Source organism: Pseudophryne corroboree, chromosome 1 (genome assembly GCF_028390025.1).
Source record: "Pseudophryne corroboree isolate aPseCor3 chromosome 1, aPseCor3.hap2, whole genome shotgun sequence".
In the NCBI taxonomy this organism is placed as follows: domain Eukaryota; kingdom Metazoa; phylum Chordata; class Amphibia; order Anura; family Myobatrachidae; genus Pseudophryne; species Pseudophryne corroboree.
This window is the reverse complement of record NC_086444.1, coordinates 1,245,061,682-1,245,205,860: the sequence shown is the minus strand read 5'-3', so window position 1 is coordinate 1,245,205,860 and position 144,179 is coordinate 1,245,061,682. Positions and strand designations below refer to the sequence as shown.

At 51.7% G+C, this 144,179-nt stretch overlaps 2 protein-coding genes across 5 annotated transcripts in view; one reads left to right on the top strand and one right to left on the bottom strand.

The window, feature by feature from the left end:
* Window positions 1-24,460: 24,460 nt before the first annotated feature.
* Window positions 24,461-106,349, bottom strand: INO80B (INO80 complex subunit B). 3 transcript variants are annotated; one of them, XM_063925676.1, is made up of 5 exons: window positions 106,275-106,349; window positions 64,420-64,624; window positions 44,377-44,489; window positions 32,587-32,747; window positions 24,461-32,446 (listed from the first exon to the last, which is right to left on the bottom strand). In XM_063925676.1, the coding sequence occupies exons 1-5, from the start codon at window positions 106,333-106,335 to the stop codon at window positions 31,898-31,900; spliced, it is 1,089 nt and encodes a 362-aa protein (XP_063781746.1). In that variant the 5' UTR covers window positions 106,336-106,349; the 3' UTR covers window positions 24,461-31,897. The 3 variants fall into 3 exon arrangements, with proteins under 3 accessions (XP_063781746.1, XP_063781739.1, XP_063781756.1); XM_063925669.1 differs by lacking the exon at window positions 106,275-106,349 and adding an exon at window positions 74,202-74,442; XM_063925686.1 differs by lacking the exon at window positions 106,275-106,349 and adding an exon at window positions 74,265-74,442.
* A 27,411-nt stretch (window positions 106,350-133,760) lies between these two features.
* RTKN (rhotekin) overlaps window positions 133,761-144,179 on the top strand; it is a 286,830-nt gene continuing 276,411 nt past the window's right edge. For both annotated transcript variants that reach the window (XM_063925607.1, XM_063925656.1), the window contains exon 1: window positions 133,761-134,652. In XM_063925607.1, the coding sequence (XP_063781677.1) occupies window positions 134,542-134,652 (111 nt within the window). In that variant the 5' untranslated portion in view covers window positions 133,761-134,541. The remainder of the gene's footprint in view (window positions 134,653-144,179) is intronic.

Here is a 144,179-nt window from a genome sequence, read left to right as displayed (position 1 = left end):
GAAGGAGTTGAACCCAGTCATCTTGGGAGGAAGACACGTAAATGCGGAGGAAGGCCTCCAAGTCCTGATTCACCCTCTCGGTTTGACCATTGGTCTGAGGATGGTAAGCTGTAGAAAACTTTAACTTGACTTGGAGGGCTTGACACAAACTTCGCCAAAATTTGGCTACAAATTGTACTCCACGATCGGAGATGATCTCTTCAGGGAGACCGTGAAGTCGGAAGATCTCTTGGATAAACACTTGAGCCAACTTGGAAGCTGACGGAAGACCGGTAAGGGGTATGAAATGTGCCATCTTGGTGAACCGGTCAACTACCACCCAGATGGTATTAAACTTGTTGCATATAGGCAGATCTGTGACAAAGTCCATCGACAAATGGGTCCACGGTCGACTGGGAACAGATAATGGAACCAGTTGCCCTGCAGGCGACTGGCGGGGGACTTTGTGTTGGGCACACTTTGGGCAAGAGGCAATAAACTCCTTGACGTCCTTCTTCAGAGTTGGCCACCAGTAGGACCTAGAGATAAATTCGAGGGTTTTCTGAATGCCTGTATGTCCGGCAAAACGGGAAGCATGGGCCCAATGCATGAGCTTCTTCCTCAACACCGGCTCCACAAAACTTTTCCCTGGTGGGGGCGTAGAGTCCATCCCTACCGTGGAGAATGCCAACGGATTAATAATAGGATGCTTGTCTGAAGACTCTGACTCGTTTTCTTGCTCCCAAGAGCGGGAAAGGGCATCGGCCTTGCGATTCTGAGAGCTCGGACAGAACTGGAGCTTAAAGTCGAACCTGGAAAAGAAAAGTGCCCATCTGGCCTGACGAGGGTTAAGACATTGTGCGCCTTTCAGGTATAAAAGATTCTTGTGGTCAGTAAGTATCGTGATTGAATGAGAAGCTCCTTCCAACAGATATCTCCACTCCTCTAGAGCGAGCTTGATGGCTAGCAACTCCTGGTCGCCAATGGCATAGTTGCGCTCAGCTGGGGAGAACTTCCGGGAGAAGAAACTGCAAGGATGTAGATGGCCATCTTTAGCCCTCTGAGATAACACCGCTCCTACTCCAACGGAGGAGGCATCCACCTCTAAGATGAAAGGAGAGTCGGTGTCGGGCTGTTTCAGAACTGGTGCAGAGATGAAACGTTGTTTTAGAAGATGAAAAGCTTGCGTAGCTTCTTCAGACCACTTGGACGGGTGTGACAGGACGGTACCGTACGGAAGCACTCGCCGCTTGCCGCGTCCCGTCGACTGTGCACAGATTGGAAGGTCAAGCCGCACGAGGCCTGACCACATAGGGGATTCCTGCTTACCGTCAGTAACCGCCTGTTACTGACTCCACCCACTGCGCTGTGGGCGGGTTCTCGCTGCCACCACCAAACTCCTAACCTGCCATGGCGTTTGGAACCACGGTTCTGCTCTGTATGTGCCGACGCACTGCTTTACCACAGCTGTGTGGTGCTGACGAATCCCCACTAGCCACTTGCTAGGCCTCTACCGGTAGCTGGCGGAAGGCGGAGCTTGGAGACGTCAGGTGCTTCCCTGGACAGCCGGAGAACGGGGCTAGGTTTGGCCTAACCCTGTAGGTCACAAGATGAAGCAGTCTTGAGGCAAAGATGTTTATTGCTCAAATAACCTTTAAAAAGGCTCCTCCCTATTGCTAGGGGCAACAGCATACAATCAAGATGTTTTCAGCAGAAGAAGATGTTACAATACCCACTCCTATGGGCCAACTGCCCTTCTTTTATCCCTCTCCAAGACCCCTTACCACAGGGGGTAAGCCCGCCCTGTGGTGCACAACCAATCAATGTTTACCCATGAGCTGTGCATGCTCTGGTCTCATGCACACCTAACATTGTTCCCTATGGACAGTGGGGAGTGGTCGGTCTCCTTGGACTCTCCCATCTGGGAGAGCAGGATACTCCCACGGTGCCGTTCAGTCTGGCTGGGGGGAAGTTTTCCCTCCTAAACTGACTTCCAGAAACCTGCCCGGGGACCCCTCTCACTGCCTGCAGCCTGGATCTGGGCTCCAGAGCTGGGCAGCCTGGCTCCCCGGTCCAGGTTTCTTGGCACTACGGCTGATCTCCATGGAGCTCCAAGAAACCACTCAGCTTGTTTCATAGCTAAGCTGCTTCTCTCTCTCCCTGTGCCTCTTGGAAATGTGAGGCTGGATGGGAAAACATTCCGTTTTTGGGGAAAAGGTCTGGGAGAATCCATCAGCCTGCACAGCTATGGGTTCCCCCCTCCTGGGACACACAATCAAGTAAGTGCAATTTATCTTTAAATACATTACATTTAAATCACACTGTACATGGGCCCTCATTCCGAGTTGTTCGCTCGGTATTTTTCATCGCATCGCAGTGAAAATCCGCTTAGTACGCATGCGCAATGTTCGCACTGCGACTGCGCCAAGTAACTTTACTATGATGAAAGTATTTTTACTCACGGCTTTTTATTCGCTCCGGCGATCGTAATGTGATTGACAGGAAATGGGTGTTACTGGGCAGAAACACGGCGTTTCAGGGGCGTGTGGCTGAAAACGCTACCGTTTCCGGAAAAAACGCAGGAGTGGCCGGGGAAACGGTGGGAGTGCCTGGGCGAACGCTGGGTGTGTTTGTGACGTCAACCAGGAACGACAAGCACTGAAATGATCGCACAGGCAGAGTAAGTCTGGAGCTACTCTGAAACTGCTAAGTAGTTAGTAATCGCAATATTGCGAATACATCGGTCGCAATTTTAAGAAGCTAAGATTCACTCCCAGTAGGCGGCGGCTTAGCGTGTGTAACTCTGCTAAAATCGCCTTGCGACCGATCAACTCGGAATGAGGGCCATGTTTATACATTTAAATACACTCTGTGCCTGCACAGGCTTCACATACCTAGGCACTGCATGTTTTACACAATGTCCTGTTCTGTAGCTACTGTGTACTAGCCCTAGCCCTGCAGCCTGGCTGCTAGGGCTCTCTCTCAGTGCTGGAGGTATGGGGCTGGCTTCCCCCATCCTCCAGCCTGCCTTCCTGCCTCTGGGGTTCCAGGGAGCTGGCTCTCCCTGGCCCCCCAGTGTGGCACCAGTGGCCTCGCCGCACGCAGCGGCGCACCCCCCCGTACCGAAGCCCGGCGGCCCGGGACACTTGTCCCGGCCGCCGTGACCCTGGCTTGTTTCAGCGCTGAGGCGCCGGGAGCGTAGCTCCCGGACCCCAGCGCTTCACCATCCTGCTCGGCAGCCTAATGTCCCCCACACCGCTAGGGAGCCGGCTAGCCCGGTCCCCCATGAGCGGCGCTGACTGGTGGCCTCGCCGCACAGGGAGCCGGCTAACTCGGTCCTCGTGTGCGGCGCACCCCCCTTGCTGCCCGGCAGCCCGGGACGTCCGTCCCGGCTGCCGCGGCTGGCCACCTCCGACGGGCTGAGGCGCCGGGAGCAGAGCTCCCGGCCCCCAGCGGCGGCTCTTACAGAGAGCACTGCAGCGGGAGCCGAGCTCCCAGCCGCAGCGCTCACCCTTCTCCCCGGCGCGCACACTCCAGTGCGCCCGGGGCTACACTGACCGCTGCCGGGAGCGGAGCTCCCGGACTCGGACGGTCAGCGGCTGCCTCCTCTCCCCCGGCGTGCACACTCTGCTGAGCGCGCCGGGGAGCTGTCCTCCCTGCCGTGGTCTCCGGAGAGGTCCGGGACCACGGCACAACCAAAAAATACATTTTTTTTACATTAATAAAACACGGCGCCTACCGCCCACAATACATTTTTAAATCTGGCGCCAAGCGCCCATTGTCTTTGCAAATGGCGCCGGGCACTGGGGGTTAACCCCTTCAGTGCTGCGGCGGCCATTTGCCTCGTGGCTGGGGCTCTCCGGCCACACTCCTCCCCCCCCATTCAAGCGGGTCAACCAGGGACCCATGTCCCAACGATTTGGGTCCTGGTCCCGCAGTCCGTTGGGGTGAAGGGGACGCTACCTGGGGGGTGTAGGCTCTGGCCTAGACAGTTCATCCATAGTGTAGTGGGCCTCTCTTTGTGGGTGCACAATGTTCAAATAGTCCACCTGAAGTCCAAGTTCAAGGCTCCACCACAAAAGTCTGTCCCATTTCCCCAAGGTAGGTTGCAGCCACCTAACGGGTGGGTGGTAAGTCACCACGGTGGGGGGCTGGTTACAAACAAGTGCCACCCAAGGTGTCCCAATTGTGGCATACCCCACCACCCACCATAGCAGTTTTCTGCTCAAACAGGCCACAGGGTGCTCCTGCCCATATGGCTTTTTCTGGCTCGGTACTGCTCCCAGTCTGTGCAGTGGCGCAATAGTTCGTAACACACAGTCCTGGTCAAGAATGTGCGCCATCAGCACTGGAGCGGGTACCCGAGCCTCCTTCAATGACTGGAATGCCAACTCGCAAGCGGGTGCAAAGTCCACTGACTTGGGAATGCCCTTCCTAGCCATCTCTGTCAAGGGGTTCACTACAAGACTAAAGTCAATGACAACATGTCCGTAGGGCCTTACAGGTTCTAAGGTCAGTACCGGTCTGGGTGATGTGGGACGGGGACAGCCTCTGGTTGCCTCCACCCCCTCTGGTTTGGGCCTACCCCTGTCTCCTCCCACATGGTGCCCCAGGCACTGCACCTCCGTCATACCTATCTGGCAACTGTCTGCCCTAACTGTCAGACCTGCCCTCCATTCCTCCTCCGTCGACCTATGACTCGGGAAACCTACCCTGTCACCTAGGCCTACTCTTCCCTCCTCGTCCGCTACCTGTGCCACAGTGATGGCGGCCAGACCACCAGCCTCTGGATCCTGTGTGGCATCCACTACATGGAGGCTGCGTGTCTTCCCCGATCTACTGCGCACAGGCAGGGGACCTGCTATGTCCACAGCAACTTGCTGCAAGGGTTCTCCTATGGGCAGAGGCCCAGAGACAACACAACCGCTGGAGTGCCCCGTCTGCCAACGCATGGCACCAGCCTTACAGTTGATCTGGGCGTCATCCGACATTCCAGACCAGGGTAAGCTCTGTGTCAGGCACTTCAGGGTACGGTCTGTCTACGGGTTACTGTCCAAAGGGGTTTCACTGGCAACCGACACCGGTTGCGCAGGAACTTTCCCTGAGGGGACCAGTTGGACACATTCCCTATCTGGTCTATCCCCTCCCACTTTCCTGTCTACCCTGTACCTTAACCCTTCCCGCCCGGCCAAACTTCCTGCCCCAACCCTGTCAAGGCCGCTGCCAGAGTGGCGCCTCATGCCTTTCGGGGATGGGTCAGAGAGTTGAGCCTCCCTAAACTCCTGCCTGTGGCCCTCAATCTCTCCTAAATTGGGACACTCTACAGGGGGATCTAGGTGGGGACTACTAGGGTCAGTCTGGTAGGGGTCAGTCATGGAAAAGTCAGTGTGGTTTCTCATACTCACCGCCGGAGTTGGCAAACCACTTGGGTCAGGAGCATCATTGGGCACCCCCACAGGATCACACGAGCTGGAACAGACATCCTCTGCGTTGCTAGGGGACGTAGGCATACCAGAGGCAAAAGGCATGCGGGGTCGATGTACTGATCTAGCCGCTGTAATCTTTTCCTCTGGGCTGGTTGATGCTGTGGTTGGCTGTGCTGGCAGTTGTCTAGCAGCTGTAGTCTTTTCCTCTGGGCTGGGCTGTGCTGGAGTAGCTGATGTCAACGGTGGGTTTGGAACTTGACTCCGGGGAATGGCGCCAACAAACATAGTGACGATCCCACCACCCAGATCATTTCCTAGGACCACATCAGTTGGGAGACCATCCATGACGGCAACTTCTCGCAACTCTGGTCCAGCTCCCCAGTCCAGGTAGACTCTTGCCATGGGAACCGCTTTTTCTGTTCCTTCTGCCAGGGTGATCGTGGCAGTGCGACCCTGCAATACTGCAGCAGGATCTATAAGGTGGGGGCTCACCACAGTGATTGAGGCCCCAGAGTCTCTTAGGCCTTCTCCCTGCAGAGGTCCCACGTGTACTGGCTGCAGGTGCCTCCACATGTTGTGTAGGGGCTGTTTGGCCATGCAGGTGACTCTCTCCGCAGAGTGCACCTGTCTCTCGCCACACTCCATCGGACTGACTGGAGGGGGAACAGTCTCTGTAGGCTCATCTCCTCTCGTCAAACAAGCGATCCGGGCTCCAGCACTCGGATTTGGGGCACGAGTCTGGGGTGCTTGGGATGCAGGACAGTTCATCCTCAGATGTCCGATTTTCCCACAGCCGTAGCACTTCTTCTCCAGTCGTGGCACCGATGATCTCTGATCAGTTGCAGGGACGCTGCGGTGCGGTTGCTGGCCAAGAGCACCCGGGTTGGACGATGCTTGTCTTTGGGGGTGATGAGCTGAAGAGGGGGGTCCCCTTGGTGATACAGTCTGTTGGAGCTGGCTGCTGGCGGGGCGCTTCTGCCCCCGTGGCCGAACTGCCACATATTTGTCGGCTAATTGGGCACCCATCTTTAAGCTGGGTGGCTCCCGATCTAGCACCCACTCCTTCACCTCTTGGGCGCACCTGCGGTAGAACTGCTCCCTGCAGATCAGGTCAATCAGTGCGTCCCATGTAGTGGCTTCCGAATCCTTCACCCACTTCACCACGTACTGCCGCAGCTGGGTGGCGAACTGCTCATGGGTGCTGCTAGGATTCTTGGGCAAGTCTCTGAACTTCTTCCTGTAAGACTCTGGAGTGATGAAGAATCGCTGGAGGAGGGCCTTCGCGACTTCGTCGTAGTTCCCACAGTCCTCCGTCGCCACTCCTCGATAGGCCTCCAAGGCCTCTCCATGCAGAGTGGGCACAAGGTGTCTCACCCACTCTGACTTGGGTAGATCGTGTAGTTTACAAGTCCTTTCAAAGACTTGCAAATGTCCATCAATGTCCCCATCACTGTCTGCAAACTTGGCAAACTGTATACGTCCTGATCTGTGTACAACAGCTGACAACGGCTCCCGGGGTACCACGGCCTGTGGTGCCCGCTCCGCATGCCACATCCGAATGACAAGCATGCGTTCTTGCTCCGTTGCCCTTTCCCCCAATTCCGCTAGCCGATCTGCTAGGGTATCCGGGCCGCCCCCCCTGGGACGTTGGGATCCTGGCCCTGCTAGGGATTGCTGGGAAACATTGCTGCTGTGAGAGAGGGCGGGGCTTGTGGTTCTCACCGGTTCCTTACGAAGGTCCACTGTTGGGCCGTCCTCTGCAATGCTGACGCCGTCAGTGCTTTCCACCTCCGCCCGATGAGACTCCTCCCAGCTCCTGAGCGCCGCCTGCATGATGCTCCTGGACGCTTTGGAAGGGATATCCACACCCTTCCCCTGGGATACGATCTCCAGATCCTCCTTGGACATTCCGCTGAATTCCGCCATCTTGTGCGTTCTCCTGCGCTGCAGTTACTCCTCTCCTGAGTAACTCGGCTTCTCCAATTAGGTGATGAAAAGCCGCCTGGGATTATCCCACCACTATGCCACCAATTTCTGTGACAGGACGGTACCGTGCGGAAGCACTCGCCGCTTGCCGCGTCCCGTCGACTGCGCACAGATTGGAAGGTCAAGCCGCACGAGGCCTGACCACATAGGGAATTCCTGCTTACCGTCAGTAACCGCCTGTTACTGACTCCACCCACTGCGCTGTGGGCGGGTTCTCGCTGCCACCACCAAACTCCTAACCTGCCGTGGCGTTTGGAACCACGGTTCTGCTCTGTATGTGCCGACGCACTGCTTTACCACAGCTGTGTGGTGCTGACGAATCCCCACTAGCCACTTGCTAGGCCTCTACCGGTAGCTGGCGGAAGGCGGAGCTTGGAGACGTCAGGTGCTTCCCTGGACAGCCGGAGAACGGGGCTAGGTTTGGCCTAACCCTGTAGGTCACAAGATGAAGCAGTCTTGAGGCAAAGATGTTTATTGCTCAAATAACCTTTAAAAAGGCTCCTCCCTATTGTTAGGGGCAACAGCATACAATCAAGATGTTTTCAGCAGAAGAAGATGTTACAATACCCACTCCTATGGGCCAACTGCCCTTCTTTTATCCCAGTATCAATATACACATAATAATAAATAAAGAATAAATAAAAACAATTGGTTAAGATAATTCCAAAATTAAGGAATCTTATTTAAAGCACATTGGTATCATAAGATTATCATCCATATATATTATGGCATAATCCCAATGAGGCTCTAAATTTGTACCTCTCCTGATTATGTTGTGGGCATTGCAGCCTCATCCAAGGAGTGTAGTGGATAACAGAAGATCTGTGCAGCGTGTTCTTTGCAGGTGCCTCTCCTCCGTATTACCAGCAGCTGGTTCTCCAATACTGCTGAAGGCAACAAAGTGTGGTTTTTAGCCAGAAAATGAGTCTCCAAACGCGTTTCTCCGCCTACCCTCCAGTCTCAGCGGCTTCTTCAGTGTGTGCCATAATCAGGAGAGGTACAAATTTGGGTACACAGCTTATGGTACTCTAAGTGGACTTTGGACTGTAGTGTTCAATCTGCCTTTCATTCATTTGTTCTTGGGACCAGCGGAGCTTAGATTGCCAGCATATCATTAATAATCCACAAAGTATACTAAAAAACTGCCTATTAGTATGGATGGATTCTAAACAAATATCTCTGCTTTCAAATTACTCGCTTGCTTAACATCTTACTCTTTTGCACATGCGGACTTTATTATTAACTATCTGCTGCTTGCTATTAACATCTTGAAATAGTTAGACGTGGGTCTAACAATTAGATTGTGCATGTTTTAAAAATTGCTTTGCAAATGAAAGTATAGCTAAATTGTTTGTTTGTTTGTTTAGAGCCTCATTGGGATTATGCCATAATATATATGGATGGTAATCTTATGATACCAATGTGCTTTAAATAAGATTCCTTAATTTTGGAATTATCTTAACCAATTGTTTTTATTTATTCTTTATTTATTATTATGTGTATATTGATACTGGCCGGTATCTTACTGTATTAATTGTGCATATTTAAGAGTAAAAATTCATCTTATACAAAGTGAGAAGCGCTGTCTTATTTGGTTGTTTGGTTTTTTACATTTTGGGGAAATTGGGATCAGTTCCCTGAGATCAGCTGCTCTCACTTTGTAAGTGACAGCGCCAGGTGTATAAATTGGTATTACTTGGTTTGATATGGAGGAGGTGGAACATCAGACGACCTGGGGAAAGAAGAACAAACAGGAAGCACTTTGAACAAACAGGTCTCAGCACAGGAGGGACCCCATGCTAGTATTTGCGTAGACGTCCAGTCAATCGACGGATTGTGGAGACGGAGCCATGGAAGGCCCAAAACCACTGGATGTGTGGCTCTTGGAATCACTAGGAAGGAAATAAATTCTGCATGAAGAACTCCCACTCTCAGACGAACTGGTAGAGTCCTTAGAGAAATAACTGCGTCAAAAATCTTGCTGCCATCTACTGCAGTTAAGGAGATGGACAAAGGAAGTCTCTCGGTGGGTAGGGACCACCGTTTAACATAAGCTTCGGTTATGAAATTCCCAGCTGCTCCGGAATCAAGGAGGGCAATGACGTTCCTGTAACGTTGAGCAATTTGGAGCGAGACTGGGAGATTACAATCATGAGGAGATGGAGAGGAGATCATTACTCCTAGCCGGCCCTCTCCTTGGCGAGCTAGGATTTGGAGTTTCCCGGACGTTTGGGACAGGCATTGATAATGTAAGATGGAGCTGCACAATAGAGACAGAGAGACTCAGAGAGACGTCTTCGGCGCTCAGCGGGAGATAGACGGGAACGGCCAATTTGCATGGGCTCATCCTTGGATGGAGACGGTTGACAAAGAGGAGGAGCAGAAGATTTTGGAGCAGACGATCTTCCTCGCTCGGTTGCTCTCTCTCTGAAACGTAGATCAACCTTCGTGCAAAGAGAAATTAGCTCATCCAACTTAGAGGACAAGTCTCTGGTAGCTAACTCATCCTTGATGCGTTCTGATAAGCCATGCCAGAATGCAGCATACAGGGCCTCGTCGTTCCATGCCAGTTCAGATGCCAGGATTTTGAACTGTATGAGATACTGTCCCACAGTACGTGTTCCCTGGCGTAAACGGAGAATCTCAGATGAAGCAGAGGTTACCCGGCCTGGCTCGTCGAAGATGCGCCTGAATGTTGCCACAAAGTCCGTATAGGAGGACAGCAGGGGATCAGACTTCTCCCATAAAGGTGATGCCCAGTCAAGGGCTGAGCCGCTGAGAAGGGAAATGATATAGGCAATTTTAGTACGGTCACTGGGGAAATTGCCAGGCTGAAGCTCAAAGTGGATTTCGCATTGGTTAAGAAATCCCCTGCAGAACCTTGGAGATCCGTAAAATTTTGCTTGCGTTGGGAGATGAAGACGTGGAATGGAAATGGGTAAGGTGGGTGGGGTTATAGCTGGTGTCACTGCTGTGGACGCACCGGACGTGCCAGGTCCACGGAGGGTCGTTTAAATCCCGTCCAGCCGCGTAGAGAGATCCTGGAGACAGCGGATGATGTGGCCTTGTGCAGCCTCCTGATGTTCAAGTCGGGCTGCCAGTTCTTGCATCGGCCTGGCCGCTTGATCCTGGTCTCCGGCTGGATTCATATGGTCAGTGCTTACTGTCACAACTGAGGGTTTTAGCTGACAGGAGGAAGCCTCAGTTGTAGGGGCTGAGAGGAACTTAAACCGGGGAGGTTTAATCAGACCCCTGGACATGTAAGTGTTAAAAGGAAACCCGAAGGTGTGACCATGACAACCAGGTAAAAGTAAATTAAAAGTTTATTGACAAACTCCGTGTAACAACAGACAGCAAATAATAAAAATGGCAATGATAAATTATATGATTCCTGGAGCACTCTGACCATGAAATGGTTTCACAGGACACTGGTAGGTTAAGAACAGTTGTTAAAGTCCTTAGATGGAATAACCTTACCAGGCCTGGCTGTAGTAGTGAAGATATCCAAGGAACATGCCAGTAGATGGAACAGATGAAGTTGGTAACTTGAATCAGCTGTTTTAATTGCTTGATAGAACCAGCCAGTAGGTAAGACACGGAGTGGATGCGGAATGGAATCAGCCAGATGATAAAGTCACTGAATGAATGCTGGGTGGAACCAGCCAGGTGATAAAACACGGAGTGAATATAATAAGATGCTAGGGAGCGTGGAAACAGAGGAGTTGCAGGATGATTACCGGTGGTACTGGATACTGCTGGAAGCAGATGAAATAGCTGGAAACTGGATCAGCCACGGAGGACTGCAGAGTCAGGCTGCACCGCAGGATGGTAGGCAGGTGCGGGTCTCTTTAGTGGATGCTGGAGACAGGAGCTGGAACCTGGAAACACAACCACAGGAGAGAGACTGGAACAAGGTATGACAAACAAAGCACTGACCATTTCCTGGCCCAGGCACAGGATACTTATACCTGCAGCAATGCAGGTATTGGCTGGGCAATTATGCAGATTTCCAGAGGCAGTGGATTGGAGGAACTGAAGCATGTGATTGAATCCAACATGGCTGCGCCCATGTTAGAACTTGGAGGGAAAACTGGTTTAGGAAACCATGCGGAAACATAACTGCAATGGCGGCGCCGGCCGCAGAGGACAGGAAACGCCAGACTGAGAAATGTATGCTGATACTCGTGGATGACAACGGAGGCCGCGGCAGGCATGGAACACCACACTGACAACCTGCACCTATAACACAGGAGCGGCGGCGGAGGCCGCGGAGAACGGGAGACGCCATGCAGGATTCAAACATGGCGCCGCTGTGACAGCATCTCAGCGTGACAGGAGGGATGTGCAGTATGTGGACACAGATGAGATCCGCCTTGGAACGCTGAGCGAGCCACAGGAGACATCTGAAAGGCAGGTAATGGCGTCCAGATACCCGAATCGTGACAGATACGTTGTTTGTTCTCTATGATGCTGCCAAGATGGGTTGGCCAGCTTCTAAGCAGACCTTATCCAGATGGATTAAACTGACCATACGTCAGGCTTACCTTCATGCTAGGTTACAGCCGCCTACATCAGTAACAGCTCATTCCACACGTTCTGTGGGAACTTCATGGGCAGCTGGTCATGGGGCTTCTACGACGCAGCTTTGCCGTGCGGCTACATGGTCATCAGTGCACACGTTTGTGCGCTTTTACAAGTTTGATACGTTTGCGGCATCAGCATCTAGCTTTGGCCGCCTAGTGTTACAGGTGCCAAACAGCTCTCCCGCCCACAGGGGAAACTTTGGTACGTCCCAAGAGTACTCCAGTTACCCCTAGTGGATGAAAAAGAAAATAAGATTTTGGTACTTACCAGGTAAATCCTTTTCTTTGAATCCATAGGGGGCACTGGACGTCCACCCAGAGCAGTTTTACCTGGTTTGTGGTAAGTTCAGTGGATCTTATGGTAACACATTCTCACCGACTTGTTCAAATTTTCAAGTTCTATCGGTTATGGTGTCAACTGTTTAGTTGTCAGTTACGTTATGTGTCAACTTTATTGTTGTCCGTTATGTTATAATGTTATATGTAATTCTCCATTGCTCATCCTCTCTATCGCTCCTGTTCGGCTCAGTAAAAAACAGAGGTACTCTGGGAATATGGAGGGGAGGAGAGTTACTAAATTTAAATATTCAGTGCCTGTTCTGCTAAAGCCGTCCATATCCCAAGAGTACTCCAGTGCCCCCTATGGATTCAAAGAAAAGGATTTACCTGGTAAGTACCAAAATCCTATTTTTCTGCAGCGGGGTACACTGGGCTCCACAGTGAATGACATTGGGGATGTCCTAAAGCAGTTCCTCATGGGAGGGGACGCTCTGTAGCGGCACAAGAACCAGGCGTCCAAAGGAAGCATCCTGGGAGGCGGAAGTATCGAAGGCATAGAACCTTATGAACGTGTTCACAGAGGATCACGTAGCCGCCTTGCACAATTGTTCAAGGGTCGCACCATGGCGGGCCGCCCAAGAAGGTCCAACAGACCGAGTAAAATGGGCCTTGATGGTAGCAGGAGCTGGAAGGCCAGCCTGTACATAAGCATGTGCAATTACCATTCTAATCCATCTGGCCAGGGTCTGCTTGTGAGCAGGCCAGCCACGTTTGTGAAAACCAAACAGTACAAAGAGAGAATCAGACTTCCGAAGGGATGCAGTTCTCTTCGCATAGATACGGAGAGCCCATACCACATCCAAAGACCGCTCTTTGGAAGACAAGTCAGGATAGGCAAAGGCTGGAACCACGATCTCCTGATTAAGATGGAAAGAAGACCCCACCTTAGGTAAGTACCCGGGACTTGTTTCAAGAACCGCCCGGTCACGGTGAAAAATCAGATATGGGGACCTACAAGACAAGGCACCCAGATCCGACACCCGTCTAGCAGAGGCAATAGCCAGCAGAAACAATACCTTAAGAGAAAGCCAGTTAAGGTCTGCAGATTCAAGAGGCTCAAACGGAGACCCTTGCAATGCCTCCAGAACCACCGACAAGTCCCAAGGAGCCACAGACGGGACATAAGGAGGCTGAATCCACAACACACCCTGAGTGAACGTATGAACATCAGGTAAAGTCGCAATTTTTCTCTGGAACCAAACCGACAAGACAGAATTATGAACCTTGATGGAGGCCAAACGAAGGCCCAAGTCCAGGCCTTGTTGTAGAAAGGCCAAAAGTTTGGCCGTACTAAACTTGTAAGCATCATGATTATTAGTGGCGCACCAAGCAAAGTAAGAATTCCAGACCCTATGATAAATCTGAGCAGAATCCGGTTTCCGGGCCTTCAAAACAAGGTTTGAATGACCGCCTCAGAAAATCCTTTGGCCCTCAGGACGGAAGCTTCAAGAGCCACGCCATCAAAGCCAACCGGACTAAATCCTGATATACACAGGGGCCCTGAATGAGGAGATCTGGGCACTGTGGAAGTAGGAGGGGACGCTCTATCGAGAGACCCTGAAGGTCTGAGAACCAATGCCGTCCGGGCCACGCGGGAGCGATCAGAAGGATTCTTCCTTCTTGCTTGAACTTCCTTATTACTCTGGGTAGGAGTGACACTGGAGGGAACACGTAGGGCAGCTGAAAGTTCCATGGAATTGCCAGTGCGTCCACGAACGCTGCTTGGGGATCCTTTGTCCATGCTCCAAAGACCGGAACCTTGTGATTGTGTCGAGACGCCATCAGGTCCACACCTGGAAGGCCCCACTTGTCCACGAGGAGTTGAAACACTTCTGGATGAAGGCTCCACTCTCCAGCGTGTACATCCTGACGACTGAGAAAGTCCGCTTCCCAGTTTAGGACCCCCGGAATGAATACTGCCGATATGGCTGGCAGATGGCATTCTGCCCACTGAAGAATCCTTGATACTTCCCTCATTGCCATGCGACTTCGAGTGCTGCCTTGATGATTGATGTATGCCACCATGGTGGCATTGTCCGACTGTACTTGAACAGGTCTATTCTGTATTAAATGCTGGGCCAAGTTCAGTGAGTTGAACACCGCCCGCAGATCCAGAATGTTTATTGGGAGGAGAGACTCCTCCCTGGTCCACCGACCCTGAAGGGAGTGTTGCTCCAATACCGCGCCCCAACCTCTCAGACTGGCATCCGTCGTCGGAAGGACCCAGTTGGATATCCAGAAGGGACGGCTCCTGCTCAATCGTTGGTCCTGAAGCCACCAGCTCAGTGACAGGCGGACCTCCGGAGACAAGATCATTTGTGACCTGATCCGGTGAGGCAGGCCATCCCACCTGGCAAGAATCAGCTTCTGCAGAGGGCGGGAATGGAATTGAGTGTACTCCACCATGTCGAAAGCCGACACCATGAGACCTAGCACTTGCATTGCCGAATGTATCGACACTTGCGAACGAGATAGGAAGCATCGAAACCTGTCCTGAAGCTTCAGGACTTTCTCCTGAGACAAGAACAACCGCTGGTTGTGAGTGTCCAACAACGCCCCCAGGTGCACCATGCTCTGAGCAGGGACCAGGGAAGATTTCTTTCAGTTGATGAGCCACCCGTGGGCTTGCAGAAACCGGATAGTGAGATCCAGATGGCGTAGGAGAATTTCTGGGGAATTTGTCAGGATCAACAAGTCGTCCAGATACGGCAGTATCCTGACCCCTTGACGGCGGAGTACAGCCGTCATTACCGCCATGACCTTGGTGAAGACTCGCGGAGCCGTGGTCAAACCAAAAGGTAACGCCCAAAATTGGTAATGGAGGTTGCAAACCGCAAACCTCAGGTACTGCTGATGCGACATTGCAATGGGAATATGCAGGTAAGCATCCTGTATATCCAGGGAGACCATATAATCCCCAGGTTCCAAAGCCAGAACAATAGAGCGAAGAGTCTCCATACGAAACTTGGAGACCCTCACAAATTTGTTCAAGGACTTGAGGCTGAGAATGGGCCGAGAGGACCCATTCGGTTTCGGGACTAGGAACAGTGGTGAATAGTACCCCTTGCCTCTCTGAGCCAGAGGCACCTGTACTACCACTCCTGTGTCCAGGAGACTGTACCACGGAATGAAGAGTTTTTGCCTTCACCTGATCCGAAGGGACATCTGTTAGGTAAAATCGATGAGGGGGGGAGGTGATTCTTGAAGGATACAGCGTAACCTCGAGCGACGACTTCCCGTACCCAGGCATCTGAAGTGGTCCTCAACCATTCCTGGGTAAACCCGAGAAGTCGGCCCCCCACCCTGGGATCCCCCAGAGGGAGGCCCGCCCCGTCATGCAGCAGGCTTGTCAGTTTTGGAAGCAGGCTGACAGGCAGCCCAGGCCCATTTAGGTTTGGGCTTAGTGGGTTTGGAAGTGCGAGCCTGTTTCGGGTACGCCTGACCCTTTGCTGTCCCTGAACGATGAAAGGAGCGAAAGGAAGTACTCTTAGCCTCCGGTACCGAAGGAGCAGTACTAGGTAGACACGTTGTTTTAGCAGAAGCTAAGTCAGCCACTATCTTGTTGAGGTCTTCTCCGAAAAGAATGTCTCCCTTAAAAGGGAGTACCTCCAGGGTTTTCTTAGAGTCCAGATCCACAGACCAGGACCGCAACCAGGGAATCCGGCGAGCCAAAATGGACGTAGTAGAAGCCTTGGCCGCCAGAATACCGGCATCAGAAGCCGCCTCCTTAATGTAATGAGAAGCTGTGACAATATACGACAGACATTGTCTAGCATGATCAGAAGCGTTGGAAGGCAGCTCAGCTTCCAACTCCTGATCCCACGCTTCAATAGCCTCTGCAGCCCATGTCGCTGCATGGTGGGCCTATGCGCTGCACCTGCTAGGATGTAAATCGCTTTTAAGCAACCCTCCACACGGTTATCCGTCGATTCTTTCAGAGATGTGACAGTAGCTACCGGAAGAGCTGAGAATACCACCAGCCGCGCCACTTGCGAATCCATTGGCAGGGGTGTCTCCCAATTTTTACTTAGCTCTGCAGCGAGGGGGTAGCGAGCCAGCATCTTACTGTTAGGTGTGAATTTCTTTCCTGGATTTTCCCAGGATTCCTGATGTATGTTAACTAAATGGTCAGAATGAGGTCAAACTTGTTTAACCACTTTCTGACGTTTAAATCTATCTGGTTTCTTAGGGGCAACATCAGGCTCCGGGTCATCAGTAATTTGAAGAATGGTCCTGATAGCCTCCAACAAGTCAGGAACATCCACTGTGAAACAGCTTCCCCATCAGAAGTATCAGAATCAGTGTCTGTGGGGTCAGTATACACACCCTCCTTATCAGACGAGGTGTCTGGGACGTTGGTGGATTGTGAGGAAGTAATGGCCCGCTTAGAGGACCCCTTTGTCTTAGGCGGACGAGGGAGAGATTTCTGTTTAGTCAGTGATTGGTTCAATTGCTGTAACTGAGTGGACAGTTGATCTGCCTAAAATTCGGCACTTCTGTGCATGCGTATAGTGCGCACTGTGCACGCGCAAAGTACTTTCACAAAAGCCGATGCAGTTTGACACAAGGTCTAGCAACGCTTTTCAGTCGCACTGCTGATCGGTGAGTGATTGACAGGAATGGGGCATTTCTGGGAGGTAACTGACCGTTTTCCGTGAGTGTGCTGAAAAACGCAGTCGTGCCTGGGAAAACGGGGGAGTGGCTGGACGAACGCAGGGCGTTTGTGACATCAAAACAGGAACTAAACAGACTGAAGTGATCGTAAGGTAGGAGTAGGTCTGCAGCTACTCAGAAACTGCATGACATTTTTTTAGCACTGTTCTGCGATCCTTTCGTTCGCACTTCTGCTAAGCTAAGATACACTCCCAGAGGGCGGCGGCTTAGCGTTTGCACTGCTGCTAAAAGCAGCTAGCGAGCGATCAACTCGGAATGAGGGCCTATGAGCGGTTGTACTGGCACAGGAGGTCCCATAGGGGGCGTAAGTCTAGTTACCAGCGTATTATATATAACATGGAGAAAGTAGCCCAAGGTGGGTGTTTTTGAACCCCCGTTGCTACAGTTCCACTGGGGGGCAGGGAACCCCCAGAACCTGAACCCTCAGCTGCTATATTCTCCTCAAACGTGTATAAAGCGTCACCACCACGCAATGTGGGATCAGCCCCAGCTCTGTCGCCCCTTGTAGCCGACATATCTGAAAGCTCAATGCAAGGCAACACAGTACAATATCAGCAGCACAATACCTGACAAGAACCCCCTATGCAGTGTATCAGCACAAACAGGAAATTCAAGAGGTATATAGTGACTAAAAATCACAGAGAAAAATACACACTGAGTATATCCTGTGAAGCACCTATATTAAGTAATAATCCTGACGCACTTAGCCCCCTCAGGTTATAGAATATAGTGATAGCAATCTAAGTGAGATACACAAAATGGAAGTCACACAGCAGCTATATGCACACAGTCACATTGTACAATGCACAAATTATGACAAGCAATAAAAACTGCACTGCACTAGCAATACAGAGTAGTACTATGTATAGCTATACACTTAATAGATATAACAATGCACAGTAAAGACAGGATGTATATCACAGGGTACTTGTACCAGATAACTCTGACTTAATGCACTCTGTCTTAACTAACACTGTCAGCAGACAGGTAGAATACTTAAGTGTCCTGTAAAATACACAGCGCTGACATGCAGGCGGCTTTACAGAGGAGGATTTTCCCAAACAGTCCCAGGAACAGGTCAGCCTGTCCTAATGGCGCCCAAACGCTGACAGGGAGTGAGGGAGAGAGATGCAGCTCCAGGGTGGGAACATTTACTCTAAATGGTGCATTGGGGCTGGGGGAGGGGCTACAGGTCAAAGCCTTATCCCCCTGCTGGACTTCATCACCGGGTACTGAGGGCCATATAATAAAGATTTTTAATAAAACCGACCTGTGCGCTTGCCCTGGTGGTCTAGTGGGGTCCCTGTACTGCCACAATGTCCACGCCAGCGCACGCGATCCACTTCCCACCGGCCACGCTGGATCGCAATTTCCTGTGGGTCCCGCCTGAGGGACCCTCTTACCTCCTCCCTGAGTGCGGCCACGCGATCCTGGAGAGCTGTGGTGGGGTGTGTGACTGACTGGAGCAAACCGGAGCCTCCGCTGTAGGTACCCGGCAACCAGGGCACGGGAGTATACAGCGCCGCTGGGGGAGGCGATGGAGCTGCAGCAGGAGATGTCTGACATCTAACACTCACAGTGTCTCTGCTGCAGCCCTTGAAGTCTTCATTTTTCACTTAAGAAAGCTCTTCTGAGGGCTACTGGAGCAGCCCCCCTGTTGTATGCCTGCACTGCATGGCACCAACTACAAAACTGAGCTCCTGTGCAGGGAGGCGGGGTTATAGAGGAGGCGGCGCTAGGCATTCTGGGAACAGTCAAAGCTTTTAGCCTGTTGGTGCCTCGGATCAAGATCCTACTCTACACCCCAATGTCATTCCCTGTGGAGCCCAGTGTACCCCGCAGCAGAAATATGTGCACCAGTGTAGTGTTAATAACAACCACACTGCGACCCCCTGGTACCACAGTGGAACGTAGGGTCCGGTCAGAGGAGCTGTGTGTCTTCAGCAGTGCTGCCTTACTCAGGGCTGCAGGGGAAATGGCACTGGAGAGACGCTGGAACCGCTCAGTGGGAAGCCCCGCCCCCTAATATGGCGCGCAGTACTAACTAGATGTCCAAACCCTGTTAGCCCTGCGTGTTATTGCCAGTGTGGGTAAAGTGGGAGATCCAGTGCGCCCCTCACAGTGGGACCCCGCCGCACGGTGTCCGTCTGAACCTCCCCCGGAGCGCAGCCTGTAAGGAGAGCTGCGCTCCTACCCTAGTGCCGCCATACACGTGGAGGTGGTGATAAGGAATACACTTTAAGAACAAAGACTGAACGCTTTCCTATGTAAACATTATTTATTATGTAACAGGATTACACGATTTTCTCTTGGTCACGTTATCATTGACCTCTTCATGAAGAATTCTCCCATTATTAGGAGAGTACCGTCTGCTGTTTTATATTCCAAAGCGTCATTTTACGTGTAACTTCTAGCCCCAAAAAGTGAGGGATCGTCAGGGCGGCCCAAGGTCTGACAATTACGTTTGCATACTCGCCACTGTCTGCTTGCCATGGCGGCACTGGACAGAAACCTCCGTATGGTTGGTTGGCGTTGGCATATCACGCAGCGACTGAACATGACATGTGTTAAACATGGAAAGAGCAGAAGTGACATCACAGCGCTGTCAGTGCAGGTTTTCTGTTTCCCAAGATAAACAATTGTTCTATGATGAAAATGTCAAAAAATTATGGCGTGTAATAACTGCGCGTCAGTAAGTGATGTTCCATACATCCCTCGCTAATCGCTCAGCAGCTTCGTGATTGAAACGTTCATCGATATTGGAGCAATTGATGCTGACATTTAGGGGGTCATTCTGACTCGTTCGCTCGCTGCTTTTTGTCGCAGCCAAGCTTACGGGTCCCTACTGCGCATGCGCTGTAGTGCGCCGACGCATGCCAGACGGCCGAAGCAGGGCTGTGATCGCCTCTGCCTGATTGACAGGCAGAGGCGTTCGCTGGGCGGGAGGGGGCGGAACGGCGGCGTTTGACCACCGTTTCGTGGAAGCAGTTCAGCCAACGCAGGTGTGGCCAGACCGAATGGAGACGGGCCGCAGCGGCTGCGTGACATCACACGCAGCCGCGGCGGGCCGGGGAGCGATGAGTAGCTCCCGGCCAGCTCGCTAAAGCTGCGCTGGCCGGGAGCTACTCTTGAAGAGCAAAGGCATCACCGCTGTGCGATGCCTTTGCACTTCTGCGGGGGGCGGCACTGACATGCGGGGCGGGCTAGCCCTGTACTGGCGGTCCCCCCACGTCAGTGTGAATGATCGTAGCTGTGCTAAATTTATCACAGCTACGATCAACTCGGAATTACCCCCTTAGTCACTCCATTTATGTTTTATCCACTTTCTGCAAACCATGTTTTCTGCTTAACCTACTTTTTGGAAATCATGTTTTTCAAGGGAACAATCAGTTGCTAATCGTTCAGCAGGAGCTTTGTGATTGAAACATTCAATGATATTGGAATACAGGTTGAGTCTCCCATATCCAAAATGCTTGGGACCAGAGGTATTTTAGATATTGGATTATTCTGTATTTTGGAATAATTGCATACCATAATGAGATATCATGGTGATGGGACCTAAATCTAAGCACAGAATGCATTTATGTTACATATACACCTAATACACACAGCCTGAAGGTCACTTAATACAATGGGGTATATTTACTAAGGTCCCGATTTTGACCGAGATGCCGTTTTTTCATCAAAGTGTCATCTCGGTAATTTACTAAGCAATAATCACGGCAGTGATGAGGGCATTCGTAATATTTTGGAAGTCCTAGGAAAAAATCACGAATCAATACACCATCGGTCAAAACGCGGCTGTTTAAGTATGAATCTCGGTCATTTACTAAGAAGTGCAAAGCAAAAAAAAAAAAAAACACTGCCGTGAAAAATTACAACTCGTAAAAAAGTGCTAAAAAAAAACAGACCTGCTTTTTTAATCCGTGATTGGATAGGCATGCAGGGATCCATGAGATCCGTGCACGTATATCAGTGGGAAGGGGTGGGAAAGTGGTTATTTTCTAAAAAAAAATTGCGTGGGGTCCCCCCTCCTAAGCATAACCAGCCTCGGGCTCTTTGAGCCGATCCTGGTTGCAGAAATATGGGGGGAAAAATGACAGGGGTTCCCCCATATTTAAGCAACCAGCATCGGGCTCTGCGCCTGGTCCTGGTTCCAAAAATACGGGGGACAAAAAGAGTAGGGGTCCCCCGTATTTTTAAAACCAGCACCGGGCTCCACTAGCTGGACAGATAATGCCACAGCCGGGGGTCACTTTTACATAGTGCCCTGCGGCCGTGGCATCAAATATCCAACTAGTCACCCCTGGCCGGGGTACCCTGGGGGAGTGGGGACCCCTTCAATCAAGGGGTCCCCCCCAGCCACCCAAGGGCCAGGGGTGAAGCCCGAGGCTGTCCCCCCCCATCCAATGGGCTGCGGATGGGGGGGCTGATAGCCTTTTGTGATAATGAAAAGATATTGTTTTTAGTAGCAGTACTACAAGGCCCAGCAAGCCTCCCCCGCATGCTGGTACTTGGAGAACCACAAGTACCAGCATGCGGCGGAAAAACGGGCCCGCTGGTACCTGTAGTACTATTACTAAAAAAATACCCAAAAAAAGACAAGACACACACACCGTGAAAGTAAAGATTTATTACATACATGCACACAAACATACATACATACTTACCTTATGTTCACACGCAGGTCGGTCCTCTTCTCCAGTAGAATCCAAGGGGTACCTGTTGAATAAATTCTACTCACCAGATCCAGGGTCCCAGGCTCCTCGGGGAATCCTTTTATAATCCAGGTACTTGATTAAAATAAAAAAACGGACACACGAGCCACGAACTGAAAGGGGCCCCATGTTTTCACATGGGACTCCTTTCCCCGAATGCCAGAAACCCACTCTGACTTCTGTCTAAGTGGGTTTCTTCAGCCAATCAGGGAGCGCCACGTTGTAGCACTCTCCTGATCGGCTGTGTGCTCCTGTACTGAGTGACAGGCAGCACGCGGCAGTGTTACAATGTAGCGCCTATGCGCTCCATTGTAACCAATGGTGGGAACTTTCTGCCCTGCGGTTGACCTAAAGTGACGTCACCGCTGAGCAGAAAGTTCCCACCATTGGTTACAATGGAGCGCATTGGCGCTACATTGTAACACTGCCGCGTGCTGCCTGTCGGTCAGTACAGGAGCACACAGCCGATCAGGAGGGTGCTACAACGTGGCGCTCCCTGATTGGCTGAAGAAACCCACTTAGACAGAAGTCAGAGTGGGTTTCTGGCATTCGGGGAAAGGAGTCCCATGTGAAAACATGGGGCCCCTTTCAGTTCGTGGCTCGTGTGTCCGTTTTTTTATTTTAATCAAGTACCTGGATTACAAAAGGATTCCCCGAGGAGCCTGGGACCCTGGATCTGGTGAGTAGAATTTATTCAACAGGTACCCCTTGGATTCTACTGGAGAAGAGGACCGACCTGCGTGTGAACATAAGGTAAGTATGTATGTATGTTTGTGTGCATGTATGTAATAAATCTTTACTTTCACGGTGTGTGTCTTGTCTTTTTTTGGGTATTTTTTTAGTAATAGTACTACAGGTACCAGCGGGCCCGTTTTTCCGCCGCATGCTGGTACTTGTGGTTCTCCAAGTACCAGCATGCGGGGGAGGCTTGCTGGGCCTTGTAGTACTGCTACTAAAAACAATATATTGTCATTTTCACAAAAGGCTATCAGGCCCCCATCCGCAGCCCATTGGATGGGGGGGACAGCCTCGGGCTTCACCCCTGGCCCTTGGGTGGCTGGGGGGGGGGACCCCTTGATTGAAGGGGTCCCCACTCCCCCAGGGTACCCCGGCCAGGGGTGACTAGTTGGATTTTTGATGCCACGGCCGCAGGGCACTATATAAAAGTGACCCCCGGCTGTGGCATTATCTGTCCAGCTAGTGGAGCCCGGGGCTGGTTTTAAAAATACGGGGGACCCCTACTCTTTTTGTCCCCCGTATTTTTGGAACCAGGACCAGGCGCAGAGCCCGATGCTGGTTGCTTAAATATGGGGGAACCCCTGTCAATTTTTCCCCCATATTTCTGCAACCAGGATCGGCTCAAAGAGCCCGAGGCTGGTTATGCTTAGGAGGGGGGACCCCCACGCAATTTTTATTTTATTTTACACTGTTTAATTTAAAAAAAAAAAAAAAATGAACCCCAGCACGGATCACACAGATCCGTCCGAGATTCATTTTTAAAAAGTCGGCAGTGTTTTGCTAATCACTGCCGTAAAAAAAAAAAAAAGAACCACGAATGACATCGACATCGGAACAAAAGAAAAACCCGAATACGACAGCTTAGTAAATTAGTCGTAATAAATTCAAAAAGTTGCAGTTTTACACTTTCGATGTCATTCGTGATTGAACTTTGACCTGAAACGGGAAAATACGAATGTTAGTAAATTTACCCCAATATGTTTAATAACTTTGTGTACATTGAGCCATCAGAAAACAAAGGTTTCACTATCTCACTCACACTTTCGGAATATTTGGATATGGGATACTCAGCCTGTAATTGATCTTGACATTTAGTCACTGCATTTGTTTAACCCACCTTCTGCAAACCGTGTTTTCTGCAATTGTGCGTAGTCTATTTTTTTGTAAGTCATTTTTTTTTACATAGAACAATCAGTTTTGTGAACAATTAGATTGAGAATGACAGAGGATTCTTTTCCCGAGACGGTATCATTAAGGAGTTAGTAGGTACGTAGCCTGCTCACTGACAGCTCTATTACGGTATACTATAATTTTATCGGAGTACATCATTGTATCTGTACTCTTTGCTACCTATTTCATAGTATGGGAGCTGACCCACCTTGCCCATCAAATTTCCACCCTGCATTGCGGAGGTATCAAGGCGAATCTGATGTTTACACCTAAGATGACAAGCTCCCTCGTTACTTCCATCAGGGATCTGCACGCTCTCATTTGTTGTTCGATGCCTTGATGCATGACAAAAAGCTGAAGCACAGACAGTTCTCACTTCTGATATACGTACGCTTGTAATATTTCTACTCTCTCATCCAATTTACCTGATGTTTCCCAGCATTAGGTATTTCTAGCAGGAAAGCAGACGTGTATTATATTCTTCTTTCTGCCAGTAGGTGGTGACTGTTACTCTCTCATTGGCTGTCCTATGCATTATGTACAACATCCGACAGCAGAAGTGACAGCACAGGTCACACCTAAGGCTATATCTCTCACTACACTCCTACTGACTACACTCTGTTCATTCCCTGTGCGGCATATCCACCAGTGCGTGCTCCTGAATGCTTATGGTAAACGTGAGGTTGCATACCATGGTTTAAACTAATTTTGAGAAGACTTTAATAGTGTCTGCCGCTTTTCAAAGGAAGTCAGACCCCGAGATTACCCAATAACTGCAATAATTATAGCTAGAGGGTAACATTCTGATACTCTGACATTTATAAGGATGAATATCTCAGGATGAGTATAACGTCCAAACTTGATTTAATACGATTTTATACACATGTTGAACCAGTATTTTAAGGTGCACATTAATATGTTTTAAATCTGACATTATTTGATATGAGACCGCCCCACAGACAATGTTTGTCTTCTGCGTCTACGCATTCTAGTAACGTGTTACATGATGCCCCGAGACCCATGGTAGAACAGTGACGAGAGCGCCCTCAGACTGTCTACAGGAGGATGAGACGGAGACGTCCATTCCCGTATCACACTTCCAGCCCGCCGAATCCCTGGCCCAACGTGCACGGTCCGCAGATGAGTTCTTAGTCCCCTCAGTCGATTGGTTGTGCTCTACTGCCTACCATGTCTTCTTCTGCCTCAGCAACTTACCTGGACTACTTGCCACACGGTAAGGTCCAACTTTTACCTTCTTAGTCAGCCAATATATCACTTTATTACAGACAATCACAGCAGAGTATAAATCATGGCCACTCCCAGAGGAGATTGTTCCCTCCACTACCATCATCATTATCAGAGAAGCAGCTTTACAGAAGAGTGAAACCGTCCACCTACAGCTACAACGCCCCGTGTACAGTGCAGAGTAAAGGTCAGGTCTGCTGTACACTGACCTCCTCACTATGGTGCAGAAAGCAGGATCATGCCTTCCACCACTCCATACATAGGACAGCTGAAGCCAACAATGCCAACTTTTTGTGCCAGGGGCAGTCACAACACTATGCCACCGATACTATGCCACTATGTTCTAGATAAGACAGAGCGGAAAGTATCTTCCCGACACAGGTGGGGTGACTCCCGGATATTGCAGCAGAACAATCCGTACATAAGGCCTTATTCAGATTTGTGAGCAAACCAAAACAGCCAGCAACTGGACAAAACCATGTGCACTGCAGGTGGGGCAGATGTAACGTGCAGAGAGAGTTAGATCTGGGTGGGGTGTGTTCAAACTGAAATCTAAACTGCAGTGTAAAAATTAAGCAGCCAGTATTTACCCTGCACAGAAAAAATATAACCCACCCAAATCTAATTCTCTCTGCACATGTTACATCTACCCCACCTGCAGTGCACATGGTTTTGTCCAGTAGCTTGCTGTTTTGGTTTGCTAACAACTCTGAATAACCCCCCATAACCCTCTGTGACACACGCAGGCTGACTCCCGGATCCTGCAGAACAATTCATACATAACCCCTGTGACACACGCAGGCTGACTCCCGGATCCTGCAGAACAATCCATACATAACCCTCTGTGACACACGCAGGCTGACTCCCGGATCCTGCAGAACAATCCATACATAACCCTCTGTGACACACGCAGGCTGACTCCCGGATCCTGCAGAACAATTCATACATAACCCCTGTGACACACGCAGGCTGACTCCCGGATCCTGCAGAACAATCCATACATAACCCCTGTGACACACGCAGGCTGACTCCCGGATCCTGCAGAACAATCCATACATAACCCCTGTGACACACGCAGGCTGACTCCCGGATCCTGCAGAACAATCCATACATAACCCCTGTGACACACGCAGGCTGACTCCCGGATCCTGCAGAACAATCCATACATAACCCTCTGTGACACACGCAGGCTGACTCCCGGATCCTGCAGAACAATTCATACATAACCCCTGTGACACACGCAGGCTGACTCCCGGATCCTGCAGAACAATTCATACATAACCCTCTGTGACACACGCAGGCTGACTCCCGGATCCTGCAGAACAATTCATACATAACCCCCTGTGACACACGCAGGCTGACTCCCGGATCCTGCAGAACAATTCATACATAACCTCTGTGACACACGCAGGCTGACTCCCGGATCCTGCAGAACAATTCATACATAACCCTCTGTGACACACGCAGGCTGACTCCCGGATCCTGCAGAACAATTCATACATAACCCCCTGTGACACACGCAGGCTGACTCCCGGATCCTGCAGGACAATTCATACATAACCCCTGTGACACACGCAGGCTGACTCCCGGATCCTGCAGAACAATTCATACATAACCCCTGTGACACACGCAGGCTGACTCCCGGATCCTGCAGAACAATTAATACATAACCTCTGTGACACACGCAGGCTGACTCCCGGATCCTGCAGAACAATCCATACATAACCCCTGTGACACACGCAGGCTGACTCCCGGATCCTGCAGAACAATTCATACATAACCCCCTGTGACACACGCAGGCTGACTCCCGGATCCTGCAGAACAATTCATACATAACCCCTGTGACACACGCAGGCTGACTCCCGGATCCTGCAGAACAATTCATACATAACCCCTGTGACACACGCAGGCTGACTCCCGGATCCTGCAGAACAATTCATACATAACCCCTGTGACACACGCAGGCTGACTCCCGGATCCTGCAGAACAATTCATACATAACCCTCTGTGACACACGCAGGCTGACTCCCGGATCCTGCAGAACAATCCATACATAACCCCTGTGACACACGCAGGCTGACTCTGACACACGCAGGCTGACTCCCGGATCCTGCAGAACAATCCATACATAACCCCTGTGACACACGCAGGCTGACTCCCGGATCCTGCAGAACAATCCATACATAACCCCTGTGACACACGCAGGCTGACTCCCGGATCCTGCAGAACAATCCATACATAACCCCTGTGACACACGCAGGCTGACTCCCGGATCCTGCAGAACAATTCATACATAACCCCCTGTGACACACGCAGGCTGACTCCCGGATCCTGCAGAACAATTCATACATAACCCCTGTGACACACGCAGGCTGACTCCCGGATCCTGCAGAACAATTCATACATAACCCCTGTGACACACGCAGGCTGACTCCCGGATCCTGCAGAACAATTCATACATAACCCCCTGTGACACACGCAGGCTGACTCCCGGATCCTGCAGAACAATTCATACATAACCCTCTGTGACACACGCAGGCTGACTCCCGGATCCTGCAGAACAATTCATACATAACCCCTGTGACACACGCAGGCTGACTCCCGGATCCTGCAGAACAATTCATACATAACCTCTGTGACACACGTAGGCTGACTCCTGGATCCTGCAGAACAATTCATACATAACCCCTGTGACACACGCAGGCTGACTCCCGGATCCTGCAGAACAATCCATACATAACCCCCTGTGACACACGCAGGCTGACTCCCGGATCCTGCAGAACAATCCATACATAACCCCTGTGACACACGCAGGCTGACTCCCGGATCCTGCAGAACAATTCATACATAACCCCCTGTGACACACGCAGGCTGACTCCCGGATCCTGCAGAACAATCCATACATAACCTCTGTGACACACGCAGGCTGACTCCCGGATCCTGCAGAACAATTCATACATAACCTCTGTGACACACGCAGGCTGACTCCCGAATCCTGCAGAACAATTCATACATAACCCCTGTGACACACGCAGGCTGACTCCCGGATCCTGCAGAACAATTCATACATAACCCCTGTAACACACGCAGGCTGACTCCCGGATCCTGCAGAACAATTCATACATAACCCCCTGTGACACACGCAGGCTGACTCCCGGATCCTGCAGAACAATTCATACATAACCCCTGTGACACACGCAGGCTGACTCCCGGATCCTGCAGAACAATCCATACATAACCCCCTGTGACACACGCAGGCTGACTCCCGGATCCTGCAGAACAATTCATACATAACCCCTGTGACACACGCAGGCTGACTCCCGGATCCTGCAGAACAATTCATACATAACCCCCTGTGACACACGCAGGCTGACTCCCGGATCCTGCAGAACAATCCATACATAACCCCTGTGACACACGCAGGCTGACTCCCGGATCCTGCAGAACAATTCATACATAACCCCTGTGACACACGCAGGCTGACTCCCGGATCCTGCAGAACAATTCATACATAACCCCTGTGACACACGCAGGCTGACTCCCGGATCCTGCAGAACAATCCATACATAACCCCTGTGACACACGCAGGCTGACTCCCGGATCCTGCAGAACAATCCATACATAACCCCTGTGACACACGCAGGCTGACTCCCGGATCCTGCAGAACAATCCATACATAACCCCCTGTGACACACGCAGGCTGACTCCCGGATCCTGCAGAACAATCCATACATAACCCCTGTGACACACGCAGGCTGACTCCCGGATCCTGCAGAACAATCCATACATAACCCCTGTGACACACGCAGGCTGACTCCCGGATCCTGCAGAACAATCCATACATAACCCCTGTGACACACGCAGGCTGACTCCCGGATCCTGCAGAACAATTCATACATAACCCCTGTGACACACGCAGGCTGACTCCCGGATCCTGCAGAACAATCCATACATAACCCCTGTGACACACGCAGGCTGACTCCCGGATCCTGCAGAACAATTCATACATAACCCCTGTGACACACGCAGGCTGACTCCCGGATCCTGCAGAACAATTCATACATAACCCCTGTAACACACGCAGGCTGACTCCCGGATCCTGCAGAACAATTCATACATAACCCCCTGTGACACACGCAGGCTGACTCCCGGATCCTGCAGAACAATTCATACATAACCCCTGTGACACACGCAGGCTGACTCCCGGATCCTGCAGAACAATCCATACATAACCCCCTGTGACACACGCAGGCTGACTCCCGGATCCTGCAGAACAATTCATACATAACCCCTGTGACACACGCAGGCTGACTCCCGGATCCTGCAGAACAATTCATACATAACCCCCTGTGACACACGCAGGCTGACTCCCGGATCCTGCAGAACAATCCATACATAACCCCTGTGACACACGCAGGCTGACTCCCGGATCCTGCAGAACAATTCATACATAACCCCTGTGACACACGCAGGCTGACTCCCGGATCCTGCAGAACAATTCATACATAACCCCTGTGACACACGCAGGCTGACTCCCGGATCCTGCAGAACAATCCATACATAACCCCTGTGACACACGCAGGCTGACTCCCGGATCCTGCAGAACAATCCATACATAACCCCTGTGACACACGCAGGCTGACTCCCGGATCCTGCAGAACAATCCATACATAACCCCCTGTGACACACGCAGGCTGACTCCCGGATCCTGCAGAACAATCCATACATAACCCCTGTGACACACGCAGGCTGACTCCCGGATCCTGCAGAACAATCCATACATAACCCCTGTGACACACGCAGGCTGACTCCCGGATCCTGCAGAACAATCCATACATAACCCCTGTGACACACGCAGGCTGACTCCCGGATCCTGCAGAACAATTCATACATAACCCCTGTGACACACGCAGGCTGACTCCCGGATCCTGCAGAACAATCCATACATAACCCCTGTGACACACGCAGGCTGACTCCCGGATCCTGCAGAACAATTCATACATAACCTCTGTGACACACGCAGGCTGACTCCCGAATCCTGCAGAACAATTCATACATAACCCCTGTGACACACGCAGGCTGACTCCCGGATCCTGCAGAACAATTCATACATAACCCCTGTAACACACGCAGGCTGACTCCCGGATCCTGCAGAACAATTCATACATAACCCCCTGTGACACACGCAGGCTGACTCCCGGATCCTGCAGAACAATTCATACATAACCCCTGTGACACACGCAGGCTGACTCCCGGATCCTGCAGAACAATCCATACATAACCCCTGTGACACACGCAGGCTGACTCCCGGATCCTGCAGAACAATTCATACATAACCCCTGTGACACACGCAGGCTGACTCCCGGATCCTGCAGAACAATCCATACATAACCCCTGTGACACACGCAGGCTGACTCCCGGATCCTGCAGAACAATTCATACATAACCCCTGTGACACACGCAGGCTGACTCCCGGATCCTGCAGAACAATTCATACATAACCCCCTGTGACACACGCAGGCTGACTCCCGGATCCTGCAGAACAATCCATACATAACCCCTGTGACACACGCAGGCTGACTCCCGGATCCTGCAGAACAATTCATACATAACCCCTGTGACACACGCAGGCTGACTCCCGGATCCTGCAGAACAATTCATACATAACCCCTGTGACACACGCAGGCTGACTCCCGGATCCTGCAGAACAATCCATACATAACCCCTGTGACACACGCAGGCTGACTCCCGGATCCTGCAGAACAATCCATACATAACCCCTGTGACACACGCAGGCTGACTCCCGGATCCTGCAGAACAATCCATACATAACCCCCTGTGACACACGCAGGCTGACTCCCGGATCCTGCAGAACAATCCATACATAACCCCTGTGACACACGCAGGCTGACTCCCGGATCCTGCAGAACAATCCATACATAACCCCTGTGACACACGCAGGCTGACTCCCGGATCCTGCAGAACAATCCATACATAACCCCTGTGACACACGCAGGCTGACTCCCGGATCCTGCAGAACAATTCATACATAACCCCTGTGACACACGCAGGCTGACTCCCGGATCCTGCAGAACAATCCATACATAACCCCTGTGACACACGCAGGCTGACTCCCGGATCCTGCAGAACAATCCATACATAACCTCTGTGACACACGCAGGCTGACTCCCGGATCCTGCAGAACAATCCATACATAACCCCCTGTGACACACGCAGGCTGACTCCCGGATCCTGCAGAACAATCCATACATAACCCCCTGTGACACACGCAGGCTGACTCCCGGATCCTGCAGAACAATCCATACATAACCCCCTGTGACACACGCAGGCTGACTCCCGGATCCTGCAGAACAATCCATACATAACCCCCTGTGACACACGCAGGCTGACTCCCGGATCCTGCAGAACAATCCATACATAACCCCTGTGACACACGCAGGCTGACTCCCGGATCCTGCAGAACAATCCATACATAACCTGTGACACACGCAGGCTGACTCCCGGATCCTGCAGAACAATCCATACATAACCCCCTGTGACACACGCAGGCTGACTCCCGGATCCTGCAGAACAATTCATACATAACCCCCTGTGACACACGCAGGCTGACTCCCGGATCCTGCAGAACAATCCATACATAACCCCTGTGACACACGCAGGCTGACTCCCGGATCCTGCAGAACAATTCATACATAACCCCCTGTGACACACGCAGGCTGACTCCCGGATCCTGCAGAACAATTCATACATAACCCCTGTGACACACGCAGGCTGACTCCCGGATCCTGCAGAACAATCCATACATAACCCCCTGTGACACACGCAGGCTGACTCCCGGATCCTGCAGAACAATTCATACATAACCTCTGTGACACACGCAGGCTGACTCCCGAATCCTGCAGAACAATTCATACATAACCCCTGTGACACACGCAGGCTGACTCCCGGATCCTGCAGAACAATCCATACATAACCCCCTGTGACACACGCACAATTCTATTCCCCGAGTTCTGATTTCTCATGAATAGTCGAGTGAAGCGCATTTCTCCGTAACGTCTTCTGTGCCTTCCACATATTCCATTACGGCGGCAGCGCGCGTTTGGCTGCGGCTTTCCAGGTTCTTGCGGTAACACTCCAGGCTGCACAGCGGAACATGTGTCTTAGAGCAAGTGTATCTTTTTGGGTTGGCACAGCCAGGAGCACCGCAGGCCTGTGGGGCGGGCAGCGCCGGGAGAGGCTCGGCCGGGGCTGGGTAGGGTACTCCGGGAGGGTAGGACACAGTAATACTATGTGCATTGAGCTGATAGCGAATGGTTGGGCAGGGTGGCTGGCGGCCTCGTCTCCCCGGGGTGGGTTTTGAACCCCGTGTTTTGGATGTTTTTGTCAATCTCTCTATAGTCTGCTTCTTGCTTTCCTCAGCTTTCTTAGCTGCCTGCAGCCTCCGTTTTCGAGCCTTCTCCTCTCTCTTCACTAACATCTCCTGAGACAGTTCCTGTGGGGGGGGCACATAGACCGCCGGGGGGTAGAGTGGAATCGCTGGAGTCTGCTGCTTCTGCAAGAGAGCCCTCTGCAAAGACACAGTGTGAGAGAAGACAAGGAGTCAGAGCTACATGGGAGAATGTGTACAGGATGTAACACAGAAGGAGGCAGCAGAAAGCGGGACAACGTGTTGTCAGCTGCACTCTGCCATATTTCTGATTGTCTCACCTGGCGAGCAGTTAGTAAAGTCTCGTCTGTCTCCTTCTTCAGTTCCCCGTTCACATCCAGCTCTCCCCTTTCCAGCGCATCCAGCCAGCGAGTCTCCTCCTCCTGCTCAGACTCAGGGACCCCCGCAGGAGAGGGCAGAGGGTCCATGTTACTGTCCTCATCTGGAGGGAGACACAATGATACAGTGCAGGTGAGCGCCTGTGCCGTGCCCACTGCGCCAACCTCACATCAACCTGCATACGGAGCAGAATACACCATAGTCCTGCATGTACTACCAGCCAGCTCTGCGGATGTAGCTTTATGTAATAGCCGTCATCAGAACCACCCACCCACCACCGTGCAAAGATAAGATCTCGGTATGTCTGCTTGTCTATCGGATCTATACCTCCACCCCTGCTACCGTCTGTGCACAGTAACACCGCTCCTCCTCCCCGCTACAGTCTGTGCACAGTAACACTGCTCCTCCTCCCCTGCTACCGTCTGTGCACAGTAACACCGCTCCTCCTCCCCTGCTACCGTCTGTGCACAGTAACACCGCTCCTCCTCTGCTACCGTCTGTGCACAGTAACACCGCTCCTCCTCCCTGCTACCGTCTGTGCACAGTAACACCGCTCCTCCTCCCTGCTACCGTCTGTGCACAGTAACACCGCTCCTCCTCCCCGCTACAGTCTGTGCACAGTAACACTGCTCCTCCTCCCCTGCTACCGTCTGTGCACAGTAACACCGCTCCTCCTCCCCTGCTACCGTCTGTGCACAGTAACACCGCTCCTCCTCCCCGCTACAGTCTGTGCACAGTAACACTGCTCCTCCTCCCCTGCTACCGTCTGTGCACAGTAACACCGCTCCTCCTCCCCTGCTACCGTCTGTGCACAGTAACACCGCTCCTCCTCCCCTGCTACCGTCTGTGCACAGTAACACCGCTCCTCCTCCCTGCTACCGTCTGTGCACAGTAACACCGCTCCTCCTCCCCTGCTACCGTCTGTGCACAGTAACACCGCTCCTCCTCCCCGCTACAGTCTGTGCACAGTAACACCGCTCCTCCTCCCCTGCTACCGTCTGTGCACAGTAACACCGCTCCTCCTCCCCGCTACAGTCTGTGCACAGTAACACCGCTCCTCCTCCCCGCTACAGTCTGTGCACAGTAACACTGCTCCTCCTCCCCTGCTACCGTCTGTGCACAGTAACACCGCTCCTCCTCCCCTGCTACCGTCTGTGCACAGTAACACCGCTCCTCCTCCCCGCTACAGTCTGTGCACAGTAACACCGCTCCTCCTCCCCGCTACAGTCTGTGCACAGTAACACTGCTCCTCCTCCCCTGCTACCGTCTGTGCACAGTAACACCGCTCCTCCTCCCCTGCTACCGTCTGTGCACAGTAACACCGCTCCTCCTCCCCTACTACCGTCTGTGCACAGTAACACCGCTCCTCCTCCCCTGCTACCGTCTGTGCACAGTAACACCGCTCCTCCTCCCCTGCTACCGTCTGTGCACAGTAACACCGCTCCTCCTCCCCTACTACCGTCTGTGCACAGTAACACCGCTCCTCCTCCCCTGCTACCGTCTGTGCACAGTAACACCGCTCCTCCTCCTCTGCTACCGTCTGTGCACAGTAACACCGCTCCTCCTCCCCTACTACCGTCTGTGCACAGTAACACCGCTCCTCCTCCCCTGCTACCGTCTGTGCACAGTAACACCGCTCCTCCTCCCCGCTACAGTCTGTGCACAGTAACACCGCTCCTCCTCCTCTGCTACCGTCTGTGCACAGTAACACCGCTCCTCCTCCTCTGCTACCGTCTGTGCACAGTAACACCGCTCCTCCTCCCCGCTACAGTCTGTGCACAGTAACACCGCTCCTCCTCCCCTGCTACCGTCTGTGCACAGTAACACCGCTCCTCCTCCCCGCTACAGTCTGTGCACAGTAACACCGCTCCTCCTCCTCTGCTACCGTCTGTGCACAGTAACACCGCTCCTCCTCCCCCGTTACAGTCTGTGCACAGTAACACCGCTCCTCCTCCCCTGCTACCGTCTGTGCACAGTAACACCGCTCCTCCTCCCTGCTACCGTCTGTGCACAGTAACACCGCTCCTCCTCCCCTGCTACCATCTGTGCACAGTAACACCGCTCCTCCTCCCTGCTACCGTCTGTGCACAGTAACACCGCTCCTCCTCCCCGCTACAGTCTGTGCACAGTAACACCGCTCCTCCTCCCCTGCTACCGTCTGTGCACAGTAACACCGCTCCTCCTCCCCGCTACAGTCTGTGCACAGTAACACCGCTCCTCCTCCCCTGCTACCGTCTGTGCACAGTAACACCGCTCCTCCTCCCCGCTACAGTCTGTGCACAGTAACACCGCTCCTCCTCCCCTGCTACCGTCTGTGCACAGTAACACCGCTCCTCCTCCCCGCTACAGTCTGTGCACAGTAACACCGCTCCTCCTCCTCTGCTACCGTCTGTGCACAGTAACACCGCTCCTCCTCCCCGCTACAGCCTGTGCACAGTAACACCGCTCCTCCTCCCCGTTACAGTCTGTGCACAGTAACTCCGCTCCTCCTCCCCGCTACAGTCTGTGCACAGTAACACCGCTCCTCCTCCCCTACTACCGTCTGTGCACAGTAACACCGCTCCTCCTCCCCTGCTACCGTCTGTGCACAGTAACACCGCTCCTCCTCCTCTGCTACCGTCTGTGCACAGTAACACCGCTCCTCCTCCCCTACTACCGTCTGTGCACAGTAACACCGCTCCTCCTCCCCTGCTACCGTCTGTGCACAGTAACACCGCTCCTCCTCCCCGCTACAGTCTGTGCACAGTAACACCGCTCCTCCTCCCCTGCTACCGTCTGTGCACAGTAACACCGCTCCTCCTCCCCGCTACAGTCTGTGCACAGTAACACCGCTCCTCCTCCCCTGCTACCGTCTGTGCACAGTAACACCGCTCCTCCTCCCCTGCTACCGTCTGTGCACAGTAACACCGCTCCTCCTCCCTGCTACCGTCTGTGCACAGTAACACCGCTCCTCCTCCTCTGCTACCGTCTGTGCACAGTAACACCGCTCCTCCTCCCCGCTACAGTCTGTGCACAGTAACACCGCTCCTCCTCCCCTGCTACCGTCTGTGCACAGTAACACCGCTCCTCCTCCCCTGCTACCGTCTGTGCACAGTAACACCGCTCCTCCTCCTCTGCTACCGTCTGTGCACAGTAACACCGCTCCTCCTCCCCTACTACCGTCTGTGCACAGTAACACCGCTCCTCCTCCTCTGCTACCGTCTGTGCACAGTAACACCGCTCCTCCTCCCCTACTACAGTCTGTGCACAGTAACACCGCTCCTCCTCCCCGCTACAGTCTGTGCACAGTAACACCGCTCCTCCTCCCCTGCTACCGTCTGTGCACAGTAACACCGCTCCTCCTCCCCTACTACAGTCTGTGCACAGTAACACCGCTCCTCCTCCCCGCTACAGTCTGTGCACAGTAACACCGCTCCTCCTCCCCGCTACAGTCTGTGCACAGTAACACCGCTCCTCCTCCCCTGCTACCATCTGTGCACAGTAACACCGCTCCTCCTCCCCTGCTACCGTCTGTGCACAGTAACACCGCTCCTCCTCCCCGCTACAGCCTGTGCACAGTAACACCGCTCCTCCTCCCCGTTACAGTCTGTGCACAGTAACACCGCTCCTCCTCCCTGCTACCGTCTGTGCACAGTAACACCGCTCCTCCTCCTCTGCTACCGTCTGTGCACAGTAACACCGCTCCTCCTCCCCGCTACAGTCTGTGCACAGTAACACCGCTCCTCCTCCCCTGCTACCGTCTGTGCACAGTAACACCGCTCCTCCTCCCCTGCTACCGTCTGTGCACAGTAACACCGCTCCTCCTCCCCGCTACAGTCTGTGCACAGTAACACCGCTCCTGCTACCGTCTGTGCACAGTAACACCGCTCCTCCTCCCTGCTACCGTCTGTGCACAGTAACACCGCTCCTCCTCCCCTGCTACCATCTGTGCACAGTAACACCGCTCCTCCTCCCTGCTACCGTCTGTGCACAGTAACACCGCTCCTCCTCCCCGCTACAGTCTGTGCACAGTAACACCGCTCCTCCTCCCCTGCTACCGTCTGTGCACAGTAACACCGCTCCTCCTCCCTGCTACCGTCTGTGCACAGTAACACCGCTCCTCCTCCCCTGCTACCATCTGTGCACAGTAACACCGCTCCTCCTCCCTGCTACCGTCTGTGCACAGTAACACCGCTCCTCCTCCCCGCTACCGTCTGTGCACAGTAACACCGCTCCTCCTCCCCGTTACAGTCTGTGCACAGTAACACCGCTCCTCCTCCCCGCTACAGTCTGTGCACAGTAACACCGCTCCTCCTCTCCTGCTACCATCTGTGCACAGTAACACCGCTCCTCCTCCCTGCTACCGTCTGTGCACAGTAACACCGCTCCTCCTCCCCGCTACCGTCTGTGCACAGTAACACCGCTCCTCCTCCCCGTTACAGTCTGTGCACAGTAACACCGCTCCTCCTCCCCGCTACAGTCTGTGCACAGTAACACTGCTCCTCCTCCCCTGCTACCGTCTGTGCACAGTAACACCGCTCCTCCTCCCTGCTACCGTCTGTGCACAGTAACACCGCTCCTCCTCCCCTGCTACCGTCTGTGCACAGTAACACCGCTCCTCCTCCTCTGCTACCGTCTGTGCACAGTAACACCGCTCCTCCTCCTCTGCTACCGTCTGTGCACAGTAACACCGCTCCTCCTCCCCTGCTACCGTCTGTGCACAGTAACACCGCTCCTCCTCCTCTGCTACCGTCTGTGCACAGTAACACCGCTCCTCCTCCCCGCTACAGTCTGTGCACAGTAACACCGCTCCTCCTCCCCTGCTACCGTCTGTGCACAGTAACACCGCTCCTCCTCCCTGCTACCGTCTGTGCACAGTAACACCGCTCCTCCTCCCCTGCTACCGTCTGTGCACAGTAACACCGCTCCTCCTCCCCTGCTACCGTCTGTGCACAGTAACACCGCTCCTCCTCCCCGCTACAGTCTGTGCACAGTAACACCGCTCCTCCTCCCCTGCTACCGTCTGTGCACAGTAACACCGCTCCTCCTCCCTGCTACCGTCTGTGCACAGTAACACCGCTCCTCCTCCCCGTTACAGTCTGTGCACAGTAACACTGCTCCTCCTCCCCTGCTACCATCTGTGCACAGTAACACCGCTCCTCCTCCCCGTTACAGTCTGTGCACAGTAACACTGCTCCTCCTCCCCTGCTACCGTCTGTGCACAGTAACACTGCTCCTCCTCCCCTGCTACCGTCTGTGCACAGTAACACCGCTCCTCCTCCCCTGCTACCGTCTGTGCACAGTAACACCGCTCCTCCTCCCCGTTACAGTCTGTGCACAGTAACACTGCTCCTCCTCCCCTGCTACCATCTGTGCACAGTAACACCGCTCCTCCTCCCCGTTACAGTCTGTGCACAGTAACACTGCTCCTCCTCCCCTGCTACCGTCTGTGCACAGTAACACTGCTCCTCCTCCCCTGCTACCGTCTGTGCACAGTAACACTGCTCCTCCTCCCCTGCTACCGTCTGTGCACAGTAACACTGCTCCTCCTCCCCTGCTACCGTCTGTGCACAGTAACACCGCTCCTCCTCCCCTGCTACCGTCTGTGCACAGTAACACCGCTCCTCCCCCCCTGCTACCGTCTGTGCACAGTAACACCGCTCCTCCTCCCTGCTACCGTCTGTGCACAGTAACACCGCTCCTCCTCCCCTGCTACCGTCTGTGCACAGTAACACCGCTCCTCCTCCCCTACTACCGTCTGTGCACAGTAACACCGCTCCTCCTCCCCTGCTACCGTCTGTGCACAGTAACACCGCTCCTCCTCCCTGCTACCGTCTGTGCACAGTAACACCGCTCCTCCTCCCCTGCTACCGTCTGTGCACAGTAACACCGCTCCTTCTCCTATGCTACAGTCTGTGTACAGTAACACCGCTCCTTCTCCCATGCTACCGTCTGTGCACAGTAACACCGCTCCTCCTCCCCTGCTACCGTCTGTGCACAGTAACACCGCTCCTCCTCCCCGCTACAGTCTGTGCACAGTAACACCGCTCCTCCTCCCCTGCTACCGTCTGTGCACAGTAACACCGCTCCTCCTCCCCGCTACAGTCTGTGCACAGTAACACCGCTCCTCCTCCCCTGCTACCGTCTGTGCACAGTAACACCGCTCCTCCTCCTCTGCTACCGTCTGTGCACAGTAACACCGCTCCTCCTCCCCTGCTACCGTCTGTGCACAGTAACACCGCTCCTCCTCCCCGCTACAGTCTGTGCACAGTAACACCGCTCCTCCTCCCCTGCTACCGTCTGTGTACAGTAACACCGCTCCTCCTCCCCTGCTACCGTCTGTGCACAGTAACACCGCTCCTCCTCCCCGCTACAGTCTGTGCACAGTAACACCGCTCCTCCTCCCCTGCTACCATCTGTGCACAGTAACACCGCTCCTCCTCCCCTGCTACCGTCTGTGCACAGTAACACCGCTCCTCCTCCTCTGCTACCGTCTGTGCACAGTAACACCGCTCCTCCTCCCCGCTACAGCCTGTGCACAGTAACACCGCTCCTCCTCCCCGTTACAGTCTGTGCACAGTAACACCGCTCCTCCTCCCCTGCTACCGTCTGTGCACAGTAACACCGCTCCTCCTCCCTGCTACCGTCTGTGCACAGTAACACCGCTCCTCCTCCCCTGCTACCATCTGTGCACAGTAACACCGCTCCTCCTCCCTGCTACCGTCTGTGCACAGTAACACCGCTCCTCCTCCCCGCTACAGTCTGTGCACAGTAACACTGCTCCTCCTCCCCTGCTACCGTCTGTGCACAGTAACACCGCTCCTCCTCCCCTGCTACCGTCTGTGCACAGTAACACCGCTCCTCCTCCCCTGCTACCGTCTGTGCACAGTAACACCGCTCCTCCTCCCCGCTACAGTCTGTGCACAGTAACACCGCTCCTCCTCCCCTGCTACCGTCTGTGCACAGTAACACCGCTCCTCCTCCCCGTTACAGTCTGTGCACAGTAACACCGCTCCTCCTCCCCTGCTACCGTCTGTGCACAGTAACACCGCTCCTCCTCCCCTGCTACCGTCTGTGCACAGTAACACCGCTCCTCCCCCCCTGCTACCGTCTGTGCACAGTAACACCGCTCCTCCTCCCTGCTACCGTCTGTGCACAGTAACACCGCTCCTCCTCCCTGCTACCGTCTGTGCACAGTAACACCGCTCCTCCTCCCCTGCTACCGTCTGTGCACAGTAACACCGCTCCTCCTCCCTGCTACCGTCTGTGCACAGTAACACCGCTCCTCCTCCCCGCTACAGTCTGTGCACAGTAACACCGCTCCTCCTCCCCGCTACAGTCTGTGCACAGTAACACCGCTCCTCCTCCCCTGCTACCGTCTGTGCACAGTAACACCGCTCCTCCTCCCCTGCTACCATCTGTGCACAGTAACACCGCTCCTCCTCCCCTGCTACCGTCTGTGTACAGTAACACCGCTCCTCCTCCCCTGCTACAGTCTGTGCACAGTAACACCGCTCCTCCTCCCCTACTACCGTCTGTGTACAGTAACACCGCTCCTCCTCCCCTGCTACAGTCTGTGCACAGTAACACCGCTCCTCCTCCCCTGCTACCGTCTGTGTACAGTAACACCGCTCCTCCTCCCCTGCTACAGTCTGTGCACAGTAACACCGCTCCTCCTCCCTGCTACCGTCTGTGCACAGTAACACCGCTCCTCCTCCCCGCTACAGTCTGTGCACAGTAACACCGCTCCTCCTCCCCTACTACCGTCTGTGTACAGTAACACCGCTCCTCCTCCCCTGCTACAGTCTGTGCACAGTAACACCGCTCCTCCTCCCCTGCTACCGTCTGTGCACAGTAACACCGCTCCTCCTCCCCTACTACCGTCTGTGTACAGTAACACCGCTCCTCCTCCCCTGCTACAGTCTGTGCACAGTAACACCGCTCCTCCTCCCCTGCTACCATCTGTGCACAGTAACACCGCTCCTCCTCCCCTGCTACCGTCTGTGCACAGTAACACCGCTCCTCCTCCCCGCTACAGTCTGTGCACAGTAACACCGCTCCTCCTCCCCTGCTACAGTCTGTGCACAGTAACACCGCTCCTCCTCCCCTGCTACCGTCTGTGCACAGTAACACCGCTCCTCCTCCCCTGCTACAGTCTGTGCACAGTAACACCGCTCCTCCTCCCCGCTACAGCCTGTGCACAGTAACACTGCTCCTCCTCCCCGCTACCATCTGTGCACAGTAACACCGCTCCTCCTCCTCTGCTACCGTCTGTGCACAGTAACACCGCTCCTCCTCCCCGCTACAGCCTGTGCACAGTAACACTGCTCCTCCTCCCCGCTACAGTCTGTGCACAGTAACACCGCTCCTCCTCCCCTGCTACCGTCTGTGCACAGTAACACCGCTCCTCCTCCCTGCTACCGTCTGTGCACAGTAACACCGCTCCTCCTCCCCTGCTACCGTCTGTGCACAGTAACACCGCTCCTCCTCCTCTGCTACCGTCTGTGCACAGTAACACCGCTCCTCCTCCTCTGCTACCGTCTGTGCACAGTAACACCGCTCCTCCTCCCCTGCTACCGTCTGTGCACAGTAACACCGCTCCTCCTCCCTGCTACCGTCTGTGCACAGTAACACCGCTCCTCCTCCTCTGCTACCGTCTGTGCACAGTAACACCGCTCCTCCTCCCCGCTACAGTCTGTGCACAGTAACACCGCTCCTCCTCCCCTGCTACCGTCTGTGCACAGTAACACCGCTCCTCCTCCCCGTTACAGTCTGTGCACAGTAACACCGCTCCTCCTCCCCTGCTACCGTCTGTGCACAGTAACACCGCTCCTCCCCCCCTGCTACCGTCTGTGCACAGTAACACCGCTCCTCCTCCCTGCTACCGTCTGTGCACAGTAACACCGCTCCTCCTCCCCTGCTACCGTCTGTGCACAGTAACACCGCTCCTCCTCCCTGCTACCGTCTGTGCACAGTAACACCGCTCCTCCTCCCCTGCTACCGTCTGTGCACAGTAACACCGCTCCTCCTCCCTGCTACCGTCTGTGCACAGTAACACCGCTCCTTCTCCTATGCTACCGTCTGTGTACAGTAACACCGCTCCTTCTCCCATGCTACGTCTGTGCACAGTAACACCGCTCCTCCTCCTCTGCTACCGTCTGTGCACAGTAACACCACTCCTCCTCCTCTGCTACCGTCTGTGCACAGTAACACCGCTCCTCCTCCTCTGCTACCGTCTGTGCACAGTAACACCGCTCCTCCTCCTATGCTACAGTCTGTGCACAGTAACACCGCTCCTCCTCCTCTGCTACCGTCTGTGCACAGTAACACCACTCCTCCTCCCCGCTACAGTCTGTGCACAGTAACACCGCTCCTCCTCCCCGCTACAGTCTGTGCACAGTAACACCGCTCCTCCTCCCCTGCTACCATCTGTGCACAGTAACACCGCTCCTCCTCCCCTGCTACCGTCTGTGCACAGTAACACCGCTCCTCCTCCCCTGCTACCGTCTGTGCACAGTAACACCGCTCCTCCTCCCTGCTACCGTCTGTGCACAGTAACACCGCTCCTCCTCCCCTGCTACCGTCTGTGCACAGTAACACCGCTCCTCCTCCCTGCTACCGTCTGTGCACAGTAACACCGCTCCTTCTCCTATGCTACCGTCTGTGTACAGTAACACCGCTCCTTCTCCCATGCTACGTCTGTGCACAGTAACACCGCTCCTCCTCCTCTGCTACCGTCTGTGCACAGTAACACTGCTCCTCCTCCCCTGCTACCGTCTGTGCACAGTAACACCGCTCCTCCTCCCCTACTACCGTCTGTGCACAGTAACACCGCTCCTCCTCCCCTGCTACCGTCTGTGCACAGTAACACCGCTCCTCCTCCCCTGCTACCGTCTGTGCACAGTAACACCGCTCCTCCTCCCTGCTACCGTCTGTGCACAGTAACACCGCTCCTCCTCCCCTGCTACCGTCTGTGCACAGTAACACCGCTCCTCCTCCCTGCTACCGTCTGTGCACAGTAACACCGCTCCTTCTCCTATGCTACCGTCTGTGTACAGTAACACCGCTCCTTCTCCCATGCTACGTCTGTGCACAGTAACACCGCTCCTCCTCCTCTGCTACCGTCTGTGCACAGTAACACCGCTCCTCCTCCTCTGCTACCGTCTGTGCACAGTAACACCGCTCCTCCTCCTATGCTACAGTCTGTGCACAGTAACACCGCTCCTCCTCCTCTGCTACCGTCTGTGCACAGTAACACCGCTCCTCCTCCCCTACTACCGTCTGTGCACAGTAACACCGCTCCTCCTCCCCTGCTACCATCTGTGCACAGTAACACCGCTCCTCCTCCCCTGCTACCGTCTGTGCACAGTAACACCGCTCCTCCTCCCCGCTACAGTCTGTGCACAGTAACACCGCTCCTCCTCCCCTGCTACCATCTGTGCACAGTAACACCGCTCCTCCTCCCCGCTACAGTCTGTGCACAGTAACACCGCTCCTCCTCCCCTGCTACCATCTGTGCACAGTAACACCGCTCCTCCTCCCCTGCTACCGTCTGTGCACAGTAACACCGCTCCTCCTCCCCGCTACAGTCTGTGCACAGTAACACCGCTCCTCCTCCCCTGCTACCATCTGTGCACAGTAACACCGCTCCTCCTCCCCTGCTACCGTCTGTGCACAGTAACACCGCTCCTCCTCTGCTACCGTCTGTGCACAGTAACACCGCTCCTCCTCCCCGTTACAGTCTGTGCACAGTAACACCGCTCCTTCTCCCCGCTACAGTCTGTACACAGTAACACTGCTCCTCCTCCTCTGCTACCGTCTGTGCACAGTAGCACAGCTCCTCCTCCTCTGCTACCGTCTGTGCACAGTAACACCGCTCCTCCTCCCCGCTACAGTTTGTGCACAGTAACACTACTCCTCCTCCCCTGCTACCATCTGTGCAGTGACACTGCTCCTCCTCTTTCTCCCTCACTCCCTCCCATCACTTGAGCACAGTAACACTGCTCCTCTCCCACCACCTGCGCACAGTAACACTGCCCCCCTCTCTCCCACCACCTGCGCACAGTAACACTGCTTCTCCTCTCCCACCACCTGCGCACAGTAACACTGCTTCTTCTCTCCCATCACCTGCGCACAGTAACACTGCCCCCCTCTCTCCCACCACCTGCGCACAGTAACACTGCTTCTCCTCTCCCACCACCTGCGCACAGTAACACGGCTTCTCCTCTCCCACCACCTGCGCACAGTAACACTCCCCCCCAGCTCTCTCCCACCACCTGTGCACAGTAACACTGCGTCTCCTCTCCCACCACCTGCGCACAGTAACACGGCTTCTCCCATCACCTGCGCACAGTAACACGGCTTCTCCTCTCCCACCACCTGCGCACAGTAACACGGCTTCTCCCATCACCTGCGCACAGTAACACTGCTTCTCCCGTCTCACACCACCTACGCACAGTAACACTTCCCCCCAGCTCTCTCCCACCTGCACACAGTAACACTGTGCCCCCTCTCTCCCACCACCTGCGCACAGTAACACTCCCCCTCTCTCCCACCACCTGTGCACAGTAACACTCCCCCTCTCTCTCCCACCACCTGCGCACAGTAACACTCCCCTCTCTCCCACCACCTGCGCACAGTAACACTGCTCCCTCCGTCTCTCACCACCTGCGCACAGTAACACTGCTCCCCCTCTCCTGTGTAAGGTAACATTCCTCCAGTATATACACATCTTTCTCATGACTCCGCCTCACCCAGCCATGCTCGGTACTGCTCTATAGGCACTCCTTCCAACGGCTCATCATCCTCATCCACAACCATCAGCGGGGACTGCGACTGCTCTGGGATGACGGTAAACGTGGGGACGCTGCAGAGAGAGAGAGGACAGGTCAGTGGTACTGACAGCGCAGATCACACCTGCTCACTAGCGCCACATGCTGGGGAGTGTGAGGAGAGCAGTCATATTTATTGATATCACTCCTTTTCCAGATGAGCATAAAATCAAATCTCCCTATTTTACACGCCAGTTAAGTAACTGGTATGTCTCTGGATCAAGAGAAAATAGGATTTTGGTACTTACCAGGTAAATCCTTTTCTTTGAATCCATAGAGGGCACTGGAGTACTCTAGGGATATGGACGGTTCCACTGGAACTAGGCACTGAACAGTTAAACTTTGACTATACCTCCCCTCCATATCCCAGAGTACCTCAGTGTTTTTTACTGAGCCGAACTGGAGCTATAGAGGTTGACAATGGAGAAATACATATAACCAAAAACGGACAACAATAAAGTTGACACCAACAAAAAATGACAACTAACAGTTGACACCAACCCGACAGAATTTCTAATTTGAAACAGTCGGTGAGAGTGTGTTACCATAATGTTCCCTGCACTTACCACAACCAGGTAAAACTGCTCTGGGTGGGCGTCCAGTGCCCCCTATGGATTCAAAGAAAAGGATTTACCTGGTAAGTACCAAAATCCTATTTTCTTTTTCATCCACTAGGAGTCACTGGAGTACTCTTGGGACGTACCAAAGTTTCCCCCCGTGGGCGGGAGAGCTGTTTGGCACCTGTAACACTAGGCGGCCAAAGCTAGATGCTGATGCCGCAAAAGTATCAAACTTATAAAAGCGCACAAACGTGTGCACTGATGACCATGTAGCCGCCCGGCAAAGCTGTGTCGTAGAAGCTCCACGACCAGCTGCCCATGAAGTTCCAACAGAACGTGTGGAATGAGCTGTTACTGATGTAGGCAGCTGTAACCTAGCATGAAGATAAGCCTGACGTATGGTCAGTTTTATCCATCTGGATAGGGTCTGCTTAGAGGCTGGCCAACCCCTCTTGGCAGCATCATAGAGAACAAACAACGTATCCGTCTTACGAAGTGTAGACGTTCGAGACACATAAACGCGTAAAGCGCGTACCACATCCAGAGTTTCAGAATGTCCTAATAACACAGGAACTACTATTGGTTGGTTGATGTGAAAAGATGACACTACTTTTGGTAAGAAAGCGGGATTCGTCTGAAGTTCCGCTCTGTCATCATGAAACACCAAATATGGTGGCTTGCATGACAAGGCACCCAAATCTGAAACTCGCCTTGCTGAAGCCAAGGCTAGAAGAAAAATTGTTTTCCAAGTGAGAAATGTAATATCCACTTGTTGTAAGGGTTCAAAATATGAAGACTGTAAGAACTCTAAAACCAGATTCAAGTCCCATGGCGCTGTAGGTGGAATGAATGGAGGCTGTACTCTGAGGACACCCTGCATAAAGGTGTGTACTGATGGCAAAAGAGCCAATCGTCTTTAAAAGTAAATTGACAAAGCAGATATCTGCACTTTTAGTGTGGATAAACGTAGACCTCCATCTAATCCCATCTGTAGAAATAACAAAAGACGGGATAACTTGAAAGATGAAGTTGGAAACTTCCGAGCTTCACACCAACCTATATAGGCACGCCAAATTCTATAATAATGAGCTGCCGTAACCGGCTTCCTAGCTCGTAACATGGTTGGAATGACTGATTCTGGAATGCCCTCTCTTCTTAAGAGGGCGGTCTCAACAGCCACCCCGTCAAACGCAGCCGCGCTAAATCGGGGTAAAGAAACGGACCCTGTTGTAACAGGTCCGGACGTAGTGGGAGCGGCCAAGGATCGTCTGCGAGTAATCCACGAAGATCCGAAAACCAAGCTCTCCGTGGCCAATGAGGCGCCACTAGTATGACTGTGACGAACTCTCTTTTGATCCGTTTTAGCAATAGAGGGAGCAGCGGAAACGGTGGAAACAGATATACTAGACTGTATGGCCACCTGACTGTGAGAGCATCCACCGCCACTGCCTCTGGATCTCTCGTTCTGGATACATACTGGGGCGTTTGATGATTGTGGCGAGATGCCATCAAGTCCACCTGCGGGTAACCCCACCTCTGGACCAGCATGTGAAACACTTCTGGATTTAATGCCCATTCTCCTGGATGAAAATCCCGACGACTGAGATAATCCGCCTCCCAGTTGTCCACTCCCGGAATGAATACTGCCGACAATATCACTTGGTGATACTCGGCCCAATTGAGGATTCGAGCTACTTCCCGCATTGCCATGCGGCTTCTCGTTCCGCCTTGTTTGTTGATGTATGCGACCGCCGTCGCATTGTCTGATTGCACCTGGACAGCCTGAGCCTGCAGCATGTGCACTGCCTGTCGTAACGCATTGTAAATTGCCCGGAGTTCCAGGACATTTATAGACAGCAATCTTTTGTGATCCGCCCAGAGACCCTGGAGCTGAAGATTCTGAACTACAGCTCCCCAACCTCTGAGACTTGCGTCTGCCGTGAGAATGATCCAATTCCAGGTGCTGCACTGTTTTCCTGCGGTTAGATTCTGTACCCTGAGCCACCAGAGTAGAGACACTCTGGTTCTTGGAGACAACCTTACCCTGTGGTGAATCTGTAAGTGCGAGCCCGACCACTGTGCGAGCACATCCAGTTGAAAAGGACGTGAGTGAAGTCTTCCGAACTGAAGTGCTTCGAAAGCCGCCATCATTGTGCCTAAGAGGCGAATGCACAAATGAACAGAGACTGTGCGTGGCTTGAGCACTAATTGTACCAGATGACGAATGACCTGTACTTTCTGTTCGGGTAGGTAGATCCTTTGGTCTACCGTATCGAGAATCATAACTAGGAATTGAAGTCGTTGGGACGGAACTAGATGTGATTTCTTGAAGTTGACAATCCAACCGTGGTGAACCAGTACATTGTATGTCAGCAATGCCTGTTGAAGGAGGATTTGTTGAGACGGAGCTTTGATGAGTAGATCGTCCAAGTATGGAACTATTATCACTCCTAGAGATCTGAGATGAGCTATCATCACAGACATCACCTTGGTGAATACCCGAGGCGCTGATGAGAGGCCAAACGGTAGAGCCTGAAACTGGTAATGGTTCTGTCGTATTGCAAACCGCAAAAACCTTTGATGAGGAGGCCAAATCGGAATGTGTAAGTACGCATCCTTGAGATCCAGCGCAATCATAAACTCCTGTGGCTCTAGACCTGCAATTACTGATCGTAGAGATTCCATTTTGAATCTGTAGTAAGTGACGTACTGGTTGAGGCCCTTAAAGTTCAATATTGGCCTGACCGAGCCATCCGGCTTCGGTACCACAAACAGACTGGAATAATAACCCTGACCCTGTTGGTGTACAGGGACCAGAACCAAAACTGCTGCGTCCAGCAGAGACTGAATGGCAGTCTGCAGAATCGCCCTCTTGTCGTCCGACAGAGGCAGTCCTGTCCTGAAAAACCGCATTGGCGGGAGACAGTCGAACTCTATTTTGTAACCTGTTAAAACTAGATTGCGGATCCACCCATCTGTGGACGTCTGAAGCCACGCCAACTGGAATGACTGAAGACGTGCTCCTACAATAGGAGAACAGAGATGGGCTGGGAGCCCGTCATGCCACTGGCTTACCGGTGACTTTAGTATCCTGACAAGTGGTATTGGCTCGTTGGAAACTACGTCCCCGACCTCGTCTACCTGGTGTGGCCGTTCCCCTGCCACGCCCGCGAAAGAACTGAGGTGTAAAAGATTTGAACGCCGGTCCAGAATATCTTTTTCTAGGCACTGTTGGAGGAAATGGTAAGAAAACCGATTTCCCTCCCGTGGCCTCAGAAATCCATTTGTCCAATTCAGGACCGAATAACCTCTCGCCCTCATAAGGTAATGCTTCTATTCCTTTTTTGACCTCTGTCTCCGCTCGCCAAGAACGTAGCCAGAGCGCACGTCGTGCTGTGACTAGTGATGATGAAAGGCGAGAAGTGAGCTGACAGACGTCAGTAGAAGCTGTACATAAATAATCAGCCGCTTCCCACATTTGATCAGCGAGAAGTATAAGATGATCATCAGTTAAGGCAGATCCGAGTTCTGTTATCCATACCATTAGAGCTTTAGTTACCCAAATGCCACTCAACCCAGGTCTAAGCAGCACTCCTGCCGCTGTATACATGGACTTCAGCATAACCTCTATTTTACGGTCCGAAGGGTCCTTGAGTGTAGTAGCAGCTGGTACTGGTATGGTTAATTTCTTTGTAAGTTTAGACACAGATGAATCCACCAACAGCGGATTCTCCCATGTAGCTGTCATAGACTCTGGAAACGGATAGCTAGACCTAAATCTGTGAGGTACAGAAAACCGTTTATCCGGATTCTTCCTTGTTTCTAGTGACATTTTATTAAGAGATTCTGACACAGGAAAACAAATTGGAATTCTCTGTCGTTTAGTAAAAACGACCTCATCATTTGTCAGAGGCTCCTCAGTTTCTGTAAAATTCAGAGACTGACGCACCTCTCTGATGAGATTATCAATACCCGGCCTGTCAAAATCGTCACCATCTGACTGCTGGTCTACTTCGCCCTCCTCACCCTCATCTTGTACAGTGAGGTCTGGTGAAGAATCATCAGACAGTAACATAGCAGAAACCGGTAGTTTATAAGAAAAATGAAACTTATCCCCTTTAGTCAAAGAGGATCTGGACCTTTGGTAAGGCTGAGACCCCTCAGGAAGTTCTAGCGGTCTCACCCTAGATTCAGATCTTGCCGCCTCTCGCTCCTGCCGAGAGGCGGCCAACTCTGATTGCAAACCAGCTAAAACATCTGCTAATATAGCCCATGGCGGGTCCGGGGTAGAAACTGGATTTGGAACCGGAGCAGGAGTTGTATTTGTTTCGGAATTTACCACACATACTTTACATGTGGTAAATCCGTCAGGTAATACACCCTTACAGACATTGCAGAAAAACTGCTTCTTAGACTTTGCTGGTGTCTTACTCATTATGTAAATAATAATAAAAAAAAAACAAAGACAAGAGAGAGAAAACCTGTGCGACTCAGTAAATAGTACTAAGGTGTCTCTATATATCTGGCCAAGTGTGCCAGTAATATGCCTGATCCCAAAATCCCCCTAACACCCCTGCGCCTTCAATGGTGGAGAGATGTATTACAGGAAAATCTGGAGAGAAACAGGAAAAACAGGAAGCATGGTTTAATATGTCCCCATGCTCACAGAATATCACAAAGTGCAAACATTTAACTTATGCAGCAGATTGTACTTAAATGTATATACAGGTTGAGTATCCCTTATCCAAAATGCTTGGGACCAGAGGTATTTTGGATATGGGATTTTTCCGTATTTTGGAATAATTGCATACCATAGTGAGATATCATGGTGATGGGACCTAAATCTAAGCACAGAATGCATTTATGTTACATATACACCTTATACACACAGCCTGAAGGTAATTTTAGCCAATATTTTTTATAACTTTGTGCATTAAACAAAGTGTGTGTACATTCACACAATTCATTTATGTTTCATATACACCTTATACACACAGCCTGAAGGTCATTTAATACAATATTTTTAATAACTTTGTGTATTAAACAAAGTTTGTGTACATTGTGCCATCAAAAAACAAAGGTTTCACTATCTCACTCTCACTCAAAAAAGTCTGTATTTCGGAATATTCCGTATTTCGGAATATTTGGATATGGGATACTCAACCTGTATGCCATCCTGTTACTTATCTATACAGCGCTGCTGGCTCTGTATTAGACCATACACCCTGGATAAAGAAGTGTGTGCCTCCCTCTCTCCCCCGTGCTCCGTGTACCGCTACTCTGTATCCGGAGACCGCTGCTATGACTCCGGAAGTGCCAGACGATATGCCGCATGGAGCCGTGGAGCGGCTATGCACCAGCGTGGCTGAGCGCGGCGGGAGAGGTGTTCACAGCGGCGCTGAAAGCGGCGGCGGGCGGCTGCGGGCAGCGCACGGCATAATACACAGACACAGTAATCCCACACAGCGGGGCGGCAGCATGAGCTGACCGCCCCAAACACATACCTGGACCCTGTGGTGAGGGCAATGACGGGGCTTCTCTGCAAGCACTGTCAGCCTTTTACTGCAGGTGTCCTGCACGTGGAAATGAGGGAGCTCTTCTAGAGAGGTCCGACACCCACAGCTGCATGAGCAGCTTTCACTATCCCAAACCCTCGCCTTCTTGGAAGGGGGAAAGGGATGTTTTCAAAAATAATCAAAGAGAAAAATCAATAATTGTGGATCCACTTCCACAAGCCTAGTTGCTCTGTGAGCACCGAAAAAACACTGAGGTACTCTGGGATATGGAGGGGAGGTATAGTCAAAGTTTAACTGTTCAGTGCCTAGTTCCAGTGGAACCGTCCATATCCCAAGAGTACTCCAGTGACCCCTAGTGGATGAAAAAGAAAAACGAGATTTATGGTAAGAACTTACCGTTGTTAAATCTCTGTCTGCGAGGTACACTGGGCTCCACAAGGATTAACATCGGGGTGTAGAGTAGGATCTTGATCCGAGGCACCAACAGGCTAAAAGCTTTGACTGTTCCCAAGATGCACAGTGCCGCCTCCTCTATAACCCCGCCTCCAAACCAGGGAGCTCAGTTTCGTTAACCAGACCAATGCAGTAGCAGGTACCAGAGACGACAATCACTCGTAGCCAAACACACCACACACTCACTACAGGAGAAGGTACCAGCGGCTAATGCCATACCAACCCAAAGAAGCTAAGTGCGTCAGGGTGGGCGCCTTGTGGAGCCCAGTGTACCTCGCAGAAAGAGATTTAACAACGGTAAGTTCTTAACATAAAACTCGTTTTCTGCTGCGGGGTACACTGGGCTCCACAAGGATTAACATTGGGGATGTCCGAAAGCAGTTCCTTATGAAAGGGGACGCACTGTAGCGGGCACAAGAACCCGGCGTCCAAAGGAAGCATCCTGGGAGGCGGAAGTATCGAAGGCATAGAACTTTATGAACGTGTTCCTCGAGGACCACGTAGCCGCCTTGCACAATTGTTCAAGGGTCACACCACGGTAGGCCGCCCAAGAAGGTCCAACCGATCGAGTAGAATGGGCTTTGATGGTAGCAGGAGCTGGACGACCAGCCTGTACATAAGCATGTGCAATCACCATTCTAATCCATCTGGCCAGAGTCTGCTTGGAAGCAGGCCAGCCACGTTTTTGAAAACCAAACAACACGCAAAAGAGAATCAGATTTCCTAATGGAGGATGTTCTCTTCACATAGATACGGAGAGCCCGTACTACATCCAAAGACCGCTCTTTGGAATACAACTCAGGAGAATTAAAGGCCGGAACCACAATCTCCTGGTTAAGGTGGAAGGAAGACACCACCTTGGGTAAACAACCTGGGCGCGTTCTAAGAACAACCCAGTCACGGTGAAAAATCAAATGGGGAGACTTACAGGATAAGGCACCCAAGTCCGAAACCCTTCTAGCTGAAGCAATAGCCAGCAAAAATAGCACCTTAAGGGAAAGCCACTTAAGGTCAGAAGAGGCAAGAGGCTCAAACGGAGACTCTTGCAACGCCACCAAAACCACCGACAGATCCCAAGGGGGCCACAGGTGGCACATAAGGAGGCTGAATCCGCAACACGCCCTGAGTGAATGTATGGACATCAGGTAGGGCAGCAATCTCTCTCTGAAACCAAACTGACAAGGCAGAGATGTGAACCTCGAGAGAGGCCAGACGCAGGCCTAAATCCAGGCCCTGTTGTAAGAAGGCCAATAGTTTGGCCGTACTAAACTTGAAAACTTCATGATTATGAGACGCACACCAAGTAAAGTAAGCATTCCAGACCCTATGGTAGATCCGAGCATAAGCTGGCTTACGGGCCTTCAACATAGTTTGAACGACCGCCTCAGAAAAACCCTCAGGACGGAAGCTTCAAGAGCCACGCCGTCAAAGCCAGACGGGCCAAGTCCTGGTAAACAAAAGGGCCCTGAACGAGGAGGTCTGGTCGTTGTGGAAGGAGAAGGGGACGATCCAACAAGAGGCCCTGTAGATCGGAGAACCAGTGCCGCCTGGGCCACGCTGGAGCGATGAGAAGTAGGTCTCCTCCTTCTTGCTTGAACTTCCGAATTACTCTGGGCAGTAATGACACCAGAGGGAACACATACGGCAGCCGAAAGTTCCATGGGATTGACAGAGTATCCACGAACGCTGCTCGAGGATCCCTTGTCCTTGCTCAGAAGACCAGAACCTTGTGATCGAGACGCCATCAGGTCCACATCTGGAAGGCCCCACTTGTCCACGAGGAGTTGAAACACCTCTGGATGTAGGCTCCAGTCTCTGGCGTGTACGTCCTGACGACTGAGAAAGTCCGCTTCCCAGTTCAGGACCCCCGGAATGAACACTGCGGATATGGCCGGCAGATGGCGTTCTGCCCACTGAAGAATCCTTGATACTTCCCTCATTGCCATGCGGCTTCGAGTGCCGCCTTGATGATTGATGTACGCCACCGTGGTGGCGTTGTCCGAATGTACTTGCACAGGTTGTTCTGTATCAGATGCTGGGCCATTGTCAACGCATTGAACACCGCCCGCAGTTCCAGAATGTTTATCGGGAGTAGAGACTCCTCCTCGGTCCACCGACCCTGGAGAGAGAGTTGTTCCAACACCGCGCCCCAACCTCTCAGACTGGCATCTGTCGTCAGCAGGACCCAGTTGGACATCCAGAAAGGACGGCCCCTGCTCAATCGATGGTCCTGCAGCCACCAGCTCAGCGATAGGCGGACCTCGGGAGACAAGGAGATCATGTGAGATCTGATCCGGTGAGGCAGGCCGTCCCACTTGGACAGTATTAACTTCTGCAGAGGGCGAGAATGGAATTGAGCATACTCCACCATGTCGAAAGCCGACACCATGAGACCTAGCACTTGCATTGCCGAATGTATTGACACTTGCGGACGAGATAGGAAGCATCGAATCCTGTCCTGAAGTTTCAGGACTTTCTCCTGAGACAAGAACAACCGCTGGTTGTGAGTGTCCAATAACGCTCCCAACTGTACCATGCTCCGAGCAGGAACCAGGGATGATTTCTTCCAGTTGACAAGCCACCTGTGGGCTGTCATGACCTGGACAGTCAGATCTACTGTAGATGACACAAGAGAATTTCTGGGGAATTCGCTAGGATCAACAAATCGTCTAGGTACGGTAGGATCCTGACCCCTTGACAGCGGAGTGTAGCCGTCATGACCGCCATTACTTTGGTGAAAACTCGGGGAGCCGTTGTCAAACCAAAGGGTAACGCCCGAAATTGGTAGTGAAGGTTGCCCACCGCAAACCTCAGGTACTGCTGATGAGACACTGCAATAGGAATATGCAGGTAAGCATCCTGTATGTCCAGGGAGACCATATAGTCCCCAGGCTCCAAGGCCAGAACAATAGAGCGCAGAGTTTCCATACGAAACTTGGAGACCCGCACATACTTGTTTAAGGACTTTAGATTAAGAATGGGCCGCAAGGACCCGTTCGGTTTCGGGACTAGAAACAGCGGTGAATAGTACCCCTTGCCTCTCTGAGCCAGAGGCACCTGTACTACCACTCCTGTGGTCAGGAGGGAATGTACCACTGAATGCAGAGTGTTTGCTTTTGCCGGGTCCAGAGGGACATCTGTCAGGCAAAATCGATTAGGGGGATGATTCTTGAAGGGTACGGCGTAACCTCGAGTGACGACTTCCCTTACCCAGGTATCTGAAGTGGTCTTCAACCATTCCTGGGCAAAACCTAGAAGTCGGCCCCCCACCCTAGGATCCCCCAGAGGGAGACCCGCCCCGTCATGCGGCAGGCTTGTTAGTTTTGGTAGCAGGCTGACGGGCAGCCCAGGCTCACTTCGGTCTGGGCTTTTCAGGTCTGGAAGCACGAGCTTGCTTTGGGTACGCCTGGCCTTTTGCTTTACCTGGAGGACGAAAGGGCTGAGGGAAAGTACTTTTAGCCTTCTGTGCGGAAGGAGCAGTACTTTTAGCCTTCTGTGCGGAAGGAGCAGTACTAGGTAGGCAAGCTGTTTTAGCAGTAGCCAGATCAGCCACAATCTTGTTGAGGTCTTCTCCAAAGAGAATGTCTCCCTTGAAAGGAAGAACCTCCAGGGTTTTCTTGGAATCCATATCCACCGACCAGGATCTCAACCAAAGGATACGTCTGGCCAAGAAGGACGTAGTAGCAGCCTTGGCCGCCAGCACCCCGGCACCAGAGGCCGCCTCCTTAAGGTACAGAGACGCCGTGGTAATATACGAGACATTGTCGAGCATGCTCAGATGCGTTGTAAGGCAGCTTCGCCTCAAGCTCCTGAGCCCACGCCTCAATAGCTTCAGCAGCCCAAGTCGCTGCAATGGTTGGCCTATGCACAGCCCCCGTTAGGGTGTAAATCGCTTTCAAACAACCCTCCACGCGTCTATCCGTCGGTTCCTTCAGAGGGGTGACGGTACTAACTGGCAGAGCAGAGGAAACTACCATGTGTGCCACATGAGAATCTACAGGCGGAGGAGTTTCCCAATTTTTACATAGCTCCACAGAGAGAGGATAGCGAGCCAACAGTCTCTTATGCGGTGTGAATTTCGTTCCCGGGTTTTCCCAGGATTCCTGACGTATGTCAGCCAGGTGTTGAAAATGAGGTGAAACTTGCTTAACCACCTTCTTACGTTTAAATCTGTCCGGATTTTTAGAGACAGCTGCAGGCTCAGGTTCATCAGAGACCTGAAGAATGAGCCTGATAGCCTCAATCAAATCAGGGACATCCACCGGTGACTTCCCTTCCCCATCAGAAGCATCTGAGTCAGTGTCTGTGGGGTCAGTATATGCACCATCCTCCTCAGAGGATGTGTCTGGGATAGCAGTGGATTGTGAGGAAGTGGCGGCCCGTTTAGAAGACGTCTTAGGTGGGCGAGAGTAAGATTTGGACCTAGTCAGTGACCGGTTCAAGAGCTGTAACTGAGTGGAAATTTGATCCGCCCATGGCGGATTAACTGCAGGGACCATAAACTGCTGCAGTGGCACAGGTGGTCCCACAGGGGGTGTCAGTTTAGTCACTAGCGCAGACGATCTCAAACTCGGTCCTCGGGGGCCCACACAGTGCATGTTTTGCAGGTCTCCTCACGGAATCGCAAGTGAAATAATTAGCTCCACCTGTGGACCTTTTAAAATGTGTCAGTGAGTAATTAATACACCTGTGCACCTGCTGGGTTACCTGCAAAACATGCACTGTGTGTGCCCCCGAGGACCGAGTTTGAGAACCTCTGCACTAGCGCATTCAACAGCATGGAAAAGGTAGCCCAAGGTGGGTCATTTGTTACCCCTGGTGCTACAGACCCACTGGGGGGTAAGGAACCTCCCGAACCTGAACTCTCTGCTGCCATATTTTCCTCCAAAATGTCCGTGGCATCACCACCACCAGGCAATGTGGGAGAAGCCCCAGCTCCGTTGCCTCGTGTAGCTGACATAATATAAGCACAATATCAGGCAACCTGGTACAATCTTTAGCAGCGATATATCTAGCAACTCCCCGTGTACTGTGGCTTTATCAGCACAAACCGGGAATTCAGGAGATATATAAATTTATATAGAAAGTAACTATAAATCACAAGGAAAAATACACTGCAAGTATATCTTGTGAAACAAATCCTATACTATACAGAAAAGCTGACGCACTTAGCCCCCTCAGGTTACAGAATATAGGAATAGCACGCTGAGTGAAATACCCGAGATGGCAGCCATGCAGCAGCTACATGCACACACACACATATATATATACCCACCTTGTACCCCTGAGCCCCAGATGTCACATTTGCAGTTAATGCAGGCTAAACCAGGCTGTTTTTCTTGTGGAGGGTGCACTACATGCCGTTCCATAACGGGTCCCTATATTTACCACCCGCATACTGGTAAAAAGCTTAATATTAAATTTCATTTGCACTGTAGGTTAGAATTCGTTATATACATGCTGAAGTGTCCCTGCGGTTTGTGCTATGTTGGCATGACATCTCGTCCGTTTAGAGACCGAATGGCCAACCCATAGGTCTACTATTCATACGGCCCTTACCTCTGGCCTAACTGACAAACCGGTTGCTCGATATTTCCTGACAGCTAGGCACCAAGTAGCCACTCTCAAATGTCAGCTCATTGATTGGGTACCCCCTCCCGTTTTGGGAGGCGATCGGATGCTAGCACTCAAACAAAGGGAAAGTTTCTGGATCCACACATTGAATACTGTGGCTCCCAAAGGCCTCAATGAGGCTAATGCCCTTAATATTTTTATTTAAGATCCAATGAGTAGTATTTTTCCTTTGTGGATATTCCGATTCTAGGTCTCTCCGTTTTATTTATGTTTTGTCAATTTGTACATGTTCGATATGTTCTTCTATTGTTCTTTTACTGTGTCCTCTGTGGTGCGTCTTCCCAGGTCCCTAACAGATTGAAGTGGGAAGCCTTACCCAGCTTGTTCCTTTACTAAGCTAATTTGGTTTATTAACATTTGCATTAGTATCTCCTATTTATAATAGAATAATAATGATGATTTGAGGTCATGATGTATATTGTCTTTTGTGTAGGAACTAACGGGTTAGGTATCTTTCTCGATAGGTGATTTGCGCTGAGTTTACCTTTTATGATTATGATAGGTTTTCTCAGTGTTTGGTTTTTTGCCCTTAGTATTTTCCCTTAGTATTTTTATTATATCCATATAGGTGAATGGTATGATTTAATAAATGCAGTACTGCTAGCCATGGGATAACACATCATTGAAACGCTAGCTGTCTATTACGACGTCACGTCCCGTCCGATGCCGCATTGTGCAGTGGGTCCCGTGTCACTTCCGGGTTGTGGAACGCATACGCTTCCGGGAGGTGACACGCGGAAGAGCGTGTCCGAGCGGCCGCGATTATAATCCTGACTCTCCGTTGTTTTTTGTCACATACATATTGGGCAGTCTTGTCAGTCTATATCATAGAAGGTTTTACTAGCGAGTGTTCCATGTGGAATTGCCGTAATTGATGTTTTTTACATAGATCCTGTGTTAATTGCACTTCCGGTCCAGGGGTCAATAAATAGTCAGCAGCTAACCTTGTGAGATATGCAGCTGTCTGACGCCCATACGGTACCGGCTCCGTGAGTACTGTTTTATAGCTTTATTGACCGGCTTGTTGTTTGACAATTGGTCAGTACAGGAGTTTCATCCTTTGTCTAATATTTTTGCAGTCGATACATACTATATGGCATGTCTTCTTGTCGGGACAGCTGCATCATATTTCACCTATTTTTAAACCTCAGGTACATTCTTGTTTATCTCTTTTGTTTGTTATGTCTCTGTTGGATCAGAGTTCTCATCTGTGATCTAACATTTAGGATGATTGAACCCCTCCATATTTATTACAGTGATTTGTGACTAATGGAGTCCCACATGAATTTGAACTTGATCTACCTTACCTATATTTTGCCAGTGCAGGTAATCCTTAGCTGCACTAATGATTGACTTTATACACGCTGGTAATCCATTCGTGATTTTGCTATGGATGATTGATTGTTTGGTGGTCATTTTGTATGATGATTTTTCACAGCAGTCACCCTCGATCTGGTTTTTTAGTGGCCTGGGAGGCACTGGTGGTGGTGTAACATGTAACCATGTTATTTTAATTCTGTATTGCATTTAATATGCTATATTGTTCTTTTTTACTGTTGTTAAATGTTCTATGACATTAATTTATATTGTTGTAGAAACTATGAGTGTGCCGGTCTTGAGAAAGGCCCTGAATAGGACCGAAACGTCGACTTTAAATGGCATTACTTCTGATCTCCATTAAAGAAATTGAACTACAATCAAGTCTTATGGACTATTTTTGGCGTGAGTGCACCTTCCACAGATGTGGTAGAAGTAGTGTATTTGTGTGACCCCATAAAGGTTACTGGTAGCACCCGCTATTTTATTTCATTATATTGATGTGAGTGCAGGACTCTCTGCGGATATATATATATATATATATATATATGTAAGCAATGTCCGGCACTCCAATATATACTTAATACACGCCCGGTGCCCTCACGGCCATGTGTGGATGAAATAGAAAATAGTAACATGCGGCACTCACAGCTTAGTAGAAACTGGTGAATAAACGGCCAGACTCCGTGAAGATATCTTCACGGAGTCTGGCCGTTTATTCACCAGTTTCTACTAAGCTGTGAGTGCCGCATGTTACTATTTTCTATATATATATATATATATATATATATATAGTCACAAGCGTACCATGCAGAAATTATACCACCATAAGACTGCACTGGACTAGCAATATAAAGTAATACTCAGTATAGCTATATATGTAAACAGTAGATATAACAAAGCACAGTAGATACTGGATGTATATCACAGGGTGTTTGTACCACACAACCCTGACAGTATGCACTCTTTCCTAACTAACACAGTCCCAGTGACAGGTAGAATACGTAAGTGTCCTGTAAGAAGCACAGCGCTGGCGATCAGGCGGCTTTACAGAGGAGGATTTGTCCAGCAATCCCAGGAACAGCGCAGCTCCGTGTGATGACAGCTGACAGGGAGTGAGGGAGAGATATGCAGCTCCAGGGCGGGAACATTTACCCAAATGGTGCCCTGGGGCAGGGGGAGGGGCTTCAGGTTAGGCCTTACCCCCCTGCTGGCTTCCCCACTGGGTGCTGCGGGCTTGATTAAAACGGGTTTTTTATGAGAGTAAACCGTCACCTGTGCCCTGTATCCCAGTGACTAGTGGAGCGGCTGCCCTTTACAGTGTCCACGCCAGCACGCGCGGCCCGCCTCCCACGGCAGCGACGGATCGTGGTTAACAGCGGGCCAAAAAGACCCCTTACCTCCCCATGTACCTGCGGCCATGCGGTCCTGGAGGGCAGCGGCGGGTGTGTGTGACTAACTCTCCGCTGTAGGTACCCGGCAACCAGAGTGCGGAAGTATAGAGCGCCGCTGGGGGAGTGATGTAGCTGCAGCAGGGGATGTCTGACTGACATCTAACACTGGTGCAGCCCTTGAAGTCTTCAAAATGTCTTATTTTCCTCTGAATAAGCTATAATATAGGCTGCAATGGCAGTCCCCCTGTTGATTGCCTGCTTACTGCAGCACCAACTTACAAACTGAGCTCCTGTGCACGGAGACGGGGTTATAGAGGAGGCGGCGCTGTGCATCTTGGGAATAGTCAAAGCTTTGACCCTGTTGGTGCCTCGGATCAAGATCCTACTCTACACCCGATGTTATTCCTTGTGGAGCCCAGTGTACCTCGCAGCAGAAAGACCCAGCCTACCACTGTACCACCATTCCATTATTTAAAGAGCATTGTAGAGGCTGTGCCGATATGAGGTTTGGCACTTCAATCCTAAGTGCACAACTTCCAATATGTAGTTATAATTCCGATGTTACACCAATGTTACACTGAAGGAGAGTATTCTGATAATCAGGTGTAGGAAGCTCTTACTCTTCACACCCCTCCTGTCTGTGTAACCCGGACCCCCAGCACTGCGCTTCCTGACGGACACTCAGCTCCTGTCTGTGTAACCCGGACCCTCAGCACTGCGCTCCCTGACGGACACTCAGCTCCTGTCTGTGTAACCCGGACCCTCAGCACTGCGCTCCCTGCCGGACACTCAGCTCCTGTCTGTGTAACCCGGACCCTCAGCATTGAGCTCCCTGCCGGACACTCAGCTCCCTGCCGGAAACTCAGCTCCTGTCTGTGTAAACCGGACCCTCGGCACTGCGCTCCCTGCCGGAAACTCAGCTCCTGTCTGTGTAACCCGGACCCTCAGCACTGCGCTCCCTGACGGACACTCAGCTCCTGTCTGTGTAACCCGGACCCTCAACACTGCGCTCCCTGCCGGACACTCAGCTCCTGTCTGTGTAACCCGGACCCTCAGCATTGAGCTCCCTTCCGGACACTCAGCTCCCTGCCGGAAACTCAGCTCCTGTCTGTGTAAACCGGACCCTCGGCACTGCGCTCCCTGCCGGACACTCAGCTCCTGTCTGTGTAACCCGGACCCTCAGCACTGCGCTCCCTGACAGACACTCAGCTCCTGTCTGTGTAACCCGGACCCTCAGCACTGCGCTCCCTGCCGGACACTCAGCTCCTGTCTGTGTAACCCGGACCCTCGGCACTGCGCTCCCTGCCGGACACTCAGCTCCTGTCTGTGTAACCCGGACCCTCAGCACTGCGCTCCCTGACGGACACTCAGCTCCTGTCTGTGTAACCCGGACCCTCAGCACTGCGCTCCCTGCCGGACACTCAGCTCCTGTCTGTGTAACCCGGACCCTCGGCACTGCGCTCCCTGCCGGACACTCAGCTCCTGTCTGTGTAACCCGAACCCTCGGCACTGCGCTCCCTGCCGGACACTCAGCTCCTGTCTGTGTAACCCGGACCCTCAGCACTGCGCTCCCTGACGGACACTCAGCTCCTGTCTGTGTAACCCGGACCCTCAGCACTGCGCTCCCTGCCGGACACTCAGCTCCTGTCTGTGTAACCCGGACCCTCGGCACTGCGCTCCCTGCCGGACACTCAGCTCCTGTCTGTGTAACCCGAACCCTCGGCACTGCGCTCCCTGCCGGACACTCAGCTCCTGTCTGTGTAACCCGGACCCTCAGCACTGCGCTCCCTGACGGACACTCAGCTCCTGTCTGTGTAACCCGGACCCTCAGCACTGCGCTCCCTGCCGGACACTCAGCTCCTGTCTGTGTAACCCGGACCCTCAGCACTGCGCTCCCTGCCGGACACTCAGCTCCTGTCTGTGTAACCCGGACCCTCAGCATTGAGCTCCCTGACGGACATTCAGCTTCTTGCTGGACCCTCAGCACTGAGCTCCTTGCTCTGGACACTGCGAGAGCCGTCCCCTTCACTTGCAATGACTTCTATTTGTTCTTTCAGTCTCTCACAGAAATCTGAATGCATCATCTACACCAATGTCATTTTGCCTTTAGACACGTGAAGGTCCCGTCTGAATTACCCTCACATCCTCCTATTCCTACCACAGTCTAGTGTAAAATTACATTTCTGCGCCCATATTATCTACACTTTTATTTTGCTTGAATCTAAATGTATGTTGCTCCATCGACCACTATTCACCCTCGCGGATCAACACCTCAACCCCGACACTCTGAATTCACCAGATATCTGCAGAAGTGTTCACATACCGCCGACAGAATTCCTCCAGTTCTGATTGAAGCTCTCACCCCACAGTGATGCCCTATTTCAAGAACCTCATCTCCTCTTAGTTCTCAAACCCCCGATGTCTCTTTGCCCCTGTCAACTCCCTCCTCTGCCCTTGACCTTGCCACTTTCTTCACATCTAAAATTGACTCCATACGTCAGGACATCCCATCCCACCAGACTCTCAATAACATGCCACCTCCTCTCCCAGACCAACTCTCCCCATCCATCTGATCAACTCCCCCCCCACCCCGTATCTAGAGATGAAGTCAAAGCCCTCACCCAGCCCACCCCCACCCTTCTACTTTACCCTATCCCCGTCCGCCTTCTCTACCTCTCTCCCTCAGCCTGTTCCAATCTTGCCACCTCCTCAATCTCTCAGCACCCCAAAAGGCGATGACACTTTTGCCTTAAAGCATGCCCTTGCCTCCACCAATCTTAAAATCCTACCCTTAACATTCTCTCGAACTACCGACCCATCTCTCGCCTCCCTTTTGCCTCCAAACTCCTTGAGCGTATTGTCTACAACCGCCTTTCTTTCCTCACACTCACTGCTTGACCCATTCCAGTCTGGCTTCCGTTCTCTCCACTCCACTGAAACTGCCAAATCCAAAGGCCACTACTCTCTGCTGCTTTTGACACTGTGGACCACCCTCTCCTTCTGCAAAACAGTCACTCCCTTGGTCTGCGTGATACTGCCCTCTCCTGGCTGTCCTCTACTTCTCTGACCAGTCATTCTGTCTGCCCTCATGATCCCAATTCCACTAACAGTAGGTGTCCCCCAAGGTTCTATTCTTGAACTTCTCCTATTCTCTGTCCTCTTTAGGTAAGCTAATCAGCTCTTTTGTTCTTTTTGGGGTCGATCAGCCAACCATTTAGCTGATAGAACAATTGAGAAACTACCGTCTCTCAACTATTGTGGGCGAGGACTACCAAGCGCAGGGTCAGATTAGGAGGGATACCGGCATCGTTATTTCCAAGATCAGACCTTTTCTCACCCAGGACGCTACTAAGACCCTCATCCACTCACTGGTCATCTCCAGACTGGACTACTGTAATCTCCTCCTGACTGGCATCCCTAACACATACAATCTGCCCGGATCATCTTCCTCACCAAACGCAATACACCCACCTCCCCTCTCCTACAAGACCTTCTCTGGCTCCGCTTCCCCTTCAGAATCCATTTCAAGCTTCTCACACTCGCTTACAAAGCCCTCACCCACTCCTCTCCCATCTACATCTCTGATCTTATCTCCCTTTACACTCCCACCCATCCTCTTCCCTCTGCTAATGCACGCCGACTCTCCTGCCTACTGATTACTTCCTCCCACTCCTACCTCCAAGATTTCTCACGTGCTGTTCCCTTTCTCTGGAATTCACTACCTCTCCCCCTCAGACTCTCCACCTCTCTAAAGAACTTCAAATGGGCTCTCAAGATCCACTTCTTCCCCAAACCCAGACAAATCTAATCCTAACCCTCTGTTCTACACTCTCTGTCTACCTCACCTGTGTCACCCCTTGTGTAAGCTCTCACAAGCAGGGCCCTCTTCCCTCATGTGCTTTCCTTCTCTTACCTAGACTACTCATCTACTCATCCTCCCTACAACACCACCTAACCTTTGGTTTCCACCATCCTGCGACTTGAGTGCTATGACCACTGATGCAGCACTATTTAACCATGTACTTGTATTATAAATCACCATTTCCTTGTGCGCTAATTTCTTTATGTACTTTGTTAGGCGCTGCAGGACCCTTTTTTTAGCGCCATGTCAACAATAATAATAATGTGGTTCTTAATAAAGGCCAGGCCAGTGACAGCAGACTGACCCACTGATCCAGTAGTACTCCCATCTTATTCTGCAATAGCTAGCAATGTGCAGTCTATGTATACAGCCACCCTGACTACCGCCTGTATACAGCGAGAGGAGGTACAAGACAAATACACGGCAGACATGAAGCCGAGCCTGAGTGCGAGGCTTGTGGTCATACACGGCAGACATGAAGCCGAGCCTGAGAGCGAGGCTTGTGGTCATACACGGCAGACAGGAAGCCGAGCCTGAGCGCGAGGCTTGTGGTCATACACGGCAGACATGAAGCCGAGCCTGAGCGCGAGGCTTGTGGTCACACACGGCAGACATGAAGCCGAGCCTGAGCGCGAGGCTTGTGGTCATACACGGCAGACATGAAGCCGAGCCTGAGCGCGAGGCCTGTGGTCATACATGGCAGACATGAAGCTGAGCCTGAGTCCGAGGCCTGTGGTCATACATGGCAGACATGAAGCCGAGCCTGAGCGCGAGGCTTGTGGTCATATACGGCAGACATGAAGCCGAGCCTGAGCGCGAGGCTTGTGGTCATACACGGCAGACATGAAGCCGAGCCTGAGCGCGAGGCTTGTGGTCATACACGGCAGACATGAAGCTGAGCCTGAGTGCGATGGTTGTGTAAGCGGGCAGACTGCGTGCGGCAGATTGCGGCAGGTAGTGACGGCGTACGGACAGGCCTCCTGCTTCTGTAGCCCATACAACGAACGTGCAGTGAGAGGCCGTCTGACCTGGTCGCGGAGTCAGATTATATGTAATGAGATGCCACGCTGCCCATCTGTGGGACTGAACAAGTCTGCCCGCTCTCCGCTCCACCGTCCAGTAACCGCTGGCAACCGCAGGCCTTGCTCGCAGACCTAGCTTCCTGTCGTCCTGTAACAAATCACCGTTGCGGCCATTAGATTCATCATGAGCGCAGAAAGGTAACTTACCTCTTGGTGCCCAGGACCTGCCCCCCCAGCTTGATCTTCAGCTTGAGCTGCGGCTTGTGCAGCGCTTTCTCTGCGGCGTCGGGGTGTCTGCGCTGCGAGTACCCCGCGGGGACCCCAACATCCTGGTGGTGCTTCTTCTTGTGCTTCTTGTGTTTCTTGTGCTTCTTCCTGTGGACCCCGTGTGACCCGACATCATCTTCATCACCTGCAGAGAGAGTAGTGTCGCACAATGAGGGTCATTATACCACAGACATGTACTATCCTGAAGTCTGGGAGACAGAGAGCGGCCCTGTCCTGCTGTGAGTGGCCGGAGACCTCGCCAGCTGGGAGGCAGCGGTCCAGGGGTGCCATACCCTGTGACACTACCAGCAGCACCACCCTGTGACACTACCAGCAGCACCACCCCTGTGACACTACCAGCAGCACCACCCCTGTGACACTACCAGCAGCACCTCCCCTGTGACACTACCAGCAGCACCATCCCTGTGACACTACCAGCAGCACCACCCCTGTGACACTACCAGCAGCACCTCCCCTGTGACACTACCAGCAGCACCACCTCTGTGACACTACCAGCAGCACCATCCCTGTGACACTACCAGCAGCACCATCCCTGTGACACTACCAGCAGCACCTCCCCTGTGACACTACCAGCAGCACCACCCCTGTGACACTACCAGCAGCACCACCCCTGTGACACTACCAGCAGCACCACCCCTGTGACACTACCAGCAGCACCACCCCTGTGACACTACCAGCAGCACCATCCCTGTGACACTACCAGCAGCACCACCCCTGTGACACTACCAGCAGCACCACCCCTGTGACACTACCAGCAGCACCACCCCTGTGACACTACCAGCAGCACCTCCCCCTGTGACACTACCAGAAGCACCATCCCTGTGACACTACCAGCAGCACCACCCCTGTGACACTACCTGCAGCACCACCCCTGTGACACTACCTGCAGCACCACCCCTGTGACACTACCAGCAGCACCTCCCCCTGTGACACTACCAGAAGCACCACCCCTGTGACACTACCAGCAGCACCACCCCTGTGACACTACCAGCAGCACCACCCCTGTGACACTACCAGCAGCACCACCCCTGTGACACTACCAGCAGCACCATCCCTGTGACACTACCAGCAGCACCACCCCTGTGACACTACCAGCAGCACCACCCCTGTGACACTACCAGCAGCACCACCCCTGTGACACTACCAGCAGCACCACCCCTGTGACACTACCAGCAGCACCACCCCTGTGACACTACCAGCAGCACCACCCCTGTGACACTACCATCAGCACCACCCCAGTGACACTACCAGCAGCACCACCCCTGTGACACTACCAGCAGCACCACCCCTGTGACACTACCAGCAGCACCACCCCTGTGACACTACCAGCAGCACCACCCCTGTGACACTACCAGCAGCACCATCCCTGTGACACTACCAGCAGCACCTCCCCCTGTGACACTACCAGCAGCACCTCCCCCTGTGACACTACCAGCAGCACTACCCCTGTGACACTACCAGCAGCACTACCCCTGTGACACTACCAGCAGCACCACCCCTGTGACACTACCAGCAGCACCACCCCTGTGACACTACCAGCAGCACTACCCCTGTGACACTACCAGCAGCACCACCCCTGTGACACTACCAGCAGCACCACCCCTGTGACACTACCAGCAGCACCACCCCAGTGACACTACCAGCAGCACCATCCCAGTGACACTACCAGCAGCACCACCCCTGTGACACTACCAGCAGCACCACCCCTGTGACACTACCAGCAGCACCATCCCTGTGACACTACCAGCAGCACCACCCCTGTGACACTACCAGCAGCACCACCCCTGTGACACTACCAGCAGCACCATCCCAGTGACACTACCAGCAGCACCACCCCTGTGACACTACCAGCAGCACCACCCCTGTGACACTACCAGCAGCACCACCCCTGTGACACTACCAGCAGCACCATCCCTGTGACACTACCAGCAGCACCACCCCCTGTGACACTACCAGCAGCACCATCCCTGTGACACTACCAGCAGCACCACCCCTGTGACACTACCAGCAGCACCACCCCTGTGACACTACCAGCACCACCATCCCTGTGACACTACCAGCAGCACCATCCCTGTGACACTACCAGCAGCACCATCCCTGTGACACTACCAGCAGCACCACCCCCTGTGACACTACCAGCAGCACCATCCCTGTGACACTACCAGCAGCACCACCCCTGTGACACTACCAGCAGCACCACCCCTGTGACACTACCAGCAGCACCATCCCTGTGACACTACCAGCAGCACCATCCCTGTGACACTACCAGCACCACCACCCCTGTGACACTACCAGCAGCACCACCCCGTGACACTACCAGCAGCACCACCCCTGTGACACTACCAGCACCTCCCCTGTGACACTACCTGCAGCACCACCCCTGTGACACTACCAGCAGCACCACCCCTGTGACACTACCAGCAGCACTACCCCTGTGACACTACCAGCAGCACCTCCCCCTGTGACACTACCAGCAGCACCACCCCTGTGACACTACCAGCAGCACCACCCCTGTGACACTACCAGCAGCACCATCCCTGTGACACTACCAGCAGCACCACCCCTGTGACACTACCAGCAGCACCACCCCCTGTGACACTACCAGCAGCACCACCCCTGTGACACTACCAGCAGCACCATCCCTGTGACACTACCAGCAGCACCTCCCCCTGTGACACTACCAGCAGCACCATCCCTGTGACACTACCAGCAGCACCTCCCCCTGTGACACTACCAGCAGCACCACCCCTGTGACACTACCAGCAGCACCATCCCTGTGACACTACCAGCAGCACCACCCCTGTGACACTACCAGCAGCACCACCCCCTGTGACACTACCAGCAGCACCATCCCTGTGACACTACCAGCACCACCACCCCTGTGACACTACCAGCAGCACCACCCCTGTGACACTACCAGCAGCACCACCCCTGTGACACTACAAGCAGCACCACCCCTGTGACACTACCAGCAGCACCACCCCTGTGAAACTACCAACAGCAGCACCTCCCCCTGTGACACTACCAGCAGCACCATCCCTGTGACACTACCAGCAGCACCTCCCCCTGTGACACTACCAGCAGCACCTCCCCCTGTGACACTACCAGCAGCACCACCCCTGTGACACTACCAGCAGCACCTCCCCCTGTGACACTACCAGCAGCACCTCCCCCTGTGACACTACCAGCAGCACCACCCCTGTGACACTACCAGCAGCACCACCCCTGTGACACTACCAGCAGCACCATCCCTGTGACACTACCAGCACCACCACCCCTGTGACACTACCAGCAGCACCACCCCTGTGACACTACCAGCAGCACCACCCCTGTGACACTACCAACAGCAGCACCTCCCCCTGTGACACTACCAGCAGCACCATCCCTGTGACACTACCAGCAGCACCACCCCTGTGACACTACCAGCAGCACCACCCCTGTGACACTACCAGCAGCACCATCCCTGTGACACTACCAGCAGCACCATCCCTGTGACACTACCAGCACCACCACCCCTGTGACACTACCAGCAGCACCACCCCGTGACACTACCAGCAGCACCACCCCTGTGACACTACCAGCACCTCCCCCGTGACACTACCTGCAGCACCACCCCTGTGACACTACCAGCAGCACCACCCCTGTGACACTACCAGCAGCACCTCCCCCTGTGACACTACCAGCAGCACCACCCCTGTGACACTACCAGCAGCACCACCCCTGTGACACTACCAGCAGCACCTCCCCCTGTGACACTACCAGCAGCACCACCCCTGTGACACTACCAGCAGCACCAACCCCTGTGACACTACCAGCAGCACCACCCCTGTGACACTACCAGCAGCACCACCCCTGTGACACTACCAGCAGCACCAACCCCTGTGACACTACCAGCAGCACCACCCCTGTGACACTACCAGCAGCACCACCCCTGTGACACTACCAGCAGCACCACCCCTGTGACACTACCAGCAGCACCATCCCTGTGACACTACCAGCAGCACCTCCCCCTGTGACACTACCAGCAGCACCATCCCTGTGACACTACCAGCAGCACCTCCCCCTGTGACACTACCAGCAGCACCACCCCTGTGACACTACCAGCAGCACCATCCCTGTGACACTACCAGCAGCACCACCCCTGTGACACTACCAGCAGCACCACCCCTGTGACACTACCAGCAGCACCACCCCCTGTGACACTACCAGCAGCACCATCCCTGTGACACTACCAGCACCACCACCCCTGTGACACTACCAGCAGCACCACTCCTGTGACACTACCAGCAGCACCACCCCTGTGACACTACCAGCAGCACCACCCCTGTGACACTACCAGCAGCACCACCCCTGTGAAACTACCAACAGCAGCACCTCCCCCTGTGACACTACCAGCAGTACCACCCCTGTGACACTACCAGCAGCACCATCCCTGTGACACTACCAGCAGCACCTCCCCCTGTGACACTACCAGCAGCACCTCCCCCTGTGACACTACCAGCAGCACCACCCCTGTGACACTACCAGCAGCACCACCCCTGTGACACTACCAGCAGCACCATCCCTGTGACACTACCAGCACCACCACCCCTGTGACACTACCAGCAGCACCACCCCTGTGACACTACCAGCAGCACCACCCCTGTGACACTACCAGCACCAGCAGCACCTCCCCCTGTGACACTACCAGCAGCACCACCCCTGTGACACTACCAGCACCAGCAGCACCTCCCCCTGTGACACTACCAGCTGCACCACCCCTGTGACACTACCAGCACCAGCAGCACCTCCCCCTGTGACACTACCAGCAGCACCACCCCTGTGACACTACCTGCACCAGTAGCACCTCCCCCTGTGATACTACCTGCACCAGCAGCACCTCCCCCTGTGACACTACCAGCACCAGCAGCTCCTCCCCCTGTGACACTACCAGCAGCACCTCCCCCTGTGACACTACCAGCAGCACCACCCCTGTGACACTACCTGCACCAGCAGCACCTCCCCCTGTGACACAACCTGCACCAGCAGCACCTCCCCCTGTGACACTACCTGCACCAGCAGCACCTCCCCGTGACACTACCTGCACCAGCAGCACCTCCCCCTGTGACACAACCTGCACCAGCAGCGCCTCCCCCTGTGACACTACCAGCAGCACCTCCCCCTGTGACACTACCAGCACCAGCAGCACCTCCCCCTGTGACACTACCAGCACCAGCAGCACCTCCCCCTGTGACACTACCAGCACCAGCAGCACCTCCCCCTGTGACACAACCTGCACCAGCAGCACCTCCCCCTGTGACACTACCAGCACCAGCAGCACCTCCCCGTGACACTACCTGCACCAGCAGCACCTCCCCCTGTGACACTACCTGCACCAGCAACACCTCCCCCTGTGCACTACCTGTACCAGCAGCACCTCCCCCTGTGACACTACCTGTACCAGCAGCAACTCCCCCTGTGACACTACCTGCACCAGCAGCACCTCCCCCTGTGACACTACCTGCACCAGCAGCACCTCCCCCTGTGACACTACCTGCACCAGCAGCACCTCCCCCTGTGACACTACCTACACCAGCAGCACCTCCCCTTGTGACACTACCAGCACCACCTCCCCCTGTGACACTACCAGCACCTCCCCCTGTGATACTACCAGCACCAGCAGCACCTCCCCCTGTGACACTACCAGCAGCACCATCCCTGTGACACTACCAGCAGCACCATCCCTGTGACACTACCAGCAGCACCACCCCTGTGACACTACCAGCAGCACCTCCCCCTGTGACACTACCAGCAGCACTTCCCCCTGTGACACTACCAGCAGCACTTCCCCCTGTGACACTACCAGCAGCACCTCCCCCTGTGACACTACCAGCAGCATCTCCCCCTGTGACACTACCAGCAGCACCTCCCCCTGTGACACTACCAGCAGCACCTCCCCCTGTGACACTACCAGCAGCACCACCCCTGTGACACTACCAGCACCAGCAGCACCTCCCCCTGTGACACTACCAGCAGCACCATCCCTGTGACACTACCAGCAGCACCACCCCTGTGACACTACCTGCACCAGTAGCACCTCCCCCTGTGATACTACCTGCACCAGCAGCACCTCCCCCTGTGACACTACCAGCACCAGCAGCTCCTCCCCCTGTGACACTACCAGCAGCACCTCCCCCTGTGACACTACCAGCAGCACCTCCCCCTGTGACACTACCAGCAGCACCACCCCTGTGACACTACCTGCACCAGCAGCACCTCCCCCTGTGACACTACCTGCACCAGCAGCACCTCCCCCTGTGACACTACCTGTACCAGCAGCACCTCCCCCTGTGACACTACCTGTACCAGCAGCACCTCCCCCTGCGACACAACCTGCACCAGCAGCACCTCCCCCTGTGACACTACCAGCACCACCTCCCCCTGTGACACTACCTGCACCAGCAGCACCTCCCCCTGTGACACTACCTGCACCAGCAACACCTCCCCCTGTGCACTACCTGTACCAGCAGCACCTCCCCCTGTGACACTACCTGTACCAGCAGCACCTCCCCCTGTGACACTACCTGCACCAGCAGCACCTCCCCCTGTGACTCTACCTGCACCAGCAGCAGCTCCCCCTGTGACACTACCTGCACCAGCAGCACCTCCCCCTGTGACACTACCTACATCAGCAGCACCTCCCCCTGTGACACTACCTGCACCAGCAGCACCACCCCCTGTGACACTACCAGCACCAGCAGCACCTCCCCCTGTGACACTACCTGCACCAGCAGCACCTCCCCCTGTGACACTACCTGCACCAGCAGCACCTCCCCCTGTGACACTACCAGCAGCACCATCCCTGTGACACAACCTGTACCAGCAGCACCTCCCCCTGTGACACTACCTGCACCAGCAGCACCTCCCCCTGTGACACTACCTGCACCAGCAGCACCTCCCCCTGTGACACTACCAGCAGCACCATCCCTGTGACACAACTTGTACCAGCAACACCACCCCTGTGACACTACCTGCACCAGCAGCACCTCCCCCTGTGACACTACCAGCACCAGCAGCACCATCCCTGTGACACTACCTGCACCAGCAGCACCTCCCCCTGTGACACTACCTGCACCAGCAGCACCATCCCTGTGACACTACCTGCACCAGCAGCACCTCCCCCTGTGACACTACCTGCACCAGCAGCACCTCCCCCTGTGACACTACCAGCAGCACCTCCCCCTGTGACACTACCAGCACCAGCAGCACCATCCCTGTGACCCAACCTGTACCAGCAACACCACCCCTGTGACACTACCTGCACCAGCAGCACCTCCCCCTGTGACACTACCAGCACCAGCAGCACCATCCCTGTGACACTACCTGCACCAGCAGCACCTCCCCCTGTGATACTACCTGCACCAGCAGCACCTCCCCCTGTGACACAACCTGCACCAGCAGCACCTCCCCCTGTGACACTACCTGCACCAGCAGCACCTCCCCCTGTGACACTACCTGCACCAGCAGCACCTCCCCCTGTGACACTACCAGCAGCACCATCCCTGTGACCCAACCTGTACCAGCAACACCACCCCTGTGACACTACCTGCACCAGCAGCACCATCCCTGTGACACTACCTGCACCAGCAGCACCTCCCCCTGTGATACTACCTGCACCAGCAGCACCTCCCCCTGTGACACTACCTGCACCAGCAGCACCATCCCTGTGACACTACCTGCACCAGCAGCACCTCCCCCTGTGATACTACCTGCACCAGCAGCACCTCCCCCTGTGACACTACCTGTACCAGCAGCACCTCCCCCTGTGACACTACCTGTACCAGCAGCACCTCCCCCTGTGACACTACCTGCACCAGCAGCACCTCCCCCTGTGACACTACCTGCACCAGCAGCACCTCCCCCTGTGACACTACCAGCACCAGCAGCACCTCCCCCTGTGACACTACCTGCACCAGCAGCACCTCCCCCTGTGACACTACCTGCACCAGCAGCACCTCCCCCTGTGACACTACCTGCACCAGCAGCACCTCCCCCTGTGACACTACCTGCACCAGCAGCACCTCCCCCTGTGACACTACCTGTACCAGCAGCACCTCCCCCTGTGACACTACCTGCACCAGCAGCACCTCCCCCTGTGACACTACCTGCACCAGCAGCACCTCCCCCTGTGACACTACCAGCAGCACCATCCCCTGTGACACTACCAGCTGCACCATCCCTATGACACTACCTGTACCAGCAGCACCTCCCCCTGTGACACTACCTGCACCAGCAGCACCTCCCCCTGTGACACTACCTGCACCAGCAGCACCTTCCCCTGTGACACTACCTGCACCAGCAGCACCTCCCCCTGTGACACTACCAGCACCAGCAGCACCTCCCCCTGTGACACTACCAGCACCAGCAGCACCTCCCCCTGTGACACTACCAGCACCAGCAGCACCTCCCCCTGTGACACTACCAGCACCAGCAGCACCTCCCCCTGTGACACTACCTGCACCAGCAGCACCTCCCCCTGTGACACTACCTGCACCAGCAGCACCTCCCCCTGTGACACTACCTGTACCAGCAGCACCTCCCCCTGTGACACTACCAGCACCAGCAGCACCTCCCCCTGTGACACTACCTGCACCAGCAGCACCTCCCCCTGTGACACTACCTGCACCAGCAGCACCTCCCCCTGTGACACTACCTGCACCAGCAGCACCTCCCCCTGTGACACTACCTGTACCAGCAGCACCTCCCCCTGTGACACTACCTGCACCAGCAGCACCTCCCCCTGTGACACTACCTGCACCAGCAGCACCTCCCCCTGTGACACTACCAGCAGCACCATCCCCTGTGACACTACCAGCTGCACCATCCCTATGACACTACCTGTACCAGCAGCACCTCCCCCTGTGACACTACCTGCACCAGCAGCACCTCCCCCTGTGACACTACCTGCACCAGCAGCACCTCCCCCTGTGACACTACCAGCACCAGCAGCACCTCCCCCTGTGACACTACCAGCACCAGCAGCACCTCCCCCTGTGACACTACCAGCACCAGCAGCACCTCCCCCTGTGACACTACCAGCACCAGCAGCACCTCCCCCTGTGACACTACCTGCACCAGCAGCACCTCCCCCTGTGACACTACCTGCACCAGCAGCACCTCCCCCTGTGACACTACCTGTACCAGCAGCACCTCCCCCTGTGACACTACCAGCACCAGCAGCACCTCCCCCTGTGACACTACCTGCACCAGCAGCACCTCCCCCTGTGACACTACCAGCACCAGCAGCACCTCCCCCAGTGACACTACCAGCAGCACCTCCCCCTGTGACACTACCTGTACCAGCAGCACCTCCCCCTGTGACACTACCAGCAGCACCTCCCCCTGTGACACTACCTGCACCAGCAGCACCTCCCCCTGTGACACTACCTGCACCAGCAGCAACTCCCCCTGTGACACTACCTGCACCAGCAGCACCTCCCCCTGTGACACTACCTGCACCAGCAGCACCTCCCCCTGTGACACTACCTGCACCAGCAGCACCTCCCCCTGTGACACTACCTGTACCAGCAGCACCTCCCCCTGTGACACTACCTGCACCAGCAGCACCTCCCCCTGTGACACTACCTGCACCAGCAGCACCTCCCCCTGTGACACTACCTGCACCAGCAGCTGCTGGCAGGGATCACTGTGTGTGGCCATACCATGGGCGGGGCCCTGTGGGTTACTCTGGGATGTACAGGTGGCTGCTCCCGGAGAAAGCTCACCTGTCCCCTCCATCAGCACAGCATCCGGCTCCTATCTGTCCGCCACACTCATCCTCCGCGCCCCACTACACAACACACCGGAAACCGCGCCAGGAACCTCTCACCCGGCTCATGTTTGCAAGGGAAGCATTTCCAGTACGCCCCAGTCAGCCGTCGGCAGCCATCTTGGTGATGGAAGCATACATCAGGCCCGACGTCATCAAGGTGGGCGGTGCAGAATCTGTCAATGACACCTCCTCTCCAAGTGCTGCCCCGCCCCCGGCTCTCCCAGCCGCAGCTGCTGCCGGAGCGGTCCTATCGGCTTTGTCTATTTCCCTTTCATGTAGAGGACCGGATGTGACGTCAGGTGTGGGAGGAAGTTGTGTTCTGCCCTTACAGCATAGATATGTTTTTTAATTCAGACCTGATCGCAGCAGCAAATTTGTTCTCTAATGGGCAAAACCATGTGCAGTGCAGGGGGGTCAGATGTAACATGTGCAGTGCAGGGGCCAGATGAAACATGTGCAGTGCAGGTGGGCCAGATAAAACATGTGCAGTGCAGGGGCCAGATGAAACATGTGCAGTGCAGGTGGGCCAGATGAAACATGTGCAGTGCAGGGGCCAGATGAAACATGTGCAGTGCAGGTGGGCCAGATGTAAACATGTGCAGTGCAGGGGGGGACAGATGTAACATGTGCAGTGCAGGTGGGCCAGATAAAACATGTGCAGTGCAGGGGCCAGATGAAACATGTGCAGTGCAGGTGGGCCAGATGAAACATGTGCAGTGCAGGGGCCAGATGAAACATGTGCAGTGCAGGTGGGCCAGATGTAAACATGTGCAGTGCAGGGGGGGACAGATGTAACATGTGCAGTGCAGGGGGGGGGGGGGTCAGATGTAACATGTGCAGTGCAGGGGTCAGATGTAACATGTGCGGTGCAGGTGGGCCAGATGTAACATGTGCAGTGCAGGTGGGCCAGATGTAACATGTGCAGTGCAGGGGGGCCAGATGTAACATGTGCAGTGCAGGGGGGACAGATGTAACATGTGCAGTGCAGGGGGGGGTCAGATGTAACATGTGCAGTGCAGGGGTCAGATGTAACATGTGCAGTGCAGGTGGGCCAGATGTAACATGTGCAGTGCAGGTGGGCCAGATGTAACATGTGCAGTGCAGGTGGGCCAGATGTAACATGTGCAGTGCAGGGCGGACAGATGTACCATGTGCAGTGCAGTGGGGGGGGGGGGCGCAGATGTAACGTGCAGTGCAGGGGTCAGATGTAACATGTGCATTGCAGAGGGGGCAGATGTAACATGTGCAGTGCAGGGGGGTCAGATGTAACATGTGCAGTGCAGGGGCCAGATGAATCATGTGCAGTGCAGGTGGGCCAGATGTAACATGTGCAGTGCAGGGGGGACAGATGTAACATGTGCAGTGCAGGGGGGGGGGGGGTCAGATGTAACATGTGCAGTGCAGGGGTCAGATGTAACATGTGCAGTGCAGGTTGGCAAGATGTAACATGTGCAGTGCAGGGGGGTCAGATGTAACATGTGCAGTGCAGGGGGGACAGATGTAACATGTGCAGTGCAGGGGGGACAGATGTAACGTGCAGTGCAGGGGGGGGTCAGATGTAACATGTGCAGTGCAGGGGGGACAGATGTAACATGTGCAGTGCAGGGGGGGGTCAGATGTAACATGTGCAGTGCAGGGGCCAGATGAAACATGTGCAGTGCAGGTGGGCCAGATGTAAACATGTGCAGTGCAGGAGGGACATATGTAACATGTGCAGTGCAGGGGGGGGGGGGGGTCAGATGTAACATGTGCAGTGCAGGGGTCAGATGTAACATGTGCAGTGCAGGTGGGCCAGATGTAACATGTGCAGTGCAGGTGGGCCAGATGTAACATGTGCAGTGCAGGGGGGACAGATGTAACATGTGCAGTGCAGGGGGGACAGATGTAACATGTGCAGTGCAGGTGGGCCAGATGTAACATGTGCAGTGCAGCGGGGTCAGATGTAACATGTGCAGTGCAGGGGCCAGATGTAACATGTGCAGTGCAGGTGGTCCAGATGTAACATGTGCAGTGCAGGTGGGCCAGATGTAACATGTGCAGTGCAGGGGGGACAGATGTAACGTGCAGTGCAGGGGGGACAGATGTAACGTGCAGTGCAGGGGGGGGGTCAGATGTAACATGTGCAGTGCAGGGGTCAGATGTAACATGTGCAGTGCAGGTGGGCCAGATGTAACATGTGCAGTGCAGGGGGGTCAGATGTAACATGTGCAGGGGCCAGATGAAACATGTGCAGTGCAGGTGGGCCAGATGTAACATGTGCAGTGCAGGTGGGCCAGATGTAACATGTGCAGTGCAGGGGGGACAGATGTAACATGTGCAGTGCAGGGGGGGGTCAGATGTAACATGTGCAGTGCAGGTGGGCCAGATGTAACATGTGCAGTGCAGGGGGGACAGATGTAACATCTGCAGTGCAAGGGGGGGGGGTCAGATGTAACATGTGCAGTGTAGGGGTCAGATGTAACATGTGCAGTGCAGGGGGGTCAGATGTAACATGTGCAGTGCAGGGGCCAGATGAAACATGTGCAGTGCAGGTGGGCCAGATGTAACATGTGCAGTGCAGGGGGGACAGATGTAACATGTACAGTGCAGGGGGGGGGGGGTCAGATGTAACATGTGCAGTGCAGGGGTCAGATGTAACATGTGCAGTGCAGGTGGGCCAGATGTAACATGTGCAGTGCAGGGGGGGGTCAGATGTAACATGTGCAGTGCAGGGGGGACAGATGTAACATGTGCAGTGCAGGAGGGATAGATGTAACGTGCAGTGCAGGGGGGGGTCAGATGTAACGTGCAGTGCAGGGGGGACAGATGTAACATGTGCAGTGCAGGGTGGGGTCAGATGTAACATGTGCAGTGCAGGGGCCAGATGAAACATGTGCAGTGCAGGTGGGCCAGATGTAAACATGTGTAGTGCAGTGGGGACAGATGTAACATGTGCAGTGCAGGGGGGGGGTCAGATGTAACATGTGCAGTGCAGGTGGGCCAGATGTAACATGTGCAGTGCAGGTGGGCCAGATGTAACATGTGCAGTGCAGGGGGGCCAGATGTAACATGTGCAGTGCAGGGGGGCCAGATGTAACATGTGCAGTGCAGGTGGGCCAGATGTAACATGTGCAGTGCAGGTGGGCCAGATGTAACATGTGCAGTGCAGGGGGGTCAGATGTAACATGTGCAGTGCAGGGGCCAGATGAAACATGTGCAGTGCAGGTGGGCCAGATGTAACATGTGCAGTGCAGGGGGGACAGATGTAACATGTGCAGTGCAGGGGGGGGGTCAGATGTAACATGTGCAGTGCAGGGGTCAGATGTAACATGTGCAGTGCAGGTGGGCCAGATGTAACATGTGCAGTGCAGGTGGGCCAGATGTAACATGTGCAGTGCAGGGGGGACAGATGTAACATGTGCAGTGCAGGGCGGACAGATGTACCATGTGCAGTGCAGTGGGGGGGGGGCAGATGTAACATGTGCAGTGCAGGGGTCAGATGTAACGTGCATTGCAGAGGGGGCAGATGTAACATGCAGTGCAGGGGGGCAGATGTAACATGTGCATTGCAGGGGGGGGGGCAGATGTGACATGTGCAGTGCAGGGGGGCAGATGTAACATGCAGGGGGGCAGATGTAACATGTGCAGTGCAGGGGGGCAGATGTAACATGTGCATTGCAGGGGGGGGCAGATGTGACATGTGCAGTGCAGGGGGGCAGATGTAACATGCAGGGGGGCAGATGTAACATGTGCAGTGCAGGGGGGCAGATGTAACATGTGCATTGCAGGGGGGGGCAGATGTAATGTGCAAGGGGCAGATGTAACGTGCAGTGCAGGGGGGGGCAGATGCATACTTGCCTACCCTCCCGGAATGGCCGGGAAGCTCCCGAAAATCGGGAGACCCTCCCGGCCCCCCGGAAAGGTGGGCAAGCCTCCCGCTTTCCCCCTCGGCCGCTCGCAGCAGAGAACAAGTGGGCTGCCCGAGGGGGTCCGATGTCATCGTAGCTCCACCCCCCGCTATGCAGCGCCTCGTTTCTCGGCACAGCGGGGGTGGAGTCATGATGACGCGACCTTGATGCAACGCCCCCGGACCGCCCATCCTGCTGCTGGCCACGCCCCTGAACAGCCCATCCTGCTGCCAGCCACGCCCCCGAACCGCCCGTCCTGCTGCCGGCCACGCCCCTATACACCTACAACGCTGCCTCCTCCCGGAGGAGGAGGCAGCAAAGTAGGTAAGTATGGGCAGATGTAACATGTGCATTGCAGGGGGTGTAGATGTAACATGTGCAGTGCAGGGGGGCTGATGTAACATGTTCATTGCGGAGGGGGGGGGGGGCAGCTGTAACATGTGCAGGGGGGCAGATGTAACGTGCACTGCAGGGGGGGGCAGATGTAACCTGTGCACTGCAGGGGGGGCAGATGTAACACGTGGGGATAGAAGGAGAGGGGGCATGCCAGCAGCTCACAGAGCACTGGGCATGCCCCCTCAGTGACGAAAACGGGGGAGTGGCTAGCGACCGAAACCCTCTGTGAAGCCACGCCCCTTTTCTGTGGGCCACTCCCCCTTTTGGCTGGGAGGTATGACAGCTTCTTAAATATCTACATGTAAATCTTTGTCCTCCCATTGTTATATATCCAGCTGTCTGATCCACTCTGTCACCTGTGTTCTATGAGCTCAGTCCTGACACCAGCAGCCGCTGATCCCTCTGTTCCTCTATGTCACCCTGCATCTGCAGAGTGTCTCACCATTGCTGTACATCTGCAGAGTGTCTCACCATTGCTGTACATCTGCAGAGTGTCTCACCATTGCTGTACATCTGCAGAGTGTCTCACCATTGCTGTACATCTGCAGAGTGTCTCATCATTGCTGTACATCTGCAGAGTGTCTCACCATTGCTGTACATCTGCAGAGTGTCTCACCATTGCTGTACATCTGCAGAGTGTCTCATCATTGCTGTACATCTGCAGAGTGTCTCACCATTGCTGTACATCTGCAGAGTGTCTCACCATTGCTGTACATCTGCAGAGTGTCTCACCATTGCTGTACATCTGCAGAGTGTCTCACCATTGCTGTACATCTGCAGAGTGTCTCACCATTGCTGTACATCTGCAGAGTGTCTCACCATTGCTGTACATCTGCAGAGTGTCTCACCATTGCTGTACATCTGCAGAGTGTCTCACCATTGCTGTACATCTGCAGAGTGTCTCACCATTGCTGTACATCTGCAGAGTGTCTCACCATTGCTGTACATCTGCAGAGTGTCTCATCATTGCTGTACATCTGGAGGTGAGCTTTCACCCTTTAATTTGGGTGTGGATCTTAGAATCGACAGTGTCTAGGTCGACAGGGTCTGAAGGTTGACAGGGTTTCTAAGTTGTCACGTGCTAGGTCGACAGGTTAAAAAGTCAACATGAGTTTTTCATGTTTTTTGGTGTTGTTTTCTGCGTACATTGGCCCTCATTCCGAGTTGTTCGCTCGCTAGCTGCTTTTAGCAGCATTGCACACGCTAAGCCGCCGCCTACTGGGAGTGAATCTTAGCTTAGCAGAAGTGTGAACGAAAGATTAGCAGAATTGCGAATAGAAATTTCTTAGCAGTTTCTGAGTAGCTCCAGACCTACTCCTACACTGCGATCAGTTCAGTCAGTTTCGTTCCTGGTTTGACGTCACAAACACACCCAGCGTTCGCCCAGACACTCCTCCGTTTCTCCAGCCACTCCCGCGTTTTTCCCAGAAACGGTAGCGTTTTTTCACACACACCCATAAAACGGCCTGTTTCCGCCCAGAAACACCGACTTCCTGTCAATCACACTCCGATCACCAGAACGAAGAAAAATCCTGGTAATGCCGTGAGTAAAATAACTAAGCGCATGCGCAGTAAGCGACTAATCACAATATAGAGAAAATCGGCAACGAGCGAACAACTCGGAATGAGGGCCAATGACCGGGAAGCCCAGGTAGTGCACCGTGCCCCCTCGCTTTGCTCGCCATGCTTCTGGCAAGGTGTCTTGCTCTGCTACCGCTATGCTCGGCACAGGTTACCGTTCCCAATCGTAGTCCACGTGGGTGGTAAAGTATGAAAAAGAAATAGGATATAAGTGGACGGTTACTAATTAATGACACCCGCTCCCCAGACTGCAGCTGCTTATAGTGAGTTGCTGAGTCTCAATAATATATACAAAAAAGGGATAAAATGTAAAGAAGCGCCATCCGTAGAGCAAAAGTGTCATTGTTACATTTATTTCATAAATCACGCCACATAATATCAGCGTGACACAAAGCACAATACCACCCCCAGCTGGGAACATGAATACACACAGATAAATAACATATAACAACATATACATGGATGGATTAGTGGTTCATTGAATATATGAGAATAATAGTCTACGCTGTTGATAAAAGAATGGATCGTCTTTCCAGTCATAGAGACACTGCGCCCATAACCAGTGATCACGCTAGTGCGTCATACAGCGGACTCCTGTGATATCGAGTAGTGCAGCAGCACTTCCAGATCAGTTCTATTTAGCGGCTTCCAGCTTATGGCAGCTCCATACAGTATCGTCCCCTCGCCGGTCGTTTAGACCAAGAACCAGGTGGATAGCTGCGTGGGGGTTATGACCTCCGGTGCAGGAGATGGATTCCGCCTCACTGTAGAGCCGCTGTGTCGGGCACTTGTGGGGAGCTGCGATGATGAGACGCGCGGCTGTGCCGCTTAGAGCTGCTGACCGCTCGTGTCCGCTACAGCTGCAGTGACTGACGCCGGCCTGTCAGTCTGCAGCGCAGGAAGCTGGTAGTGACCCTCAGGTGCAGGATCCGTGGAATCAGGGCGCTACTTTGACGCGTTTCTCAGCCTTGTTCTCGAGGCCGTTTCATCAGAAGTGCCGCCCTTCGGTTGATCTGTCTATTTATACCCGATTTGGCTAATTAATCCAAACCCAAGACAGCCTTGTAGCAATTCAAGATCAACCTCCTCATTATAAACACATTATACACAACAAATATAATAAAAACAATATATATATAATTAAAGTAAATATACAATTACATAAACGCTTCTCCATTGTTTGTCTAAGTGTCACCAAGTCACATAGTCACCATTAAAAATACAAAAACATTACCTATTATATATTTGATTATTTTTTATTTCTCATTACCTGTTCATTTTATATTATATTATATACTATATTTCTCTAAACGTCCTAGTGGATGCTGGGGACTCCGTCAGGACCATGGGGATTAGCGGCTCCGCAGGAGACAGGGCACAAAAGTAAAAGCTTTAGGATCAGCTGGTGTGCACTGGCTCCTCCCCCTATGACCCTCCTCCAAGCCTCAGTTAGGTTTTTGTGCCCGTCCGAGCAGGGTGCAATCTAGGTGGCTCTCCTAAAGAGCTGCTTAGAAAAAGTTTTAGGTTTCTTATTTTCAGTGAGTCCTGCTGGCAACAGGCTCACTGCATCGAGGGACTAAGGGGAGAAGAAGCGAACTCACCTGCGTGCAGGATGGATTGGATTCTTAGGCTACTGGACACCATTAGCTCCAGAGGGAGTCGGAACACAGGTCTCACCCTGGGGTTCGTCCCGGAGCCGCGCCGCCGACCCCCCTTACAGATGCTGAAGATTGAAGGTCCGGAAACAGGCGGCAGAAGGCTTTTCAGTCTTCATGAAGGTAGCGCACAGCACTGCAGCTGTGCGCCATTGTTGTCACACACTTCACACCATTAGGTCACGGAGGGTGCAGGGCGCTGCTGGGGGCGCCCTGGGCAGCAATGTATAATACTTTTTATGGCTAAAAAATACATCACATATAGCCCTTGAGGCTATATGGATGTATTTAACCCCTGCCAGATATCTCAAACTCCGGGAGAAAAGCCCGCCGAAATAGGGGGCGGGGCTTATTCTCCTCAGCACACAGCGCCATTTTCCTGCTCAGCTCCGCTGTGAGGAAGGCTCCCAGGACTCTCCCCTGCACTGCACTACAGAAACAGGGTAAAACAGAGAGGGGGGGCATTTTTTGGCGATATATTGGATATATTTAAGCTGCTATAAGGAACAACACTTATATAGGGTTGTTCCCATATATATTATAGCGCTTGGGTGTGTGCTGGCAAACTCTCCCTCTGTCTCCCCAAAGGGCTAGTGGGGTCCTGTCTTCGATAAGAGCATTCCCTGTGTGTCTGCTGTGTGTCGGTACGTGTGTGTCGACATGTATGAGGACGATGTTGGCGTGGAGGCAGAGCAATTGCCGATAATGGTGATGTCACCCCCCAGGGAGTCGACACCGGAATGGATGGCTTTGTTTATGGAATTACGTGATAATGTCAGCACATTACAAAAATCAGTTGACGACATGAGACGGCCGGCAAACCAGTTAGTACCTGCCCAGGCGTCTCAGACACCGTCAGGGGCTGTAAAACGCCCTTTACCTCAGTCGGTCGACACAGACCCAGACACGGACACTGAATCTAGTGTCGACGGTGAAGAAACAAACGTATTTTCAAGTAGGGCCACACGTTATATGATCACGGCAATGAAGGAGGCTTTGCATATCTCTGATACTGCAAGTACCACAAAAAGGGGTATTATGTGGGGGGTGAAAAAACTACCTGTAGTTTTTCCTGAATCAGAGGAATTGAATGATGTATGTGATGAAGCGTGGGTTAACCCAGATAAAAAAGTGCTAATTTCAAAAAAGTTATTGGCATTATACCCTTTCCCGCCAGAGGTTAGGGCGCGCTGGGAAACACCCCCTAAGGTGGATAAGGCGCTCACACGCTTATCAAAACAAGTGGCGTTACCGTCTCCTGATACGGCCGCCCTCAAGGATCCAGCTGATAGGAGGCTGGAAACTACCCTAAAAAGTATATACACACATACTGGTGTTATACTGCGACCGGCCATCGCCTCAGCCTGGATGTGCAGTGCTGGGGTGATCTGGTCGGATTCCCTGACTGAAAATATTGATACCCTGGATAGGGACAGTATTTTATTGACTATAGAGCAATTAAAGGATGCATTTCTATATATGCGAGATGCGCAGAGAGATATTTGCACTCTGGCATCGAGAGTAAATGCGATGTCCATATCTGCCAGAAGAAGTTTATGGACGCGACAGTGGTCAGGTGATGCGGATTCCAAACGGCATATGGAAGTATTGCCGTATAAAGGGGAGGAATTATTTGGCGTCGGTCTATCGGATCTGGTGGCCACGGCAACGGCCGGGAAATCCACCTTTTTACCTCAGACCCCCTCCCAACAGAAAAAGACACCGTCTTTTCAGCCGCAGTCCTTTCGGTCCTATAAGAACAAGCGGGCAAAAGGACAGTCATATCTGCCCCGAGGCAGAGGAAAGGGTAAGAGAGGGCAGCAAGCAGCCCCTGCCCAGGAACAGAAGCCCTCTCAGGGTTCTGCAAAGCCCTCAGCATGACGCTGGGGCTTTACAAGCGGACTCAGAAACGGTGGGGGGTCGACTCAAGAATTTCAGCGCGCAGTGGGCTTGCTCACAGGTGGACCCCTGGATCCTGCAGGTAGTATCTCAGGGTTACAGGTTGGAATTCGAGAAGTCTCCCCCTCGCCGGTTCCTAAAGTCTGCTTTGCCAACGTCTCCCTCAGACAGGGCGACGGTATTGGAAGCCATTCACAAGCTGTATTCTCAGCAGGTGATAGTCAAGGTACCCCTCCTACAACAGGGAAAGGGGTATTATTCCACACTATTTGTGGTACCGAAGCCGGACGGCTCGGTAAGACCTATTCTAAATCTGAAATCTTTGAACCTGTACATACAAAAATTCAAGTTCAAGATGGAGTCACTCAGAGCAGTGATAGCGAATCTGGAAGAAGGGGACTTTATGGTGTCCCTGGACATCAAGGATGCTTACCTGCATGTCCCAATTTGCCCTTCACATCAAGGGTACCTCAGGTTCGTGGTGCAAAACTGTCATTATCAGTTTCAGACGCTGCCGTTTGGATTGTCCACGGCACCTCGGGTCTTTACCAAGGTAATGGCCGAAATGATGTTTCTTCTACGAAGAAAAGGCGTCTTAATTATCCCTTACTTGGACGATCTCCTGATAAGGGCAAGGTCCAGAGAACAGCTGGAGGACGGAGTAGCACTAACCCAAGTAGTGCTGCAACAACACGGGTGGATTCTGAATTTCCCAAAATCTCAGTTGACCCCGACAACACGTCTGCTGTTCCTGGGAATGATTCTGGACACGGTTCAGAAAAAGGTGTTTCTTCCGGAGGAGAAAGCCAGGGAGTTATCCGAACTTGTCAGGAACCTCCTAAAACCAGGAAAAGTGTCTGTGCATCAATGCACAAGAGTCCTGGGAAAGATGGTGGCTTCTTACGAAGCGATTCCATTCGGCAGATTCCACGCACGAACTTTTCAGTGGGATCTGCTGGACAAATGGTCCGGATCGCATCTGCAGATGCATCAGCGGATAACCGTATCGCCACGGACAAGGGTGTCTCTTCTGTGGTGGTTACAGAGTGCTTATCTGTTACAAGGCCGCAGATTCGGCATACAGGACTGGGTCCTGGTGACCACGGATGCCAGTCTGAGAGGCTGGGGAGCGGTCACACAGGGAAGAGACTTCCAGGGAGTATGGTCAAACCTGGAGACGTCTCTTCACATAAATATACTGGAGCTAAGAGCGATTTACAATGCTCTAAGCCTGGCAAAACCTCTGCTTCAGGGTCAGCCGGTGTTGATCCAGTCGGACAACATCACGGCAGTCGCCCACGTAAACAGACAGGGCGGCACAAGAAGCAGGAGAGCAATGGCAGAAGCTGTAAGGATTCTTCGCTGGGCGGAAGATCATGTGATAGCACTGTCAGCAGTGTTCATTCCGGGAGTGGACAACTGGGAAGCAGACTTACTCAGCAGACACGATCTACACCCGGGAGAGTGGGGACTTCATCCAGAAGTCTTCCACATGATTGTGAACCGTTGGGAAAAACCAAAGGTGGATATGATGGCGTCCCGCCTCAACAAAAAACTGGACAGATATTGCGCCAGGTCAAGAGACCCTCAGGCAATAGCTGTGGACGCTCTGGTAACACCGTGGGTGTTCCAGTCAGTGTATGTGTTTCCTCCTCTGCCTCTCATACCCAAAGTACTGAGAATTAGACGGCAAAGAGGAGTAAGAACGATACTCGTGGCTCCGGATTGGCCAAGAAGAACTTGGTACCCGGAACTTCAAGAGATGCTCACGGAGGATCCGTGGCCTCTACCTCTAAGACGGGACCTGATTCAGCAGGGACCGTGTCTATTCCAAGACTTACCGCGGCTGCGTTTGACGGTGTGGCGGTTGAACGCCGAATTCTAAGGGAAAAAGGCATTCCGGAAGAGGTCATTCCTACCCTGGTAAAAGCCAGGAAGGAGGTGACTGCACAACATTATCACCGCATTTGGAGAAAATATGTTGCGTGGTGCGAGGCCAGGAAGGCCCCGACGGAGGAATTTCAACTGGGTCGATTCCTACATTTCCTGCAAACAGGATTGTCTATGGGCCTCAAATTGGGGTCCATTAAGGTTCAAATTTCGGCCCTGTCGATTTTCTTCCAGAAAGAATTGGCTTCAGTTCCTGAAGTCCAGACTTTTGTAAAAGGAGTACTACATATACAGCCCCCGGTTGTGCCCCCAGTGGCACCGTGGGACCTTAATGTAGTTTTGGATTTTCTCAAATCCCATTGGTTTGAGCCACTCAAATCGGCGGATTTGAAATATCTTACATGGAAAGTAACCATGCTACTGGCCCTGGCTTCAGCCAGGAGAGTGTCAGAATTGGCGGCTTTATCGTATAAAAGCCCATATCTGATTTTCCATTCGGACAGGGCAGAACTGGGGACGCGTCCTCATTTTCTGCCTAAGGTGGTGTCAGCGTTTCACCTGAACCAGCCTATTGTGGTGCCTGCGGCTACTAGCGATTTGGAGGATTCCAAGTTGCTGGACGTTGTCAGGGCATTGAAAATATATATTTCAAGGACGGCTGGAGTCAGAAAATCTGACTCGCTGTTTATACTGTATGCACCCAACAAGCTGGGTGCTCCTGCTTCTAAGCAGACTATTGCTCGTTGGATTTGTAGCACAATTCAACTTGCACATTCTGTGGCAGGCCTGCCACAGCCTAAATCTGTCAAGGCCCATTCCACAAGGAAGGTGGGCTCATCCTGGGCGGCTGCCCGAGGGGTCTCGGCATTACAACTTTGCCGAGCAGCTACGTGGTCGGGGGAGAACACGTTTGTAAAATTCTACAAATTTGATACCCTGGCTAAAGAGGACCTGGAGTTCTCTCATTCGGTGCTGCAGAGTCATTCGCACTCTCCCGCCCGTTTGGGAGCTTTGGTATAATACCCATGGTCCTGACGGAGTCCCCAGCATCCACTTAGGACGTCAGAGAAAATAAGATTTTACTTACCGATAAATCTATTTCTCGTAGTCCGTAGTGGATGCTGGGCGCCCATCCCAAGTGCGGATTGTCTGCAATACTTGTACATAGTTATTGTTACAAAAAAATCGGGTTGTTCTTGTTGTGAGCCGTCTGTTCAGAGGCTCCTACGTTGTCATACTGTTAACTGGGTTCAGATCACAAGTTGTACGGTGTGATTGGTGTGGCTGGTATGAGTCTTACCCGGGATTCAAAATCCTTCCTTATTGTGTACGCTCGTCCGGGCACAGTATCCTAACTGAGGCTTGGAGGAGGGTCATAGGGGGAGGAGCCAGTGCACACCACCTGATCCTAAAGCTTTTACTTTTGTGCCCTGTCTCCTGCGGAGCCGCTATTCCCCATGGTCCTGACGGAGTCCCCAGCATCCACTACGGACTACGAGAAATAGATTTATCGGTAAGTAAAATCTTATTATTTTTTATATGTTATATCTTAATTCCTTATTTTTTTTATATATAAATATATATATATATATATATATATATACACACATATATATATATATATATATATATATATATATATATATCTTTTATCCTTTTTCCTTGTATATCTATATTCATTCAGAATAAACACAATGAAACCTGCATTAGTTCATCAATTTCATGTAATATAACATTATCTTTCTCCTAGAAAAAAATAATATTTATGATATACAAAGATAATGTTATATTACATGAAATTGATGAACTAATGCAGGTTTCATTGTGTTTATTCTGAATGAATATAGATATACAAGGAAAAAGGATAAAAGATATATATATATATATATATATATATATATATATATATATATACCTCCTCCATTTCTTATATATACTATTTTATTTCTTCTATTCTATGTGTTTGTATGTTAATGATTTTTTTCTATATGTCTCTTAAATATAAATGTATTATAAAAAATTTTTTTAACAAATTTGTTTTTACCGCTCTCCGTTTTTATGACATCATAGCTTTTCTTTTGAAACCGTATGTTAAATGAACGCCATTGGTCGCCTGGACCCCTATCCCCCCAGTCCCTATCTTAATATGAACAACATCTTACCAATGCTGAATTTTTTTAGAGGGTGTCTGACGCCCTATGGTTTGTAAGGGCGTGTTTTACAGCCGTCCGTATCGGACTATTATTTTGTGTTCTCACTTTCACATATGGCGCTATACTTCTATTCCATATCTATCTATCTGCGGAATGCTTTTGCCATTGATGGGAGAGAACCAGATGGTTTCCCTTCATCGATGGTAAAGCCTAAACTAATATTTTTTTTTTTGCAATGTGACGAGACATGGAGCATGGCTCCGCCCCTGACACCGCTAAGCCCCGCCCCCATTTTTTATTATTGCCCAGCCGGAACCTTTCAACAGGAGGCATCGAGTGGTGTAAACCATCGATGGTTTAAGAGCCGTCGATGGTCATCACCAATAGTGCTATCGATGACAACCATCGATGGCCATCCCTAACACTTACACCCCATTTACACTGCCTCCACCTCAAGGGTGGCCCTGCATGTCCCTCCCTTGGGGTGGGCCTCTGCATACACGGCCAATCAGCAGCTTTTCGGCATAACCCAGGTGGCACCATTTACACCGCACTCTTACCCGAGTCCTTCCCTGATTGCTACCGGGGACAGATCCCTGGGTCACTCCGCCTGGGTGATTTATCAAGGACTCGTTTACACCGCAGTGTGACCGGGGTTATTGCCGGATCGCAGCTCGCTGGTCTCTAGTGACCTGGAAATCCAACCCAGGTAGCTACAGGGCGGTGTGAGTGGATGAACCGGGTCTTCTGGTTCCATGTGCAGTGAGAGCGGAACCCACCTGGAAATAACCCGGATTGGTGGCGCGGTGTGAAAAGGGTCTGTCCTGGAACGTTGTTGTAAAAGGGGTATAAAGGGAGTGTATTGACTGGGACAGTAGCGCTTGGAGATGACATCATCTCTAGGTGTCCTCTGTGAGACGGAAGACCCGGTGACAACCTGGGAATAACACAGTTGTAAGAAGGGTAAGTACTGAGAGCCCGTGTTCAGCCCGTGTTCAGTGTCCTAGTTCTCGGGCGTGTTCAGCCCGTGTTCAGTGATCTGGTTCTCGGGCGTGTTCAGCCAGTGTTCAGTGTCCTAGTTCTCGGGCGTGTTCAGCCCGTGTTCAGTGTCCTAGTTCTCGGGCGTGTTGAGCCCGTGTTCAGTGTCCTGGTTCTCAGCCGTGTTCAGCCCGTGTTCAGTGTCCTGGTTCTCAGCCGTGTTCAGCCCGTGTTCAGTGTCCTGGTTCTCAGCCGTGTTCAGCCCGTGTTCAGTGTCCTGGTTCTCGGCCGTGTTCAGCCCGTGTTCAGTGATCTGGTTCTCGGGCGTGTTCAGCCCGTGTTCAGTGATCTGGTTCTCGGGCGTGTTCAGCCCGTGTTCAGTGTCCTAGTTCTCGGGCGTGTTCAGCCCGTGTTCAGTGATCTGGTTCTTGGGCGTGTTCAGCCCGTGTTCAGTGTACTGGCTCTCAGCCGTGTTCAGCCCGTGTTCAGTGTCCTGGTTCTCAGCCGTGTTCAGCCCGTGTTCAGTGATTTGGTTCTCGGCCGTGTTCAGCCCGTGTTCAGTGTCCTGGTTCTCAGCCGTGTTCAGTGATCTGGTTCTCGGCCGTGTTCAGCCCGTGTTCAGTGTCCTGGTTCTCGGCCGTGTTCAGCCCGTGTTCAGTGTCCTAATTCTCGGGCGTGTTCAGTGATCTGGTTCTCGGGCGTGTTCAGCTCGTGTTCAGTGTCCTAGTTCTCGGGCGTGTTCAGCCCGTGTTCAGTGTCCTAGTTCTCGGGCGTGTTCAGCCCGTGTTCAGTGTCCTAGTTCTCGGGCGTGTTCAGCCCGTGTTCAGTGTCCTAGTTCTCGGGCGTGTTGAGCCCGTGTTCAGTGTCCTGGTTCTCAGCCGTGTTCAGCCCGTGTTCAGTGTCCTGGTTCTCAGCCGTGTTCAGCCCGTGTTCAGTGTCCTGGTTCTCAGCCGTGTTCAGCCCGTGTTCAGTGTCCTGGTTCTATTTCTCGTAGTCCGTAGTGGATGCTGGGCGCCCATCCCAAGTGCGGATTGTCTGCAATACTTGTACATAGTTATTGTTACAAAAAAATCGGGTTGTTCTTGTTGTGAGCCGTCTGTTCAGAGGCTCCTACGTTGTCATACTGTTAACTGGGTTCAGATCACAAGTTGTACGGTGTGATTGGTGTGGCTGGTATGAGTCTTACCCGGGATTCAAAATCCTTCCTTATTGTGTACGCTCGTCCGGGCACAGTATCCTAACTGAGGCTTGGAGGAGGGTCATAGGGGGAGGAGCCAGTGCACACCACCTGATCCTAAAGCTTTTACTTTTGTGCCCTGTCTCCTGCGGAGCCGCTATTCCCCATGGTCCTGATGGAGTCCCCAGCATCCACTACGGACTACGAGAAATAGATTTATCGGTAAGTAAAATCTTATTATTTTTTATATGTTATATCTTAATTCCTTATTTTTTTTATATATAAATATATATATATATATATATACACACATATATATATATATATATATATATATCTTTTATCCTTTTTCCTTGTATATCTATATTCATTCAGAATAAACACAATGAAACCTGCATTAGTTCATCAATTTCATGTAATATAACATTATCTTTCTCCTAGAAAAAAATAATATTTATGATATACAAAGATAATGTTATATTACATGAAATTGATGAACTAATGCAGGTTTCATTGTGTTTATTCTGAATGAATATAGATATACAAGGAAAAAGGATAAAAGATATATATATATATATATATATATATATATATACCTCCTCCATTTCTTATATATACTATTTTATTTCTTCTATTCTATGTGTTTGTATGTTAATGATTTTTTTCTATATGTCTCTTAAATATAAATGTATTATAAAAAAAATTTTTAACAAATTTGTTTTTACCGCTCTCCGTTTTTATGACATCATAGCTTTTCTTTTGAAACCGTATGTTAAATGAACGCCATTGGTCGCCTGGACCCCTATCCCCCCAGTCCCTATCTTAATATGAACAACATCTTACCAATGCTGAATTTTTTTAGAGGGTGTCTGACGCCCTATGGTTTGTAAGGGCGTGTTTTACAGCCGTCCGTATCGGACTATTATTTTGTGTTCTCACTTTCACATATGGCGCTATACTTCTATTCCATATCTATCTATCTGCGGAATGCTTTTGCCATTGATGGGAGAGAACCAGATGGTTTCCCTTCATCGATGGTAAAGCCTAAACTAATATTTTTTTTTTTGCAATGTGACGAGACATGGAGCATGGCTCCGCCCCTGACACCGCTAAGCCCCGCCCCCATTTTTTATTATTGCCCAGCCGGAACCTTTCAACAGGAGGCATCGAGTGGTGTAAACCATCGATGGTTTAAGAGCCGTCGATGGTCATCACCAATAGTGCTATCGATGACAACCATCGATGGCCATCCCTAACACTTACACCCCATTTACACTGCCTCCACCTCAAGGGTGGCCCTGCATGTCCCTCCCTTGGGGTGGGCCTCTGCATACACGGCCAATCAGCAGCTTTTCGGCATAACCCAGGTGGCACCATTTACACCGCACTCTTACCCGAGTCCTTCCCTGATTGCTACCGGGGACAGATCCCTGGGTCACTCCGCCTGGGTGATTTATCAAGGACTCGTTTACACCGCAGTGTGACCGGGGTTATTGCCGGATCGCAGCTCGCTGGTCTCTAGTGACCTGGAAATCCAACCCAGGTAGCTACAGGGCGGTGTGAGTGGATGAACCGGGTCTTCTGGTTCCATGTGCAGTGAGAGCGGAACCCACCTGGAAATAACCCGGATTGGTGGCGCGGTGTGAAAAGGGTCTGTCCTGGAACGTTGTTGTAAAAGGGGTATAAAGGGAGTGTATTGACTGGGACAGTAGCGCTTGGAGATGACATCATCTCTAGGTGTCCTCTGTGAGACGGAAGACCCGGTGACAACCTGGGAATAACACAGTTGTAAGAAGGGTAAGTACTGAGAGCCCGTGTTCAGCCCGTGTTCAGTGTCCTAGTTCTCGGGCGTGTTCAGCCCGTGTTCAGTGATCTGGTTCTCGGGCGTGTTCAGCCAGTGTTCAGTGTCCTAGTTCTCGGGCGTGTTCAGCCCGTGTTCAGTGTCCTAGTTCTCGGGCGTGTTGAGCCCGTGTTCAGTGTCCTGGTTCTCAGCCGTGTTCAGCCCGTGTTCAGTGTCCTGGTTCTCAGCCGTGTTCAGCCCGTGTTCAGTGTCCTGGTTCTCAGCCGTGTTCAGCCCGTGTTCAGTGTCCTGGTTCTCGGCCGTGTTCAGCCCGTGTTCAGTGATCTGGTTCTCGGGCGTGTTCAGCCCGTGTTCAGTGATCTGGTTCTCGGGCGTGTTCAGCCCGTGTTCAGTGTCCTAGTTCTCGGGCGTGTTCAGCCCGTGTTCAGTGATCTGGTTCTTGGGCGTGTTCAGCCCGTGTTCAGTGTACTGGCTCTCAGCCGTGTTCAGCCCGTGTTCAGTGTCCTGGTTCTCAGCCGTGTTCAGCCCGTGTTCAGTGATTTGGTTCTCGGCCGTGTTCAGCCCGTGTTCAGTGTCCTGGTTCTCAGCCGTGTTCAGTGATCTGGTTCTCGGCCGTGTTCAGCCCGTGTTCAGTGTCCTGGTTCTCGGCCGTGTTCAGCCCGTGTTCAGTGTCCTAATTCTCGGGCGTGTTCAGTGATCTGGTTCTCGGGCGTGTTCAGCTCGTGTTCAGTGTCCTAGTTCTCGGGCGTGTTCAGCCCGTGTTCAGTGTCCTAGTTCTCGGGCGTGTTCAGCCCGTGTTCAGTGTCCTAGTTCTCGGGCGTGTTCAGCCCGTGTTCAGTGTCCTAGTTCTCGGGCGTGTTGAGCCCGTGTTCAGTGTCCTGGTTCTCAGCCGTGTTCAGCCCGTGTTCAGTGTCCTGGTTCTCAGCCGTGTTCAGCCCGTGTTCAGTGTCCTGGTTCTCAGCCGTGTTCAGCCCGTGTTCAGTGTCCTGGTTCTCGGCCGTGTTCAGCCCGTGTTCAGTGATCTGGTTCTCGGGCGTGTTCAGCCCGTGTTCAGTGATCTGGTTCTCGGGCGTGTTCAGCCCGTGTTCAGTGTCCTAGTTCTCGGGCGTGTTCAGCCCGTGTTCAGTGATCTGGTTCTTGGGCGTGTTCAGCCCGTGTTCAGTGTACTGGCTCTCAGCCGTGTTCAGCCCGTGTTCAGTGTCCTGGTTCTCAGCCGTGTTCAGCCCGTGTTCAGTGATTTGGTTCTCGGCCGTGTTCAGCCCGTGTTCAGTGTCCTGGTTCTCAGCCGTGTTCAGTGATCTGGTTCTCGGCCGTGGTCAGCCCATGTTCAGTGTCCTGGTTCTCGGCCGTGTTCAGCCCGTGTTCAGTGTCCTAATTCTCGGGCGTGTTCAGTGATCTGGTTCTCGGGCGTGTTCAGCCCGTGTTCAGTGTCCTAGTTCTCGGGCGTGTTCAGCCCGTGTTCAGTGATCTGGTTCTTGGGCGTGTTCAGCCCGTGTTCAGTGTACTGGCTCTCAGCCGTGTTCAGCCCGTGTTCAGTGTCCTGGTTCTCAGCCGTGTTCAGCCCGTGTTCAGTGATTTGGTTCTCGGCCGTGTTCAGCCCGTGTTCAGTGTCCTGGTTCTCAGCCGTGTTCAGTGATCTGGTTCTCGGCCGTGGTCAGCCCGTGTTCAGTGTCCTGGTTCTCGGCCGTGTTCAGCCCGTGTTCAGTGTCCTAATTCTCGGGCGTGTTCAGTGATCTGGTTCTCGGGCGTGTTCAACTCGTGTTCAGTGTCCTAGTTCTCGGGCGTGTTCAGCCCGTGTTCAGTGTCCTAGTTCTCGGGCGTGTTCAGCCCGTGTTCAGTGTCCTAGTTCTCGGGCGTGTTCAGCCCATGTTCAGTGTCCTAGTTCTCGGGCGTGTTCAGCCCATGTTCAGTGTCCTAGTTCTCGGGCGGGTTCAGCCCATGTTCAGTGTCCTAGTTCTCGGGCGTGTTCAGCCCGTGTTCAGTGTCCTAGTTCTCGGGCGTGTTCAGCCAGTGTTCAGTTATCTGGTTCTCGGGCGTGTTCAGCCCGTGTTCAGTGTCCTGGTTCTCAGCCGTGTTCAGCCCGTGTTCAGTGTCCTGGTTCTCAGCCGTGTTCAGTGTCCTGGTTCTCGGCCGTGTTCAGCCCGTGTTCAGTGTCCTGGTTCTCGTGCGTGTTCAGCCCGTGTTCAGTGTCCTGTTCTCGGCCGTGTTCAGCCCGTGTTCAGTGTCCTGGTTCTCGGCCGTGTTCAGCCCGTGTTCAGTGTCCTAGTTCTCGGGCGTGTTCAGCCCGTGTTCAGTGTCCTAGTTCTCGGGCGTGTTCAGCCCGTGTTCAGTGTCCTAGTTCTCGGGCGTGTTCAGCCCATGTTCAGTGTCCTAGTTCTCAGCCGTGTTCAGTGTCCTGGTTCTCAGCCGTGTTCAGCCCGTGTTCAGTGTCCTGGTTCTCGTGCGTGTTCAGCCCGTGTTCAGTGTCCTGTTCTCGGCCGTGTTCAGCCCGTGTTCAGTGTCCTGGTTCTCGGCCGTGTTCAGCCCGTGTTCAGTGTCCTAGTTCTCGGGCGTGTTCAGCCCGTGTTCAGTGTCCTGGTTCTCAGCCGTTTTCAGCCCGTGTTCAGTGTCCTGGTTCTCAGCCGTGTTTAGTGTCCTGGTTCTCGGCCGTGTTCAGCCCGTGTTCAGTGTCCTGGTTCTCGTGCGTGTTCAGCCCGTGTTCAGTGTCCTGTTCTCGGCCGTGTTCAGCCCGTGTTCAGTGTCCTGGTTCTCGGCCATGTTCAGCCCGTGTTCAGTGTCCTAGTTCTCGGGCGTGTTCAGCCCGTGTTCAGTGTCCTGGTTCTCAGCCGTGTTCAGCCCGTGTTCAGTGATCTAATTCTCGGCCGTGTTCAGCCCGTGTTCAGTGTCCTGGTTCTCGGCCGTGTTCAGCCCGTGTTCAGTGTCCTAATTCTCGGGCGTGTTCAGTGATCTGGTTCTCGGGCGTGTTCAGCCCGTGTTCAGTGTCCTATTTCTCGGGCGTGTTCAGCCCGTGTTCAGTGTCCTAGTTCTCGGGCGTGTTCAGCCCGTGTTCAGTGTCCTAGTTCTCGGGCGTGTTCAGCCCGTGTTCAGTGTCCTAGTTCTCGGGCGTGTTCAGCCCATGTTCAGTGTCCTAGTTCTCGTGCGTGTTCAGCCCGTGTTCAGTGTCCTAGTTCTCGGGCGTGTTCAGCCAGTGTTCAGTGTCCTAGTTCTCGGGCGTGTTCAGCCCGTGTTCAGTGTCCTAGTTCTCGGGCGTGTTCAGCCAGTGTTCAGTTATCTGGTTCTCGGGCGTGTTCAGCCCGTGTTCAGTGTCCTGGTTCTCAGCCGTGTTCAGCCCGTGTTCAGTGTCCTGGTTCTCAGCCGTGTTCAGTGTCCTGGTTCTCGGCCGTGTTCAGACCGTGTTCAGTGTCCTGGTTCTCGTGCGTGTTCAGCCCGTGTTCAGTGTCCTGTTCTCGGCCGTGTTCAGCCCGTGTTCAGTGTCCTGGTTCTCGGCCGTGTTCAGCCCGTGTTCAGTGTCCTAGTTCTCGGGCGTGTTCAGCCCGTGTTCAGTGTCCTAGTTCTCGGGCGTGTTCAGCCCATGTTCAGTGTCCTAGTTCTCGGGCGTGTTCAGCCCATGTTCAGTGTCCTAGTTCTCGGGCGTGTTCAGCCCGTGTTCAGTTATCTGGTTCTCGGGCGTGTTTAGCCCATGTTCAGTGTCCTGGTTCTCAGCCGTGTTCAGCCCGTGTTCAGTGTTCTGGTTCTCAGCCGTGTTCAGTGTCCTGATTCTCGGCCGTGTTCAGTGTCCTGGTTCTCGGCCGTGTTCAGTGTCCTGGTTCTCGGCCGTGTTCAGCCCGTGTTCAGTGTCCTGGTTCTCGGCCGTGTTCAGCCCATGTTCAGTGTCCTGGTTCTCGGCCGTGTTCAGCCCGTGTTCAGTGTCCTAGTTCTCGGGCGTGTTCAGCCCATGTTAGCTGTCCTAGTTCTCGGGCGTGTTCAGCCCATGTTCAGTGTCCTAGTTCTCGGGCGTGTTCAGCCCGTGTTCAGTTATCTGGTTCTCGGGCGTGTTCAGCCCGTGTTCAGTGTCCTGGTTCTCGGCCGTGTTCAGCCCGTGTTCAGTGTCCTGGTTCTCAGGCGTGTTCAGCCCATGTTCAGTGTCCTGGTTCTCGGCCGTGTTCAGCCCGTGTTCAGTGTCCTGGTTCTCGGCCGTGTTCAGCCTGTGTTCAGTGTTCTAGTTCTCGGGCGTGTTCAGCCCATTTTAGGTGTCCTAGTTCTCGGGCCTGTTCAGCCCATGTTCAGTGTCCTAGTTCTCGGGCGTGATCAGCCCGTGTTCAGTTATCTGGTTCTCGGGCGTGTTCAGCCCGTGTTCAGTGTCCTGGTTCTCAGCCGTGTTCAGCCCGTGTTCAGTGTCCTGGTTCTCAGCCGTGTTCAGCCCGTGTTCAGTGTCCTGATTCTCGGGCGTGTTCAGCCCGTGTTCAGTGTCCTGGTTCTCGCCCGTGTTCAGCCCGTGTTCAGTGTCCTGGTTCTCGGCCGTGTTCAGCCCGTGTTCAGTGTCCTAGTTCTCGGGCGTGTTCAGCCCGTGTTCAGTGTCCTGGTTCTCGGGCGTGTTCAGCCCGTGTTCAGTGTCCTGGTTCTCGGCCGTGTTCAGCCCGTGTTCAGTGTCCTGGTTCTCGGGCGTGTTCAGCCCATGTTCAGTGTCCTAGTTCTCGGGCGTGTTCAGCCCATGTTCAGTGTCCTGGTTCTCACCCGCGTTCAGTGATCTGGTTCTCGGGCGTGTTCAGCCCATGTTCAGTGTCCTGGTTCTCGGGTGTGTTCAGCCCGTGTTCAGTGTCCTGGTTCTCGGGCGTGTTCAGCCCATGTTCAGTGTCCTGGTTCTCGGCCGGGTTACAGCCGGGGTATAACGGTATAATCGCCCTTTCCCGCTGCCGCAGTGACCTGGTTATGGGTGGGGTAATCCAGGCCGTGGCTCGGTGTAATAACGCTTTTATACTAAATGCCGGGGCGCACACAGAATTTGTACATGGGTCCAACCTGGGTGTGACCCGGCTGAGACCCCTTTCAGAGTGGCGGCTGGCGCCAGCTTACCGGCGGGTCGGTGATGTCACCACACACGTGCCCAGTGCCGGTGCTAGCTCCGGCTCTCCCTATGCTGTCAGCATGTGCCAGGTCACATCAACCCCGGTTACCCACCATGCGGCATTGTCTCCCGTCATCGCAGCATTCTTATCCGGCCTGATAGACTGCGCAAATATCCTCAGACGCCCTCAGTGCGAGCGCAGCGGTGTACAACATCACAGGTACCTGGGGAAACCAGCGCTGTGGGTGTGTACCCGGAATTCCGGATAATCGGAGGAGGATATTACTATGGAGCGGCAATTCTCCCACACACCCAGGTCCTGCTCTTACAGTGTCACCCCACACAACACGGAGCAGTGCAGGGTGACCCCACACAACACAGAGCAGTGCAGGGTGACCCCACATAACACAAAGCAGTGCAGGGTGACCCCACATAACACAAAGCAGTGCAGGGTGACCACACAGAGCAGTGCAGGGTGACCCCACATAACACAAAGCAGTGCAGGGTGACCACACAGAGCAGTGCAGGGTGACCCCACATAACACAAAGCAGTGCAGGGTGACCCCACATAACACAAAGCAGTGCAGGATGACCACACAGAGCAGTGCAGGGTGACCCCACATAACACAGAGCAGAGCAGGGTGACCCCACATAACAGAGCAGTGCAGGGTGACCCCACATAACACAGAGCAGTGCAGGGTGACCCCACATAACAAAGAGCATTGCAGGGTGACCCCACATAACACAGAGCAGTGCAGGGTGACCCCACATAACAGAGCAGTGCAGGGTGACCCCACATAACAAAGAGCATTGCAGGGTGACCCCACATAACACAGAGCAGTGCAGGGTGACCCCACAGAACACGTAGCATTGCAGTGTGATCCCACAGAACACAAAGCAGTGCAGTGTGACCCCACAGAACACGGAGCAGTGCAGTGTGACCCCACAGAACACGGAGCAGTGCAGTGTGACCCCACCTAACACGGAGCAGTGCAGGGTGACCCCACATCAAAACAGAGCAGTGCAGCGTGACCCACAGAACACAGAGCAGTGCAGCGTGACCCCACATAACACAGAGCAGTGCAGGGTGACCCCACATAACACGGAGCAGTGCAGCGTGACCCCACATAACAGAGCAGTGCAGGGTGACCCCACATAACACAGAGCAGTGCAGCGTGACCCCACATAACACAGAGCAGTGCAGGGTGACCGCACATAACACAAAGCAGTGCAGGGTGATCCCACATAACACGGAGCAGTGCAGGATGACCCCAGATAACACGGAGCAGTGCAGGGTGACCCCACATAACACAGAGCAGTGCAGCGTGACCCCACATAACACAGAGCAGTGCAGAGTGACCCCACATAACACAAAGCAGTGCAGCGTGACCCCACATAACACAGAGCAGTGCAGGGTGACCCCACATAACACAAAGCAGTGCAGAGTGACCCCACATAACACAAAGCAGTGCAGAGTGACCCCACATAACACAGACAGTGCAGGATGACCCCAGATAACACGGGCAGTGCAGGGTCACCCCACATAACACGGAGCAGTGCAGGATGACCCCACATAACACAGAGCAGTGCAGTGTGACCCCACAGAACACGTAGCATTATAGTGTGATCCCACAGAACACGGAGCAGTGCAGTGTGACCCCACAGAACACGGAGCAGTGCAGCGTGACCCCACATAACAGAGCAGTGCAGGGTGACCACACATAACACAGAGCAGTGCAGCGTGACCCCACAGAACACAGAGCAGTGCAGCGTGACCCCACATAACGCAGAACAGTGCAGGGTGACCCCACATAACGGAGCAGTGCAGCGTGACCCCACATAACAGAGCAGTGCAGGGTGACACCACATAACACAGAGCAGTGCAGCGTGACCCCACATAACACAGAGCAGTGCAGGGTGACCCCACATAACACAAAGCAGTGCAGTGTGACCCCACAGAACACGTAGCATTGCAGTGTGATTACCACAGAACACGGAGCAGTGCAGTGTGACCCCACAGAACACGGAGCAGTGCAGTGTGACCCCACCTAACACGGAGCAGTGCAGGGTGACCCCACATAACACAGAGCAGTGCAGCGTGACCCACAGAACACAGAGCAGTGCATGGTGACCCCACATAACACAGATCAGTGCAGGGTGACCCCACATAACACAGAGCAGTGCAGCGTGACCCACAGAACACAGAGCAGTGCAGGGTGACCCCACATAACACAGAGCAGTGCAGGGTGACCCGACATAGGCCCTCATTCCGAGTCGTTCGCTCTGTATTTTTCATCGCATCGCAGTGAAATTCCGCTTAGTACGCATGCGCAATATTCGCACTGCGACTGCGCCAAGTAATTTTACAATGGAGATAGTATTTTTACTCACGGCTTTTTCATCGCTCCGGCGATCGTAGTGTGATTGACAGGAAATGGGTGTTACTGGGCGGAAACAGGCCGTTTTATGGGCGTGCGGGAAAAAACGCTACCGTTTCCGGAAAAAACGCAGGAGTGGCCGGGGAAACGGGGGAGTGTCTGGGCGAACGCTGGGTGTGTTTGTGACGTCAAACCAGGAACGACAAGCACTGAACTGATCGCAGATGCCGAGTAAGTGTGAAGCTACTCTGAAACTGCTAAGTAGTTTGTAATCGCAATATTGCGAATACATCGTTCGCAATTTTAAGATGCTAAGATACACTCCCAGTAGGCGGCGGCTTAGCGTGAGCAACTCTGCTAAAATCGCCTTGCGAGCGATCAACTCGGAATGAGGGCCATAACACAGAGCAGTGCAGGGTGAAGCTTATTACAGGAATTATATCCAATCTCCAAAGAAGAGTGTTCTTATTCCTGTATAATGTCTGTCAGCTCTGTACTGTAATGCAGGAAGCAATCAGCGCCCACACATCCACCCACCAGCCGCAGAGCCCTGTGCCAACCTGCTGCTGCCACATATGTACCCTCACATACTGATTGTCACCAGAGAGCGCTGATGTCTCTTCCTACCCCCAATGCCCCTCTCCTCACTCCGTGATTACCTGCCCGTTCCTACACCCACCCTACTGCCCCCGCTACATTCACCAGAGAGCGCTGATGTCTCTTCCTACCCCCAATGCCCCTCTCCTCACTCCGTGATTACTTGCCCGTTCCTACATCCCACCCTACTGCCCCTGCTACATTCACCAGAGAGTGCTGATGTCTCTTCCTGCCCCCAATGCCCCTCTCCTCACTCCGTGATTACCTGCCCATTCCTACACCCCGCCCTACTGCCCCCGCTACATTCACCAGAGAGCGCTGATGTCTCTTCCTGCCCCCAATGCCCCTCTCCTCACTCCGTGATTACCTGCCCGTTCCTACACCCCACCCTACTGCCCCCGCTACATTCACAGAGAGCGCTGATGTCTCTTCCTGCCCCCAATGCCCCTCTCCTCACTCCGTGATTACCTGCCCGTTCCTACACCCCACCCTACTGCCCCCGCTACATTCACCAGAGAGCGCGGGCTGCTGTCTCTTCCTGCCCCCAATGCCCCTCTCCTCACTCCGTGATTACCTGCCCGTTCCTACACCCCACCCTACTGCCCCCGCTATATTCACCAGAGAGTGCTGATGTCTCTTCCTGCCCCCAATGCCCCTCCCCTCACTCCGTGATTACCTGCCCGTTCCTACACCCCACCCTACTGCCCCCGCTACATTCACCAGAGAGTGCTGATGTCTCTTCCTGCCCCAATGCCCCTCTCCTCACTCCGTGATTACCTGCCCGTTCCTACATCACACCCTACTACCCCCGCTACATTCACCAGAGAGCGCTGATGTCTCTTCCTGCCCCCAATGCCCCTCTCCTCACTCCGTGATTACCTGCCCGTTCCTACACCCACCCTACTGCCCCCACTACATTCACCAGAGAGCGCTGATGTCTCTTCCTGCCCCCAATGCCCCTCTCCTCACTCCGTGATTACCTGCCCTCTCCTACACCCACCCTACTGCCCCCGCTACATTCACCAGAGAGCGCTGATGTCTCTTCCTGCCCCCAATGCCCCTCTCCTCACTCCGTGATTACCTGCCCTCTCCTACACCCACCCTACTGCCCCCGCTACATTCACCAGAGAGCGCTGATGTCTCTTCCTGCCCCCAATGCCCCTCTCCTCACTCCGTGATTACCTGCCCGCTCCTACAGCCCACCCTACTGCCCCCGCTACATTCACCAGAGAGCGCTGATGTCTCTTCCTGCCCCCAATGCCCCTCTCCTCACTCCGTGATTACCTGCCCGTTCCTACATCCCACCCTACTGCCCCCGCTACATTAACCAGAGAGCGTTGATGTCTCTTCCTGCCCCCAATGCCCCTCTCCTCACTCCGTGATTACCTGCCCGTTCCTACAGCCCACCCTACTGCCCCCGCTACATTCACCAGAGAGTGCTGATGTCTCTTCCTGCCCTCAATGCCCCTCTCCTCACTCCGTGATTACCTGCCCCCTCCTACATCCCACCCTACTGCCCTCGCTACATTCACCAGAGAGCGCTGATGTCTTTTCCTGCCCCCAATGCCCCTCTCCTCACTCCGTGATTACCTGCCCTCTCCTACACCCACCCTACTGCCCCCGCTACATTCACCAGAGAGCGCTGATGTCTCTTCCTGCCCCCAATGCCCCTCTCCTCACTCCGTGATTACCTGCCCGCTCCTACAGCCCACCCTACTGCCCCCGCTACATTCACCAGAGAGCGCTGATGTCTCTTCCTACCCCCAATGCCCCTCTCCTCACTCCGTGATTACCTGCCCGTTCCTACATCCCTCCCTAATGCCCCTGCTACATTCACCAGAGAGCGCTGATGTCTCTTCCTGCCCCCAATGCCCCTCTCCTCACTCCGTGATTACCTGTCCGTTCCTACACCCCACCCTACTGCCCCCGCTACATTAACCAGAGAGCGCTGATGTCTCTTCCTGCCCCCAATGCCCCTCTCCTCACTCCGTGATTACCTGCCTGTTCCTACAGCCCACCCTACTGCCCCCGCTACATTCACCAGAGAGCGCTGATGTCTCTTCCTGCCCCCAATGCCCCTCTCCTCACTCCGTGATTACCTGCCCGTTCCTACAGCCCACCCTACTGCCCCCGCTACATTCACCAGAGAGCGCTGATGTCTCTTCCTGCCCCCAATGCCCCTCTCCTCACTCCGTGATTACCTGCCCGTTCCTACATCCCACCCTACTGCCCCCGCTACATTAACCAGAGAGCGCTGATGTCTCTTCCTGCCCCCAATGCCCCTCTCCTCACTCCGTGATTACCTGCCCGTTCCTACAGCCCACCCTACTGCCCCCGCTACATTCACCAGAGAGCGCGGGCTGCTGTCTCTTCCTGCCCCCAATGCCCCTCTCCTCACTCCGTGATTACCTGCCCGTTCCTACATCCCACCCTACTGCCCCCGCTACATTAACCAGAGAGCGCTGATGTCTCTTCCTGCCCCCAATGCCCCTCTCCTCACTCCGTGATTACCTGCCCCCTCCTACATCCCACCCTACTGCCCCCGCTACATTCACCAGAGAGCGCTGATGTCTCTTTCTGCCCCCAATGCCCCTCTCCTCACTCCGTGATTACCTGCCCTCCCTGCGGCATAGGTTCTGTCCACTGTGCGCTTGAGGGTGGATTCTAGGTGGGACACAACGTGGCGGTGTCTCCATGATGCCGCAGCAGCCTGCCTTACTACCGTATGCTAGTGCCATACACGTGAACAGAACAACCCTTACAGCTACATGCACCGACACAGCCACAAGTCAGAACATCCCTGCGCAATCGCATTGTAGCCGGACAGCTCCCGCACAGAAACGCCCATTTCACGGACAAATACAACAAAGATTGTGCAAAATCACTTCTGCGCATGCGCTGAATACTAAAACGTACAAATTGCATTCATGCAAAGAAGAGTCCCCTCAGAATCAGCCCAATTGTATCTCCAACCCCTCTGTCCTGTGACCATCTGCAGCTGCCGAGACTTTCCCCCAGCAGTGAGAGGGTTACAGTACATACAGATCTTCAGTCCTGGGACTATCTGCAGCTGGTGAGACTTTCCTCCAGCAGTGACAGGGTTACAGTACAGTACAGATCTTCTGTCCTGAGACCATCTGCAGCTGGTGAGACATTCCTCCAGCAGTGAGAGGGTTACAGTACAGTACAGATCTTCTGTCCTGTGACCATCTGCAGCTGGTGAGACATTCCTCCAGCAGTGACAGGGTTACAGTACAGTACAGATCTTCAGTCCTGGGACTATCTGCAGCTGGTGAGACTTTCCTCCAGCAGTGAGAGGGTTACAGTACAGTACAGATCTTCTGTCCTGAGACCATCTGCAGCTGGTGAGACATTCCTCCAGCAGTGAGAGGGTTACAGTACAGTACAGATCTTCTGCCCTGTCACTATCTGCGGCTGGTGAGACATTCCTCCAGCAGTGAGAGGGTTACAGTACAGTACAGATCTTCTGCCCTGTCACTATCTGCGGCTGGTGAGACATTCCTCCAGCAGTGAGAGGGTTACAGTACAGTACAGATCTTCTGCCCTGTCACTATCTGCGGCTGGTGAGACATTCCTCCAGCAGTGAGAGGGTTACAGTACAGTACAGATCTTCTGCCCTGTCACTATCTGCGGCTGGTGAGACATTCCTCCAGCAGTGAGAGGGTTACAGTACAGTACATATCTTATGTCCTGAGACCATCTGCAGCTGGTGAGACATTCCTCCAGCAGTGAGGGGGTTACAGTACAGTACAGTACATACAGATCTTCTGTCCTGGGACCATATGGAGGTAATTAGACTGTCCTCCAGCAGTGAGAGGGTTACAGTACATACAGATCTTCTGTCCTGGGACTATCTGCAGCTGGAGAGACTTTCCTCCAGCAGTGAGAGGGTTACAATCACATACCTCCCAACTTTCTTTAACTGTGGAGCGGGACACTTGCGCGGCGAAGCCACGCTCGCTCCTGAAAAAGGGGCGTGGTCTATGAAATGGGGGCGTGGCTTCGCGGGAGGACCCGCGATCGTGAGCCACGCCCCCGTTTTCGTCACTGAGGGGGCATGCCCAGCGCTCTGTGAGCCGCTGGCATGCTCCCTCTCCCTCTGACTCTACTGAATAGACGCTGTGCGCATGCGCACAGCGTCTATTCACCGCTGCTCTGCTGAGCAGAGCAGCGATTGACAGAGCCTCCCAACTGACCCCCCCACCGCAGGACACTGTGGCCCGCGGGTGGGACAGCGGGACAGTCCCCAAAAAACGGGACTGTCCCGCGAAAATTGGGACAGTTGGGAGGTATGCAATCAGAGCCGGCCCTAACCAATATGATGCCCTAGGCAAGATTTTGGCTGGTGTCCCCTAGCACCGCCGCTAGTTCTGCAGGACATGCCTGGCATGAGTCAGCTGGCAGCTCTGCTAATGTTGGGGAGCCTTTTGTTTATGAAAATGCATCTTATTTGCATTACTATGTGCAGGGCCGAAACTAGGATTCTCGGCACCCGGGGCAAGGCAGTAATTTGGCGCCCCCAACCCCGCCCCCCCTCCTGAAATTTTTTATATATATATATATATATATTGTCAAAGTCAGAAAAATGTCTCAATGCACGTTGCCATATTTGCACCGCACACTGGTCCGCGCTGCGCGTGCATGCGCTCTCCCGTGGATTCGCATACCCGCAATAACGTGCACTCGCAGGCGCGGTATGCGTATTTACGGTAGAGTTTATGTAGTCGTAGCGTGCGACTCATTCGTTACATATTTTCACAATTAATGTAGTTTATAGATCATGGTCCCTTTGATAGATTCTGTAAGTTTGGTTAAAATACAATGTCCCAGAGCTGAGGAATCCCTCTTTATATCGTACAAAGGGTCTAACAGGAATCATACAGCAGTGTCTGGTACCCATCGGAAGAGTATTTAATTAGCAATATTCCGGTGTTGGTTTGGAGCGTATTAATCGCTCGTGCGAATAGTTATGGACATAAGAAGTTTATGTCCATTTCTATTATTTACACATACTCAGGTATGCGGCGGGAAACCCAGTTTCCCACCCACCTGAGCTGTTGGAAATCGTCACAACCCACCTGTATGAATCACCCTATGACCTTTTGTTATGATACAGGGCCGAATTCCTTCGGCCAATGGACAATGGGATTGTAGGACCAGGAGATTGCATTGTGTGTGGGGCATAAATAGGCAGGCCGACCACATCCAGCTCTCACTCTCTCATCAACGGTTATCTGCTGATAGCCGGGAGCTGGATATCGAGGCGCAGGCGATCATACCCTTTGTGCGTAAGTTTCTCTCCGTAATCATTGTCTTTCTGTGAGCCAATTTCTCTCATCTCATCTCTCTCTCTCTCTCTCTCTCTCTCTCTCTCTCTCTCTCTGTTCTGTTCTCTCATATCTCCCCTAGACTAGGCTAGTATTGTATTGTATTAGATAGTATTGTATTGTATTGCATTTAGGTCGGTGTAGTATTGTCCTTTTGTATTTATTGTTTAGTTCTGTGGTTAGGAAGTCTCTGTTATATTGTAGTGTATCATTTGTACTGTTATCCCCTTTTACAAGTATATTAGATATAATACAGTTAATAGGCTTTGGAACCTAAACCAGCATCTGTGTATTTCCTATAGTGTTAAGTGTTCACTTGAGCGTCGGTGACGCTCAAGCAGCTTTGTAGTTAGTCAGGTTACACAAGGTTGCACTTACACCCTGTACTCACATTAAGGTATTCAGTGTATTTCATTGGTATAAGGTTTTATCGTAAAGGTATAGTGTTGTGAGCGTCTGCATCGCTGGTGACCTCCTCGTGGTCTCGAGCGTAAACTACGCCATAGCGAATCATTACCCTAGACATAACCAATAACGTGTCCTGTGATCGCTGGGCCGTGAGCGAACGTGACGCTTGAGCGTCTCGCCTACGGCTGAGCGATCGTTACGCAACTAGCGTACCATTACGGTACTTCTTAAGTAAACAGCGTACAGTGTTCTTAGCTCCATAAAGGGTTGTTTATACGACAAAGGAATTTAGCATTGTCAATATATATATATATAAATAAAAAATAAAAACCATTAATTAAAATATTTACATTTTTTTAAAAAATTTTAAGTTTTAATAATTAAACATTAATTGAAACATTTTTTTTTTTTAAACATTAAAACTACACCACGCTGTAGTGCAACCTTATTCTCATCACACGGCACAGTAGTACCCCTCATTAGATTATGCAGCCCCACAGGGGAGAGATGGAGAAAGAGATGGGAGAGCAGAGAGAGACAGAGATGTGAGGGAGAGAGATGGAGGAGAGGGAGAGAGAGGGGTGAGGGAGAGATAGGGAGTGTGGGGTGAGGGAGAGATGGGGAGAGAGAGAGGGATGAGGGAGAGTGGGGTGAGGGAGAGATGGGGAGAGAGAGAGGGATGAGGGAGAGTGGGGTGAGGGAGAGATGGGAGTCACTGCTGTCACTATCAAAATGTTTCACATATATTCTTAAGACAGTTTCCAACTTTACCTATCACAGCTGTGGCTCTCCTCCTAATGTGCACTTCAAGCCTGTAGTGCTGTAAATGCATCTTGTGTAGATGTGTTCTTGGATTCCAATGGAGGCAGCCAGTAATGACAGGGCGCATATTTCTTTTATCATCAGCTGCCTACTGGCCATCTGCTCCTCCGCCCGCCGATACATCCTAAAAATCCAGCATTATCACGGAGGGGAGGTGGTAGCTATTGCATCCTGCAGGGCATATGTTATCATCAGCTGCCTACTCTGGACTATACCAGGTTACCTGCAATCATTCACATATTGTCACACTGACAACGGTCAGCACATTTAACAGTGCTCCGCCTCCACTGAACTTACAATCGGCGGCACTAACATCCCGTGTGGATGGCCGAAGGAGTCGGGCAGAGTTCTCGGCGCCCCCCTCCTTCCGGCGCCCGGGGCACGTGACCCCTTAGCCCCCCCCTAGTTACGGCCCTGCTATGTGGCTAGGATGCACAAGCAGCTTTTGCTGATTAAAATGATATGCCGCATGCCTATATTCTGTGTGTGACTGCGGCTGTATCTGCATATGAAATGCTACATTACAGTGATTTCCACAGAATATAGGCATGCCACATATCATTTTAATCAGCAGATGCTGCTGGGGCCCCTAAGCAGGGCCGGCCCGACGCATACGCGGGCTACGCAGCCGCGTTGAGCGCCGAGCCGTAGAGGGTGATGCTGCAGAGAGTGAGTCATAGTGACTCACTCTCTACAGTAGCGGTGGCTAGCAAGCGGCTCGATCCACTACCGGCCACCGCTGCCCGGCGCGCACTAACATCTCCAGCAGCGGTGTGTATCTGAAATTCGACGCCGGCCCGTGAGTCAATCAGAGCTCGCGGACCGGCGGCTGAGGCTCCTAATTGGCTGCCGGACCGCGAGATCTGATTGGCTCACGGGCCGGCGCCGAATTTCAGATACACACCTCCGCTGGAGACGGAGGGGTAGGAGAGGCGCGCGCTGCCCTCTCCTCCCCTCACAGCAGCAGCAGCAGCAGGTGAGCAGCACTTTTTTTTTTTCAGGGGAGGAGGCACTGTGGGGACATGTATCAGCACTGGGGGCATATCTGGCACTGTGGGAGGCACTGTGGGGGCATGTATCAGCACTGGGGGCATATCTGGCACTGTGGGGGCACATCTGGCACTGTGGGAGGCACTGTGGGGGCATGTATCAGCACTGGGGGCATATCTGGCACTGTGGAAGGCACTGTGGGGGCATGTATCAGCACTGGGGGCATATCTGGCACTATGGGAGGCACTGTGGGGACATGTATCAGCACTGGGGGCATATCTGGCGCTGTTGGGGCATATCTGGCACTGTGAGAGGCACTGTGGGCAGAGGCATAACTCTGGGAGGCAACGGAGTCATCTGCAGCCGGGCTCCTGCTCTGAAGGGGGGCACCTCTCCTCCCATTCTGTGACACCATTGAATTAAGTTAATTGATAGCTGCCGCTGTCTTTTCAGTGGCCGACTTCCTCACTGGTCCCTGCACCTTACAAATCACACCCTCTTTATTATACTGTAGATACACATTTTACAAGTATCACACCCAGGATTAGAAACCACAACCTATTACACTGGAAGCAGATGAAGCTGTTTGCTCCTGTATAGGAAATATGAGAATTATAACTATATGAAGATACTTCTCTGACAATTACACGTAACTTCATACAGTTAGAATTCTCATGCTTCCTGTACAGGAGCAAAAACTCCTTCAGTAAAGTGTCTGCTGTCAGTATAACAGGTCATGGGTTCAAATCCTGGGTATGACTGCTAAGAAATGTGTGATTTAAAATAAAAGACAATTAAATGTATAAATACAGTACATTTTTATTTCAGAACACTATATATAAATATATATATATATATATATATATATATATATATATATACATACATATCTAAATTTAGGGGAGGGGCACCAATATTTATCTTGCCTCCGGGCAACTGGGACAAACTTATGCGACTGACTGTGGGGGCATGTGTATCAGCACTGGGGGCATATCGGGAACTGTGGGGACGTGTATCAGCACTGGGGGCATATCTGGCACTGTGGGGGCATGTGTAGCAGCACTGGGGGCATATCTGGCACTGTGGGGGCATGTGTAGCAGCACTGGGGGCATATCTGGCACTGTGGGAGGCACTGTGGGGACATGTATCAGCACTGGGGGCATATCTGGTGTTGTGGGTGGCACTGTGGGGACGTGTATCAGCACTGGGGGCATATCTGGCACTGTTGGCATATCTGGCACTGTGGGGATATGTGTATCTGCACTGGGGGCATATCTGGCACAGTGGGGGCATGTGTATCTGCACTGGGGGGCATATCTGGCACAGTGGGGGCATGTGTATCTGCACTGGGGGCATATCTGGCACAGTGGGGGCATGTGTATATGCACTGAGGGCATATATGGCACTGTGGGTACATGTGTATCTGCACTGAGGGCATATATGGCACAGTGGGGGCATGTGTATCTGGCACTGGGGGGATATGTGTATCTGCACTGGGGGCATAGCTGGCACAGTGGGGGCATGTGTATATGCACTGAGGGCATATATGGCACTGTGGGGACATGTGTATCTGCACTGAGGGCATATATGGCACAGTGGGGGCATGTGTATCTGGCACTGGGGGGATATGTGTATCTGCACTGGGGGCATATATGGCACTGTGGGGACATGTGTATCTGCACTGAGGGCATATATGGCACAGTGGGGGCATGTGTATCTGGCACTGGGGGGATATGTGTATCTGCACTGGGGGCATAGCTGGCACTGTGGGGATATGTGTATCTGCACTGGGGGCATAGCTGGCACTGTGGAGACATGTGTATCTGGCACTGGGGGCATATCTGGCACTGTGGGGATATGTGTATCTGGCACTGGGGGCATATCTGGCACTGTGGGGATATGTGTATCTGCACTGGGAGCATATCTGGCACTGTGGAGACATGTGTATCTGGCACTGGGGGCATAGCTGGCACTGTGGAGATATGTGTATCTGCACTGGGGGCATAGCTGGCACTGTTGGGATATGTGTATCTGCACTGGGGGCATAGATGGCACTGTGGGGATATGTGTATCTGCACTGGGGGCATATCTGGCATTGTGGGGGCATATCTGGCACTGTGGGGGCATGTGTATCAGCACTGGGGGCATATCTGGTGTTGTGGGTGGCACTGTGGGGACGTGTATCAGCACTGGGGGCATATCTGGCACTGTGGGGGCATGTGTATCTGCACTGGGGGCATATCTGGCACTGTGGTAGCATATCTGGCATTGTGGGGTTATGTGTATCTGCACTGGGGGCATATCTGGCACTGTGGGGGCATGTGTATCTGCACTGGGGGCATATCTGGCACTGTGGGGGCATGTGTATCTGCACTGGGGGCATATCTGGCACTGTGGGCATATCTGGCACTGTGGGGATATGTGTATCTGCACTGGGGGGCATATCTGGCATTGTGGGGTTATGTGTATCTGCACTGGGGGCATATCTGGCATTGTGGGGTTATGTGTATCTGCACTGGGGGCATATCTGGCACTGTTGGGATATGTGTATCTGCACTGGGGGCATATCTGGCACTGTGGCATACTTGCCTACTCTCCCGGAATGGCCGGGAGGCTCCCGAAAATCGGGTGGCGCTCCCGGCCCCCCGGAAGAAAAGGCAAGTCTCCCGGATGAGTGCCCACCACCCGCAACCCACCCGCATCACCTACATAACCCCCGGCGGCGCAGCTCAAAGTGCGCGGTCCGGGAGTCAGATGACGCGATTCGCGTCATCATGGCCCCCCCCTGCCTTGCAATGTCAACATTAACGGCATTGCTAGACAGGGGGCGGGGCCACGATGACGTGATCGTGAAGCCACGCCCACAACCCCACCCCTAAGCTTCATCAAGACGCATCTCCACACCCCCGCTGCTCCGACCTGGCTGCCTCCTCCCGGAGGGGGCAGCCAGATTGTCGGTAAGTATGCACTGTGGAGATAAGTGTATCTGCACTGGGGGCATAGCTGGCACTGTTGGGATATGTGTATCTGCACTGGGGGCATAGATGGCACTGTGGAGATATGTGTATCTGCACTGGGGGCATAGCTGGCACTGTTGGGATATGTGTATCTGCACTGGGGGCATAGATGGCACTGTGGAGATATGTGTATCTGCACTGGGGGCATAGCTGGCACTGTTGGGATATGTGTATCTGCACTGGGGGCATAGATGGCACTGTGGGGATATGTGTATCTGCACTGGGGGCATATCTGGCACTGGGGGCATATCTGGCACTGGGGGCATATCTGGCACTGTGGGGATATGTGTATCTGGCACTGGGGGCATAGCTGGCACTGTGGGGATATATGTATCTGCACTGGGGGCATAGCTGGCACTGTTGGGATATGTGTATCTGCACTGGGGGCATAGCTGGCACTGTGGAGATATGTGTATCTGCACTGGGGGCATAGCTGGCACTGTTGGGATATGTGTATCTGCACTGGGGGCATAGATGGCACTGTTGGGATATGTGTATCTGCACTGGGGACATATCTGGCACTGTGGGGATATGTGTATCTGCACTGGGGGCATATCTGGCACTGTGGGGATATATGTATCTGCACTGGGGACATATCTGGCACTGTGGGGATATGTGTATCTGCACTGGGGGCATAGCTGGCACTGTGGGGATATGTGTATCTGCACTGGGGGCATAGCTGGCACTGTAGGGATATGTGTATCTTCACTGGGGGCATAGATGGCACTGTGGGGATATGTGTATCTGCACTGGGGGCATATCTGGCATTGTGGGGATATATGTATCTGCACTGGGGACATATCTGGCACTGTGGGGATATGTGTATCTGCACTGGGGACATATCTGGCACTGTGGAGATATGTGTATCTGCACTGGGGGCATATCTGGCACTGTGGGGATATGTGTATCTGCACTGGGGGCATAGCTGGCACTGTGGAGATATGTGTATCTGCACTGGGGGCATAGCTGGCACTGTTGGGATATGTGTATCTGCACTTGGGGCATAGATGGCACTGTGGGGATATGTGTATCTGCACTGGGGGCATAGCTGGCACTGTTGGGACATGTGTATCTGCACTGGGGGCATATCTGGCACTGTGGGGTTATGTGTATCTGCACTGGGGGGCATATCTGGCACTGTGGGGATATGTGTATCTGCACTGGGGGCATAGCTGGCACTGTGGGGACATGTGTATCTGCACTGAGGGCATATCTGACACTGTGGGGACATGTGTATCTGGCACTGGGGGTATAGCTGGCACTGTGGGGACATGTGTATCTGCACTGGGGGTATATCTGACACTGTGGGGATATGTGTATCTGCACTGGGGGCATAGCTGGCACTGTGGGGATATGTGTATCTGCACTGGGGGCATAGCTGGCACTGTGGAGATATATGTATCTGCACTGGGGGCATAGCTGGCACTGTGGGGATATGTGTATCTGCACTGGGGGCATAGCTGGCACTGTGGGGATATGTGTATCTGCACTGGGGGCATATCTGGCACTGTGGAGATATGTGTATCTGCACTGGGGGCATAGCTGGCACTGTGGAGATATGTGTATCTGGCACTGGGGGCATATCTGGCACTGTGGGGATATGTGTATCTGCACTGGGGGCATAGCTGGCACTGTGGAAACATGTGTATCTGGCACTGGGGGCATATCTGGCACTGTGGGGATATGTGTATCTGCACTGGGGGCATAGCTGGCACTGTGGAGATATGTGTATCTGCACTGGGGGCATAGCTGGCACTGTTGGGATATGTGTATCTGCACTGGGGGCATATCTGGCACTGTGGGGATATGTGTATCTGCACTGGGGGCATAGCTGGCACTGTGGGGATATGTGTATCTGCACTGGGGGCATATCTGGCGCTGTGGGGATATGTGTATCTGCACTGGGGGCATATCTGGCACTGTGGGGATATGTGTACCTGCACTGGGGGCATAGCTGGCACTGTGGGGATATGTGTATCTGCACTGGGGGCATATCTGGCACTGTGGGGATATATGTATCTGCACTGGGGGCATAGCTGGCACTGTTGGGATATGTGTATCTGCACTGGGGGCATAGCTGGCACTGTGGGGATATGTGTATCTGCACTGGGGGCATATCTGGCACTGTGGGGTTATGTGTATCTGCACTGGGGGCATATCTGGCACTGTGGGGATATATGTATCTGCACTGGGGGCATAGCTGGCACTGTTGGGATATGTGTATCTGCACTGGGGGCATAGCTGGCACTGTTGGGATATGTGTATCTGCACTGGGGGCATAGCTGGCACTGTGGGGATATGTGTATCTGCACTGGGGGCATATCTGGCACTGTGGGGTTATGTGTATCTGCACTGGGGGCATATCTGGCACTGTGGGGATATATGTATCTGCACTGGGGGCATAGCTGGCACTGTTGGGATATGTGTATCTGCACTGGGGGCATAGCTGGCACTGTTGGGATATGTGTATCTGCACTGGGGGCATAGCTGGCACTGTGGAGATATGTGTATCTGCACTGGGGGCATATCTGGCACTGGGGGGATATGTGTATCTGCACTGGGGGCATAGCTGGCACTGTGGGGATATGTGTATCTGCACTGGGGGCATAGCTGGCACTGTGGAGATATGTGTATCTGCACTGGGGGCATAGCTGGCACTGTGGAGATATGTGTATCTGGCACTGGGGGCATATCTGGCACTGTGGGGATATGTGTATCTGCACTGGGGGCATAGCTGGCACTGTGGAGACATGTGTATCTGGCACTGGGGGCATATCTGGCACTGTGGGGATATGTGTATCTGCACTGGGGGCATAGCTGGCACTGTGGAGATATGTGTATCTGCACTGGGGGCATAGCTGGCACTGTTGGGATATGTGTATCTGCACTGGGGGCATATCTGGCACTGTGGGGATATGTGTATCTGCACTGGGGGCATAGCTGGCACTGTGGGGATATGTGTATCTGCACTGGGGGCATATCTGGCGCTGTGGGGATATGTGTATCTTGATAAAGCTAAATATTTATCGTATATATATAACCCTTTATGAGGTCTAAGAACACTGTACGCTATCTACGTAAGAAGTACCGTAAGGGTACGCAAGTTGCGTAACGATCGCTCAGCCGTAGGCGAGACGCTCAAGCGTCGCGTTCGCTCACGGCCCAGAGATCACAGGCATGCACGCTATTGGCTGCCGACGAACGAAATGATTCGCTATGGCGTAGCGGATGCTCGGGACCACGAGGAGATCACCAGCGGCGCAGACGCTCACAACGTTAAACCTTTATATCTATACCTTTAACAATGAGATACACAGTATACTTTAGTGTAGAGACAGAGTGTAAGTGCAACCTGGTGTAACCTAATTAACTACAAAGCTGCTTTAGCGTCACCGACGCTCTGTGAACACTTAACACTATAAGGAATACACAGATACCTGGGCTTAGGGTCCGAAACCTATTATATGTATTATGACTATTATACTTGCAAAAAGAATCACAGTACAAATGATACACTACAATATAACAGAGACTACCTAACCAGATAACTACACAGGAAATACAATACAATACAATGAAGTCTAATCAAGGGAAAAATACGAGGAAAAGAGAAGAGAGGGAGAGAGAGAAATGGCTCACAGTAAGACAATATGATTACGGAGAAAACTTACGCACAAGGGGAAACGATCGCAAGCGCCTCGATATCCAGCTCCCGGTTATCAGCAATGAGAACCGTTGATGAGAGAGTGAAGTTGGATATGGTCGGCCTGCTATTTATGCCCCACACACAATACAATTCAATGGTCCCTACAATCTCATTGTTCATTAGACACAGGAATTCGGCTTCGCATTATAACAAAAGGTCATAGGTTGATTCATACAGGTGGGCTGTCTTGTATCAGTGGCCTTGGTTATGCAAAACAAAGGGTGATGACTAACACATTCCTGTCTTCTGGAGAGCTATTGTTTGGCGAATACAAAACAAAACCCTGTCTCTGGGTTTTGTTCAATATTCATGATGTCCACTTTCAGTTGAGACAATGACATCTCAGCCATCATTCTCCTGGATACAAACCCTAACCCATTCGTAAACACAGGTGTTGGCCCTCCTCATTGAGTCTCAAAGCTCAGCGTAATTAAAGGCTATTGTACTCCGTCTGCGGGAAAGATACTGATTTGGAGTACAATTAATCTTCAATTACTATTCCTGTGCTTACCTTATGCATGTGAAGATGTGAGGCCCTCCCAACATGCAAACTATTGTTTGGGGGATCTCTAAGGTCAAAGAGCCATTTGAGACCCACTGATACCTGTTTCCAACTGTTACTAAGTAAGAACAAATAATAGTAAATGGACATAACTTCTTATGTCCATAACTATTCGCACGAGCGATTAATCCGCTCCAAACCAACACCGGAATATTGCTATTTAAATACTCTTCCGATGGGTACCAAACACCACTGTGTGACCCCTGTTAGACCCTTCGCACAATACAAAGAGGAATCTCTCTGTTCAGGAACATTCTATATTAACCAAACTTTCAGAATCTATCAAAGGGACCATGATCTACAAAATACATTATTACTGAAAATATGTAACGATTGAGTCGCACGCTACGACTACACAAACTTTACCGTAAATACGCATACCGTGCACCAGCGGGTGCACGCAACTGCGGGTATGCGCCTTCACGGGAGAGCGCACGCATGCGCAGCGCGGACCAGTGTGAGGTGCAAATATGGCAGTGTGCATAGAGATATTTTTCTGACTTTGACAGTCTACCCTTTGGCAGTCAATAATAACTGCCACCTTCTAAAACATTTCAAAAGGAGAAAAATATATGTCAGGGGTTAATTCATTTCCATGGTTGGGTAAGGGAGGAGAGAGGAGAAGGTGTGAAGAGGGTATGACCTAGTGTGATAGCAGAAGCATGTGTGTATGAGTCCATGTTTGGGGGGTCATGTATCATTGTGCCGTACGTGTTGTAAATCAAGCTTCGAGGTATTGCGAAGTATACATTTGAATTCCTTCTTATCCTGTGGTACAGGTCTGTGGATGGGCTGTCAAACTCTACCGAGCTCTTTTCGGCTGTGGTTGTAACAAAATGGGGGAGCACATTTTAGTTGATGATACATGAATAGGGGAGGTATGTGGTTGCTGATATCTGTGCCTGTATTCCCTATCGACTATGTGTGTCATTACCTGAGGGTTGTAGAGATGAAGATAAAGAACACTTATGGAAAATGCAGTGGTATTCTATGTCAGGTTAATGTACATCTGTCGGTCGAAGTTTTGTTCGGTATCAGTTGAAAGTCGTCTTCTTTGCGCTGTTTTGCTCATTAGGCGTGAGCAATAAGCTTTGTCAATGCCATTAGATTTACAAAAAATGTTGGGCTAGCGTAATTTTAAGAATTCTAGGGAAACTGGGGATCCATGGCAAAGTTCATCAAATGTCCATATCTCAAGTGGTCAAAACTCCTTCTTTGGTCTATCCGTTGTCTGTATAGCGTCTCATCCACTTCCTCGTCCAAGGGGGGTCTTGTTATCTTGGAGAAAAACCAGAAAAACAGGTGAAAGAAACGGACCGTATAATCGCATTTTCATCACATCATTGTTTCTATCGTTGGGTCGTAAATCAAATCCAGGTTAATTACAGTTTCCTCACTCCTCAAACTCATCACTCTGGTACTTTGTTTGCACCTCATTAAAGCCTGCCCGCATCTAAATATCAATCCAATCGATATAACGACACCTAAGATACATAGTAGAAACTTCCCAACATCCATTATGACTCCTTGAGCCCAGTCTCCTAAACCCGAGAACCAATTTCGCGGGTTCAACCATGACACCCAACCAGTCAGCTCATTACCTACAGCAGCAAGAGTGAGATTGTGTTTTCGGCGAAATTCCCACTTTAATTGGAGAATATCGTCCATCTTTTGGTCTATGACCTCTACCGGATCCTCGGTGCTATTCGTGATATACGTGCAACACTTCACGCCGTACTGTGTTGCCAATGTAACACAATATCCGCCTGTCACTGCTGTGAGGTAATTAAGAACCATTCTATGCTGTACCAGTTCTGTTTTATAAGCTTGAAGTTCTCTTCCAGTATATCTAAACGTGTCATCATACATTTCAGTGATATTATCTAACAAATTGGCGAGTGCGGAAATGTATCTATAATTCATCACTCCTCGAGCGGTGCGAGTGAAATCTAACGCCACCAGAACCTGAATCCCGGTGGATTCATGGATCAGATCAGAGGCCGGATGCTCTAACCTTTCTGACAGTTGTCTTTTAACGAGGTGCTCGTAATGAGTGTGAGTATAAGGAGCTTGGGCACCACGGTGTATGTCTTTCACTTTATCATGTGTTACAGTCATTACTTCAGGCAATACTTTTCCAATATAACACAATCCTTCAGAGTTTGGGGCAAGCCACTTGTACGCCTTTCTCCCGCATATGAAATATGCATCATCGGGGAGAACATATGGGACGGAGAAGGACATAACCATATTACACACCTTCCATGTGAAATCTCCTAGCCCTAATTCTTCCATCTGCTTAATACACGTATCAGGTTGTACGATATGTGCACAGTATCCTGGTGATACTTCTCCAACTCTAGTAATCCTAATTCCTAAGGTGTACCTATACCGGAAAGATTTTCCTCTGTGCTGGCTATGTGGCGTACAAGCTCTGTATCTGTAGGCATTCTATCTGCTCTATGCGAAAAGGTCATGGTGTGGTTACTCCATGACACTTCCCAATTTCCCGGCTTTCTGGGATTGGAGATGTTAAAACATAATAGGGACCTATCCACGTGGTATTGGTGGAGCTTCAAACTAGGAGGGCTGGAGATATTAAACCTCCGGTCCACCGGTCTCCCACCCTTTAGCTCAAGTACCTCCCCTATCGTTAAAGGAAATGGTACTAGCCCTGATTTTGCTATGACCTTGAGGTACTTGAGAGCATACCCAACAATCTGTTTTGTTTAATACATTACCCACTAAGGAGTGATAGTCACTCAATGGATGCCGGTCCATATGGATATTAAAACTGGATTGGCATTTCTTTATACACCCATCCTCAATGACATTGTTACAGAGCCTACAGATACAGTTTTTTTCTTAAACTAACAATCCTTCAAAACGTTTGCAAATACCAAGGTTGTTAGATCGTGCCCGGTACTCGCCTTTGCTTGGTGATTGGGTTGCTATTGGAAATTTACACCTCCGTCTCAGTCATTAGAACCTTTCTGGATCCTTTCTCGACCTCACTGGTACTTTCACCGAAACAGACTGCTCTGGTCAACATCATGGTCGACAGGAAAAATCCATATCACAGTCTCCTGGGGCAAGTCCATCTTACAGGAGGAGAAAAGAAGAAATTTGTAATGGGGGTATAAGAAAACAGTTTGTGGGGGAGAGAACTTGTTACGATAATAAGTTCTCTCGTCTTGTTGTTCTTCTTGTTCTGCTGTCATCTCAAAAGGTGCTGTCTCTTCAGTCTTCCAAATGAACATTCTGGTGATGCAATATTCCTTCAGCGATCTTTCTGTAAGGAGCAAAAATCTGGCATTACCATTGGTCCAACTGAGGGGTGACATACCATCTTTAAACCATGAAAACATGAGTGAGAAGAGAGAGAGAGTAAAAAAAAACAAAAGAGAGAAAACACTTCATATGTATATATATTACATAACTCAACAACAAACAACAATAGGAAACGAGAAACAAAGCATTTTTATCAAACCTTTTTCAACATTAAGAAAACATTGGTAGCATTATCAAGCTGTCATATCTACGTGTCTAATGGTCTCCTTGAACAGTCCCTCCCCACCAGCACCTGCATTACTCCACTGTTTGTATCTGGCCAGAAATACATTGTGGCGGATAGGTCATGCTGGGGTTTGGTAGACTTCTGCAAGGACCAAGCGAATATGCAATGTTTGAATTCTTACCAATAATCGTCAGAGATGGGGATAGAGAGAGAGAAAAAAAAACATTTTTCACAAATACATTTACAACGTTTCACCTGGTCATTCCTGTGTCTTCAGTGAATGACCTCCCACTTTATTAACCGTTACCTCAGGCTTACCATCCGTCGTATGATCACCTTTCTTGACTACCTATCATGGGTGTGGCCCAAAATTCTTCCTATATGATCTCTGATTATAATGGTGTGTGTTGTAATTTTGCTCATTTCTTGGTCTAGGGGGTCTAACTTTATGTGGGTTATTACAGTTGCTGGCATAATGCCCTTCTCTTCTACAATGGTAACAAATCCTTGGCTTTCTCCATGTGCTAGGGGCCTGGGATTCCGGTCGACTTGATGCATCCTCTAGTGCTTGGATGTTCAGTGCCATCAACCGCTCTCCCTGCGCTTCCCTGGTTCTTTTGATATTTCGGTCATGCTCGATAGCGGACTCTCTTAATGCCGCCACCGAGATACCTCTCCAATGAGGTATTGAGGTTTGTACCCTAGTTTTTAGTGCGTCTTTTAAGTTGTTCATTAATACGGACACAGCTACCTCTCTGTGGTGTACGTTAGTTTCAATGTCATCTATACCAGTGTACCTAGCCATATCCTGCAGAGCCCGGTGAAAATACTCTTCTGCGGATTCACCTTCTTTTTGTCTTATTGTATAGATTTTATTCCACTTTACTACTGTAGGAAAATATTCTTTCAACTGTAGATTGATTCTTTTTACATTATCTTGGTTATACTCGTTTGTTAGTGGCACTTCCTCATCTAGCTTACAATCAGTGATAAATTTCAATGAATCAACATCGGGGGATAAACATGCCCTCAAAACTGTCCTCCAATCTTTGTTATTTGGCTCTGCAGTGTTTCCTAGCACTCTAATGTATCTTTGACAAGCAACTAAGTCTTTCCTGGGATCAGGAAATTCAGACAGAATTGTTCTTAATTCTGTTCGGGAAAAAGGGCAGTACATGGCGATGTTCCTGACAGGAGTGAATCCTGAAGTGTCAGTTTTCCCATTTGGTAATGCAATTACCCTAACAGGATTAAGTCCAGTAATGTCATTCTGAATTGATTTTACGATATAGGGTACATTTGTTTGTGCGTGATGTATAATACCATACGTACCTGTGGACACGACCTCACCTGACCCTCCATTAGGGGGTTTGATTACAGTCTTTACCGATTGGGTCGCGTCCACCTGGATGTCTTGTGTGATGGCTTCTGGAAATGGTGCCGACATCGTTCTGGGCTCACTTTCTGGTTGGTGTTCCTGAGGAAAGTTTAACATGGGGTGCGACTTGCATGGGTTAATAGTTGTACATTCATCAATATTACAATTAGCATTGTTACATTTATTACACTTATTCTTATCATCTATACTACTGTTGCTAAGAGCGTTTTTATTGTTCACCCTTGTGCTTTTCTCCGCAACCACAATCCCCTCCATTGCCATTTCTCTCCTCTCAAGATGAAAGTTAGGTAAGTAAGTTACATTTCTTTGCATTTCACCTTCCTGTTGCCATAACTGTAAACAATCATAATGCTTGATTCGTCTCTTTGCTGATTTAATGAGACATATCTTTCGCCTTAAATTATGCAACACTTCTGAGTCAAAACTACCTATCCCGGGAAATGGTGCCTTATCCCCCGCAGTCATTCGTGTCCGTTCATCACAAAAGGTCTCAGTGTGGGGACCATATTTCCCCCACATTACTAACCGAGCAGACCCTCGGGGTCTGCAAGCCTCTGGAGTCTGAATCCTGACCTCCGACCGTCTCTGTATTGTGCACTTGGCTGCCATTGTGGACCTTTTTAACACAGAAAAACTTCCTAAAATGCACCAAACACAGAACTTCGTTGGAAATCCTTAAAGCTCTTCCACTGAACTTCTTCTGCTCCGGGTATCTCCGGTCCGCCTTCTAGCAGACACGTGTAGCCGTTGCAGGCCCTATCTCTAGAGATTTTCCTGAGAAAATTCCCTTCCTTTTTCTTTACACAAATCACGCTTGCATGTGCTCCCTACAACACGTATGAGGGCAACATTTACGCATGGATATACGACCTCATATCACGTTGCGTTATTGGTCACACATACAACCGTGCGGTCCAATCGTACCACTTATAGACACTTGTTGCCCATAAATGGTAGGATCATTGGAGTCTCCCTACTGTGCTCCAAAACAGCCAGAGCGTAATAAAACGAAAACTTTATCACACTCTGTTGCACGTTTTCACTTCAGACCGTGCTCATAGATCACACAGATCACAAAGTCCACAAAGCGGGATTCAATACCGTTTTATCACATAGATCACAAAGTCCACAAAGCGGGATTCAATACACTCATACCGTTTTCAACCCACTATCATTCTTATAGTTTTCTGATCAGAAAAAAATCATTTCCCGTAGTCTGATAGCTCTCCCCAGAGGTGTTGCAGTAAAGTAAGGTATTTAAACTAAGTTTTGGAAAGCTGAAATCAATTTGTGCTATTTATCGCTTTGCGTTATTTACCGCGTTGCGCTACTTATCGCCTGTTGTTTGAGTTACGTGGGCGTACCCAGACGCTCCGTTGCGTAATATACGCTGCGTGCGTCGGCCTTTGGATTGCGTACGCAAGTCTTTGTTAGAGACACGTGTACGCAAAGCAAAGATCCACCGTAACACAATTTATACTTTTATCAATGCAGATGATCCTTGATCATCTACCACACACCACACTGACTTCGCCTTATCTCCCAGGCAAAAACTGTGTGTTTGTCTACACTTTAACTATATTACCTTTACTCAAACTATTGAAATAGCGGCAAATCTCTCTCAGCACGTTTATCAACTATAAACTGGCAAACAGGAGAGTGACATACGAAAATACACAAATGAAAAGGAAATGCAGATATATATGTGTGCGTGCAAGACAGAAAAATAAACAGTTTTAAAAGACACTAGCGTTTTGCTCTTACCTCCGGTTCCCGGATTCCTTCAGCACCCTTTACCTAAGCGAAGCAGACGCTTATCCCGTCAGCACTACGAGGGATACAACCTCCCGCCCTTTGCTGAGGGATAATGTCTGCTGATCTACCTAGTGCAGATATGTGAAGGACTGGACGGCCCCCAATTGATAAAGCTAAATATTTATCGTATATATATAACCCTTTATGAGGTCTAAGAACACTGTACGCTATCTACGTAAGAAGTACCGTAAGGGTACGCAAGTTGCGTAACGATCGCTCAGCCGTAGGCGAGACGCTCAAGCGTCGCGTTCGCTCACGGCCCAGAGATCACAGGCATGCACGCTATTGGCTGCCGACGAACGAAATGATTCGCTATGGCGTAGCGGACGCTCGGGACCACGAGGAGATCACCAGCGGCGCAGACGCTCACAACGTTAAACCTTTATATCTATACCTTTAACAATGAGATACACAGTATACTTTAGTGTAGAGACAGAGTGTAAGTGCAACCTAGTGTAACCTAATTAACTACAAAGCTGCTTTAGCGTCACCGACGCTCTGTGAACACTTAACACTATAAGGAATACACAGATACCTGGGCTTAGGGTCCGAAACCTATTATATGTATTATGACTATTATACTTGCAAAAAGAATCACAGTACAAATGATACACTACAATATAACAGAGACTACCTAACCAGATAACTACACAGGAAATACAATACAATACAATGAAGTCTAATCAAGGGAAAAATACGAGGAAAAGAGAAGAGAGGGAGAGAGAGAAATGGCTCACAGTAAGACAATATGATTACGGAGAAAACTTACGCACAAGGGGAAACGATCGCAAGCGCCTCGATATCCAGCTCCCGGTTATCAGCAATGAGAACCGTTGATGAGAGAGTGAAGTTGGATATGGTCGGCCTGCTATTTATGCCCCACACACAATACAATTCAATGGTCCCTACAATCTCATTGTTCATTAGACACAGGAATTCGGCTTCGCATTATAACAAAAGGTCATAGGTTGATTCATACAGGTGGGCTGTCTTGTATCAGTGGCCTTGGTTATGCAAAACAAAGGGTGATGACTAACACATTCCTGTCTTCTGGAGAGCTATTGTTTGGCGAATACAAAACAAAACCCTGTCTCTGGGTTTTGTTCAATATTCATGATGTCCACTTTCAGTTGAGACAATGACATCTCAGCCATCATTCTCCTGGATACAAACCCTAACCCATTCGTAAACACAGGTGTTGGCCCTCCTCATTGAGTCTCAAAGCTCAGCGTAATTAAAGGCTATTGTACTCCGTCTGCGGGAAAGATACTGATTTGGAGTACAATTAATCTTCAATTACTATTCCTGTGCTTACCTTATGCATGTGAAGATGTGAGGCCCTCCCAACATGCAAACTATTGTTTGGGGGATCTCTAAGGTCAAAGAGCCATTTGAGACCCACTGATACCTGTTTCCAACTGTTACTAAGTAAGAACAAATAATAGTAAATGGACATAACTTCTTATGTCCATAACTATTCGCACGAGCGATTAATCCGCTCCAAACCAACACCGGAATATTGCTATTTAAATACTCTTCCGATGGGTACCAAACACCACTGTGTGACCCCTGTTAGACCCTTCGCACAATACAAAGAGGAATCTCTCTGTTCAGGAACATGCTATATTAACCAAACTTTCAGAATCTATCAAAGGGACCATGATCTACAAAATACATTATTACTGAAAATATGTAACGATTGAGTCGCACGCTACGACTACACAAACTTTACCGTAAATACGCATACCGTGCACCAGCGGGTGCACGCAACTGCGGGTATGCGCCTTCACGGGAGAGCGCACGCATGCGCAGCGCGGACCAGTGTGAGGTGCAAATATGGCAGTGTGCATAGAGATATTTTTCTGACTTTGACAATCTGCACTGGGGGCATATCTGGCACTGTGGGGATATGTGTACCTGCACTGGGGGCATAGCTGGCACTGTGGGGATATGTGTATCTGCACTGGGGGCATATCTGGCACTGTGGGGATATATGTATCTGCACTGGGGGCATAGCTGGCACTGTTGGGATATGTGTATCTGCACTGGGGGCATAGCTGGCACTGTGGGGATATGTGTATCTGCACTGGGGGCATATCTGGCACTGTGGGGTTATGTGTATCTGCACTGGGGGCATATCTGGCACTGTGGGGATATATGTATCTGCACTGGGGGCATAGCTGGCACTGTTGGGATATGTGTATCTGCACTGGGGGCATAGCTGGCACTGTTGGGATATGTGTATCTGCACTGGGGGCATATCTGGCACTGTGGGGATATATGTATCTGCACTGGGGGCATAGCTGGCACTGTTGGGATATGTGTATCTGCACTGGGGGCATAGCTGGCACTGTTGGGATATGTGTATCTGCACTGGGGGCATAGCTGGCACTGTGGAGATATGTGTATCTGCACTGGGGGCATATCTGGCACTGTGGGGATATGTGTATCTGCACTGGGGGCATATCTGGCACTGGGGGGATATGTGTATCTGCACTGGGGGCATATCTGGCACAGTGGGGGCATGTGTATCTGCACTGGGGGCATATCTGGCACTGTGGCATACTTGCCTACTCTCCGGGAGGTGTGGGGACTCAACCTCCAGGCCACTGCCAGTGGGTGAAGGGAGAATGGAGATTTCGAGCCTGCTAAGAAGATCCCTTCCCAGAAGATTAATTGGACATTCAGGTATTACAGTGAAATTGTGTTTACCCATATATGTGCCTCCCGTGGTTCTGACACTAAGGGCATCTGTCAGGTAAGCATCTGTGGGTATCCCATTAATTCCCATTGAAGGAGCAGTCTTTACCAAGTGACCGTCGTACAGGTCGACACACAAAACACTAGTAGTTGCCCCGCTATCTACCAGGAAAGGGATTGCTCTCTTTCCTATAATCAAGGTTAGTAGCGGTGGGTCCTTCCAGTGTCTGGTGAGCTGGGCAAAGGCTGGGATACCCTCCTCCGGGCCCCGTCAGTGGGAGGGATCCTGCCAGTCAACTCGGAATCGGACATGATCCTGAAAGGGGTTGTTGTGTGACTGTCGGGGATGATCCCGGGAGGGAGCCGGAGCTTGGGGCTGTCGGTGGTTTTGTGAGGGACAAGGGCAATCCCTTGCCCAGTGATCGTCCCTTCCACAGTTGAAGCAGGAGGTTTGTTTCCTGCTGGCAGAGTCAGGGGGGTGGGGTGGCCTGGCTTGTGGGTTTTGATATCGGGCTGGATTACGGGGTGGGCCAGTGGAGTGCTGCTGGCGTCTATCTCCCCGACCTTTCTGATTTTGGTAGTTATGAGTTGGGGCATTCTGCAAGGGTTTTTTAACATCAAAGCATCCTGCAGCTTCCTTTTCATATAAGTGCTTTTCAAATTCCTTAATATTATCAGAGGTCCAGGAAGAAACACCTTGCTTAACAGGGACCATAACAGATGGCAACAAGTTATTTACAAAGGTAGAAATTAGTAAATGGTCTGTATCTACAAGAGTGAGACCTGCATCTTCAGACCAACACTTTTTAAACCTCTTCCAGAACTCAGTGACAGTTTCAGTGGGCTTTTGTTTACATGCTACGGCAATGGGAAGAGAAGCCCGGGTTTTAAAAATCTCTTTCATATGGGTCTCAATTTCCTTCCACATCTCCGTTACACCGTCCCCAGTATTGAGAGGGTAGCGAACGGCATCGTTAAGGGTGGTAGGAGTGTTTATGGTGGGAATCTTTTTCCAATCCCACCCGTTGTAATGGTCTATAACCCCATCTATGATCAGCTTCATATCTTCTTGAGTATAGCTGCGTCCTGTGCAAGCCTTTTTCAAGTAAGCTATGCAGCCGTCAGGTGCAACAGTGGGTTTGGGACAGTTCTTAACAATTCTGTCTAAATCCTCTATTTCAATGGGTTTCTTTAACAACTGATCCCCTACTGTCATGAAGGGCAGGTGGGTGGCGACACCGAGGAAACCAGTGCCGGATCGCGTTGTGGAGGGGGTGAGAGGGTTGTCAGTAGCAATAGTTAAGTCAGCGTTGCGGCGGGAGGCGGTTTGTCTGTTAGGAGTAGGGGCACTAGGGGCGGGGGTGGTTACGTCTATGTGGAGGGTACTGTCAGGGGGGGCTATTCCTCCTGAGCCTCCTTCTCCTTCCCCTTCCCCTCCTCCCCCTCCCCTTTGCATCGGCATTCGTGACAAAGCAACTGAGCCTCCTTCTCCTTCCCCTTCCCCTCCTCCCCCTCCCCTTTGCATCGGAATTCGTGACAAAGCAACTGCAGCTAAAAGATCTGTGTCTTTTAAGGAGGGGTATAGGGGACTGTAGGGCGGAGGAGAAGAGTTTTTCAGAAACTTGTTGCTTCTAAATTCCTCAGCTTTGTGTAGTCGGGAAGTTACAGATTTTATTCTACGCTGTTTCTGCTTGATATTTTTGTCATACCAATGAGGTGCTATCGTGAGCCATTGCTCTCCTCCAGCACGCATATATGTCATGTCCCATTGTGGGTCATGATCATACCACGGCCAGGCTTCCTTGTCTCCCAGACAAAGCCCTTTGATCATGTCCATATAAAATGGATAATTAATACCATCACGGGGGAATGGGCTGGGGCTGCCAACTTTCTCTGTCCACCCCGCTAAGTTATCTACCCAAGGGTTAACTAGATAATAATCTGTGGTGGAGTTACGGGCTACATACTCCTTACATGTCTCTCCTGGTAAAGGTGGAGGATAAATGACTGTCTTACTCTGACCCCCTCCCATAGTAAAGAATACAATCTACACCAGCTTTCTACGCAATTTCTACAACAACTTATAACAACTGTCTATGCAATATCACAACAAAAATACGTTCTATGCAATTTCACAACAAAAACTTTCTATGCATGCATTAGCTAACACCAGTTAATTAGTCATTGACAATATCACAATATTATCTGTATAATGAGAACATGAAATCTTTTGACGGGTACGCTTACCTTCGTACAAGATGTCAGAAAAATACAGCGTTTTAAACAGGAAGCAAGAAAAGAGTTTTGAGTAAAGATATCTGGCAGACGAAAACTTACCAGCCGTCTGAACCAAATATAAGAACTTATCTCACTACAACATACAAGAATATATATATAGACGATCAGATCGAGGTATAATCTACGTTATGTATAGACCCCAGGTCTATATATATATTTTTTTTTTTTAAGTATCCCAGATACTAACGTCTTTGGAGAATTGCGCTTGGACTCCTGGTCCTTTCTCAGACGTATCTTTAAGTCCCAGACATTAAAGATTCTATGGTATCCCTGATACCTGTTTTATGTTTTTACATAAAACTTCGTAATATTAAGTCCCGGACTTAAATATTACCTTGTCACGTGTTCCCGGAACACTGACACGGATTCAGCTTCAGTGTATGACCGCAATCCTGTATGGCAAAGATAGACAATAAATTCTCTATTTTTACCATTCAGGGACGATCACTGAATCCCGGACGAGCCCCCAGCTGAAAGGATCCCTACCTCTCTTTGATTACCTCGATGTGATGGCCACTGACGTCAGTGAGAGCAATCCTTAACGTTACAGATAATACACGACACCATGTAGTTAAGAATCACTCTGTTTATTAGCTGGCACTGTGGGGATATGTGTATCTGCACTGGGGGCATAGCTGGCACTGTGGGGACATGTGTATCTGCACTGGGGGCATAGATGGCACTGTGGGGATATGTGTATCTGCACTGGGGGCATAGATGGCACTGTGTGGATATGTGTATCTGCACTGGGGGCATAGATGGCACTGTGGGGGCATGTGTAGCAGCACTGGGGGCATATCTGGCACTGTGGGAGGCACTGTGGGGGCATGTGTATCTGCACTGAGGGCATATCGGGCACTGTGAAGGCATGTGTATCTGCACTGGGGGCATATCTGGCACTGTGGGGACATGTGTATCTGCACTGGGGCATATCTGGCACTGTGGGGATATGTGTATCTGCACTGCGGGGCATATCTGGCACAGTGAAGATATGTGTATCTGCACTGGGGGCATAGCTGGCACTGTGGGGATATATGTATCTGCACTGGGGGCATATCTGGCACTGTTGGGATATGTGTATCTGCACTGGGGGCATATCTGGCACTGTTGGGATATGTGTATCTGCACTGGGGGCATATCTGGCACTGTGGGGATATGTGTATCTGCACTGGGGGCATATCTGGCACTGTGGGGGCATGAGTATCTGCACTGGGGGCATTTCTGGCACTGTGGGGATATATGTATCTGCACTGGGGGCATAGCTGGCACTGTGGGGATATGTGTATCTGCACTGGGGGCATAGCTGGCACTGTGGGGATATATGTATCTGCACTGGGGGCATAGATGGCACTGTGGGGATATGTGTATCTGCACTGGGGGCATAGCTGGCACTGTGGGGATATGTGTATCTGCACTGGGGGCATAGCTGGCACTGTGGGGATATGTGTATCTGCACTGGGGGCATATCTGGCACTGTGGGGATATATGTATCTGCACTGGGGGCATATCTGGCACTGTGGGGATATATGTATCTGGCACTGGGGGGCATATCTGGCACTGTGGGAATATGTGTATCTGGCACTGGGGGCATATCTGGCACTGTGGGGATATGTGTATCTGGCACTGGGGGCATATCTGGCACTGTGGGGATATATGTATCTGGCACTGGGGGGCATATCTGGCACTGTGGGGATATGTGTATCTGCACTGGGGGCATATCTGGCACTGTGGGGATATATGTATCTGCACTGGGGGGCATATCTGGCACTGTGGGAATATGTGTATCTGGCACTGGGGGCATATCTGGCACTGTGGGGATATGTGTATCTGCACTGGGGGCATAGCTGGCACTGTGGGGATATATGTATCTGGCACTGGGGGGCATATCTGGCACTGTGGGAATATGTGTATCTGCACTGGGGGCATAGCTGGTACTGTGGGGATGTGTGTATCTGCACTGGGGACATCAGTCATCCACTATCTCAATGTCACCCACTATCACCCTGTACCACAAGAAGTAGAATTGTGTAGCCACACCCCTTTCTCGTAAGACCACACCCCTTTTATCTCATCAAGGGGCGCCTAAATGGATTTTTGCTTACTAAAAAAAATGAGCTTGGGCCGGCCCTGCCCCTAAGCATACCAAATGCCCTAGGCATTTGCCTAGTTTGCCTATGCCTAGGGCCGGCTCTGGTTACAGTACAGTACAGATCTTCTGCCCTGTCACTATCTGCAGCTGGTGAGACTTTCCTCCAGCAGTGAGAGGGTTACAGTACAGTACAGATCTTCTGCCCTGTGACCATATGGAGGTAATGAGACGTTCCTTCAGCAGTGAGAGGGTTACAGTACAGTACAGATCTTCTGTCCTGAGACCATCCTCAGCTGGTGAGACTTTCCTCCAGCAATGAGAGGGTTACAGTACAGTACAGTATAGATCTTCTGTCCTGAGACCCTCAGCGGCTGGTGAGACATTCCTCCAGCAGTGAGAGGGTTACAGTACAGTACATACAGATGTTCTGTCCTTGTAGCGTCTGCGGCTGGTGAGACATTCCTCCAGCAGTGAGAGGGTTACAGTACAGTACATATCTTATGTCCTGAGACTATCTGCAGCTGGTGAGGCTTTCCTCCAGCAATGAGAGGGTTACAGTACAGTACAGATCTTATGTCCTGAGACCATCTGCAGCTGGTGAGACATTCCTCCAGCAGTGAGAGGTTTACAGTACAGTACAGATCTTCTGCCCTGTCACTATCTGCGGCTGGTGAGACATTCCTCCAGCAGTGAGAGGGTTACAGTACAGTACAGATCTTATGTCCTGAGACTATCTGCAGCTGGTGAGGCTTTCCTCCAGCAGTGAGAGGGTTACAGTACAGTACAGATCTTATGTCCTGAGACCCTCTGCGGCTGGTGAGACATTCCTCCAGCAGTGAGAGGGTTACAGTACATACAGATCTTCTGCCCTGTGACCATATGGAGGTAATGAGACTTTCCTCCAGCAGTGAGAGGGTTACAGTACAGTACAGATATTCTGTCCTGTGACCATCTGCAGCTGGTGAGACTTTCCTCCAGCAGTGAGAGGGTTACAGTACAGTACAGATCTTATGTCCTGAGACCATCTGCAGCTGGTGAGACTTTCCTCCAGCAGTGAGAGGGTTACAGTACAGTACAGATCTTCTGCCCTGTCACTATCTGCGGCTGGTGAGACATTCCTCCAGCAGTGAGAGGGTTACAGTACAGTACAGATCTTCTGCCCTGTCACTATCTGCGGCTGGTGAGACATTCCTCCAGCAGTGAGAGGGTTACAGTACAGTACAGATCTTCCAGTATAGATCTTCTGCCCTGTGACCATATGGAGGTAATGAGACTTTCCTCCAGCAGTGAGAGGGTTACAGTACAGTACAGATATTCTGTCCTGTGACCATCTGCAGCTGGTGAGACTTTCCTCCAGCAGTGAGAGGGTTACAGTACAGTACAGATCTTCCAGTATAGATCTTCTGCCCTGTGACCATATGGAGGTAATGAGACTTTCCTCCAGCAGTGAGAGGGTTACAGTACAGTACAGATATTCTGTCCTGTGACCATCTGCGGCTGGTGAGACTTTCCTCCAGCAGTGAGAGGGTTACAGTACAGTACATACAGATCTTATGTCCTGTGACCATATGGAGGTAATGAGACTTTCCTCCAGCAGTGAGAGGGTTACAGTACAGTACAGATCTTATGTCCTGTGACCATCTGCAGCTGGTGAGACTTTCCTCCAGCAGTGAGAGGGTTACAGTACAGTACAGTACAGTACAGATCTCCTGTCCTGACACCATCTGCAGCTGGTGAGACATTCCTCCAGCAGTGAGGGGGTTACAATACAGTATAGTACATACAGATGTTTTGTGACCATCTGCCGCTGGCCAGCACCCAGTATCTGAGACGTAACGCTGCGTTTCCTGTGTCGCTGGGTGGTCGCCGTTGTACAGTAATGCTGTATTACACAGCGCGGCAGAAAAGAGAAGACTCGTCTGAAGTCATCACATTTTTTCCCCGAAGCTTTTTGTCCTATTAAATATTTAATAAGTGAGTGGAAGTGATGCGCCATTAAGCTGTGCGCTCTCATACCGCGCATATTCAGCACCATGTTTCCCTGTTACTTTATCAGATGTCCCAAGGGGAAAGGAAACGGGACGGGTAGATGGTAAGTGTCCCGGCGGGGAGCGATTTGGGCATAACAAGTTATTGGGGTTCAATAGGAGTGGCGGCTGCTCAGAGTCCCGTTGTTCTGGAGGTGCGAGGCACGGTGCATGTCTCACTGGAAATAAGGGTTTTACCTCCTGCAAACCTGGCCCCATAGATTACGCTGGAGGTAAAGGGCCTGATTCAGACCTAGTCGCTGCAACGGCAGCGATCGCAGGCTGAAGCCCTATGTCTTGTGCGCACGTGCATTGGCCGCACTGTGTGCGCATACCATGAAAGCATCTCACTGGCAGAGGTGGTCGCGGGCATGAGGGGGTGTTAGTGTGGCGTTGGGGGGGTGCGGTCTCCCAACCGCCGGTCAGACGAATCCAACTCCTTCCAGGCACTGACGGCTCCCTGCCGGGTGACCAGACTGCCCTCAAGAGCGCGGAGGACACCAGCAAGAAGGATGCCACCGGAGAGGTAAGTAACGTTACACACAATGCCATATTCAGAACAATCACTGGCACACGGAACAGAATATGCCGCTGGTATTGGGGCCCTGAGTCATTACCACACATTGGCGCCCTCCAGTATTTATTTTACAGTCGTGTTTAGTAAATTCGGGGGGATTGCATTACAAGCGCGGGAAACACGATCTGATTGCGGAACACGTGAGGGCTGGGAGGAGAATTCAGTGAGTTGTCCAATCGCCCTTTAGTGCATTCACGTGACATTAAAATAAAACGCCCTTAATCACATTATTTCAGTAAAATTAATTTTGATAAATATGCCCATAGAGCCTCCTTGCTGCATCACACCCCCGCGCTGCCACTTTACCCAGCCCCGCCCCCTGCGCTGCCACTTTCCCCAGCCCCGCCCCCTGCACTGCCCCCTGTTGTGCCAACCTGGCTGCTCCCTAATGGAGAGTGTTGGGAACTATAAAGCAGGGGCACTCTAGTGTGGTGTAATATCATACCTCCCAACACTGTAATCGTGGAATGGCGCGATCGCGACCCACGCCCTCGCTTTCATCGCTGCAGGGGCGTGGCCAGTGCTCTGTGAGTTGCTGCCATGCCCCCTGTCCCTCTCTGCCAGGGAACAGACGCTGTGCGCATGTGCACAGCGTCTATTCACCGCAGGTGAGAGAGGGTCTCCCAGTTGTCCCCCCCCCACCACGGTACACTGCGACCTGCGGGTGGGACAGTCCAAGAAAAACTGGAACTGTCTCACGAAAATCGGGACAGTTGGGAGGCATGTACTATGGGGGCAGGGTCATGTGACATAGGGGCAGATGCACCAAGCCTTGGAGAGTGATAAAGTGCACTTGTTCCTTACCCTGCCTCTGAGGGTTGCTCATCAGTGTGCCCTCCATTGATGGTGGCCAACATGGCAGGAACCATCGATAGTATAATACCATGAAATGCCTGTGTACCATCGATGGTTCCTGCACATGCGCTGACATCAGAACCAGCGGGGAAAGTCTCCTCTGCGCATGCTGCAGTCGCTGTGAGTGAGTGGGGGCGGGGCTGGACCTTTGACTGACAGCTGAGCGCAGCCAGTGACAAGTCAGCGCTGCAGGCGTCACACGTCACACACATGTACTGACTGACAGCCTAGCACCTCTGCCCTGCAGTGTGGGCATGAAAAAGAAAACAAAATCTGTCCCGCGGCTACCATCGATGAGGAACGCCCATCTCTTCTCAGCCATCAATGGTAAATCTATCTACCATCGCTGAGTGACCATCGATGGTCATCCCTACTGCCTATTCTACACTGCACCCTGGCACCCAGCACCGCTGCAGCTGTAGTCAGTACGATGAATCGGTAATGGGGCGTCTTCACGTAGGCGGAGGTCATTGCGTGTTCAGGGCGATGCAGGCCAGCACTTACCTGACCACTCACAGCTGTGACTTCCGCATTACCTCAGAGTAACCAGGCGTATGTGACGCCTGCAGCTCCGCATGTTGGTGAATAGGTGCCGATTCCTGTGCAACCTTCCACAGGGCAGAGCGCTCCTGACTTCCAGCACTGTCTCCTACTGCCATAGCTGTGTCTCTCCTGCCACCCCTGTCCTGGAACCATAACCGACTTAGGGGGACATTTACTCAGCAGTGATAAGAGCAGAGAAGTGAGCCAGTGGAGAAGTTGCCCATGGCAACCAATCAGCACTGAAGTAACATCTATAATTTACATACTATGGAATGATACAGAGCTGCTGATTGGTTGATGGGGCCACTTCTCCACTGGCTCACTTCTCCGCTCTTATCACTGCTTAGTAAATGTCCGCCTTAATGAGCCATTTGCTATACCGGCCGTGTGTACTTACACGTCCATGGTTTGAACTGTGAGACAGGGTCATGGGACACATGGCGGTGGGAGTGGTGCACCTGGCCGGTGGGCGTGGGACACCTGGTCGGTGGGAGTGGGGCACCTGGTAGTGGGTGTGGGACACCTGGTCGGTGGGAGTGGGGCACCTGGTAGCGGGTGTGGGACACCTGGTCGGTGGGAGTGGGGCACCTGGTCGGTGGGCGTGGGACACCTGGTCGGTGGGAGTGGGGCACCTGGTCGGTGGGAGTGGGGCACCTGGTCGATGGGCGTGGGGCACCTGGTCTCGGTGGGCGTGGGGCACCTGGCGGTGGGCGTGGGGCACCTGGTCGGTGGGCGTGGGACACCTGGTGTCGGTGGGCGTGGGGCACCTGGTCGGTGGGAGTGGGGCACCTGGTCGGTGGGCGTGGGGCACCTGGCGGTGGGAGTGGGACACCTGGTGTCGGTGGGAGTGGGGCACCTGGTCGGTGGGAGTGGGGCACCTGGCGGTGGGCGTGGGGCACCTGGTCTGGGTGGGCGTGGGGCACCTGGCGGTGGGAGTGGGACACCTGGTGTCGGTGGGAGTGGGGCACCTGGTCGGTGGGAGTGGGGCACCTGGTCGGTGGGCGTGGGGCACCTGGCGGTGGGCGTCGGGCACCTGGTCTGGGTGGGCGTGGGGCACCTGGCGGTGGGCGTGGTGGGATACAGACACGGCATGCGAGCTCCTGTGCTTCCATGCTGCTGATATGAGCCTCTGGCAGAGGCGGCCTCTCCTCTGATAAGTACATGTTCCTCACATTATGACATCCTGTGTTATTATAGGAGCTGGAGCAGGCCCAGCCACCGGCAGTGAGAGGGACGGGGGCAGGTAGGAGGTGAGAGGGGGTGGCCCAGGGAGAGGAGGGATCCTGGAAGTTGGGAGAGACACCCAGAGAACATGACAGGGGAGAGAGGAGGGGGCTGGAGGGGGGACGGAGAAAGAGGCAGCTCATAATCCTGCAGGAAACACACAGGATCCAGTGGATTGTACAGTTTCTCCAGACACCATCCAGGGAAGTGATCCCCACGGTCCCATGTCTGGATAAAGAATCACACGACGTACAAGCAGATTGCCAGGAACTCATATGATCAGGAGATCCTGTAGATTATGAACATAAGGAAGTTTGGATCTGGTTAGTGCTGTAAAAGTAAATCCTGGGGATCTGGTCGGTGCTGTGGGAACAGATCCTGGGGATCCGGTGAGCATTCTGGGAGCAGAATCTGGGGATCCGGTGAGCGCTGTGGGAGCAGAATCTGTGGATCTGATCAGCACTGTGGGAGCAGAATCTGGGGATCCGGTGAGCGCTCTGGGAGCAGATTCTGGGAATCCGGTGAGCGCTGTGGGAGCAGATCCTGGGGATCCAGTGAGTGCTGTGGGAGCAGATCCTGGGGATCCGGTGAGCACTGTGGGAGCAGATCCTGGGGTTCCGGTGAGCACTGTGGGAGCAGATCCTGGGGTTCCGGTGAGCACTGTGGGAGCAGATCCTGGGGTTCCGGTGAGCGCTGTGGGAGCAGATCCTGGGGTTCCGTTGAGCGCTGTGGGAGCAGATCCTGGGGATCCGGTGAGCACTGTGGGAGCAGATCCTGGGGTTCCGGTGAGCACTGTGGGAGCAGATCCTGGGGATCCGGTGAGCACTGTGGGAGCAGATCCTGGGGTTCCGGTGAGCGCTGTGGGAGCAGATCCTGGGGATTAAGTCATTCTCAAGATGTTTTGCCGCAATCACCGCAGTCGGGTAACTGTGGCGCGATGCTCTGCCCTGGAGATGGAGATACGCAGAGGGCGGTTCCGGAGAAGTATGCTGGTTGATACCCCTCAGGTAGGTCCTTAATACTCCCCTGCCACAGAGGGGATAATGAGAGTATATCATTCACAATGACGCTGCCTTATACACTGTAGTATTATTATCCTTTATTTATATGGCGCCACAAGGGTTCCGCAGCGCCCAATTACAGAGTACATATGCACATAATCAAACAGGAAAACAGTGAATATTGTATCATGTATATTATCATGTAATATAAGTTATATAATGTATAATGATGGATAGAATATATAGTAATTGGCAGGTATATAATGTATAATGATGGGATACAGTATACGCTGGTTACAATATACAGTAATTGGCAGGTATATAATGTATAATGATGTGGTACAGTATATGCTGGTTACAATATACAGTAATTGGCAGGTATATAATGTATAATGATGTGGTACAGTATACGCTGGGTAGAATATACAGTAATTGGCAGGTATATAATGTATAATGATGGGATACAGTATACGCTGGTTACAATATACAGTAATTGGCAGGTATATAATGTATAATGATGTGGTACAGTATATGCTGGTTACAATATACAGTAATTGGCAGGTATATAATGTATAATGATGTGGTACAGTATACGCTGGTTACAATATACAGTAATTGGCAGGTATATAATGTATAATGATGTGGTACAGTATACGGTGAGTAGAATATACAGTAATTGGCAGGTATATAATGTATAATGATGTGGTACAGTATACGCTGGGTAGAATATACAGTAATTGGCAGGTATATAATGTATAATGATGTGGTACAGTATACGCTGGGTAGAATATACAGTAATTGGCAGGTATATAATGTATAATGATGTGGTACAGTATATGCTGGTTACAATATACAGTAATTGGCAGGTATATAATGTATAATGATGTGGTACAGTATACGCTGGGTAGAATATAAGTAATTGGCAGGTATATAATGTATAATGATGTGGTACAGTATACGCTGGTTACAATATACAGTAATTGGCAGGTATATAATGTATAATGATGGGATACAGTATACGCTGGGTAGAATATACAGTAATTGGCAGGTATATAATGTATAATGATGGGATACAGTATACGCTGGGTAGAATATACAGTAATTGGCAGGTATATAATGTATAATGATGTGATACAGTATACGCTGGGTAGAATATACAGTAATTGGCAGGTATATAATGTATAATGATGTGATACAGTATACGGTGAGTAGAATATACAGTAATTGGCAGGTATATAATGTATAATGATGGGATACAGTATACGCTGGGTAGAATATACAGTAATTGGCAGGTATATAATGTATAATGATGTGGTACAGTATATGCTGGGTAGAATATACAGTAATTGGCAGGTATATAATGTAGAATGATGTGGTACAGTATACGCTGGGTAGAATATACAGTAATTGGCAGGTATATAAGAAGTCAGTAAGAATCGGGAACTGTGAGTGGGCGTCTGATTCATCTGTCTGTGATAAGCCTCAGAGAGACACTGTGTTCTTATTACCCAGTGTATCCAATACCGTGACATGCTTGTCAGTCATACATGATGCCGTGACACAGAGATATAATACATTTTATTTATATAAAGTCTCATGACACAACAGATGTATTACATACATATTATACATGGAGCCATACATACATGTTAGTTACACATGGTGCAGTGACACAGAGGTGTAGCACATACATGTTAGTTACACATGGTACAATGACACAGGTGAAGCACATATGTGTTAGTTACACATGGTGCAGTGACACAGAGATGTAGCACATACGTGTTAGTTACACATGGTACAATGATGCAGAGATGTAGCACATATGTGTTAGTTACACATGGTACAATGACACAGAGGTGTAGCACATACGTGTTAGTTACACATGGTACAATGATGCCGAGATGTAGCACATACGTGTGAGTTACACATGGTACAATGACACAGAGGTGTAGCACATACGTGTTAGTTACACATGGTACAATGATGCAGAAATGTAGCACATACGTGTTAGTTACACATGGTACAATGATGCAGAGATGTAGCACATACGTGTGAGTTACACATGGTACAGTGACACAGAGGTGTAGCACATATGTGTTAGTTACACATGGTACAATGACACAGAGGTGTAGCACATACGTGTTAGTTACACATGGTACAGTGACACAGAGGTGTAGCACGTACGTGTTAGTTACACATGGTACAGTGACACAGAGGTGTAGCACATACATGTTAGTTACACATGGTACAGTGACACAGAGGTGTAGCACATACATGTTAGTTACACATGGTACAGTGACACAGAGGTGTACCACATACGTGTTATTTACACGTGGTACAGTGACACAGGTGTAGCACATACGTGTTAGTTACACATGGTACAGTGACACAGAGGTGTACCACTGCACATACGTGTTATTTACACATGGTACAGTGACACTGGTGTAGCACATACGTGTTAGTTACACATGGTACAATGATGCAGAGATGTAGCACATACGTGTGAGTTACACATGGTACAGTGACACAGAGGTGTAGCACATACGTGTTAGTTACACATGGTACAATGACACAGAGGTGTAGCACATACGTGTGAGTTACACATGGTACAGTGACACAGAGGTGTAGCACATATGTGTTAGTTACACATGGTACAATGACACAGAGGTTTAGCACATACATGTTAGTTACACATGGTACAGTGACACAGAGGTGTAGCACATGCATGTTAGTTACACATGGTACAGTGACACAGAGGTGTACCACATACGTGTTATTTACACATGGTACAGTGACACAAGTGTAGCACATACGTGTTAGTTACACATGGTACAGTGACACAGAGGTGTAGCACATACGTGTTAGTTACACATGGTACAGTGACACAGAGGTGTAGCACATACGTGTTAGTTACACATGGTACAGGGACACAGAGGTGTACCACATACGTGTTATTTACACATGGTACAGTGACACAGGTGTTGCACATACATGTTAGTTACACATGGTACAATGATGCAGAGATGTAGCACATATGTGTTAGTTACACATGGTACAATGACACAGAGGTGTAGCACATACGTGTTAGTTACACATGGTACAATGATGCAGAGATGTAGCACATACGTGTGAGTTACACATGGTACAGTGACACAGAGGTGTAGCACATACGTGTTAGTTACACATGGTACAATGACACAGAGGTGTAGCACATACGTGTTAGTTACACATGGTACAGTGACACAGAGGTGTGGCACGTACGTGTTAGTTACACATGGTACAGTGACACAGAGGTGTAGCACATACATGTTAGTTACACATGGTACAGTGACACAGAGGTGTAGCACATACATGTTAGTTACACATGGTACAGTGACACAGAGGTGTACCACATACGTGTTATTTACACATGGTACAGTGACACAGGTGTAGCACATACGTGTTAGTTACACATGGTACAGTGACACAGAGGTGTACCACATACGTGTTATTTACACATGGTACAGTGACACTGGTGTAGCACATACGTGTTAGTTACACATGGTACAATGATGCAGAGATGTAGCACATACGTGTGAGTTACACATGGTACAGTGACACAGAGGTGTAGCACATACGTGTTAGTTACACATGGTACAATGACACAGAGGTGTAGCACATACGTGTGAGTTACACATGGTACAGTGACACAGAGGTGTAGCACATATGTGTTAGTTACACATGGTACAGTGACACAGAGGTTTAGCACATACATGTTAGTTACACATGGTACAGTGACACAGAGGTGTAGCACATGCATGTTAGTTACACATGGTACAGTGACACAGAGGTGTACCACATACGTGTTATTTACACATGGTACAGTGACACAAGTGTAGCACATACGTGTTAGTTACACATGGTACAGTGACACAGAGGTGTAGCACATACGTGTTAGTTACACATGGTACAGTGACACAGAGGTGTAGCACATACGTGTTAGTTACACATGGTACAGGGACACAGAGGTGTACCACATACGTGTTATTTACACATGGTACAGTGACACAGGTGTTGCACATACGTGTTAGTTACACATGGTACAATGATGCAGAGATGTAGCACATATGTGTTAGTTACACATGGTACAATGACACAGAGGTGTAGCACATACGTGTTAGTTACACATGGTACAATGATGCCGAGATGTAGCACATACGTGTGAGTTACACATGGTACAATGACACAGAAGTGTAGCACATACGTGTTAGTTACACATGGTACAATGATGCAGAAATGTAGCACATACGTGTTAGTTACACATGGTACAATGATGCAGAGATGTAGCACATACGTGTGAGTTACACATGGTACAGTGACACAGAGGTGTAGCACATACGTGTTAGTTACACATGGTACAATGACACAGAGATGTAGCACATACGTGTTAGTTACACATGGTACAGTGACACAGAGGTGTAGCACGTACGTGTTAGTTACACATGGTGCAGTGACACAGAGGTGTAGCACATACATGTTAATTACACATGGTACAGTGACACAGAGGTGTAGCACATACATGTTAGTTACACATGGTACAGTGACACAGAGGTGTACCACATACGTGTTATTTACACATGGTACAGTGACACAGGTGTAGCACATACGTGTTAGTTACAAATGGTACAGTGACACAGAGGTGTACCACTGCACATACGTGTTATTTACACATGGTACAGTGACACTGGTGTAGCACATACGTGTTAGTTACACATGGTACAATGATGCAGAGATGTAGCACATACGTGTGAGTTACACATGGTACAGTGACACAGAGGTGTAGCACATACGTGTTAGTTACACATGGTACAATGACACAGAGGTGTAGCACATACGTGTGAGTTACACATGATACAGTGACACAGAGGTGTAGCACATATGTGTTAGTTACACATGGTACAGTGACACAGAGGTTTAGCACATACATGTTAGTTACACATGGTACAGTGACACAGAGGTGTAGCACATGCATGTTAGTTACACATGGTACAGTGACACAGAGGTGTACCACATACGTGTTATTTACACATGGTACAGTGACACAAGTGTAGCACATACGTGTTAGTTACACATGGTACAGTGACACAGAGGTGTAGCACAGCCACATACGTGTTAGTTACACATGGTACAGTGACACAGAGGTGTAGCACATACGTGTTAGTTACACATGGTACAGGGACACAGAGGTGTACCACATACGTGTTATTTACACATGGTACAGTGACACAGGTGTTGCACATACGTGTTAGTTACACATGGTACAATGACGCAGAGATGTAGCACATATGTTGTATTTACACATGATACAGTGACACTTAGGTCACATGTTTTACATATTAGTTATACTTAGAGCTGTGACACAGAGATGTTACATACACTTTGAAGTTACACATGATGTAGAGATATTAGTACATACATGTTACTTATACCATGAAATAGATATATTATACATACATGTTAGTGTCACATGTTGCAATGACACAGAACTGTAGTAAATGTTTCACGTGCATTGTGACTAGATGCATCTCATTGCCTGCGCCAAGTGATCACAGATGTGTTTGGGGGGCCAATAGGGAATTCCCTTTTACCATCAGTAACCACCTGTTACTGACTCCACCCACTGCGCAGTGTACTTTGTACCGGGTACTTTGCTGCTCCCACCAGGTTCCTTCGATCGGCACCTGGAAACAATTCGGTCACATATGAGTAGATAAGCTGCGGCCGCATCTCCTATTTGGCGCTGGCTGGTTCCCAGGGAACCAGGGATCACAGCAGAACAACACTTCTTCATGTCACAGAATATATATCCAAAATAGGGCTTGCAGCTCTCCTTTTATCCTAATCCAACACACAGTACCATGGGGGGTAGGTCCTCTCTGTGGTTTTTATCCAATCAACTTAATTGTGTCTGCAATGCCTATGGCATGCTCACTGCAATGGACAGCGGGGAGTGGTCACTCCTCTGTGCCTAAGCCCACCTGCATTGACAGTCCGTGCCCAGGTGCCGGCACATCTGGAGTGGGAGGAACTTTCCCTCCAAAACTATCAGGAATCTGGCACATAAATGTGCCTGCAACATGACCTCTCCAGGAGGACACAATGCTCTGCTCCTGCACTTCTTTCTTACTGTATGATTACCATCACCTGTGCGGTACCCTAATACTGACCCAGTGCTCATACCTATGTCATACCTCCCAACATGACTCTCCAGGAGGACACAATGCTCTGCTCCTGCTCTTCCCTCTTACTGTATGATTACCATCACCTGTGCGGTACCCTAATACTGACCCAGTGCTCATACCTATGTCATACCTCCCACCATGACCTCTCCAGGAGGACACAATGCTCTGCTCCTGCTCTTCCCTCTTATTGTATGATTACCATCACCTGTGCTGTACCCTAATACTGACCCAGTGCTCATACCTATGTCATACCTCCCAACATGACCTCTCCAGGAGGACACAATGCTCTGCTCCTGCTCTTCCCTCTTACTGTATGATTACCATCACCTGTGCTGTACCCTAATACTGACCCAGTGCTCATACCTATGTCATACCTCCCACCATGACCTCTCCAGGAGGACACAATGCTCTGCTCCTGCTCTTCCCTCTTATTGTATGATTACCATCACCTGTGCTGTACCCTAATACTGACCCAGTGCTCATACCTATGTCATACCTCCCAACATGATCCTCTCCAGGAGGACACAATGCTCTGCTCCTGCACTTCCCTCTTACTGTATGATTACCATCACCTGTGCTGTACCCCAATACTGACCCAGTGCTCATACCTATGTCATACCTCCCAACATGATCCTCTCCAGGAGGACACAATGCTCTGCTCCTGCACTTCCCTCTTACTGTATGATTACCATCACCTGTGCTGTACCCCAATACTGACCCAGTGCTCATACCTATGTCATACCTCCCAACATGACCTCTCCAGGAGGACACAATGCTCTGCTCCTGCTCTTCCCTCTTACTGTATGATTACCATCACCTGTGCTGTACCCTAATACTGACCCAGTGCTCATACCTATGTCATACCTCCCAACATGACCTCTCCAGGAGGACACAATGCTCTGCTCCTGCTCTTCCCTCTTACTGTATGATTACCATCACCTGTGCGGTACCCTAATACTGACCCAGTGCTCATACCTATGTCATACCTCCCAACATGACCTCTCCAGGAGGACACAATGCTCTGCTCCTGCTCTTCCCTCTTACTGTATGATTTCCATCACCTGTGCTGTACCCTAATACTGACCCAGTGCTCATACCTATGTCATATCTCCCAACATGACCTCTCCAGGAGGACACAATGCTCTGCTCCTGCTCTTCCCTCTTACTGTATGATTACCATCACCTGTGCGGTACCCTAATACTGACCCAGTGCTCATACCTATGTCATACCTCCCAACATGACCCTCTCCAGGAGGACACAATGCTCTGCTCCTGGACTTCCCTCTTATTGTATGATTACCATCACCTGTGCTGTACCCTAATACTGACCCAGTGCTCATACCTATGTCATACCTCCCAACATGTCCTCTCCAGGAGGACACAATGCTCTGCTCCTGCTCTTTCCTCTTACTGTATGATTACCATCACCTGTGCTGTACCCCAATACTGACCCAGTGCTCATACCTATGTCATACCTCCCAACATGACCTCTCCAGGAGGACACAATGCTCAGCTCCTGCTCTTCCCTCTTACTGTATGATTACCATCACCTGTGCGGTACCCTAACACTGACCCAGTGCTCATACCTATGTCATACCTCCCAACATGACCCTCTCCAGGAGGACACAATGCTCTGCTCCTGGACTTCCCTCTTATTGTATGATTACCATCACCTGTGCTGTACCCTAATACTGACCCAGTGCTCATACCTATGTCATACCTCCCAACATGTCCTCTCCAGGAGGACACAATGCTCTGCTCCTGCTCTTCCCTCTTACTGTATGATTACCATCACCTGTGCTGTACCCCAATACTGACCCAGTGCTCATACCTATGTCATACCTCCCAACATGACCTCTCCAGGAGGACACAATGCTCTGCTCCTGCTCTTCCCTCTTACTGTATGATTACCATCACCTGTGCGGTACCCTAATACTGACCCAGTGCTCATACCTATGTCATACCTCCCAACATGACCCTCTCCAGGAGGACACAATGCTCTGCTCCTGCTCTTCTCTCTTACTGTATGATTACCATCACCTGTCCTGTACCCTAATACTGACCCAGTGCTCATACCTATGTCATACCTCCCAACATGACCTCTCCAGGAGGACACAATGCTCTGCTCCTGCTCTTCCCTCTTACTGTATAATTACCATCACCTGTCCTGTACCCTTATACTGACCCAGTGCTCATACCTATGTCATACCTCCCAACATGACCTCTCCAGGAGAACACAATGCTCTGCTCCTGCACTTCTTTCTTACTGTATGATTACCATCACCTGTGCTGTACCCTAATACTGACCCAGTGCTCATACCTATGTCATACCTCCCAACATGACCTCTCCAGGAGGACACAATGCTCTGCTCCTGCTCTTCCCTCTTACTGTATGATTACCATCACATGTGCTGTACCCTAATACTGACCCAGTGCTCATACCTATGTCATACCTCCCAACATGACCTCTCCAGGAGGACACAATGCTCTGCTCCTGCTCTTCCCTCTTACTGTATGATTACCATCACCTGTGCTGTACCCTAATACTGACCCAGTGCTTATACCTATATCATACCTCCCAACATGACCTCTCCAGGAGGACACAATGCTCTGCTCCTGCTCTTCCCTCTTACTGTATGATTACCATCACCTGTGCTGTACACTAATACTGACCCAGTGCTCATACCTATGTCATACCTCCCAACATGACCTCTCCAGGAGGACACAATGCTCTGCTCCTGCACTTCCCTCTTACTGTATGATTATCATCACCTGTGCTGTACCCCAATACTGACCCAGTGCTCATACCTATGTCATACCTCCCAACATGACCTCTCCAGGAGGACACAATGCTCTGCTCCTGCTCTTCCCTCTTACTGTATGATTACCATCACCTGTGCTGTACGCTAATAATGACCCAATGCTCATACCTATGTCATACCTCCCATCATGACACTCTCCAGGAGGAGACAATGCTCTGCTCCTGCACTTCTTTCTTACTGTATGATTACCATCACCTGTGCGGTACCCTAATACTGACCCAGTGCTCATACCTATGTCATGCCTCCCAACATGACCTCTCCAGGAGGACACAATGCTCTGCTACTGCTCTTCCCTCTTACTGTATGATTATCATCACCTGTGCTGTACCCCAATACTGACCCAGTGCTCATACCTATGTCATACCTCCCAACATGACCCTCTCCAGGAGGACACAATGCTCTGCTCCTGCTCTTCCCTCTTACTGTATGATTACCATCACCTGTGCGGTACCCTAATACTGACCCAGTGCTCATACCTATGTCATACCTC

Excerpts from the sequence above, each read along its gene's own strand:
- INO80B (XM_063925669.1), bottom strand. The coding sequence starts at position 74,277 with ATGGAGGGGACAGGTGAGCTTTCTCCGGGAGCAGCCACCTGTACATCC. Across the intron at positions 32,748-44,376 it reads GCAGTACCGAGCATGGCTGG|ATGAGGACAGTAACATGGAC; the intron begins GTGAGGCGGAGT and ends GTCTCCCTCCAG. Across the intron at positions 32,447-32,586 it reads CTTTACTAACTGCTCGCCAG|AGGGCTCTCTTGCAGAAGCA; the intron begins GTGAGACAATCA and ends GTGTCTTTGCAG.